This window comes from Myxine glutinosa, chromosome 13 (genome assembly GCF_964187855.1).
Source record: "Myxine glutinosa chromosome 13, kmMyxGlut1.1, whole genome shotgun sequence".
Classification (NCBI taxonomy): Eukaryota; Metazoa; Chordata; class Myxini; order Myxiniformes; family Myxinidae; genus Myxine; species Myxine glutinosa.
Window position 1 is genome coordinate 50,862,720 of NC_136273.1, and position 144,179 is coordinate 51,006,898.

Here is a 144,179-nt window from a genome sequence, read left to right on the forward strand (position 1 = left end):
TATATATATATATATACATATATATATATATATATTGTTGTGGATATGAGGATTGTGTTTTTTTATTGTTTTATTGTGGACCCTCCTGCCTCCAGTCTGTGTATAAAGGTCAAAGGTCGTTCCGTAGTTATTGCATAAGCACCCACGTAGCCAATAATAGATTTCCTCCTTGTTGACAGTTATTTCCTTATTCTGTGTAGTAGGCTAAGGATTTGTCTTCCATTAATTGACACTCCATTGCACCGAATTCAAATAGATAGATCCCCTTTCATTTTCGTTTAATAAAGCCTCAATTGCCAACTGCATTCACCGCGACTCCATTAGCCACGAGGTAGGCTTGGAGAAGAAGGGGGAGGAGCTGCCGAATCCTGGGCGTGCCCGTCCATCGTCATCAAGGGTGGAGCCAGAGGGCCCGTGCCGACCAATCAGGGCCGAGGCGAGCTCACAGATGGGCGTGTTCTAGAGGCCGGCGGCTTGATCGCCCGCGGGCGTTATAAAAAGCGCGCGCGGAAGCCTTTGACAGAAGCGCGGGGGAAGCCTTGAGAGAAGTGCGAAACCAGAAGTGTGCCAGAGACGGCAGAGGAGTCCAAGTCCAGAAGTGCGAAACCAGAAGTGTGCCAGAGACGGCAGAGGAGTCCAAGTCCAGAAGTGCAAAGAAAGAGTTCTGCAGAGAGCCGCTTCAACCAGCCGCGTGAAGCCCTGACGGTGTGCGGTGAAAGCCGAATACAAGGAGCTGCCGGCTCCTCGCTTCCCGCCCGGAGTGGACCTGCTCGCTGTGCCCTGTGATTCCACCTGCTCATCCCTCCAAACGATTCCTGTCCTTCCATCCTTTTGTGTACGTGAGTTTGTTTTGTTTGTTCTGTCCAGGGTATAAGTTAAGCCTGTGTCGATAAGCTAGCATTGCACTGTGTCTCCTTGATTTCTTCTGTAAATTATTTTATTATCTTTCCTTCTTCCTTGGTTTCTTTGGTCCTGTACATAGTAATAAATTATATTCGTATTGCAAACCTTTTTTGTCTTCTTCTTCTTCTTCTTCTTCTTCTTCACATCCGTGTCGTCTTTGTCTTTTCCTCATTGAATATCTGTGGCACGATTTGGCCAACGTTTCAGGATCGGGTCTAGTCATTGTAAAAACGGTTCGGGCCGCGGCGCCATCCGCTCGGCAAATTAACATCTTATCCGCGGTCCGTAACAATTGGTGCCAGGAGCGAGATACGGACCTGAAGCGCTCAGTGCGCTCAAATTACGAGTGGGCCGAAATTTGTTTGATAAAATCTTAAATTGTATTTTAAAATTCCAAATTAAAAAAATCGTGCCATGGATAGTCAAGATGATCGGATGCCGGTGGGGGAAATAGAGGAGGGGTTACGAGTAACCCAGGACCAGAGGGAAGAAATGGAGGAGAATAATGAGGAGGTGGTTGAGGAGGTGTCAGGTGCACAAAATGGCGCCCTCGCGCACGTGGTTACAGCAGCACCAAATGTCGCCGCGCCCGTGATCGTAGCAGCGCCGCCGATGGATTGGGGCCTATTTATGGAACAAATAAAGGCCTTTATGGTTAAGTTGGGTGAAGAAATGGAAGACAGAAGGAGGGCTGACAGTGAGCAATTAAGAAAGGGGTTGAACAAGGAATTTGAGGGGTTAGACAATAATTTCAAGGGGTTGGACAATAAATTTGAGGGGTTAGACAATGGGATAAAAGAGGTAAAGAATGGGTTAACGGGGCTAGAAGATAGGATGGAAGGCAAATTGCGGGCAATAGGGGAGCAATCCGCCTGGGAAATTAAACAAATGGGAGAGCAGAGAGGTGAAAGTCGGGTTAGAAGGTAAATTGGATGCTCAGAGGGATGAATTAGAACAAATGAGGGCGGCATCTACGAAAGAAATGGAGGAGATGAAGGAGGAAATAAGACGAGGTGTAAGCGAAGAGGTCTCGGGGGTACGCGAGGAGGTAAAGCGAGGTGAGAAGCGTATGGAGAAAGAGGTGAGAAATGGGACGGCAAAGTTACAAGGGGGCATAGAGGACCTGACACGGGAGGTGGAACAGCTGACGGTGGGACAGACGGAATTAGTGGAGCAGGTAGAAAAGAACACTGCGGTACTAGGAGGGTTAGAGGCGACACAAAAAGAACTAAAAAATGACTTGATAGCGACGAAGAGGGAATGTCACATGGTACGTGAGGGACTGACAACGAGGTTGGACGAGGTGACAGAAGTAATGGAGACAAAGACCCGGGAGGTGAGGACGCACATAGAAACGGTCAAGGTAGCGTTAGAGGACGAAATTGAGGAGACGCACCGGGAAATAAAAGAGGTGAAGCAGAAGTTGGAGGAAGTGGAAGAGGGGGTGAGTGAAATTAAGAAGAGACGGAGGGAAACTAAGAGGGAGATAAGGGAGGAGGTGATGGAATATGTGCAAGGTCGGTGCTCAAATCGTGATGGTGTGCTCGCTGACCAGATAAAGAGTTTGCAGGTGGCGGAGGAGGTGCGGAGACGAGGTGCCGAGGTGAGTGGCGGTATACTCGGGAATGTATATGGTGTGAGGGAAGCTTCAGTCGGCTTGGGGGTTGCTTTGGACCCGGGTGTTCGTGAGAGGCCGTTGGTGAAGTGTGCGACAGGTACGGTGTGCGAAGGAGGAGGTGTGTGAGAATGTCCGACTATGGGGCGTGTGAGGAAAAAGTGCGCGCCGAGGAGTGAGTGTGCTGTCGAGAGTGAGTTGGTCGTAGCGCGTGTGCAAGGGGGCACATGGAAGCGCGTAGTGGGGAGTGTTACAGAGGATGTAACGAGAGAATGCACACCTGTGGTGAGTGTTACGGAGGGTGTAATGGGAGAGTGTGCGCAAGAAAGGTGTGTAACGGACGGGTGCATGAGGAAAGAGTGCGCTGGCGAGAGTAACGGTGAGAGCGCGACCGAGTGTGGTGGTGAGAGTAGTGAGAGTGACGTGGAGCGTGAGTTGGTTGTGGCAGGTGAGAGAGGATGTACACCTGGAATGGAAGGATGCACACCTGGAATGGTAGAGCGCGTATGGGAATGCACACTGGAGTTGGTAGTGAGGCACGTGATTGGGTGTGCAAATGAGTGCACACCCGTGGTTGTCACAGAGGAGGAGGAGGAGGGAGCGCGAAGAGGTGTGTTGGTGAGGTGTGTGAACGACGAGTGTGTGCAAAGGTGTGCGGTGGTCAGGTGTGTGACAAAGTCTGTAAGCGGAATGAGTGTACCTGGGTGTGTAAGAGAAGGTGCAATGACGAGGAGCATGGGAACGGCTGGATGTATGAGCAAGGAACGGGCTGCGGGGTGGAAGCATGCAAGTGGAGCATCGACGCTAACCGGGTTAGCGGTTAAACCGACATAGCCGAAGCGGGCCCTCGGGGCGTGCCGGGCAGCTTTGCGTGCCGCGGGGATCCGCGGGGATTGTGACCGCGGCGGTTTCGAAAGAACCGCCGTGCGGGATCCACGCCGGGCCGCGCTCTGACCGGCCGCGTCCGTGCTCCGCCATGCGGAGCGGGCGGCCCGGTAGGAAGGGTCGTCATGGCGACCCCTTTTTGTTGAGGCGTTCCGGCAGGGCGAGATCGGGCCATTGGACGGCTCTGTGCCGAGATGGTGCGTGGGATCTCGGCCCGGGTAAACCTCTTTCCCTGCACCGAAGGCCGGACGGATCCAGCCGCCGGCACCAAGCAACCCGCATTCATTGCTCGGCTTTACGAAGCCGAGCTTTGGAGATGAATTGGCGCACCGAGAGGCTCAAGTGAGTAGACGTGTGATGAGGATAGTGTTTTGGACCCGAAATTAGAAAAAGCAAAATTTGATGATTGGCAAGGGATTGGCAGAGTGATGATTGGCAGATGATTGGTAGTGATTGGCAAATTTTTAATTGGCTGGAATTTGGTGTGCAAAATTTATAGTGAGAGATACCCGATGTGGTGGGATGGCAACTCTGCCATCTCTCACAGCGGGGGCAAAGGAGCACTAGGTTATGGGGTTGGCAGTGAAAACTAGCCCAGGAGGGTTAGGATAATGATAGGGATCTAGAGAAGATGACCTTAGGTAACGTTAAGATTAGGTAGTGACAATGATACCTGTAGTGGGGACGCAGGTAGATTAGTTTGGATGATAATGACGTGGTATGTGCTTAGTTTAAAGGGAAGACGGGGAGCACTAAGTTAGCGGGGCAACAGGTAGTTCAGATGATGCCGTGTGTGTGGTTAAAAAGTGTGATTGCACAGGTGTGCAACTGAACAGGTGTATGGAGCAGTGTGTGAATGAGTGATAGTGATGTGAGTTGTGCTGACCAAATGGTCCAGGGAGGAAGGAGGGTGCAGGTGGCACCAGGTGTGATTGCACAGGTGTGCAACGACAGGTGTATGGAGAATGGTTGTGTGGAAGACATGGAGTGTGGAATATATGGAGTATGGAATGGATGGTCGTGGAGTGAGTATGGTGGAAACTGTGGAGTGGAGTGGATGGTGCGAAGGTGTGGATGGGGGAAAGGAGGATGGACCCCATCACGAATACCCAGGGAGGGTAGTGTAAGAGTTAGGTAGAGGGTACAGGTATATTGTGGTTGGATATTGGCATCTGTGGTGCGTGGTGGAAGAATGGTGATTGAATGGGTGCATTAGTGTTGTGGAAATGGCTGGGCGTGTGGCCTGTTAGTATGTGTAGTTGATTGGGCACTCCACCACTGTGGGGATGTCGGCCAGGTGAGGCCGCAGGTGGGCTCTGGGAGCCAGTAGAGTTGTTGTGGATGGGGCCCGAGGATCCGGAGGACGGTCCCGGGTAGCCCAGTGCCAGAGGGCACCGAGGGGTGACAGAGCCAGGAGGGGCCTTCCCCAATTAGATAGGTTAAGTGAGGAGCAGGTAAGCTCGGAGGCAACTACAGTGGTGGAGGTGTGCAGGTGGGTAGACCTGCTGGGAGAGCTACACGACTCAGCCCTGAAATTGTGCAAGGGCACAGGGAGTTGCAACGGGGGAGTGAGACCCCAAATTGAGGAAGCACCACAGTTTGGTCAATGGGAATTTGGTTCTTAAAACCGCATCGAGTAAAACGGCCAATGGTTTGGCAGGGAAAGACCCCGGGTAGTGTAAAGTGTGTTAAAGTCATTTAGGAAGTAGTTAGGTTTGAGATCTCCTTGCACCATCTACATCCACTCACCTGAGGTGACTGTACTCCACACCATGCCATGGTTTGTTGGTTTTTATTATTTTTATTGTGCAGATGTTTGGAATGTGAGACGCATCATGACGTGGGTGTGACATTGTGCTGGTGTTCCATCTCTCCCTCCTCATGAGGATTGATGATGAATTGGTGATGGCAAATTTGGTTAGAGGGATTGTGGGAACGAATTTGGTATAGGGGAAATGTGGGGAAGATGTGATGATAGTGACGAATTTGTAAAGGTGTAAATTGTTGTAAATATGGGGTAGGGGCAAGGGTAGAGTAGGTGACAGGGGGGGTGACGTACGGTAGGGACGAGCTTTTCTCCGCTCCTTCTCCATACGCACCTCGCCTTGCCTTGCATTGCCTTGTTTGATGTGTACCCTTGTGACCTTACCCCTCGCTCATCTGTCTTTTCCCCCCTTGTCTCCCACATGAGGACTGTGCGCCACTGGGCGCCGAGGGGAGCGTGCGTGAGTCCGCCATTGGGTGCCCGAACCTCTCGCAACCACAGCTGTCTGCATCGATGCACCACCTTATGGACCACATGTCTGTGGCTGAGCACCACTTGTGGACCCCGTGGGTTGGGGCATGGCCCCTCTGCTGGAACCGGCCATGAAGGCCCGAGATCTTGCTGGCGGACCTTGGCCACAGGGCACCGATGCCCCACAGGTGAACCATACATAGTCGGCCCCCTGTGGGCCATAAATAAAAGAAATGGACACGTTTTGTGCAAGTTTTATGTCCAAATAGGCCGCCAGCAAAGAAGATGACAACATCAGGAAGAGAGCAATAGCCAGCAGAGGGGGCCGAAGAGCAAGACCAGCACCAGGGTTTGTTGTTTTTATTTTTATTGAACTGTGGTGACTGTGCACCGATTGGTGCTTGAGGGTGTTTTGGTGCGTTGTGGGTGCTTTCATGGTGCATCGATGCAGGGCAGACTGTCCTTCCCCCCCCCCCCCCCAAAAAAAAAGAACAATCACAGGTCCTGGGTTAGTTTTGTAAATAAAATAGCGTCGTTGTAAATAATGCGCCCCCACCGTAAGTGTTTTAGTTTGAAGACCATTCCGCAATTTGGTTAGCTGTGGGTGTGAGTCTGTTAGGTAGGGTGCAATGGAGCAGCGGGACATATTTATTTATGTTTTAAAACTGTCACACTCAGGGTCAGGTTAAATGTAGAGGGAACTACACCTACGTGCCACACTAAAAGTAAAGGTAAGAGGCCCGGGACGTGCCTAAGAGGAGGAGGGTGCAGTGTTGTGGATATGAGGATTGTGTTTTTTTATTGTTTTATTGTGGACCCTCCTGCCTCCAGTCTGTGTATAAAGGTCAAAGGTCGTTCCGTAGTTATTTCATAAGCACCCACGTAGCCAATAATAGATTTCCTCCTTGTTGACAGTTATTTCCTTATTCTGTGTAGTAGGCTAAGGATTTGTCTTCCATTAATTGACACTCCATTGCACCGAATTCAAATAGATAGATCCCCTTTCATTTTCGTTTGATAAAGCCTCAATTGCCAACTGCATTCACCGCGACTCCATTAGCCACGAGGTAGGCTTGGAGAAGAAGGGGGAGGAGCTGCCGAATCCTGGACGTGCCCGCCCATCGTCATCAAGGGTGGAGCCAGAGGGCCCGTGCCGACCAATCAGGGCCGAGGCGAGCTCACCGATGGGCGTGTTCTAGAGGCCGGCGGCTTGATCGCCCACGGGCGTTATAAAAAGCGCGCGCGGAAGCCTTTGACAGAAGCGCGGGGGAAACCTTGAGAGAAGTGCGAAACCAGAAGTGCGCCAGAGACGGCAGAGGAGTCCAAGTCCAGAAGTGCGAAACCAGAAGTGCGCCAGAGACGGCAGAGGAGTCCAAGTCCAGAAGTGCAAAGAAAGAGTTCTGCAGAGAGCCGCTTCAACCAGCCGCGTGAAGCCCTGACGGTGTGCGGTGAAAGCCGAATACAAGGAGCTGCCGGCTCCTCGCTTCCCGCCCGGAGTGGACCTGCTCGCTGTGCCCTGTGATTCCACCTGCTCATCCCTCCAAACTATTCCTGTCCTTCCATCCTTTTGTGTACGTGAGCTTGTTTTGTTTGTTCTGTCCAGGGTATAAGTTAAGCCTGTGTAGGTAAGCTAGCATTGCACTGTGTCTCCTTGATTTCTTCTGTAAATTATTTTATTATCTTTCCTTCTTCCTTGGTTTCTTTGGTCCTGTACATAGTAATAAATTATATTCGTATTGCAAACCTTTTTTGTCTTCTTCTTCTTCACATCCGTGTCGTCTTTGTCTTTTCCTCATTGAATATCTGTGGCACGATTTGGCCAACGTTTCAGGATCGGGTCTAGTCATTGTAAAAACGGTTCGGGCCGCGGCGCCATCCGCTCGGCAAATTAACATCTTATCCGCGGTCCGTAACAATATATATATTTGTATATATATATATTTATATATATATTTGTATATACTGTATATATATATTTATTTGTAAATACATATTTGTATATATATATATTTGTAAATATATGTATTTATTTGTAAATACATATTTGTATATATATATATGTATATATATATATACATTTGTATATTGTTACCGATCGCGGATTAAGATGTTAGTTACCGAGCGGTTTGGTATTTCCGCGACCGTTACAGGATCCCTGACTCACCCGATTCACCCAGAACTTTGGCCGTATCGCACCCTAGCCGCTCAATGAGGGAAAAGACAAAAGCGACGCAATGTAAAGAGGAAAACGAAGGCCAAGAAAGGTTTGAAATACTACTACATTTATTTACTATTTACACACAAGCAAAAAAGAAAGCAGTGACATTTATTTACAAGCACATAAGACGCAGGTGACACAGGGAAGTACTAGCTTATCGTTATACAGACTTAATTAACCCCAGGACAGAACAAACAAAGACGACTCACACGGGGAATTGCAGAGTGGATTGGCTGGAAGGAGGTGCGTGGCTGGAGGGGGAGGACGGCACGGAGCTGGCTGGAGCTTGATCCTGCACGGGACGTCGGGCTGGACCTCGACGGCCGCTGATGCCACCGATCCTGTCGTGTGCGTGGGATCACGGGTCGGATCACGGGTCGGATCACGGTCAGAGCCGACGCGCTGGTGGGGGGTCTGGCGTGACGGGTTCTCTCCTCTCTTCTTTTGTTTGGTCCAACCACTCCGTCTCCAACGCAACCCCTCAACGCAATCACTGAACGCAACCACTGAACGCAACCACTGACGACCAACTCAGCTCTTTGTGACCCTCCTTGTCTCGGCTCAAAAGTGCATCTCCGTTTCTGCTTCCAAGCTCGACTAACTGGGGGGCGCGTCGCGCTGTGGGTTATATAGGCCCCGCCCCTCAACCTTGGCGAACCTCCCCCAAAAGTTCTTCCTCCGCCCTCTCCAGCCAAACCCCTGGCTCATGGTTGGTCGAGTGGGGCTGGCTCACTCCTCCCCTCTCTGACGAGGTGGGGAAACGCCTTCCTTCCCCCAACCCTGCCTCGTGGTCAATGGCGGATGAAGGGAAAAACCGACCAAAATGCGGAAGGCGCTTCGAATTGCAATTGACGGAAAGGGGGGAATGGAAGGGAATCTATCTCTTTCACTGGTGCAATGGAGTATTTCAATTAATGGAAGACACAGCCTTACGCTAATACACATAATATGGATATAACTGTCAAAAGAAAAGATATATCGTGTCCTGCATGTATGTTTTTATGGACTAACTACGGGAACGCCCTTTGACCTTTATACAACCACAACGGAGGGAGGAGGGGTGATATTTTACAACAACCTTTTACAACAACATTTTACCACCACAACAAAATAAAAAAAAACATTCTCATATTCACAACACTGCACCCTCCTCCCCTTAGGCACGTCCCAGGCCTATTACTTTTACCTTAGTGTGGCACGTAGGTGTAGTTCCCTCTACTTTTAACCTGACCCTGAGTGCGACAGTTTTAAAACAAAAATAAATGTGTCCCGCTGCTCCATTGCACCCTACCTAACAGACTTACGCCCACAGTTAACCGAATTGCGGAATGGTCTTCAAACTACACACTGACGGTGGGAAGCATTATTTACACTGACGCTAATTTTATTTACAAAACTAACCCAGGACCTGTAATTGTTCTTTCTGGGGGGAGACAGTCTGCTCTGCATCGACGCACCATTAAAAGCACCCAAAAACGCACCAATACACACCCAAGCACCAATCGGTGCAGTCACCATAGTTCATCAGTGTTCCATAAAAATAAACCAACAACCCCTAACCCTGCAGGTGATCTCTTGCTCTTCGGCTCCCTCTGCTGGTTATTATTATTTATCTTCCAGATGTTGTCATTCTCTTTTGCTTTGCTTTCTGGCGGCCTATTTGCAATAAAGTGTGCCCAATGTGTCCTTATTTATTTTATTTATGGCCCACAGGGCCGACTAGTGTGGTTCACCTGTGGGGCATCGGTGCCCTGTGGCCAAGGTCCGCCAGCAAGATTTCGGGCCCTTATGGCCGGTTCCAACAGAGGGGCCATGCCCCAACCCATGGGGTCCATAAGTGGTGCTCGGCCACAGGCATGTGGTCCATAATGTGGTGCATCGATGCAGACAGCTGGTTCTGGGAATTTCGGGCGCACAATGGCCGACCCACGCACGCTCCCCTCGGCGCCCAACGGCGCACAGGTCATGTGGGAGACAAAAGAAAGACAATTGAGCGAGGGGTAAGGTCACAAGGGTACACGTCAAAAAGGCAATGCAAGGCGAAATGCGTACGGAGGGCGAAGTGAGAAAGCTCGTCCCTACCGTACGTCACCCCCCTGTTACCTAGCCCACCCTTGCCCTTACCCCATATGTACAAAACCTACACATTACCAATTCGTCACTACTGTCACGTCTTCCCAATATTTCCCCTATACCAAATTCGTCTCCACAATCCCTCTACTTCAAAATTTGCCATCACCAAATTCATCATCAATCCTCATAAGGAGGCAGAGATGGAACATCAAAGCACAATGTCACACCCACGTCATGATGCGTCCCACAATCCAAACATTTGCATCATAAAAATAATTAAACCATGGCATGGTGTGGAGTACCTGTCACCTCAGGCGAGTGGATGCAGATGGTGCGAGGAGATCCTTCATCCTAACTATCCTCTAAATGACATTAACACACTTTACACTACCCGGGGTCTTTCCCTGCCAATCCATTGGCCACTTACACTATGGGTTCTAAAAACCAAATTCCCATTGACCAAACTGTGGTGCTTCTCAATTTGGGGTCTCACTCCCCCGATTCATCTCCCGGTGCCCTCGCACAATTTCTGGGCCGCGACGTGTAGCTCTCCCAACAGGTCTACCCACCTGCACACCTCCACCACTGTAGTTGCCACCCGAGCTTACCTAGCTCCTCACCCTAACCTAACTAACTGGGGACAGCCCCTCTCCTGGCTCTGTCACCCCATGGTGCCCTCTGGCACTGGGCTACCCGGGTCCGTCCTCCGGATCCTCGGGCCCCATCCACAACAACTACTACCGGCTCCCAGAGCCCACCTGCGGCCTCACCTGGCCGACATCCTTACAGTGGTGGAGTGCCCAAACCAACTACACACACTAACAGGCTACACGCCCAGCCATTTCCACAACACTAATGCACCCATCCACTTACCATTCTGCCACCCACACCACAGATGCCAATATCCAACCACAATTTACCTGTACCCTCTACCTAACACTTACACTACCCGCCCCGGGTATCCGTGATGGGGGTCCACTCTTCCCCCATTCACACCTTCGCACCATCCACTCCACTCCACAATTTCCACCACACTCACTCCACGACCATCCATTCCAATACTCCATACCATTTATTCCATACACCTGTCCTCCATTCACCTGTCGTTGCACACCTGTGCAATCCTACCTGGTGCCACCTGCACCCTCCTCCTCTTCCGGGACCAGTTGGTCAACACAACACACAATCACCACTACTCCCTCATACACTGCTCCACACACCTGTTCAGTTGCACACCTGTGCAATCACACCTGTTCAATCACACCTGTTCAATCACACCTGTTCAATCCTCACACACACGGCATCAACTCAGCTAACTACTCCCCTCTGAAACTTGCGCTTCCCAGTCGTCCCTTTAAACTATTGCGCTCCCACGTCATTATAATCCACACTAATCTACCTGCGTCCCCACTACAGGTATCAGTCACTAACTAAACTTAACGTTACCTAATGTCATCTTCGCTAGATCCCTACAATTATCCAAGCCCTCCCTGGCTCGGTTGTCATAGCCACCCCATAAACTATTGCTCCTTTGCCCCACCTGTGAGGGATGGTGGATTTGCCATCCCACCACATCGGGGGTCTCTCACTACCAATTTCGCTCGTCCAAATCCAACAATTCAAAAATTTTCCATTTACTGCCAATTCTATTCACTTTTCTAAATTTCGTTTTAAATCACTATCACTATCACCATCACCCGTCTACTTATTACATCCTCTCGGTGCGCCAATTTCCTTCGAAAGCTCGGCTTCGTACAGCCGAGCCATGAACGCGGGTTCTTTTGTGCCAGCGGCTGGATACGTCCCGCATTCGTGGCAGGGATGGGGGCTTACCCGGGCCGAGATCCCACGCACCACCTCGGCGTGGAGCCATCCAATGTCCCGATCTCGACCTGCCGGCACGTCTCAATAGAAAGTGGTCGCCATGACGACCCTTCCTATCGGGCGGCCCGCTCCGTCTAGTGGAGACCGGACGCGGCCGTTCCACGCGAGGCCCAGCGTGGATCGCGCACGGCAGTTCTTTCGAAACCGCCGTGGTTCGGATCCCCGCTGGTTCTCGCGGCACGCGAAGCCCGGCACGCACCGAGGGCCCGAGTCGGCAATAAGTCGTTCTAACCTTTAACCCGGTTATCGTCGACGCCTCACCTGGATGCTTACAAGCATACGCTACCCCTTTCGTGCTCATACATGCAGCCGTTTCCATGCTCTTGGTCGTACCTTCTCTAACACACCTCGGTACACTCATTCCGCTCACCGACTTGGTCACACACCTGACCACCGAACACCTTGGCACACATTCGTCGCTCGCACACCTCACCAACACACCTCTTCGCGCCCCTTTCTCGGTCACCTCCTTTGTGACGATCACAGGTGTGCTCTCACCCGCACACCCAACCACGTGCCTCACGACCAACTCAAATGTGCCTTCCCACACACGCTCTACCATTCCAGGTGTGCATCCTTCCATTCCAGGTGTACATCCTCGCTCACCTGTCATAACCAACTCACGCTCCGTTTCACTCTCACTACTCTCACCTCCATTCTTGACCGCGCACTCACCCTTACTCTCGACAGCACACTCTTTCCTCATGCACCCGTCCGTTACACACCTTTCTCGCGCACACTTTTTCGTTACTTCCTCCGTAACACTCACCCCACCGCGCTTCCCTGTGCTCCCTCGCACACGCGCTTCGACCAACTCACTCTTGACGGCACACTCACTCCTCGGCGTGCACTTTTTCCTCACACACCCCATGGTCGGACATTCTCGCACACCTCTTTTTTCGCACACCTGACCTGTCACATACTTCACCAACGGCCTTTCACGAACACCCGGATCCAAACCAATCCCCAAGCCGACTGAAGCTTTCCTCACATCATATACATTGCCACTCACCTCCGTACTTCGTCTCCGCACCTCCTTTGCCACCTGCAAACTTTTTATTTGGTTAGTGAGCACCTCATCATGATTTGAACACAGACCTTGTACATATTCCATTACCTCCTCCTGGATTTCTCTCTTAGTTTCTGTCCGTCCCTTCTTAATTTCACTCACCTCTTCTTCCACTTCCTCTAGTTTTTGTTTAACCTCTTTTATTTCTCGGTGCGTCTCCTCAAGTTCGTCCTCTAGGGCTACCGTGACCGTCTCTATGTGCATCCTCACCTGCCGGTCCTTTGTCTCCATTATCTCTGTCACCTCGTCCACCCTCATTGTCAGTTCCTCCCGTACCATCTGACATTGCCTCTGTGTCGCTATTAATTCGTTTTTAATTTCTTTTTGTGTCGCCTTTAACCCTCCGAGTACTGCAGTGTTCCTTTGAACCTGCTCCACTAATTTCGTTTGTCCCTCTGTCAGCTGTTCCACCTCCTCCGTCAGATCTTCTATTCCCCCTTGTAACTTTGCCGTATTATTTCTCACCTCTTCCTCTATACGCTTTTCACCTCGCTTTACCTCCTCGCGTAGCCCCGAGACCTCCTCACTCACCCCTCGTCGTATTTCCTCCATCTGGTTCCCCATCTGTTCGATTTCCCGGGCGGATTGTTCCCCTATTTCCCGCAATTTGTCCTCCATCCTATTTTCTAACCCCATTAACCCATTTTTCACCCCCTCTAACTGATTCTCCTGGGCAGCCATTCTGTTTTCCACCCCCTTTAACCCATTCTTTACCTCTTTTATCCCGTTGTCTAACCCCTCACCGGTACCCCTCGCTTCGTCCCTCATTACCCCCAATTGCTCACTCTGAGCATCCATCCGGTTCCCCATTACCCCCATTTGGTCTCCCATTCGTTCCATAAGGGCCCTCATTTGCAACATAAAAAGGTTCGAATCCACCAGGGGCGCTGCCACGGTCGCGGCAAAATTTGGTGCCGCTTCACCCACGTGCGTGAGGACGCCACTTTGCGCGTCTGATACTCCCGCAACCACATTGCCATTTTTCTCCTCCCTTTCCTCCACATACATTTCCCCGAGGTCCTGGGTCGATTCCACCCCGTCTATCTCTCCCACCGGCATCCCGCCGCCTTGAACAGCCATGGCGCGATTTCAAAATTCGGGTTTTGTAAAACAAAACAAATTTCGGTTCTTTATAATTTTGAGCGCGTGAAGCGCGCTTCGGGTCCGAATCTCACTCCTCGACACCAATTGTTACCGATCGCGGATTAAGATGTTAGTTACCGAGCGGTTTGGTATTTCCGCGACCGTTACAGGATCCCTGACTCACCCGATTCACCCAGAACTTTGGCCGTATCGCACCCTAGCCGCTCAATGAGGGAAAAGACAAAAGCGACGCAATGTAAAGAGGAAAACGAAGGCCAAGAAAGGTTTGAAATACTACTACATTTATTTACTATTTACACACAAGCAAAAAAGAAAGCAGTGACGTTTATTTACAAGCACATAAGACGCAGGTGACACAGGGAAGTACTAGCTTATCGTTATACAGACTTAATTAACCCCAGGACAGAACAAACAAAGACGACTCACACGGGGAATTGCAGAGTGGATTGGCTGGAAGGAGGTGCGTGGCTGGAGGGGGAGGACGGCACGGAGCTGGCTGGAGCTTGATCCTGCACGGGACGTCGGGCTGGACCTCGACGGCCGCTGATGCCACCGATCCTGTCGTGTGCGTGGGATCACGGGTCGGATCACGGGTCGGATCACGGTCAGAGCCGACGCGCTGGTGGGGGGTCTGGCGTGACGGGTTCTCTCCTCTCTTCTTTTGTTTGGTCCAACCACTCCGTCTCCAACGCAACCCCTCAACGCAATCACTGAACGCAACCACTGAACGCAACCACTGACGACCAACTCAGCTCTTTGTGACCCTCCTTGTCTCGGCTCAAAAGTGCATCTCCGTTTCTGCTTCCAAGCTCGACTCACTGGGGGGAGCGTCGCGCTGTGGGTTATATAGGCCCCGCCCCTCAACCTTGGCGAACCTCCCCCAAAAGTTCTTCCTCCGCCCTCTCCAGCCAAACCCCTGGCTCATGGTTGGTCGAGTGGGGCTGGCTCACTCCTCCCCTCTCTGACGAGGTGGGGAAACGCCTTCCTTCCCCCAACCCTGCCTCGTGGTCAATGGCGGATGAAGGGAAAAACCGACCAAAATGCGGAAGGCGCTTCGAATTGCAATTGACGGAAAGGGGGGAATGGAGGGGAATCTATCTCTTTCACTGGTGCAATGGAGTATTTCAATTAATGGAAGACACAGCCTTACGCTAATACACATAATATGGATATAACTGTCAAAAGAAAAGATATATCGTGTCCTGCATGTATGTTTTTATGGACTAACTACGGGAACGCCCTTTGACCTTTATACAACCACAACGGAGGGAGGAGGGGTGATATTTTACAACAACCTTTTACAACAACATTTTACCACCACAACAAAATAAAAAAAAACATTCTCATATTCACAACAATATATATATATTTATTTGTAAATACATATTTGTATATATATATATATTTGTACATACTGTATATATATATTTATTTGTAAATACATATTTGTATATATATATATTTGTAAATATATGTATTTATTTGTAAATACATATTTGTATATATATATATATGTATATATATATATATATATATATATATTTGTATATATATATATTTATTTGTAAATACATATTTGTATATATATATATATATTTGTATATATATATATTTATTTGTAAATACATATTTGTATATATATATATATTTGTATATATCTATATATTCATTTGTAAATACATATTTGTATATATATATATATTTGTAAATACATATTTGTATATATATATATATATATATATATATATATTTGTATATATATATATTTATTTGTAAATACATATTTGTATAATGTATATATATATATATATATATATATATATATATATATATATATATATATATATATATATATATATATATATATATGTATATATATATATATATATATATATATATATATATATATATATATATATATATGTATATATATATATATATATATATATATATATATATATATATATATATGTATATATATATATATATATATATATATATATATATATATATATATATATATATATATATATATTGTTGTGGATATGAGGACTGTATATTTTTTGGATTGTGTGCTGTACTATTGTGATTATTGTTTATTCTGTGCCTCCTGCCTCCGGAGCTGTGTAAAGACCAAAAGGGCGTCCCATAGTCCACAAGCATACACGTCAGCCAAGTAATAGAATATACCTGTTGATAGTTATCTCTTATTCTGTGTATTAGTGTAAGGCTGTGTCTTCCATTAATTGAAATACTCCATTGCACCAGTGAAAGAGAATAGATTCCCTTTCCTTCCCATCCCCAAAACCTCCATTTCCATATTACATCCCCTCTCGTCACCGCTGAGCCCTCGATTGCCCATATTACCTCCGATCCAATTGCCGCCATTGACCACGAGGCAGGGTTGGGGGAAGGAAGGCGTTTCCCCACCTCGTCAGAGAGGGGAGGAGTGAACCAGCCCCGCTCGACCAACCATGAGCCAGGGGTTTGGCTACAGAGGGCGGAGGAAGAGCGGTCGGGGAGGTTCGCAAAGGTTGAGGGGCGGGGGCCTATATAACCCAAGGCAGGGCGTGTCCAAGAGAGAGATGCGTTTTTACAGAGTCGAGCTTGGAAGCAGAAACGGAGATGCACTTTTGAGCCGAGACAAGGAGGGTCACAAAGAGCTGAGTTGGTCGTCAGTGGTTGCGTTCAGTGGTTGCGTTCAGTGATTGCGTTGAGGGGTTGCGTTGGAGACGGAGTGGTTGGACCAAACAACAGAAGAGAGGAGAGAACCCGTCACGCCAGACCCCCCACCAGCGCGTCGGCTCTGACCGTGATCCGACCCGTGATCCGACCCGTGACCCGACCCGTGATCCGACCCGTGATCCCACGCACACGACAGGATCGGAGGCATCAGCGGCCGTCGAGGTCCCGCCCGACGTCCCGTGCAGGATCAAGCTCCAGCCAGCTCCGTGCCGTCCTCCCCCTCCAGCCACGCACCGCCTTCCAGCCAATCCACTCTGCAATTCCCCGTGTGAGTCGTCTTTGTTTGTTTTGTCCTGGGTAGTTAATTAAGTCTGTATAAGCTAGTATTTTCCCTGTGTCACCTGCGTCTTATGTGCTTGTAAATAAACTTGATTGCTCCTTTTTGCTTGTGTGTGTAAATAATAAACCCCATTACTCGTCTGTACGTCTTCTCGTTTTAATTCCTTTTCCTCTTACATTGCGTCGCTTTTGTCTTTTCCCTCATTGAGCAGCTAGGGTGCGATACGGCCAAAGTCTGGGTGAATCGGGTGAGTTTTGTTAGGTCGCGGTCTTACACCACCGCTCGGTCTATAACATCTAACCGCGATCTATAACAATTGGTTGTCAGGAGTTGGATTCGAACCTGGGACTAAATTTATTTAGCCCAAATTTTGGACACCAATTGTGTTAGTACTATAACAATTGGTGTCTGGGAGTGAGATTCGGGGCCCGAACCAAATTTTTAAAACATCTAGAAAAAAAATTTTGGTCAAAATTACGAGCTGCCGAAATTTGTTTTTTTTTGAAGCAAAACCCGAATTTTGAAATCGCGCCATGGCTGTTCAAGGCGACGGGATGCCGTTGGGAGAGATAGACGGGGTAGAATCGACCCAGGACTTAGGAAAAAAAATGGTGGAGGAGAGTAAAGAAGGTGTGGTTGAGGGTGTATCAGGTGCACAAAATGGCGTCCTCACGCATGTGGGTGTAGCGGCACCAAATTTTGCCGCGCCCTTTGTACCAACGGTGGAAGACATGCAATTAATTATGGCTGAAATGGAGGCCCTTTTGGACAGGAACAGGGAGCGATTGTTAAACCAAATGGAAGCTGACAGTGAGCGATTGTTAAACCAAATGGAAGCTGACAGTGAGCGATTGTTAAACAAATTGGGAAACCAAAAGGAAGCAATAACGAACAAATTGGGAAACCAAATTGAAGAAATAACGAACGGAATGAGGGCCGATAGGGAGGAAGGGGAGCAGAGGGACAGAGACCGCAAGTTGGGCGAAAGGGTCCCAGGGGTGCACGAGGAGGTAACGCGAGTCGAAAAGCGCTGGTTGAGCGAAGCGGAGGAAAGCACGGGTACAATGACGGGGGTAGAAATCGCGACCCGGGGCTTGGAAAAGCCGGCGACCGATGAGGTAGAGGGAATTTTATTAAAGCCAACGGTCGTCGAGGTGAGTACAGAAAAAGCGGAAGTGGGCATTGAAATTGAAGAGATGACGGAGGTAGCCCGGGAATTGCAGGGAGAAATGGATAATGTACAAAGTCTGTGTTCAAATCATGATGAGATGCTCACTAACCAAATAAAAAGTTTGCAGGTGGCAGAGGAGGTGCGACGAGGTACGGAGGTGAGTGGCAATGTACATGATGTGAGGGGAGATTCAGTCGGCTTGGGGATTGGTTTGGATCCGGGTGTTCGTGAAAGGCCGTTGGTGAGGTGTGTGACAGGACAGGTGTGCGAAAAAAGAGGTGTGCGAGAATGTCCGACCAGGGGGTGTGTGAGGAAAAAGTGCACGCCGAGGAGTGAGTGTGCCGTCAGGAGTGAGCCGGTCGTAGCGCGTGTGCGAGGGAGCACAGGGAAGCGCGGTGTGGTGAGTGTTACGGAGGAAGTAACGAAAAAGTGTGCGCGGGAGGATGCGCGAGAAAGGTGTGTAACGGACGGGTGCATGGGGAAAGCGCATGCTGTCAAGAGTAAGGGTGAGTGCGCGACCGAGAGTGGAGGTGAGAGTAGTGAGAGTGAAACGGAGCGTGAGTTGGTTGTGGCAGGTGAGCGAGGATGTACACCTGGAATAGAAGGATGCACACCTGGAATGGTAGAGCGTGAGTGGGAATGCACGCTGGAATTGGTAGTGAGACACGTGGTTGGGTGTGCGGGTGAGAGCACACCTGTGATTGTCACAAAGGAGGTGACCGAGAAAGGGGCGCGAAGAGGTGTATTGGTGAGGTGTGCGAGCGACGAATGTGTGCCAAGGTGTTCGGTGGTCAGGTGTGTGACCAAGTCGGTGAGCGGAGTGAGTGTACCGAGGTGCGTAAGGAAAGGTACGAGGAGAATGGGAACGGCTGCATGTATGAGCACGAAAGGGGTAGCGTATGCATGTAAGCCTGCAGGTGAAGCGTCGACGATAACCGGGTTAAAGGTTAGAACGACTTATAGCCGACTCGGGCCCTCGGTGCGTGCTGGGCCTCGCTTTGAACGGCCGCGGCCGGGCTCCACTAGGCGGAGCGGGCGGCTGGATAGGAAGGGTCGCTATGGCGACCACGTTTTGTTGAGACGTGCCGGCAGGTCGAGATCGGGACATTGGATGGCTCCGCGCCGAGGTGATGCGTGGGATCTCGGCCCGGGTAAGCCTCCGTCCCTGCCACGAATGCGGGACGTATCCAGCCGCTGGCACAAAACGACCCGCATTCATTGCTCGGCTGTACGAAGCCGGGCTGTAGATGTGAATTGGCGCACCGAGAGGACCTAATAAGTAGACGGGTGATGGTGATAGTGATAGTAGTGATTTGATACAAAATTTAGAAAAGTGAATAGAATTGGCAGTAAATGGAAAATTTTTGGTTGGTTGGAATTTAGGTGTACAAAATTGATAGTGAGAGACCCCCGATGTGGTGGGATGGCAAATCCACCATCCCTCACAGACGGGGGGCAAAGGAGCAATAGTTTATGGGGTGTATGGCAGTGAAAACTAGCCCGGGTGGGTTAGGTTATATTGGTAGGGATCTAGCGAGGATTGACATTAGGTGACGTTAAGTTTAGTTAGTGACTGATACCTGTAGTGGGGACGCAGGTAGTTTAGTGTGGATGATAATGACGTGGGAGCGCAAGAGTTTAAAGGGACGACTGGGAAGCGCAAGTTTCAGAAGGGAGAAGTTAGCTGAGATGATGCCGTGTGTGTGAGGATTGAACAGGTGAGAATGGAACAGGTGTGATTGCACAGGTGTGCAACTGAACAGGTGTGTGGAGCAGTGTATGAGTGAGTGATGGTGATGTGTGTTGCGTTGACCAACTGGTCCAGAAAGAGGAGGAGGGTGCAGGTGGCACCAGGTGAGATTGCACAGGTGTGCAACGACAGGTGAATGAAAGACAGATGTATGGAATAAATGGTATGGAGGATTGGAATGGATGGTCGTGGAGTGAGAATGGTGGAAATTGTGGAGTGGAGTGGATGGTGCGAAGGTGTGAATGGGGGAAGAGTGGACCCCCATCACGGATACCCGGGGCGGGTAGTGTAAGAGTTAGGTAGAGGGTACAGGTAAATTGTGGTTGGATATTGGCATCTGTGGTGCGGTTGGAAGAATGATGTTTGGATGGGTGCATTAGTGTTGTGGAAATGGCTGGGCGTGTAGCCTGTTAGTGTGTGTAGTTGGTTTGGGCACTCCACCACTGTAAGGATGTCGGCCAGGTGAGGCCGCAGGTGGGCTCTGGGAGCCGGTAGTAGTTGTGTGAATGGGGCCCGAGGATCCGGAGGACGGACCCGGGTAGCCCAGTGCCAGAGGGCACCATGGGGTGACAGAGCCAGGAGAGGGGCTGCCCCCAGTTAGATAGGTTAGGGTGAGGAGCAGGTAAGCTCGGAGGCAACTGCAGTGGTGGAGGTGTGCAGGTGGGTAGGCCCACTGGGAGAGGTACACGCCACAGCCCAGAAATTGTGCGAGGGCACCGGGAGATGAATCGGGGGAGTGAGACCCCAAATTGAGGAGCACCACAGTTTGGCCAATGGGAATTGGTTATTAGAACCCATAGTGTAAGTTGGCCAATGGTTTGGCCGGAGAAAGACCCCGGGTAGTGTAAAGTGTGTTAAAGTCATTTAGAGGATAGTTAGGATGAAGGATCTCCTCGCACCATCTGCACCCACTCACCGGAGGTGACAGGTAACTCCACACCATGCCATGTTTTATTATTTTTTATTGTGCAAATGTTTGGAATGTGAGACGCATCATGACGTGGGTGTGACATTGTGCTTTGATGTTCCATCTCTGCCTCCTTATGAGGATTGATGATGAATTGATGATGGCAAATTTTTGAAGTAGAGGGATTGTGGTGACGAATTTGATATAGGGGAAATATGGGGAAGACGTGACAGTAGTGACGAATTGGTAATGTGTAGGTTTTGTACATATGGGGTAAGGGCAAGGGTGGGCTAGGTAACAGGGGGGTGACGTACGGTAGGGACGAGCTTTCTCACTTCGCCCTCCGTACGCATTTTGCCTTGCATTGCCTTATTGACGTGTACCCTTGTGACCTTACCCCTCGCTCAATTGTCTTTCTTTTGTCTCCCACATGACCTGTGCGCCGTTGGGCGCCGAGGGGAGCGTGCGTGGGTCGGCCATTGTGCGCCCGAAATTCCCAGAACCAGCTGTCTGCATCGATGCACCACATTATGGACCACATGTCTGTGGCCGAGCACCACCTATGGACCCCATGGGTTGGGGCATGGCCCCTCTGCTGGAACCGGCCATGAGGGCCCGAAATCTTGCTGGCGGACCTTGGCCACAGGGCACCGATGCCCCACAGGTGAACCACACTAGTCGGCCCTGTGGGCCATAAATAAAATAAATAAGAAGGACACATTGGGCACACTTTATTGAAAATAGGCCGCCAGTAAGCAAAGCAAAATGAAAATGACAACATCTGGAAGACAAATAATAATCACCAGCAGAGGGAGCCGAAGAGCAAGAGACACCTGCAGGGTTAGGGGTTGTTGAATTTATTTTATTGATGAACAGTGGTGACTGCACTGATTGGTGCTTGAGGGTGTGTTGGTGCGTTATAGGTGCTTTCATGGTGCATTGATGCAGAGCAGACTGTCTCCCCCCCAGAAAGAACAATTACAGGTCCTGGGTTAGTTTTGCAAATAAAAATAGCGTCAGTGTAAATAATGCTCCCCACCGTCAGTGTTTAGTTTGAAGACCATTCCGCAATTCGGTTAACTGTGGGCGTAAGTCTGTTAGGTAGGGTGCAATGGAGCAGCGGGACACATTTATTTATGTTTTAAAACTGTCGCACTCAGGGCCAGGTTAAAAGTAGAGGGAACTACACCTACGTGTCACACTAAATAAAAGTTGTAGGCCCGGGACATGCCTAAGAGGAGGAGGGTGCAGTGTTGTGGATATGAGGACTGTATATTTTTTGGATTGTGTGCTGTACTATTGTGATTATTGTTTATTCTGTGCCTCCTGCCTCCGGAGCTGTGTAAAGACCAAAAGGGCGTCCCATAGTCCACAAGCATACACGTCAGCCAAGTAATAGAATATACCTGTTGATAGTTATCTCTTATTCTGTGTATTAGTGTAAGGCTGTGTCTTCCATTAATTGAAATACTCCATTGCACCAGTGAAAGAGAATAGATTCCCTTTCCTTCCCATCCCCAAAACCTCCATTTCCATATTACATCCCCTCTCGTCACCGCTGAGCCCTCGATTGCCCATATTACCTCCGATCCAATTGCCGCCATTGACCACGAGGCAGGGTTGGGGGAAGGAAGGCGTTTCCCCACCTCGTCAGAGAGGGGAGGAGTGAACCAGCCCCGCTCGACCAACCATGAGCCAGGGGTTTGGCTACAGAGGGCGGAGGAAGAGCGGTCGGGGAGGTTCGCAAAGGTTGAGGGGCGGGGGCCTATATAACCCAAGGCAGGGCGTGTCCAAGAGAGAGATGCGTTTTTACAGAGTCGAGCTTGGAAGCAGAAACGGAGATGCACTTTTGAGCCGAGACAAGGAGGGTCACAAAGAGCTGAGTTGGTCGTCAGTGGTTGCGTTCAGTGGTTGCGTTCAGTGATTGCGTTGAGGGGTTGCGTTGGAGACGGAGTGGTTGGACCAAACAACAGAAGAGAGGAGAGAACCCGTCACGCCAGACCCCCCACCAGCGCGTCGGCTCTGACCGTGATCCGACCCGTGATCCGACCCGTGACCCGACCCGTGATCCGACCCGTGATCCCACGCACACGACAGGATCGGAGGCATCAGCGGCCGTCGAGGTCCCGCCCGACGTCCCGTGCAGGATCAAGCTCCAGCCAGCTCCGTGCCGTCCTCCCCCTCCAGCCACGCACCGCCTTCCAGCCAATCCACTCTGCAATTCCCCGTGTGAGTCGTCTTTGTTTGTTTTGTCCTGGGTAGTTAATTAAGTCTGTATAAGCTAGTATTTTCCCTGTCACCTGCGTCTTATGTGCTTGTAAATAAACTTGATTGCTCCTTTTTGCTTGTGTGTGTAAATAATAAACCCCATTACTCGTCTGTACGTCTTCTCGTTTTAATTCCTTTTCCTCTTACATTGCGTCGCTTTTGTCTTTTCCCTCATTGAGCAGCTAGGGTGCGATACGGCCAAAGTCTGGGTGAATCGGGTGAGTTTTGTTAGGTCGCGGTCTTACACCACCGCTCGGTCTATAACATCTAACCGCGATCTATAACAATATATATATATATTTGTATATACTGTATATATATTTATTTGTAAATACATATTTGTATATAAATATATATTTGTATATATCTATATATTCATTTGTAAATACATATTTGTATATGTATATATTTATTTGTAAATACATATTTGTATATATATATTTGTATATATTGTTACGGACACGACTTAGATGTTATGATGGGCCGAGCGGAATGGCCGCCGTGTTCGCACAGTTTACCCGATTCCACCCGACGTTGACCAAATCGCGCTATGCTAAATCAATGAAGGAAAGGACACAACGGCTGGGATAAATGAAACGACACAAGGGGTACAGTTCTCAAGACCTCCGGAGGAGGATATAATTGGTGGTGGAGAAAAGGGGTAGATTACAAGGTATGAGGTAAAGCACAGAAAAGATGGGCACTTAGACACAATCTTATCTATCCCAGACAGACCACAGACAAACGGAACAAGACTGACTTACACAGGGATTGATGGCAGGGAAGGACAGGCAGTCGATAGCACAAGGTGCACCTTGGCTCAGGGACAGGATACAGCACGGTCCAGTAGATGCAGGGAGGTGTCACAGCGCTCGGTTGGTGGCATCTCCCTTCCTTCAAGTCCAGCGCGCATCTGACGTCACCTCCCTCTTCCTGCGCATGCTCAGCGGGGAGTGACACGCCCTCGGCTCGTTGGCTCCGCCCCAGATGGAATCGGTCTGCCGCTTCTATTGGGTGCGGGGGGTTACCGGGCTCCGCCCTTGACGAGGAGCTGACAGCGAGCCCCTACGTGGTAACCCCGTCGGAGCACATGTTCGATGGCGGCTAACCAAGCCGGAGTGAGGACGCGCACTCCCCGCGCCGCCGCCGTTGTTGTTGCTGTTGTTGTTGTTGCTGAACCATGAGGAAGAGCTGCGGGGAGGTATTGGGAGGTCCTAAACTTCCTAACGGTGCCATACAATCACATTCTGGTGCAACGAAGAGTCAGAATTAATGGAAACGAGTCCTTAACTGACATAGACTAAGAATAACTAGCAAGATGTCCTATAGTTGTCTACGTGAGATGCGGTGGACCTGGATGCGACATTTAATGGGGGAAATAGGGGAAGGTCGGGTCTACAGAGTGTTGTTTACAGAAAATGGGACGAGGGAATGGGGGATTGGGGATAGTTGGGAAGTATTGGGGAAATAGGGGAATATTTACAAGCGGATATGGATGGAGGCCAATCTCATATCCGCAACATTGCACCCTTCTCTACCTCGGGGCGTCCCGACCCGATAAATTTTTACTTACTTTAGTGTGGCACTCAGATGTAGTTCCCTCTACTATTAACTCAACCCTGAGTGCGACAGTTTTACAGATGTTCACAAATGAGTAAATATGTCCCCCTGCGACGTTGCACCCTTCTCACAGAAACACACCAGGATAACCGAATCGCGGAAAGAATCCTCAAACTAAACATACAGCCGGTAGGGAGCATTATTTACACAAGGCTGATATTTACACTACGATCCAGGACCTGTTCTTTGAGGAACACATGCAGATGTTATGCATAGAGAGAGAGCACGCATGCCAGCATCGATACACCAACCCACGAGTGCCCTGTGGCCCTACGGCCTTTAATAATGTGCAGAGCACCCCGTCCTAGCACCAAAAGCACCACCCCATACACACAGTCAGCACCATCCGGTGCACCAATAAAGTGTTCAACAATAATGCACAATTAAGTATCCATGGTCACCGGTGGTGTCGCAGCCGGCCGATGTTCTGCCGCTGGTCTTGCCTTCATGGAGCACTTGGCCTTCGGGCTTCTTTAAAAATAAAGAAAGGCGCCAACCGCGTCCATTTCTAAATTGTGGCCGTCAGGGGGCCAACTATAGTGGTTCACCTCTATGGCATAGGTGCCACGTTGACCCAGAGGTCCATCAACGGGTGGTGCTTGCCCGCAAAAGAACTGCGGTCCATGGTGGGCGGCCACAAAAATTGCGGTCCATATGGTGTATCGATCCAGGCAGCAAGCAGCGAAAGTACAGGCCCACAACTGCAGAGCCAGCACCTCTCTCTCCTCTCTCTCTGCCCCAAAGCCAGATCCTCGGAGGTGGGAGACAAAATAAGACAAGTGAGCAAGGTGGTAAGGGCGCAAAAGTGCACGCAATACAAGGTAATGCACGCTGGGGGCACATGGGAACCAGGTGAGACAGGTACGTTCCTACCGTACGCCCCCCCCCCCCCACCAGGTAACCTACATTGCCCCTCCCTTACCCCTTACTGTATCCACAAAACACAACACTACCCATAAACATCTACTTTACACATCAACAAACGTCCCTACTGTCTTCCCCGTTCCTCCCATAAACCAAATTCGTCTTCTCTCCCTCCTAACCAATCAAATTTGCCATTTCCAACTCTCATCAAAATTTGCCATCTCCAACTCAACATCAAAATTTGCCATCACCAATTCATCATCAGTCCCTCCTAAGGAGGGAGAGATGGAATCACCCCAATGTCTCATCCACGTCGTGATGCGTCTCACAAATCCACACAGCAATTCTCATTTCCTGCAACACAAAACAAAGAAACACAGGTGTGGAGTCATCATCATCACCTCAGGTAAGTGGCTGCGTATGGTGCGACAGGTTCATCAATCCTAACTATTTCCTAAATGACTTTAACAACTTTACATTACCCGGGGTCTTTCCCTGCCAATCCATTAGCCAACTTACACTATGGGTTCTAAAAACCAATTCCCATTGACCAAACTGTGGTGCTTCTCAATTTGGGGTGTCACCCCCCCCCCCCCCCGATTCATCTCCCGGTGCCCTCGCACAATTTCTGGGCTGTGACGTGTAGCTCTCCCAGCAGGTCTACCCACCTGCACACCTCCACCACTGTAGTTGCCACCCGAGCTTACCTGCTCCTCACCCTAACCTAACTAACTGGGGAAGGCCCTCTCGCACTCTCACCCCCTCAGTGCCCTCTCTGGCACGGGCTGCCCGATCCACACCCGGGATCCTCAGGCACCCACTGACACTAACGGCTCCCAGAGCCCACCTGCGGCCTCACCTGGCCGACATCCTCACAGTGGTGGAGTGCCCAAACCAACTACACACACTAACAGGCTACACGCCCAGCCATTTCCACAACACTAATGCACCCATCAACAATACCATTCTTCCACCCGCACCACAGATGCCAATATCCAACCACAATTTACCTATACCCTCTACCTAACACTTACACTACCCGCCCCGGGTATCCGTGATGGGGGTCCACTCTTCCCCCATTCACACCTTCGCACCATGCACACCACTCCGTACCACTTACTCCAACTCTCTCCACACCACTCATTCCAATACTCCATGTATTCCACACACCTATACTTGCACACCTGTGCTCTCATACTTGGTGCCGCCTGCACCCTTCTCTCCCCTAAGCGCATTCGCGCTGATCCACAACACTCACTCCTCATGCACTGCTCCACACACCTGTCCAGTTCTCACACAGCATCATCTCATCGAACTACTCCCCTCTGAAACTTGCGCTTCCCAGTAGTCCCTTTAAACTATTGCGCTCCCTCGTCATTATCATCCACTCTAACCTACCTGCGTCCCCTCTACAGGTATCCTTGTCACTAACTAACCTTAACGTTACCTAATGTCATCTTCGCTAGATCCCTACACACGATATCCTAACCCACCCGGGCTAGTTTTCACTGCCATACACCCCATAAACTATAGCGCATTTGCCCCCATTTGTGAGGGATGACAGAGTTGCCATCCCACCACATCGGGCATCTCCCACTACCAATTTTGCACATCAAATTTCAACAAATCAAAAATTTGCCAATCACTACCCATCATCTGCCAATCATTACTGCCAATCCTTTGCCAATCATCAAATTTTGTTTTTCTAATTTCGGGGCCAAAACACTATCCTCGTCATTACAGTCTACTTACTAATGCCTCTCGGTGCGCCAATTAACTTCTAAAGCTCGGCTTCGTACAGCCAAGCCATGAATGCGGGTTGTTTGGTGCCAGCGGCTGGATACGTCCCGCATTCGGTGCAGGGAAGGAGGTTTACCCGGGCCGAGGTCCCACGCACCACCTTGGCGTGGAGCCATCCAATGTCCCGATCTCGACCTGCCGGCACGTCTCAACAAAAAGTGGTCGCCATGACGACCCTTCCTATCGGGCTGCCCGCTCCGCCTGGTGGAGCACGGACGCGGCCGTTCCAAGCGAGGCCCAGCGTGGATCGCGTACGGCGGTCCTTTTGAACCCGCTGTGGCTCGGATCCCCGCTGGTTCTCGCGGCACGCGAAGCCCGGCACGCACCGAGGGCCCGATTCGGCTATAAGTCGCTCTAACCGCTAACCCGGTTACCGTCGATGCCTCACCTGCATGCTTACACCCCGCAGCCCGTTCCTTGCTTACACATCTAGCCGTCTCCATGCTCCTCGTCGTACCTTCTCTTACACACCTCGGTACACTCATTCCGCTCCCAGCCTTGGTCACACACCTGACCACCGAACACTTTGGCACACATTCGTTGGTCGCACACCTCACCAACACACCTCTTCGCGCCCCTTCCTCGGTCACCTCCTCTGTGACAATCACAGGTGTGCTTTCACTCGCACACCCAACCACGTGCCTCACTACCAATTCCAGCGTGCATTCCCACACCCGCTCTACCATTCCAGGTGTGCTTCCTTTCTCACCTGTCACAACCAACTCACGCTCCGTGTCACTCTTACTACTCTCACCTCCACTCTTGACAGCGCACTCGCCCTTACTCTCGACAGCGCACTCTTTCCTCATGCACCCGTCCGTTACACACCTTTCTCGCGCACACTCTTGCGCACACTCTCCCGTCACACCCTTTGTAACACTCACCACAGGCGTGCATTCTTCCTTACTTTTGACAGCGCACTCTTTCCCCATGCACCTGTCCGTCACACATCTTTCTCGCACACCCTCTCCCGTTACATCCTCTGTAACACTCACCACAGGCGTGCATTCTCCCTTTACACCCTCCGTAACACTCCTCACTACGCGCTTCCATGTGCTCCCTCGCACACGCGCTACGACCGACTCACTCTCGACAGCACCCTCACTCCTTGGCACGCACTTTTTCCTCACACACCCCAGAGTCGGACTTTCTCGCACAACTCCTTTTTCGCACACCAGACCTGTCGCACACTTCACCAACGGCCTCTCACGAACACCCGGGTCCATCTCGACCCCCAAGCTCATTAAATCACCTGGCGCATCATACGCACGACCATATTGGTCACCACTTACACCGGGTCCTCTTTCTCTTCGCTTCTCCTCCATCACCTGCGAATCCCTCATCCGGTTAATGAGCACATCATCACGATCCGAACACAGACTTTAGACCAATTCTTTTACTTCCTCCTTTATCTCTTTCTTATCCTCTCTCCGTCGCTTCTTAATTTCGCTCACCCCTTCTTCCACTTCTTCTAATTTCTGCTTCACCTCTTTTATTTCCCGGTGCGTCTCCTCAAGTTCGTCCTCTAAGGCTACCTTGACCGTTTCCATGTGCGTCCTCACCTGCCGGTCCTTCGTCTCCATTACCTCTGTCACCTCGTCCAACCTCGTTGTCAGTCCCTCACGTACCATCTGACATTGCCTCTGTGTCGCTATCAAGTCATTTTTTAGGTCATTTTGTGTCGCTTTTAACCCTCCTATTACCGCAGTGTTCCTTTGAACCTGCTCCGTTAGTTCTTTTTGTCCCTCCGTCAGCTGTTCTACTCCCAGCGTCAACTCCTCTATACCACCTTGCAATTTTACAGTCCCCTTTCTCACCTCCTTCTCCATGCGCTCCTTACAGTGCCTCACCTCCTCGCGCACTCCTCCGACCTCCTCACTCACACCTCTTCTGATCTCTTCTCCCATCACTTGCATCTCCTGCCCAGATGCCACCCTCATCTGCTCCATTTCCTCCCTGTGAGCATCCAATTTAGTTTCTACCCCCATTCTGACCCCCTCTATCTGCTGCCCCATTTGTTTAACTTCCCTTTCCGCTTGGTCCCTCATGTCCCTCAATTTGCCTTCCATACTGTTTTCTAACCCCTCTAACCCCTTTTTCATCCCTTCCATTTGATTCTCCTGAACGGCCATTCTGTTTTCCACCCCCATTAACCCCTCCTGTATTTCCCCTAATCTATTGTCTAATCCCTCTATTCTACTCCCTAACCCTCCGATCTGGGCCCCCATCCTTTGTTCTAACCGTTGGCTATTGGCCCCCATGTCCTCCCTCAATTTCTCGCTATTGGACCCCATGTCCTCCCTCAATTTCTCGCTATTGGACCCCATTTGGCCCTCCAATCGCTCACCCTGAGCATCCATCCGGTTCCCCATTACCCCCAATTGCTCACTCTGCAGTTTGAGGGACGCCTGCATTTGCACCATAAATTGCTCCATGAGGGCCTGCATTTGGGCCATCCCTCCCACTTGTGCAGCGGGTGCGGCCGCCGTAGCTGTGTGCGAGGCGCCATTTTGCGCGCCCGCAACCTCGTGCGCGAGGACGCCATTTTGCGAACCTGCTGCCCTCACTGCTTCACTCTCCTCATGTCCCTCAATTTGGTCCTGGATCGACCCTGCCTCACTCTCCTCTACCGGAACCCAGCCGTCTTGATCTGCCATAGCGCGACTTTCAAAATTCGGGTTTTTATTTTTGTAAAACAAAATCAAATTTCGCCGTTAATAATTTCGAGCGCGTGAAGCGCGCTTCGGGTCCAATCCCACTTCCTGACACCAATTGTTACGGACACGACTTAGATGTTATGATGGGCCGAGCGGAATGGCCGCCGTGTTCGCACAGTTTACCCGATTCCACCCGACGTTGACCAAATCGCGCTATGCTAAATCAATGAAGGAAAGGACACAACGGCTGGGATAAATGAAACGACACAAGGGGTACAGTTCTCAAGACCTCCGGAGGAGGATATAATTGGTGGTGGAGAAAAGGGGTAGATTACAAGGTATGAGGTAAAGCACAGAAAAGATGGGCACTTAGACACAATCTTATCTAGCCCAGACAGACCACAGACAAACGGAACAAGACTGACTTACACAGGGATTGATGGCAGGGAAGGACAGGCAGTCGATAGCACAAGGTGCACCTTGGCTCAGGGACAGGATACAGCACGGTCCAGTAGATGCAGGGAGGTGTCACAGCGCTCGGTTGGTGGCGTCTCTCTTCCTTCAAGTCCAGCGCGCATCTGACGTCACCTCCCTCTTCCTGCGCATGCTCAGCGGGGAGTGACACGCCCTCGGCTCGTTGGCTCCGCCCCAGATGGAATCGGTCCACCGCTTCTATTGGGTGCGGGGGGTTACCGGGCTCCGCCCTTGACGAGGAGCTGACAGCGAGCCCCTACGTGGTAACCCCGTCGGAGCACATGTTCGATGGCGGCTAACCAAGCCGGAGTGAGGACGCGCTCTCCCCGCGCCGCCGCCGTTGTTGTTGCTGTTGTTGTTGTTGTTGTTGCTGAACCGTGAGGAAGAGCTGCGGGGAGGTATTGGGAGGTCCTAAACTTCCTAACGGTGCCATACAATCACATTCTGGTGCAACGAAGAGTCAGAATTAATGGAAACGAGTCCTTAACTGACATAGACTAAGAATAACTAGCAAGATGTCCTATAGTTGTCTACGTGAGATGCGGTGGACCTGGATGCGACATTTAATGGGGGAAATAGGGGAAGGTCGGGTCTACAGAGTGTTGTTTACAGAAAATGGGACTAGGGAATGGGGGATTGGGGATAGTTGGGAAGTATTGGGGAAATAGGGGAATATTTACAAGCGGATATGGATGGAGGCCAATCTCATATCCGCAACAATATATATATATTTATTTGTAAATACATATTTGTATATATCTATCTATCTATATATATCTGTGCAGCGTCTGTCCTGTCCTGTGTTGTCATGTCTTGTCTTGTCACTGAACTACTTTCTCAAACTTTTGTGAAATCGTACCAAATTTCTGGAATGCACATATTTATCTATATATCTACACATCTAGGCAGTGTCTGTGTTGTGACTTAACGACTCCCTCAAACTTTGTTTCCGTGGTTGTGAAGTGTTTTTGACAAGGTTGTGGTGGTTTTGAATCACGTGGTGGTGAGGTATTTTGAATTATGTGGTGGTGAGGTGTTTTTAAATGACGTGGTGGTGAGGTGTTTTTAAATCACATGGTGGTGAGGTGTTTTGAATTACGTGGTGGTGAGGTATTTATAATTACGTGGTGGTGAGGTGTTTTTAGCCGCGTCGCAAGACGCTGGTCATAGAGTGCCCTCTGCTGTTGTTGTTGTTGTTCTTCTTCTTCTTGTTCTTCTTGTTCTTGCAGAGAAGACAAAACCTCAAAGCTCCACCCATTCTGGGAACCATAGCTCCACCCATTGTGGGAGAGGCTTCATATAAACAAATATCCACCATTTTATTAACTCGCATAGCTTTGAGGCCTGTTTTGTAGGCCCGTGGTGTCTTCCTCTCTCACACAGTTTTATTTCAAATCAAATTCGATATATCATTTCATTTTTCACAGTCGCTAACATAGTTTTAGACTCGGTTGAAAAAAAACGGGAAGAAAATCCGATGGAAGTTGCCCTTTATAGAACGAAATGAATTCTCAAAGGCCTGTAACTTCAAGTCCATTGAGATATATTTAGTTTAAATCGCGGCATGGTCAGTCATACACCGCCCGAAATAACAGACGGGAAAATGCCGAGATATATACACAAAGAATTAAGGTAAGCACCCCCCCCCCCCCGTTTTTTTACAACCTCGCACATTACAAGTTTGTTGTCGTCAAAACAGTGTAATATACCCATGATATTGCTATATTTTCTGGAGAAGTGATATTATGGTCACATAAAAACAACAATCATGCCGTTTTCAATATTTTATTCTGAATAATTTAAGGTGAAATTTTTTGGGAATTTTAGGCATATTTTCACCTCAATTTAAGTATGGAGCTATAGGTCCATCACGGACAGTGTGGATGACGTTTATGTTTTCTAACGTACAGTCATTGTTCTGAGAAGACCTCTCGCGATCTTTGCGTCAATAACGTGTGTAGGACCCACGTGATCGGATCACTGACTCAACCAATCACTTTTTTTCACTTTGATCACTCAATTTCATCAATGGATAATTGCTAATGTCAGACCAATCATTATTTGATCTCACATACCTTAGAATATATGCCAATGTATACATATACACAAAGAATATATATTAGGGGGTGCTTACCTTAATTCGTTGTGTAGGGGTGCTTAACTTAATTCTTTGTGTATATTAAAAATTCGTCCATTTGATGACAATCGTCACGATGAAATATTTAATTTATACGTCGTCACAATAATGTGGAGAGAGGAGCATAGCTTCGTTCACGTGTCGCCACATACGGGAAATTGCCGAGATATATATATTTTTAAATCGCGGCATGGTCAGTCATACACCGCCTGAAATAACAGACGGGAAAATGCCGAGATATATATTTTTTTCAATCGCGGCATGGTCAGTCATACACCGCCTGAAATAACAGACGGGAAAATGCCGAGATAAATTAAAAATTCGTCGCCACACACAGGAAATTGCCGAGATATATTTTCACTTTGCACAAAAATAACATCAAGTAATCGAATCAATACGAATGTCCTGTGCCTATAACATCGACGTTATAGGCACAGCTGCATCTAGGCATTGTGTAACATCGACGCGGCTTTTGTTTTAATTAAAACTTTTTGTACTTGTTAATTATGTGGTGGTGAGGTGTTTTAAATTACGTGGTGGTGAGGTGTTTATCGTCCCAAACTTCCAGTCTGCACCTACCCCTCCAGCCTTGACGTGCTGTTGTTTTTTTAATCGTTTTTTTTTCTTCAACCTAAATTGCTTATAAAAATGTAATATCACAAATACTACAAATACATTTCTGCAAAATAATCGTGTTATGATTGGTGTAAATCTTGATAACACAACAACTCGGGTACACGGTCCAGTCATTGTCCTCAGCTAAATAAGCCCGTTTCTCATTGACATTAACGCCGCGTGATGAGGTAAAACAGACTCTATCAATATAGAAATACATACATTTCAAATACACCATCTGGGGGCGCTCGAAACCTAAAATGGCTGCACAGTAAGACCAGATGCCCGACACAGAGACCATGGTGCAATCGTACGGAATTGATCGAATCCCACGAAAGACTGCATATCGCCAGCATTCATGAAGAGACTGCAAGGAAATGTTTCCGGGCGGTGTATAGGCGGCGAACTACCGCCGAGCTTGCCTTTTCCGTGTTAAAAAGAAAGATCAGGAACAAATATCTTTAATGTTACATTAAACAATGAATATTCGATGGATTGTGTTGGAAATAATGTTGCCCAAAGCCGAGCCTTGTTTTTTCGCCCCCTATCTGGGTTTTGAATGGAGATGGACGGGTTCGGGCCGCAGCTCAAGCTGCTCAAGATGAATGATCAGGTGCGGGAATTGCAGACCATCCTACGTGACAAGTAGGTACCTTTCCTTCCATTTGAACGTGTCCCCCACCAATCTTGATGGTAGATATTAATTATTTATTTACATTTAGAGTTCACTTCCGGTGTTTTAATTACGTCTGCAAGTCTCGACAATGAAGTGCTTTTCAACGTAGCTCTGTTTATTTCTTTTTCCTTTCACGTACTTTGCAAAGTATATATGTTGCTTATATAAATTGAACAATAAACTCCCTAATCTTACAGGAAACTCGGTGTAAGTTCAGTTACTAAGCAGCTTGCTAGCGCTTGCCAAGCCAGCCGTTCCTTTAACGATTTTGAAGAGTACTTGCTTGAGTGTTTAAGCCGCCTGGCGAGCGCTCTACAAGAAATTTGGTAACTGAACACACCCCCTGTTGCTACTTTCGCAGATCTACTGGAATCTTGTACAGACACGTTCGTATTTCCAAACGGTCCTTCCCGGTAATCGATGGGTATCAAAATATGTACTTATACTATAAGTGGTGAAACGTCCTATGGAAAATACAAAAATGATGTTAACCAGCTTTTGGTTTCCTGACTGAAACATGAAAATTGTTCTGTGAAATGTCCAAGTTGCTGTTTCATCAGTTCCTCCTCCTTCTTCAGCTTCTTATTCCTATTTCTTCTTTTCCTTCTTTTTTTCTTTGCGTCGTCTTCTTCCTGATGCGGTTCTTCCCATTCTTTTTCTCTTTTTTTTCTTTTGCCTTTTCTTTCTTCATATTATTTCTATTTATTCTTATTCTCTTTCGCTTCTTCTTCTTTTTAATATTGTTGTTTTTGCTCTTGTTTTCTTTTTATTCTTTTTCCCTCTTGTTTTGTTATTTTTACTTTTCTCTTGGTTTTTTTTTGTTCTTGTTTTCTTTTTCTTTTCTTTTTTTCCTCTTTACATTTCCTTTTTTTCTTCTTGTTTTTTTTGTTCTTGTTCTTTTTATTTTCCTTGTTTTTTTTTTTTCATGTGCCCCCTTGGCCCTTCGGGGTAATGTAGAGACTGTTTCATTGATTCTCATAGTCAGCCACGTGATTTTTGACGTCATGCATTTTCCCAGGCTCCACTTTCTTACAAAATGAAAAGGGCCACAGCAATATCTACCACATGCTCACGAAGCAAAAAGCGTGGTTAAGCAATCGACACGCATATACCTGGCTGCATTTTGTTAAGAGCGTACATTGAAAACCGTTCATCATAGGAAATGAAACTTTACTACATGTTGCATGACTATTTAATATCGCACATATTGAGCGTACATTGAAAACCGTTCAACGGAGGAAATTGAAACTTTACCACATGTTACATGACCATCTGAAATAGCATATATTGAGCGTACATCAAAAACCATTCAACGTAGGAAAATGAAACTTTACCACATGTTACATGACCATTTGATAGAGCGCATGTTGGGCGTACATGGAAAACCGTTCAACGGCTGGTGGCTGGTGAGAACAAGCAAAGAAGAAGAAGTACAATATCCTGTTTAATGATCTCCCAATTTATACATTTAACATTAGCGATCTATTCTGGCGTCTTTATCAGCCTTGGTAGTTATGAAAATACTCGAACGAGAATAAAAGCTACTTTGTAAAGGCTAGTGAATGTACTCCATAGTAGACTTTTCAAAGTATAATTTGTACACATTTACCTCAGAAGTGTAGATACTCACCTCAGAAGTGTAGATACAAGTGTAGATACATCATCATCACTTACTCACCGCAGGCAGGTTGGTGGTCTTTCTGTTTTCTACCGACTCCTCTCCGGCCTTGCTCCCCCAGCTCTCCCTGGGCTCTGTCCCCCAAATATTCCGACAGGTCGCACAAGATCTGCCTGCAACCCTCTTATGGTTAAACTGCCAAAATCAAGACTCTCTGCTCACCTTCACTCCTTCAATCCTCTTTTCTCCCACCTCTGGAACAAACTCCCTCACTCTCTTCAATCCCACTCCTCCCTCCAGGTCTTTAAAACAGCTGTTCACCACCATCTCTTATCTTCCCCCATCCAAAACCTTGATCTTTTCTACCCCCGCCAATTTCACCCCATATCCACTTTTTTGAAATACAAACTTCTTTCCTGGAAGTCCTTGGTGTCCTTGTGTTTGTACCCCACTCCCCCCTTCCCACGCCGCCTCCCCCAAAGCCCTCGCCCTCCCACACATCTCCCGATGTCCCTGCTCTCAAATGTTGTGTTTATGTGCTTCCCCTTCTCTCCCCATCTCGTCTCCCGCTCCACTTTTTATATACTTTGTTTGTTTGTCTGTTTGATTTGTTTGTGTGATAAATGCTAGCTCTTTCACAAGCCTCGATTATGTATACAAAAAAAAAAGAAAAAAAAGATGCAATTACAAATTTGTTAAACTGCGGGGGTAATATTCTATGAATACCCTCAAGTTATAATATGCAACGAGAACATTTTTTATTACTGCTAGATTTACAAGATGCAGAAACGCCGTTAGCACTATCTGTGACGTGACTAAATGGTCAAAGTCATGCCATAGAGGCATAGATAGTGCTGACATCAATTTGTGACATGAAAAATGCTGAGTACCTTATGAACCGTAGTTTATTATTGAACTTCCACTTTGTCCATTGGAGTTAATAACATGTTCCATTGATCAGAAGAGAGAAGAGAAAATAAGATGGTGGAGTTATCAGCAAGGGTAGAAGATGTTGGATGTGGAATAAAGCATGAGGTTAGCATGTGTAGCACTCTTGAAATGCTGAACAGAAGAGAGGCACATGGTAACGGTACACAGTTGGTTCCACCAACCCGACCTGATAAATCAGTCTGGTTTGTGCAATGGCCGAGATGCCTACTGGTGTGACTCTGGAAAGTCACTCAAATACGATCGCAACTGGGCCCATGCGTGAAAATGTTTACGGCTTTTAGATGCTTTCATGCAACCAAGGAAGAAATGAGTACAAATAACAAGATTTGATTGGTTACAACATCGAAATCGAGTTGTTGCTGCAGCTTCTCTGTTATTTGAAGATTACAAAATTTCATCATCTGATTTTCTGCTCGAAGAATTTCCAAGCTGATTATAGATTTCCCTTTAAATTACTTCTCTTTTGCATGGATCTAACTTTGAGGATTTTTGTGGTCACAATTTTCGCGAAAGTTAGGATGAGGACCAATCCTTTTTGCATCTTCAGATTATTAGGGCTGCTGAAGCAGTTTCTTGGCTATTGGGCACAATCCTGGACGGGTCACCACTCCGACGCAGGATACCCGAATGGCTCATTCATCCCAGTAAGCTGGTACTCATTTTGCTGACCTCGAAAGGATGACGGGCTGAGTCAACCCACCTGGTGTTAATTCAACAGCATGACAGGGGCTCGAACTCAGGACCCTAAGATCTCAAGCCAGCCACCTTAACCGTTAAGCCAACACTAGGCTGGCGAAAGTTAAGTCCAGTGAATACATATTTGTTATTGTTTCCATGAAAACATAGACAGTAATCACAGAATATTATAACAAAACGACAGACTGACTACTTCTTGATAACCTTTTATTTAAAATAATCAATATCATAAAATAATCTGATGGGAGGAGATCCTGCCGCTTGCTATCCACCAGGACTTCAACTAGTTGTAGGTATCCAAAGTTATCCATGCCTTCACGTCTTGCAATACTTTTAGTAAACACGAGATATTTCACTAAATCTGGATATAGAATGGTTGGATAGTTCGATCCTGCTTCTGGGCCTTGCTATATTCAGCAATTCATCTGGGTCTGCGTTGCCTATAACCTGTATTCTTATAATATTGCTCCTTAGACAAAGTGTCCAATGTATCGACATTCGGGACAAGCTTTGACCCCAATTACTTGGCCATGAAGGCACACAAAGCACAATATCTCAACCAATCTAAACGTGGGTGGTTTTACTTTTAAACTGTTGCGGTACTAAGCTTTGCCTCAGATGGTTGGAGGTGCTGTAGCGGCGCTCTGGTGCACTCCGGCACCACTACACCCCTTGTTGTGAGTGACGGTGCGCGGCATTGTGGAATGCTGTGCTTATAAGGTTCCTTCTGATTACTCCAATGCAGTAGGTGGAGGTGAATTGGTGAGCTGTCGGAGTGATCAAAAAGGTGGAATGGTGAGCTGTTGTGGCATGGTCAAATTTTGTGGAGGTGTATGCCCGTCATGTTGCTGTTTCCCACTTACCTTTTTCCTTTCCATCTTGTACCATCCCATCCTTGACCATTTTATTAATGGGTTGTATTGTGTTGGGATGTCAATTATTTTATTTGTTATACCAGGCTATACATCGCTGATGTGTGGCATCCAGTAGATGAAGGAAGTTCTTGAACTCAATTTAGGTTTCAAAATATTTATGTACGTTTGATACGCAAATGTTAAATATCGTGAAACAACTTTAAAGAAAAAACTTCAAAAGATAATTCCCCCGAAAAATAAGTACAGGTATTGGATAAATAAAATGGAAACCCCAATGTAAAGTCACTTAATGGGAGTTGGGCACTATATGCGCAAGTGCGGCCTGTATGCACCGTGGCATGGAGTCCACTAGCGTCTGGGATCCTGCAGGAGGGATGCGGCACCATTCTGCCATGAGAAAGTCAATCAACTCACACCTGTTTGATGGAGGTGGAAAACTTTCTCAGGCGTCGATCCAGAGTATCCCATAAATGATTGATTGGGTTCAGATCTGGTGACTGAGAAGGCCATGACATATGGATAACATCAGTGTCATGTTCATCAAACCATTGGGTGACCACATGTGCTGTGTGGTTGGGGATATTGGGGGGTAGGGGAGGAGTCTCTTCTTCTTCTGTCGTATGCAGTACAGAACTGCAGGTAGCATTACTGGCTGAGGGCATGGTTGTGCTGCTGATGCAATGCACCTATTACCAGTACACTGGTACTCATTTTGCCAACCCCAGAAGGATGACTGGCTGAGTAAACCCTACCTGGTGTTTATTCAATGGCCAACTGGGATTCAAACTCAGGACTATAGGATCCGAATCCAGCTACCTTAACCATTAACCGTTAAACTAATTAGGTCTCCTCCTGCAGCCATGCTAGCTGTAATTATAGGCAACCAGGCTTGTGCAGCATTTTTATACATGACCCTAAGTGTTCTGGGATGTTATTTGCTTCATTAACACATGGGCCACATTTGTTTTTTTCATAATTGTTTCATTGTACGTTTTTGTTTTTTTTATGATCCTTGCAATGATTGCCAACAAATAACAGCTAATTGTTGAAGATTACTTTTGTCTCCATCGACCTAAGACCTGATTTATAAAATACTGACGTGTGACTCCCCTTGGTTAATACCGGGAGAGTCACGGATGGCCAAAGCCAGCTTTAACTCCAAAGGCGTTCAGTTCAATTGCAGACTTTTATCTATGCGGGGGAATAAGGGCGAGAAAGCTGAAGTGCTTACCTGAGCGATCCCTCCAGGCAGTCTTCAATCTGCGGAAAATAACTCTCACGAAAACGGATTTAAAATGGACAGAAAATAACGAAAGGATTTATTAAATAAAATGCCGGTAACAAGAAAAACGCGACGGTAAAACTAAATTCCTACAGGATCCTTCACACCATAACAAAGACACAGGAAGAAAAGAACGTTGGAAAATAAAAACGTGCTGTTTATCGTGCACTTAGCTCTGATCAGCTCATGAGGGTCTCACCAGGGTCTGCGAATGGGTCCGGGCTGGCGTGCGTGCGAAGCGTGCGCGTTGGCGGGAACTAGGCCTCGTTGCGCCTGTTCGCGCTGCAGCGCTCGCACCAGGCCTCATCACGCTGCAGCGGCAAGTCGCGTGTCGTTTCCGCCTGCAAAACTCTGCACGTCTCCCGGCGGCGTCTCTGAACACGGCCGGTCCAAGCACAAACGCGTGAAGGAGAAGAACAAGGGAACCAGAGGAGAGCAAGAACAGGGCAAGATCGGAGGGTCAGAGAACAAGAGTCCAGGGTAAGAGTGAGGGAAAAAGCAAGAGTCCAGGGTAAGAGAGCAAGAGGGCAAAGGGTAAGAGAGCAAGAGGGCAAAGGGTAAGAGAGCAAGAGGGCAAGCAGAGGCAAGAGCAAGGGGGAAAATGTGGGTCCTCCAGTTCTTTTAACGTCAGGTTGTGAAGTCATCAGCGCTTCTCCACCAATCAGCGCACCGCTTCTTGCTCGCCTCTGACGTCCTCGGTGGTCCTTGCCAATCGGCGCTCGGCTTCCTCCTCGGCCTTCCTTCCACCAATCAGCGGGTAGCTTCTTGCTCCGCCCTGGCCAATCACGGCTCCTCGGGGCGTGTCTTCAGCCTGCCTGTCTTCCGTGGTGCTGTAGCTGGTGCGTCCCAAATGGCAGTGTTTAGAACTGGCTTCCGGTTGGTTTTATGGTTATTATTTACCTCCTTTACATTATTGACCTCCGCTTCCGGTCCGGTATGAAGAGGACGCAGGCGTCACATGCTCGCCGCTTCTTCGACCGGGCCACTGTCAGTTGCTTGCTTTTTTGGTGGTCGTGCGGATTTTTTGGCCATTGAGTCTGCCCTCTGCATAGTCCCGGCTCTGCTCCCTGCTTCGCCTGCCCGGCTCCTTCACCTGCTCGCTGTTTCCTCGGGCACGCTCTCGTGGGTTGTGACCATCGCGGCGGTTTGGTGGCGGTTTCCCGCCGTGATCTAGATTTGTAGCGGCGGCGGTCGATTGCCGCTGCATTTGCCCCTTTGCCGTGATCAACCTTGGCCTCGTGATCGTCTCTTTGCTCCTGCCTGCCCTCTGCTTGGTCCCGGCTCTGCTCCTGGCTTCACCTACCTGGCTCCTTCGTTTCCTCGGGCCCGCTCCCGTGGGTTGGGACCATTGTTTCACCTCCTCAACCTTGGCCTCGTCTCGTCTCTCCGCTCCTGCCTGACATGGCTCTGTGGTACTCCGCCGCAAGGCTCCTTCTGCTCAATACCCGCTCCACCCCATCATGCATCTCTGCCATCAAATCAAATGGACTCCTCCGACGACCCAGGTACATTCACCGTGGCTCCGGTCGTAAGTTTGTATATTTGCAATCAGGTCACTCCATCCCCGTCCTCTGGTCGGCTCAGCGCACCTGGTCACAGCAACGCACACAATCGCACCTCCTGCCTATGAACCCTGGCTAAATCACCTGAATTCATCCCTGCTGTTCAAAACAACATCAAGCTCACCCTGTTCAACACCCGGTCCCTCAACAACAAATGCCTCATCCTGAACGAATACATCCTGGATAACAAACTGGACTTTCTCTGTCTCACCGAAACCTGGCAACAACCTCTGGACTACTACACACTCAACATCACCACACCCAATGGATATTCCTACGTCAATAAACCACGCTCGGGGGGCCGAGGTGGTGGAATTGCCGTTATCCACCGTCAAGACATCAGGACCAGCCTCATCCCCATCGCCTCATCCTCATCATTTGAACACCTGGCTTTTAAACTCTCTGGTCACACGCAGTCAGTCATGGCTGTCGTCTACCGCCCTCCCCTGCCACACCCATCATTCCTGTCTGACTTCTCCTACTTTCTGACCCAGCTATGTTCCCTCTCCCCCTCAATCCTCCTCCTTGGTGATTTCAATATCCACATGGACTCCACTGACCCCACAATAACCACTGACTTCACTGATTTACTCACCTGCTTTAACCTCACTCAACATGTCGACTTTCCTACCCATATCCGTGGTCACATTTTGGACCTTGTCTGCTCCACTGGATTAAATTTGCACCATCTCTCTGGCTCCGACCTGACCCTCTCTGACCACTTAGCTATCACTATGACCATCAACATCCCCACCCCAACACCAAGACATTATCGCACTATCACCTTCCGTAAGCTAAACGCTCTTTCACCTACCTCATTCTCATCCACCCTCTCTGAAAAAATGTCCACTTCTGCCTTCGTTGACCTCCACACCCCTTCCGACCTCACTGACTACTACAACCACACTCTCTCCTCCTGCCTTGACCAGCTTGCGCCTGTAAAAACCAAAACAGTTTCTTTCACCCATTCTGCTCCCTGGTTTACCCCTGAACTCCGCCTGATGAAAACTCGTGCTCGCCAACTTGAAAGACTCCGCAATAAAACAGGTCTCACAGTTCACTCCCAAGCCTACAAGGACCACCTACAACACTACAAAGATGCCCTCTCCTGCGCCCGCTCCGCCTACTACTCTCAAATTATCCACTCTGGCTCCGGAAACCCAAAAGCACTCTTCTCGACAATAAACAAACTCCTCCGCCCCCTGAACACCACCACCCAGTCATTCACAGTAGACAACTGCATCTCCTTCCTCTCTTTCTTCCAACGCAAAATTGACAACATCTACAACAGCTTGACCACCGCCGCACCCGCTCCCCCTCCAACCACCTGCCCCCCCTTGTCCTGCCATCCCCTGTCTCGGTTCTCCCCAATCTCCCCTACTGACCTCTCTGAACTCCTCATAGGAATTAAAACTGCCACCTGCACTCTTGACCCCATCCCCTCCGGGTTTGTCAAGGCCTCCCTCCCTGCTCTCTCTCCACTTATCATTGCAACAATAAACTCCTCCCTGTCTACAGGCATCGTCCCACCTTCCCTCAAAATTGCTGCTGTTACCCCCATTCTAAAAAAACCTGGTCTAAACCCTGACACCCTGAACAACTTCAGACCCATCTCCAACCTACCCTTTCTGTCAAAAGTTTTGGAACGCGCTGTAGCCACTCAACTCAAACATCACCTCTCTGCCAATAACCTGTATGAAACATTCCAATCCGGATTCCGCTCCAACCACAGTACTGAAACTGCTCTCCTCAAAATCACCAATGACCTTCTCCTCTCCTCTGACGCTGGCAACCTCAACATTCTCGTCCTCCTCGACCTCAGCGCTGCCTTTGACACCATCGATTACACCATCCTCCTCACCCGACTTGAATCCACCTTTAACGTTACCGGCACTGCCCTCTCTTGGATTAAATCGTACCTCTCTGACAGACGCCAGTTCATCTCCATCAATAACTGCAAATCCCCCACTGCGCCCCTCCCCCAAGGTGTCCCCCAAGTAAAGGTTCAGTTCTTGGCCCCCGCCTCTTCATCCTTTACCTGTCCCCCCTCGGTCACTTAATCCGCCGTCATGGTCTCCAATTCCACTGCTTCATCGAAGACATCCAGCTTTTCATCTCCACCAAGTCCGTCTCCACCGACACCCACTCTATCCTGACAAACTGCATCACAGAAATAAAATCCTGGCTTCAAATCAACTTCCTCAAGCTTAACTGTGATAAATCTGAAATAATCATCATTGGCCCAAAAACGCTCATAAAATCCACCCATAACTTTGCCCTCAACATCGACGGTATCCCAGTGTCCACCTCCCCTCACATCTGGAATCTTGGCGTCATCTTTGACCAAACCCTCTCCTTCGACAAATACACTAAACAGATCACAAAGTCAGCCTTCTTTCACCTGAAAAACATTGCCCGTCTCCGCTCATCCCTCTCCTCCATGGCTGCAGAAACCCTCATCCACGCCTTCATCACCTCCCGTCTGGACTACTGCAATAGCCTCCTCTATGGTTCACCATCAAAAATCACCAATAAACTCCAATACATTCAGAACTCCGCTGCCCGTCTACTCACCCATTCCCGGACCCGTGACCACATCACCCCCGTCCTTTGCAAGCTTCACTGGCTCCCCATCCCCCAGAGAATCCAGTACAAAATACTCCTCTTGACATACAAAGCCCTCCATAACCTGGCCCCATCCTACCTGGCTGACGTCCTCTCCAGACACACTCCCACCCGCAACCTCCGCTCTGCTGGTACCAACCTCCTGACCCCCTCCATCCGGACCAAATTCCGATCCTGGGGGGACAGGGCCTTCTCCATCGCTGCTCCCACCCTCTGGAACTCACTACCTCACACCATCAGAGACTCCTCCTCACTCACCACATTCAAAACATCACTAAAGACCCACCTGTTCAACACTGCATTCAACATTCAACCCACAGCATTTAACCCCTGACTATCTCTTCTCCTTCTCCCTCCTTTTGCTTTAAATATTTCCCTATTGATTCTTGTCTTTTTGCAATTGTTGTTTTCATGTATTGTTATGCATTATGTTTTCCACTCTGTCAAAGCGCCCTTGGGCTTCTTGAAAAGCGCTATCGAAAATAAATGAATTATTATTATTATTATTATTATTTAGTGCAATTAATGGGCATTTCTCACTAGTGTCTATTGCGGTGCCATAAAGGATAAATCACATAGGGTAAGACTTACAAGGGATACTTTATCCTTATACCCTAAGCTAGTTAACATGCCCCGCCCCCTTGTGACAGGGACGAATTGTGACAGGGACGAATTGTGACAGGGACCTTACTCTGACATTCGGCTAAACATAACTTATTACATGTGGATGGTTCTTACCCGACATCCAGAGCACCTACCTATACGAATCTACCTGGCTCTACATATCACTACCCCCACAAACATAACAATACAAATCTTCTCCACAACTTGAGTCGCGGGCGTTTAAGAAAAAGGAAAACTCGCAGTGTGGACAGTTGTCAGAGAAGGGAATGCCAAAGAAATGAAGATTGATCATGCACACGATGATTACAAAAAGTATTGGGACAGAAAGTAAACATTTGAGGGTTATTGATTCGCAACTCTGTGTTGGATTACCAATGGAGTTGTCACTTGGCACAAAAAATTCATATCAGAAGACGAGAGATGTCGGGCGTAATTAATTGCACCACTCCTCTTTCGCCGCAAGTACTGTGGTGCCTTGTGTTTTGGGTTTGGTCCTTAAGTGGTGTTACAAATCATTTCAGCAGGTGCCAAAGGTTTCATTGTGCTATGTTGTGGCTCGAGGCTTGTCACTACAGATATCCAGGTTGTCTTGAAGCAATTTGCAACAGGCACAGCGATGTGGCAAGGAACGTCGTCACACTGTCAAATGTAAGGATTTTGACTATCGTACAATATTGCATCAAAGCCGCCAGTGCCTCGTTTTCTAATACTTCATGGTTGAGACTCCCTTATAAAGCACGTTCCATTGCATTTTGGGGAAAAAATAACCAAACTACTGCAGGTTGGGCAGTTTCTTTTCAATTTCGGGTCTGTTGGCCCAATACTTTTGGTCCTCTAGTATATTTTCCAACATCAGGAAAACCATTTTGCCAAACCTGTGGCAGTTGTGGAATGTGTCGTGTAATTTTGTGTAAACTGCACAATTACTTACAGTTTACTTGTGTCGTGTAATTACTTACAATTACTTACAGCACAATTACTTACAGTTTTGGCCAAATATGCTAACTGATTTGCATATTTGGCCAAACTATCATGGCTCTTGTGTGCCATGTCCACCCTGACATGTATCCAATTATGAGTAGTTGTCATAAATAAGAGGCTGCACGTTAATACTATCTTTTGAGGTCTCGCGTTTTATAAATCTTACAGCGTAAATCCTTTTCATTTTGACAAAAGTTGCAACACTTGCAAAAGTCCAACTTTGATGCAAGTAATGACTGTGATGCTGTGAATTCTTACTTCTTTTTTTGCGGAGTTTCCGATTGTAAAAAAATAGACCGTGTAATTGTAAAAGTGTGGGGTAGCCCGAACTTTATGAATGACTGGGAAGGGGGAGAATATTTACTCCCGCCAGGGAGTAATGCGTGTGTGTGTGTGTGTGTGTGTGTGTGTGTGTGTGTGTGTGTGTGTGTGTGTGTGTGTGTGTGTGTGTGTGTGTGTGTGTGTGTGTGTGTGTGTGTTCGTGTGTTTGTGAACAAGATATCTGGAAAAGTTCTGAACGGATTTGGATGAAAGTTGGTGGCATGATTGCCCTTGGGATAAGGAAGAATTGATTAGTTTTTGGTGAAGCTCAGGATATTATTCCCAATCCAGGCATTTTTTGAAGTATTTTTTTACCATTGGAAGATAGGGCTCATTTTAAAAAACATTATCTTCTATATATTCCATATTTAACATTGTGATATGAAAATAGTTTTCATATTTGTTGTAAATGTAGTTTAAACTCGTGGTTATGCGTTAGAGCGGTGTATTTTTTTAGCAGCGTCGTCTTCAATGTTCATTTTTTTTTCTAATAAAGACATATTCTGTCATTTTAAAACCACCAAAGTGTGTATTAGGTTTCCCCGTTTTATAAAATGTATCGATTGATACGTATAATGCTTTAAAACTGTTTTTTTTTTTTAAACCTCAGAAGAGATATCAACATTTAGCTCAGCGAATGTCATTCGCGGTGTCAGTATTTGATGAACTTATAAAGACTTAGTTCCAGATTTGTCAATGGCTGAGGTATATTAACAAACGAATAAAACAGATTTGGCAAAATTCCAACTTTTAAAAAAAAGATCGCATATTCACCCAGGGTTGTGAGAGGCTGAAGAAGAAGAAACCTCGCATGGGCTTCCCAGACCAAATATATAATTCTGGTTCTGGCTCTGCGATTTTCAGGTTTATTTCTCCCGCCAGGGAGTAATGCATTTGATCGTGTGTGTGTGTGTGTGTGTGTGTTCGTATGTTCGTGTGTTCGTGTGTTTGTGAACAAGATATCTGGAAAAGTTCTGAACGGATTTGGATGAAAGTTGGTGGTATGATTGCCCTTGGGATAAGGAAGAATTGATTAGTTTTTGGTGAAGCTCAGGATATTATTCCGGATCCAGGATTTTTTTTTGGAAATTTTTTTGTGAAAGATTTTTTCTGTTTTACTGCATTAAAGCTTTTATTCTTATTCTTAAATGATGTTTTTCTCCTCTAATTCCGAGATATATCAAAATTAATTCTCTGACAGTTAAGGCCGACTTTCTTTTTCATTTATTGTTTTGGGGAGAGCGGATGTTAAACAAAACGTATTATTCCAACTAAACCCACGGCGGGAGTATGCGCTCTACTGAGTGGCGTTCTAGTTAATTGTAAAATTGGGAGGGGGTGAGAGATTAGGTTGGGGATAAATTTTATTAACCAAATTTGATTTGTGATGTAAATTTGTTTCATTGAAGGTTCATGAGTAATGAGATAAAACTTGAAATCCTGTGTTCTTCCTCATTTGTATGCAGCACATGACCTCTGTTGGTTAGAGCAGGAATTTGTCATTTGTTAAGGGTGCCGGCGATAGCTCGCCCGATCTTCGTGAAGGACACCGTGGGATCTTTAACGTCCACCAGCTAATGCTAACAGATGGGACGCCAAGTTTAAAACCCATCCGAGGGACGGCACGGCACACACATTGATGAATTGCCCTGCCTGTAAAACACCGGGATGACATTTTATAGCTGGTTCGGGATTTCAACCAAGGCTAGACAGCTTCGAGGCGAGTGTGCGTACCTCGCGGCTATCCTCCTAGCCCATCTTTGTTGATTTGATGGTTTGTGTTTGATCCCCTCATTTTCTTTCTGACTTTTCAGGTGCACAAGCTGGGGTGATTTTATATTTTCAGCAGATCGCCTGGTAAGTTAAAAAATTATCCCTTTCCTGTCTTAAAACATATTGCTGTGGTAATGCTTTCATGGGGGGTAACTTTACATAGTAGCCTATAGCGATAGTTATTTCCCATATTGCATGTATTGGCGCAACCATGAGGTAATTTAATTGTGAGGTTGGATATGCGTCCTTTTATGTGTAGAAAACAGGTGTCTTCCTTTTTTTTGTACACAAAGTCGAGGCTCGTGTAAGACCTAACACATAGAACACATAAAAACATAAACAGATACACACATAAAACATATAATAAAGGGAGCATGAGACAAAATGGGGTGAAAGAGGGAAGCACAACAACAGTAGAGAACAGGGACATCAGGAGATCTGTGGAAGGGAGAGGGCTGAGGGGAGGGTGGTGAGTATGCGGTATAAAATAAATGAACACTATAATGACTTTCAGGAAAGAAAAGGGAATTCAAAAAAGTCGATTTGGGGTGTATTAACGGGGATAGAAAAGATCAAGGTTTTGGATGGGGGCAGATAAGAGATGGTGGGGAACAGCTGTTTTAAAGACCTGGAGGGAGGACAGGGATTGAAGAGAGTGTGGGAGTTTGTTTCCCAAGGCAGGAAAAAGAGGAATGAAAAAGTGAAGGTGAGCAGAGAGTCTTGATTTTGGCTGTTTCATCAGAAGAGGGTTGCTGACAGATCTTGTGCATCTTGCAGGAATATTTGGGGGACAGAGCACAGACCGGGCGGGGGGGCGGGGGGGGGGGGCAAGGCCGGAGAACAGCCGGCATAAGACAGAAAGTCCACCAACCTGCCTAAAAGAGAGAGTGAAAGGCCCTCAGAATCAGCTTCATCACTGGAGATACCAATGTTTCGTAAAAGCCTTGGTTTCTACAGCGTGAAGCCGAGCTATGTAGGTATGAGGCAGGAACACCGACCCAGAGGGGGGAACAGTATTCCATCAAGCTGCGGATGAAAGCCTTGTATGTGGTGAGGAGCTCAGAGGTGCCAAGGAAGGACTTCGCACGACGGAGGATGCCCAGTCGGCGACTGGCTTTGGAGGCCAGATTTGAAATGTGGTTTGTCCAAGGAAAATTATGGCTGATCATGAGACCCAAAAGTTTTAGTGACTGAACCTCCTCAAGAGGATTGTTAAAAAAGTAGATAGGGGGGTATACCGGATGGTCCTTTCGGAGATAGATAGTGAGAGTGTGGGATTTGTCAGGAATGAAAGGCATGTTTCAAGTATTTGACCATCTCATGATCTTGTCATGGTCTGAAGAGAGGGAAGAGGCTGCTGCCTGTCTGTCTGAAGGAAGAGGGATGTCATGGCAGAGTGTGGAGCAAAGACGAGTCGCAGAGTGACGAGTCTGGCATTTCACTCAGGCCGACTGGGACGGTCTTCAAGCAGCCATCAATCGTCTGGATTGGTCTCCCATCTCCACTGCCTCTGACATCAATTCTTCCTGGGAATTCTTCCAAAGCAAACTGATCTCTCTCATGCACAGATTTATCCCATCTCGCCTTCAGTTGTCTTACCCTTCCTCCCGTCCATGGTACACTGAATCTTGTGGTGAGGCAGTTGCCCTGAAACAACTTGCCTTTGCCTCTTGGAAGGCTAATCCAACTGAAGGAAATCTCAGTTCCTTCCACCAAGCTCGGAACAAGTGTGTGTCTACCCTCAGGAGTGCCAGGAAGCACTATCTCTCCTCACTCAAGAATGAACTCTCAAACCTGTCTCCTTCCTCCAAATCCTGGTGGCGTCTGGTCAAATCCGTTTCTGGTGTTTGTTCCCCCTCCATCCCCTCCCTTACCTCAAATGGCCACACAGTTGACATCGCACGTGACAAAGCCGAATGCCTCAACTCTGTGTTTGCCTCAAAATCCTTAGTCCCAAACCCATCTCTCTCTGTTCCCACCTTTCCCAGTCGAACCAAACTGCTCCTGGACTCTGTGACCTTCTCTCCTGACAAGGTGGAGGAGTTTTTGTCAAACCTCGACTCTGATTCTGCAACTGGACCAGATGGCATCAGCCCACGGGTCCTAAAATCCTGCTCTGCCGCTCTATCTCACCCTCTCTCTGTTCTTTTCACCCTATCTTTTGCTCAAGGTCATCTGCCAGCATCCTGGAAATCAGCAAACATTACCGCTTCACACAAAAAAGGTGCAAAAACAGATCCTTGCAACTACAGACCAATCAGCCTGCTCCCAATTATCAGCAAAGTCATGGAATCCATCATTGCTTCGGATATGAAATCTTTCCTCTTCTCCAATGGCTTGATCTCTGATCATCAATTTGGTTTCAGACCAGGTCACTCTACTCTGGACATGCTGCTTCTGCTGTCTCAACAATGGATGGAGGTCCTCAATGCCAAACAGGAAATCAGAGTTGACTCCCTTGACATATCACGTGCCTTCGATACGGTCTGGCACCCAGCTCTGCTCACCAAACTCTCCTCCTATGGTATCCATGGAAATCTCCATGCATGGCTTGCGGACTTCCTCTCTGGTCGTAGTCAACGTGTGGCCCTGAATGGATTTCTCTCATCTCCCCTTCCCGTTCAGGCTGGAGTTCCCCAAGGCAGTGTGCTGGGCCCTGTGCTTTTTCTGGTCTTTATCAATGATCTCTCCGACTCTCTGGAAAATCCTCTGTATCTCTTTGCTGATGACTCCACTCTCTGCCGCTCCATTCCTCTTCCCTCAGATCGGCAGTCTGCAGCCTCCTCACTCTCTGAAGACCTGGACAAAATCACAGACTGGTCAAACATGTGGAACATGTCTTTCAATCCTGACAAATCTCACACTCTTACTATGTCTCTCCGAAAAGATCGACTGGACAACCCTCCCATCTACTTTCTCAACAATCCTCTCCAAGAAGTTCTGTCGCTCAAGCTTTTGGGTCACCATCTGCCATGATCTTTCTTGGGAAAACCACATTTCCAAGCTGGCCTCCAAAGCCAGTCGCCGACTGGGCATCCTCCGTCGTGCGAAGTCCTTCCTAGGCACGCCTGAGCTCCTCACCACATACAAGGCTTTCATCCGCAGCTCAATGGAATACTGTTCTCCCCTATGGGCTGGTGCTCCTGCCTCACACCTGGCTCGGCTTCACGCTGTTGAATCCAAAGCTTTCAGAATCATTGGAATCTCCCGCGATGAAGCTATCTCTGAGGGCCTTTCACTCACTCACCGCAGGCAGGTAGGTGGTCTTTCTGTCTTCTACCGACTCCTCTCCGGCCTTGCTCCCCCAGCTCTCTGTGCTCTGTCCCCCAAATATTCCTACAGGCCGCACAAGATCTGCCAGCCACCCTCTGATGGTTAAACTGCCGAAATCTCGGCTCTCTGCTCACCTTCACTCTTTCATTCCTCTTTTCTCCCGCCTCTGGAACAAACTCCCACACTCACTTCAATCACACTCCTCCCTCCAGGTCTTCAAAACAGCTGTTCACCACCATCTCTTATCTTCCCCCATCCAAAACCTTGATCTTTTCTACCCCCACTAATTCACCCCAGATCCACCTTGTTTGAAATTCCAACTTCTTTCCTGGAAGTCTTGGCAGTGTCCATATGTTTTATACCTCTCCCACCCCCCCCCCCCTTCCCATGCCTCCCCCCCAAAGCCCTCTCCCTCCCACAGTTCTCTCGATGTCTCCATGTCTCTAGGTCCCTGCGCTCAAATGTTGTGTTTGTGTCCTTCCCCCTCTCTCCCCATCTTGTCTACCGCTCCCGATGTTATTTGTTTTGTGTGTCTGTTTGTCTTTCTGTGTGATTAATGTTCGCTCTTTCACGAGCCTCGATCTTGTATACAAAAAAAAAAAAAAAAAAAAAAAAAAAATAGATAAAAGGGATTTTCCAGCAAGTCAGATAGATCATTAATGAAGATCAGGAATAGGACTAGGCCCAGAACACACTGTCTTGGGGCATTCCAGCCTTGATGAGGAGAGGAGATGAAAGGAGTTCTTTGAGTACCATACATTGGCTACAAGGGTAAACAAAGTCAGAAAGCCATTTGTGTAGTTGACATTGGATGCTGTAGGTAGAGAGTTTGGAGAGTAAAGCAGAATACCAGACTGTATCGGAAGCATGAGATATGTCCAGAGAGACGGCCCTGATCTCATATCTGACTGAGCACCTCCATCCATTGTTTGGTGAGTAGAAGCAGCATGTCCAAGGTGGAATGACCTGGTCTGAAACCGAATTTGTGATCTGAGATGAGGTTGTTAGAGAAAAGGAAGGATTTCATATCAACTGTGATGATGGATTCCATGACCTTGCTGATTGGAAGTAAGCTAATAGGTCTGTAGTTAAAGGGATAAGTTTTGCACTTTTTTATGTAATCCAGTGATGTTTGCTGACTTCCAAGAAGATGGAAGATGACCTGTAGTAAATGGCAGGGTGAAAAGGACAGAGGGAGGATGTGCAAGAGCAGTAGAGCAGATTTTAGGACAAGTGAGCTGATGCCATCTACCTTCTCAGATGAAAAGGATACAAAGTCCAGGAGCAGTTGAGTATGATTGGGCAGGGTGGGTACAGAAAGTGAGAGGTTCAGGACACAAGTTTTGGAAGCAAACACAGAATTGAGGCATTTGGCTTTCTAATGAGCGGAGTCAGTTGTGGTGCCATTTGAAGCGAGAGAAGGGAAGCATACACTAGAAACAGACTTAACAAGCCACCACCAGGTTTTATAGGACGGAGACAAGTTTGAAAGTTAATTCTTCGGGTTGGACAGATGTTTTTATGGCTCTCCTGAGAGTGGACACACACTTGTTGCGGGCTTTTCGGAATGCATTGAGGTTGCCTTCGGTCGGATTTGCCTTCCCATAAGATAAGGCAAGTTGAGCAGGTTAATGTTATGTGCAGTAGATTTAGGAGACCAATCCTGAAGAGAGATGGCTGCTTGTAGTCCCTGCCAATCTGCCTGCATGAACTGCCAGACTCTCCAGCATTGAAGCAGAATAGCCAGAATACACATTTTATCGATAGAGGCCAGAATACACATCAGAATAGCCAGATAGAGCATGACTCTCGGGGGCGGATCCAGGATTTTTTTGACGGGGGGGGGGGGGGGGGGATCCAGGATTTTTGGGACGGGGGGGGGTGCATGAAACCATAGCGCTGGGGGGGGGGGATAAAAGGGGGGGCCTGGGGGTCTTCCCCCAGGAAATTAAAAAAAAATTGATCGTCAGAAACGGCATTTCGTGCGTTCTTGGAAGTTTCTGCAGTTCCTTGTGTTCTTCCCTGGTCCAACAGTTCAGCAGATTCGCACTGCCTGCACCCTCATCCTGGATCGAAGGGGGGGGGGAGGGTTGCGCACCCCCTGCACCCCCCCCCCTCTGGATCCACCACTGACTCTCACAAGCATATGATCCGAAGAACCGATTGGAGCAGAGGAAGGGCAGGAGACATTTCTAGGGAAGTTCGTCTTCAAGTCCAGGAGGGGGATCTGCTATTGGTAGAAATCCGGGTTGGAAAGTTCACTGATTAAATCTATCCCATGGAGTCGCACAAGTCCTTTGCTGAAGTGCCATGGTTGGTGACAGAGGCACCAACACCCAGCTATGTTGCATGTTGACAACTTAAATCGCCATATACAGTATGAGGAAGAGAGAGTTGGGATGGGTGGTTAAATGTTGGTCCATGTTGTTGGAGAGAGCAATGTAGATCGAGTCGTCACTGTTTGGAGGACAGTACAACACACAGACAAACAGTAGGTGGGAGCGGAGGGGAAGTTGTGGCCAAAGGTACTACTTGAAGTTGGGAGGTGTAAAAGCAGTTCAAGGAGTGTGAGAAATAGAGTTCTTGATGTACAGTGTGACTCCGCTGCCACGTCGGAGTTTAGCTCGATCAATCCGGTGGAGACAATAGCCAGGGTGATTCATGGACATCCTGTGGGAGGAAGGATTCTGTTCAACAACTGGTGTCTGTCAGGAGCAGCCTGGATTGAGAGATTGAGAGATTGATGCCAGGTTGGAGCAGTGGCCTCGGATGTTTAAAGCCCACACTGTTTAGGGACAGGGGAGGGGAGGCATTGGGAGGGTGTGGGATAGGTGCGAGGCTTGCAGGGTGATGGATGGTGGGGAGAGGGAGGTGCTGGATTTAGTTGGTGGAAGATGGGATATGTAGCATGATGGGGGGTGGGAAATGGTAGGAGACAGGATGAGGGGGAAGGTTGGAGAGAATGGGGTGAGCAGCGAAGCAGAGAGGGGGGACATGTTTGCAAAATAAGCCTTGTGAAGATGAAGATGAAGAAGAGGAAGAATATATCTTGACAAGGAAGAAGAATATGTGGCGTGCTGATGCCAGAGGGGTAGGAAAATGAGCGCATATCTCTACCAGGCCGAACAGTATACGTTTTATTATGCCACTGATAGGCCGGATCTGCATCCGGACTATTTGTCCTTTTCACACACTAAAATCTTATCGGCTTGTTCTGAACACCTGCCAAACTCATCCACCAAAATATTTCATAATCGGTCCCCAACTTTTTTAAATATCAAGCTATATATTGTTTTTGACCCATCTCCAGCCTGGTGTTGGCTTAGCGGTTAGGGTGCCAGCTTGGGATCCTAGGATCCTGGGTTCGAATCCCGGTCGATCACTGAATTAACGCCGGGGGGTTGACTCAGCCTGTCATCCTTCCGAGGTCGGCAAATTGAGTACCAGCTTGCTGGGATGAATGATCCCGGTGTGTACCCCGGTTTAGAATAGGTACACCGTGACTAAGGGTTGGCCTGCGCATCGTAAGAGGCGACTAAGGGTTGGCGTCAGGAAGGGCATCCGGCCATAAAAACATTGCCTCAAACAGGGAACCATGATTGTCATGGGGCCCGCAAGGCAAACCTTCACTCTCGTGGGGAAAATGGCCTTAAAACGATCATTCATTCATTTCATATTCTCAATGGTGAGGAATCACTTCAGAAATCCTTGGATCCGGATCTGGATGTTCACCAACATCTAATCAATTTGCCTTTGTCACACACCTAACCTGTCCACCAAGTTCTGTCCGAATTCATCCATAACTTTTTGAAATATCCTGCTCACAGACTAATAAACAAACAGACAAGGGTGAAAACATCATCTCCATCCACCCTCAGTGGCAGTTGTTTGAAAAGTTGCATATCATTTTGAATCACCCTGTATTTATTGTAACCTGGAAAGGGGTTGGGTGAGGGCAGGGGGGGAGCCATAGCTAGAGTGTGTTAAGTATTACATGGAACATGTGGTTTGAGTAGGTTATGTTGCCATGTATCAGGGGCCTGCCAGAGTAAGTCGTTTTGCTACACGTGATGCTGAGGAGGTTAGATTGCCATGTATCAGGTATGTATTTCATGCACTGTATAGTCAGGGTAAGATTGTATGCGTAGACACCTATTGTTAGTGGGTGAGGACAGGTGAACACTTCTGGCCATGGGGAGGTGCAGTGGGAGCATTTCACTTTTCAGGACACCAATACGAACTGTCTGGCCAGTGTGTGCAAGCAATGACGGTGAGATGTGCTGTGGAGCCCCAGAAAAGGGGATAGATCTTTTTTGTATTGGGGCCGGCCCAAAGGCCAGAGAGGGCCCTGGGGGTGGCACCTCCCACAAGACTGCTGTGAAGAAGTGGTGGAAAAGTACAGAGAGTTTGTGGAGGGTGGGCCACAGGACCTGGCGTGCAAAAGCTTTGGGAGGAAGCTGTGTGGAAAAGTACACAGATCCCATGAGGGCTGTGTCTGGACATGTACGTGCAAAGTAGTGTTGGGACCTTGAACAAAGAACATTGCTCTCTGTTTTGCTTGTCTTCATCTGTGGCTCTTTGTCCTGAAGCTCTTAGGGGATGGACAGGGCGACCGCGCATTCTCCCTTCACCCAGTACCTCACTTAGTTGGTATATTTTTGTTCCTTGGGATGTTCTGGGTGAGGAAAAATATGTTAACACAAAATATCTTGGGTTGGAATTTTACTTTAAACACCTTGTTGATAGGTAACCATGATCACGTGAAGCGATTTTCGGTACTCTGAAATTTGGGGAGTGTGTTTCCTTATCAGGCTCCTGTCACAATTTGAATATGCTGTTTGTTGAATGTTGTATATCATTTGAAAGGTTATTCAATTGCCTGTTCAATGGTGTATCAAATGTGCATTTCTGATTTATATTCATCCGAACAAAGTCATGCGCTCTATAAACCCAGTAGATCGTACAATTTTCTCCGGATTTTTTGCATACAAACCTCGAGGGAGAGAAGCAACTTCCGAACAAGCCACCGACAGTCTCCAAGAGCATAACATGAGTGCAACGTTACCTCTGGCGGAAAAGCCGCCATTTTTTTTTTGCCTAACATTTTTCCTTTTGTTCCTTCTGGATGTCCAGATAAAAGGTTCTACTGCATATAGTACTTTTTATTTTTTAAGGTAATTGTTTCAAATGTGAAAATATCCTTAAACTTAAACTTGAAAGCAAATGGACATTATTCCGATAACAAATCAAACACTGGATGGTATTCATGCAATACTTACCCTGCACAGTCAACTTGTTGTGAGCCAACTCTTCTGTTTTTGAACATTTTTTTTCTTTGATCCAATATGGCTGCAAGACCACGTGAGCGATGACATCATAAGTTTATATTCTCTAATATAATTGTTGCATCGATCACGCTCAATACATTTCAAACTGATCAGAGTAAGCGTTGTCCCTGTGGAATTATGACGTCATAATTATGGCACCCATGACGTCATCATTAACAACACCTATTCCCCATATGGAGTTCTTTACAATGAGCCATGTTTCAATTTTTTCCATGCAGCGGTTTTGGAGATATAGAGGTGCAACATTTTTTGTTTTTTTCCAAGATGTCACCTGCACCACGTGACGTATGATGACATAATTATCATTAAACAATTATACAGGTGGAGGCCCTCCTATGGTGAAAATTTAGTGTCAATCGGACCAACGGTTGCCGAGAAAATAAATTTTTAAAATGCAGGCACACGTACGCAGATAAATGCTTAACCCCACTTTTCGCTTCGCGAGCGCAGGGTAATAACCCAGTCATATTCTAACAGCATCTTTCCACCTCATTTCGACTACGTCTTTAATAGGTTGCAGTCTAAGATTCCAAATCCTGATCAGTTTTTAAAATGAGCTGAGTTGGAATTGAGAGATTTCTTCACACCCTCCACCCTGCCCTCCAATCCCCCCCCCCCCCCAAATCTGCCAATTTCCCACCATTAGCCCCCTGCTGCTTCTTTTACCCATCCCTACCCTCACCCCACACTTTTTTCATTTCCTGGATCTGTGCCTAGCTGGTAAGCGATCCCATCCGAATTATTTTCTATCTCTAGCAAGGCATATCAAAGAAATTGTCATTCCTTCCGCATAATTATCGAAACAAAGAATTACATTTTCTTTCCTGCTGCCAGTGGTTAATTTATTTCAAATGAGATTCTCTGATAAAAAAAAAAAGATTTGTTCAGCAGAAATGATGAATGTTTTTGCAAAGCATGTACAAAACGAGAGCCGTTTTCAGCAATGTTCAAATGTGCGAATCTGTTTTCTTGTCGGGGGTTTAAAAGTGATTATTTGGAGGCCTCTTTTGGTGTTACTTTATTGAGAAAAAGTTTGGCAGAGGAAATGCCTGTTTTGTCAGAGATTAATCTCTGGCTCTTTGTAATAATTTCTTTGCTGCACTGTTAATTGTTATTTTGTTTTTCTTCCCCTGGTTATGGCATGTAATGTTAATGCTGTATATAACACTACTCATACAGAAAATGGAGTTTCACATTTTTACATTCTTTGGCTCCTCTCTCGATATTGTTAACTTTTTTTTTTAAATCTTCTATCTCCGTGTAGATCCGTCTGGTTGTGGAAGAAGGCTTAAATCAACTCCCGTACAGTGGATGTAATGTAACAACCCCTACAGGTGTGTATGTGCGTATATCTGTGTTTGCATTTCATGATGATAATTTTTTTATCAATGCAAATATTACATTTTGGACCACATGGGGTAAGTGTTTCGATAGGCAGAATATTTTTTTTCTTGTATACAAAGTCGAGGCTCTTGGAAGAGATGGGGGAAGAATGAGAGCAAGGTGAAGGTGAAGAACACACAAGTGGTGAACAAGCTGGGTATAAGCTCAAACACAGTGACAATACGGCTCAAAGAAGAGGAGGAGAAGACCAGGGATTAAACAGCAATGGAACAAAAAAACCCAAAAGGATGGTGTAGGGAGAGGAGAGAAAGCACAATAACCTGGGAATGAAGGTGTGGGCTTTGGAAAGGTTCATCAGAGTAGCAGGATCTGATCCAGGAATTACAAGACAGAGGGTAGGGGGCAGTGGGGGGGGGGGGGGGGGGCGGGAGAGGGACATAGGACATAGTGCCGTGTGGGGTGAGGAGAGGTAAGGAGAGGGGTCTTTGCCCCCCTCCCCCTGCCCCCAGGAAATTTTGAAATGTTGATCAACAGAAACGCCATTTCCTGCATTCTTGGAAGTATCTGCAGTTCCTTGGATTATTCCCTGGCCCAGCAGATTCGCAATGACTAATGGCCAAAGGGGCTAACTGGTGAGCTAACATGCCCCGCCGTTCCTTCGTTAAACACGAACGGCTGCACTGCCGTCACAACCTGCGACAAAATACGGTAACGGGCCAATTGGGAAACACAGATTTACAGCATTCTTAAAAAGATGAACAGGCAATTGGGAAATACACATTTAATGAGCTGTTACGAGATTAACACACCTCTTATCACAGGTGTATCCTGTAAATGCACAAATAATTGACTCACACATGAAGACAAAGTTGAATGGGGCACACCACTCTGTATCTGCCACTGAACTTTATCCAATATCATAAGTGTATAATTTATCAATGAAAATCCAAAGAATACAAGGGGTGCGCACCTCTTGCATCACCCCCCCTTGGATCCTCATATGGGCAGAAATGATCATGTGTATGAATCGGGGATAACCTGAGGATCATGTGAACAGCCATCTTGAAGACCTAAAGGATGAATGAGATTGAGCAGTTTGAGGAAGTTGGTTCCACAGGTGAGAGACAAGAGAGGAACAAATGAGTGGAGTTGAGCAGTGAGCCCTGAATTTGGGAATTTCACTATAAGTGGATTACTGATAGACTGTGCCATTCAGAAACCTGAGGGGTGGGTAGGGGAGGTACACAACATGGAATGTGCAGAGGGTGCAAGACCAGAAAGAAAACGGAGACCACTAACCTGTCTGTGATGTGGGAGTAACAGGCCCAGAGATGCAGATTCATTGTGGGAGATTATATTAATTTTTGAGGGTGATTTGCCTCTATGACTTCAAGAAGTGTAAGGTGTAAGGCAGGAGCACCAGCCCAAAGGGGAGAGCATTACTCCATTGAACTGTGGATGAAGGCCTTGAAAGTTTTTATAAGTTTGGATTTTCCAAGGAAAGACTTCCCATTATTTATTTACACTTTCTCATACTACTTCAATAACTACCAGCGGTGAGTCAGGCTCAGTATTTGAATGTCCAATTCCTATGGATGTTTCAACGTAGCCATTGTTTTAACCGACCTAATGATTGGTGGGTTTATATGAACGGGTATTGTGGGTGGAATGTGGGGAGTTACAATTTAAGGGGACGTGCTGGTGACAGTTGTAGAGATTTTGAGGGAGAGTGGGGAAGCTGGGAGAGTTGGGATAAACTTGCGTTGTGAGAGAGTTTTGGAAATACAATTAAGGCAGAGAAAGAAAGTTGGTAGAATGCTGATATGAGATATTGGAGATCTGACATGTGGATGATTTGAAACAGAACAGTTGCAGTTGTTGGTGTTTCGTAAGCAGCCTGTGGTTGCTGGTTGGATCACTTTCTGGAAGCAGGGCTGTGCCGCCGATGCAGTGACACTGCTACGAGGAAGCTGGTACTCATTTTGCCGACCTCGAAAGGATGACAGGCTGAGTCAACCTACATGGTGTTATTTCAACAGCACAACAGGGACTCAAACTCAAGACCCTAAGATCTTAAGCCAGTCACCTTAACCGTAAAGCCAACATCAGCCTTAGCAGTTGCAGTAAGAGGGTTGCCTCCAGATTTTGGGGTTGGTTTATATAACAATGGCGAAGTGCAGTAATGCATTCACTCCTTCACCTGGTTTGGAGAGTGGTGGTGTGTTTATTCGGCAACATTTCCCTCTCTTCAGAGTCTGCTATTTGACTGCGTCATTGGCCCTCTGCTTACGTTGTGAATGCCCAAAACCCACTGCCAACACAACCAAGGAATTTACCTGTGGAAAGAAAGTGGAAGGTTTTAGACTGGCCAAGTCAATCTCCTGATTTAAATTCAATGGAGGATGCATTTCACTTGCTGAAGAGGAGACTAAAGTCAGAAACCTCCCAAAACAAACAACAACTGAAAATGGCGGCAGTAAAGACTTGGCAAAGCATCTTAAAGGAAGATACCAAGAGTTTGGTGATGTCGATGGGTCACAGGGTCAATGGAGTTATTGCATGCAAGGGATGTACACCCAAATACGAACTATTGTACTACTTTAACTTACTTTAAGTTGATCTGTTCCAATACTTATGCTTACCTAAAATGGGGGAACGCAACATAAAAAGTGTTATTGTTCTACAATGGTAACACATACATAGAAATATCAAGAAATATAAACTGACTTTCTGTACTCTTGCCTCATATTCATCTTTGTATCTCAAATCCAATTTTCTTGAGTGTATAGCAATAATAACAAATTTGACCACTGTTCCAATACTTATGGAGTGCACTGTATGCCAATAATATATATATTTAAATGAAGGTGGTATTAATTGTGTGCTTCTGTGATGTAATTGACTCCCAAACATTGGGATCCCAAACAGCCAACATTAATAAGATTATTGCACAGATCTATGCTCACATTATTAAGATTGTTGCAACTGCTACCTGAACATAGTCATGTGAAAAAGTAAGTACACCCCATGTAAAGTTTTGACTTTTTCAACATATTTCAACATACAGATATTTGATCTTCATTTCAACAATATTGATAGATAAAGGTGATATAATATAACAAATATCATGAAACATTTACAAGACTAAAGTTTGCCAATGAACACCTCAGCAAAGACCAGCACTTCTGGAACAATGTGCTCTGGACAGATGAGTCAAAGGTAGAGCTATTTGGCCACAGTACCAGAAGACATGTTTGGCGAAAACCAAAGACAGCATTTGACCACAAGAACCTGATACCAACTGTAAAGCATGGTGGTGGAAATATTACGGTTTGGGGCAGCTTTGCTGCATCAGGGCCTGGGCAGCTCACCATCATAGAATCCACTATGAATTCTTCATTGTACCAGAGGGTGCTTGAGGATAATGTGAGGCCATCTGTCAGAGAGTTGAAGCTCAACCGAAGGTGGACCTTGCAACATGACAATGACTCTAAACATACCAGTAAATCCACCAAGGAATGGCTGAAAAGAAAGAAATGGAGGGTTCTGGAATGGCCAAGTCAAAGCCCGGATCTAAATCCCATCGAGATGTTGTGGGGGGATTTGAAACGAGCTGTGCATGCAAGAAACCCCTCAAACATCGCACAGCTGAAAGAATTCTGCATGGAGGAGTGGGCAAAAATTTCTCCCAGTCGATGTCAGAGACTGGTAGACAGTTATAAGAAACGCCTACTTGAGGTTGTTTCTACCAAAGGGGACAATACCATCGATTAGAGCCAAGGGTGTACTTACTTTTTTCACATGCGAAATTTGCATTTATGTTTGTTTAAATTATACAATGGACTACAAAATGTAAATGTTTCATGATATTTGTTATATTATATCACCTTTATCTATCAATATTGTTGAAATGAAGATCAAATAGCTGTATGTTGAAATATGTTGAAAAAGTCAAAACTTTACATGGTATACTGTACTTACTTTTTCACGTGACTGTATGTAACATACATTTTGGGTGGAGTCTCAGCAAGATGAGATAAAGAGCAAACGATGTGATTTTGCAGGTTATACCAGCCAGCGTGATGCGAGGGCTGTACATGTGGCATATTTGCTGAAATGGTGAAGGCATTAGTTTGGTTTCTTTCCTCCGGATGTGTCTAACATGCTTTCTCATGTCTTACCGGCTTTCCTTTAGGACACAAGTATGAAGGTATTAAGTTTGAGAAAGGAAACTGTGGTGTGAGCATCATGAGGAGTGGTAAGTTGGAGTTTTCTTGTCCTCACTGTTAATCACTATTAATAATCTGTTAAGTTGTATCCAAGGTGAGATATGGTGAGTGAGTGGTGGTGTAGAGTAAGAGGGATGCAAGGGATGGCGGGGTGCACAGTAGGAAAGACGGACCTGCACTGTTGTTTTTGTTTTCAGGCGGTTAAATCCCCTTTTACTGTTCAACATGATTGGGTTTCAAAGGCACATGTGCTGCATTAGATGTTGAAAAGCATTTGTAGCTTTATTAGCCTGCACAAGTGAAGCAAAAGGTGGTGTTACGCAATTAGTTCATGTGCATCCATCCATCTGTCTGTCAGTAAACGTCAGTTTATGACCGAGGAACAACTTATTTGAATTGAATGTTATATATTTGAACATGAATTGGAAAACAAACCTGCCATTTACAGTGCTTTGGCCCTGAATTTTCCCGATCGCACATGCTATGAGAAGAGTGAGATAACTTCTTTTATTTTGTCTGCCTGACTGGCAGTCACATAAAGCTTAAAATCCTTCCAAACAGGAAACGTACTGTTTTTAAGGTCGTCATGAAGGACGCAAACAACAGGCACGAAGAACTAATGTGACGTGTTAGATACGGTGTAATAGACGCTGCGTAAACCAGCGGTAAAACCCGGAAGTAATTTATTTACACGACTTTTACAATCTTTATTTTATTTAAATTGAATTATATACTTGAACTCTGGAGAACACAAATCGCCTTCTTACCACTTCTAATAACCTCAAGTTTAGCAGTGTTAAATAAGGTGGTGTATAATTAAGGGCGACTGATGTACAATACTGCTTGAGTAGCGCTAAATTTCCAGATTTTTTTTTTTGATGATTGTTAATATTTTAGAAGTTGCGGAAGGCGAGACGACGAGGCCATTTGGTAGGGTTCAAAGCTTGTTTATTCAAACAGGAATCTCCAGCACACTCTAAACTCGAACGGAAGTGGTAAAGCTTTTATAAAACCAAAACCCTCTTCGGAGGGCGTGGCTCCCACAACCGCGCGTGCGTCACGTCCAACAAACCAAAAGCCCGTGCATGTGGATTAGACCAAACATAAGGTAACCCGTCACATGCGGATAAGTTAACCGCGACATGCGAATAAGGTAACCGCTACATGCGCCCCCCCCCAGAATTCACTCCACGGGCGTGTACGTAGTTCGCAGGCACGCTCGGCAGTGCCGAGAAGGCTCGAGCAGTGCTCGGCCTCGGTACGCGCGAAAAAACGCAGCCGTGGGGTTGAGCCGACGGAGAGGCTGGTCAAGTCCTCGGGGGAGGCTGCCGAGGTTCCTCGCGGGCCTCCCGAGGTTGCAGTTCGCGGGTGCAGTGCCGAGAAGGCTCGAGAGTGCTCGGCCTCGGTGCACGCCAACAGCGGCTGAGCCAACCGAGGGGCTGGTCAAGGCCTCGGGGGAGGCTGCCGAGGTTCCTCGCGGGCCTCCCGAGGATGCAGAGTCGGAGAAGTAGTGGCGCGAGTTGCAGCTTTCTACACGCGAGCTGTAGTTGTAGAGTGTAGTTGCGCAAAGGTGACGAGCAGCCGTGCGCGCGAAGGTAACGAAGCAGCCGTGCCACCAACGTCAGTGCGCACGCAAGAGATGAGCAGCAGCGCACGTGAAGGTAACGAAGCAGCCGTGCCGCCAACGTCAGTGCACGCGCAAGAGATGAGCAGCAGTGCCACCCACACCTCGTAACTGCGTCCCTTCGGAGGGTCCTGGAGCAGGCTCGCCCCTCCGGTCGTAGAGGAGGAGCCGAGCGCGGTGTGCGAACCACATGGCCGCTCGTCGTTGCCAACTCCGACAGTTCGATCGAAACTGCCGTGTTCGTTTGCAGCCCCCGAATCCGTTCGGGGGCAGCCGGGGTCACCAGTTTAGATGTCGCCATGCTTGTTGGAAGCCCCCGAAAACGTTCGCAAAACTCCGGCAGTTCGATAGAAACTGCGTTTGCCATGTTCGTTTGCAGCCCCCGAATCCGTTCGGGAGCAGCCGGGGTCACCAGTGTAGGAGTTGCGGATGACGAGACGACGAGGCCATTTGGTAGGGTTCAAAGCTTGTTTATTCAAACAGGAATCTCCAGCACACTCTAAACTCGAACGGAAGTGGTAAAGCTTTTATAAAACCAAAACCCTCTTCGGAGGGCGTGGCTCCCACAACCGCGCGTGCGTCACGTCCAACAAACCAAAAGCCCGTGCACGTGGATTAGACCAAACATAAGGTAACCCGTCACATGCGGATAAGTTAACCGCGACATGCGAATAAGGTAACCGCTACAATATCATAATTTTATTAAAATTGAAGTACCGTATATACAGTACATAAACACACTGTGGGGTATCGTGTTTATGAATTCCCTAGCTTTTGTAGAAGTTATTCTTGTATGGATTAGTAAAATTCGGATTTCTGACTCGAGATTCATTTCATCTTAAACCGCTCTGCCCCCATGATGGAACATATAATTGTACCCTTTGTATTTAATATGAGGCGACCTTGCAGGTTAAGACAGAACAGGAAGATTTTAATGGTGTAATATTACCCATTATTCTCACTTCTGGGAAGCCATTACTGATCGCAAGTGTTGAACAAAGAAACATTGCTGATCTATTTCTCAAAGGACAAGTGTCCGTGTGTCACTTTTAATGATAAATGTTCCTGCTGTCGAAAAATAATAAAAATGGTACCGTTGGAGAGCTAATGATCGATTTACTTGCAACAAATTGTCTGTTTAATCTCAAAGTTTCTTCCTTTAAAATCCTGTCTTTCTGCGATGAAGATTGATCGAAGCAGGAAGAAGCAGGATGTCGAGCTTCAATATAGCGGTTCCTGCTGTCATAGAGCAATCAAAATGGTACCGTTGGAAAGCTAATAATCAATTTACTTGTTTGGAAAGCTAATAATCGATTTACTTGGAACAAACATTATTGCTCGTTTCATCATGAAGATGCTTCTCTCAAAAGCCCTCTTTCTGTTATTGAAGAAGATGAAGCATGAATGGAAGCCTAATGCAGCTGTTCATATGGTAATGTTTATTACTCTACGACAACAGGAACCCTTTAGAAGGACATGGAAGGGGCACAGCAACAACAACCACAGCCACCATGATGGCAACAACAATGGCATGTTATAAATATCCATTTACGTGTATCATTTCATTTTGCATCCTCATTGACACACAGATAGACATGCAATGTTTGTGAAGTACAACATGCTGTGTTTTTATTAAAACCATCAGCGAAGTGACAGGTTTTCACACCTAGTATGGAGTAAAAGCAAAACAAAGAATTGCTTATGAAGATGACAAACTGTCTGATGAACTTTCCAAATATACAGGTAAAATGTGCAGACACACTAATTGATCCTTATTAACCGCAGAAGTGAGAGTGGTCATCGGATATCACCACATGAGCAGAGGAGGCTGGCATTGCACAACCATTAATTGTATGGACTAGCAACGGTACCCGCCCTATGGGCGGGGCTTCAATTGGGAGGCCCAAATGAAAAGGCAAAATATCAGAAATTGAAGGTTTAAAATTTTTTTAAACGATTCATGTAAACATCTGTTAAATCATATCACACGCAAATCATCAAAATCTAAACAATATCTTTAAAATTTCAGTAAAAGCCACATCACTGTTCATATCGGTAAATATTATTCCATCATGTTTCAAATCGTGATCAATACACTATGATCGTGATGATCGTGATCTGAACGATAATCGTGTTCACAATCACTATGTCGTATGTACTCCCGATACGTGTACCAAATTCCCGATACGTGTAACTACCAAATCAACAGTTAAAAGGATTTTGAGCCGATAGCTGTTACGGCCTTGGCAAGATCGATGGAGACAGCGATCTGTTAGCGATCGATGGAGACATGTTGCTTTCCCGGGTGCCGCACAAACGGCTGCACCGATCGCGCGGCACCCGGGAAAGCAACATCGTCACAATGAGAACAATGAATGTTATGCGTGAGTCTAAACCTGAGAATGCTGGAGACTAAAGCTGAAATTGGGGAAACTAAATAGCCTATTTTACTCCTGGAGATCCCAGGATTATCCACCCAAAATATCTTTGCGATCGGTTCAGCAGTTTTTACGGTACCTTCGAACAGACAGACAGACAGAAGGATGGACAATTGGTGAATTACAGTAAGATATCGATCATTTGGGAAAATGCATGGGAAGACATGGATGGCATTGAAAGGTGTGGCTGAGGACAGGATATTGGTTGTAGCCACATGATTGGCCTGTGTCAAATGTAAGCAAGGGGCAAGTCAACTGGTTTTTATTTTTTAAATGAAGTTTCACGTTTATATTTCGTGACATGGCGAATCAAACTAATATTTTCGGTAGTGTAAGTAAAAAAAAAAAAAACTTCAATAATAACAACGTTCAATGCTAAAGAAAAACTTCTTGCAGACACAACTGTTGTGAATATGGATGTGAATATTTTACCTAAAATATAAGGAAGGTAGTGGATTTCGAAATGTCATGGACGGATTGAGACGAAATTTGGTGGAGAGGTTGGGTATGTGACGAGGACGAAATGATTCGAATTTTGGTGAAGATCTGAATATGGATTCGGATACGAGAATTTTTTAAAGCGATTCATTACCATCGAGTGATCGGTCGAAAACTGATATACTGTATAGCATGATATCTCAAAAAGTTATGGACGGATTCCGACGAAATTTCGTGGTGAAGTTGGGTGTGTGACAAGGACGAATTGTTTAGATTTTGGTGAAGATTCGAATCCAGGTATGAGAATTTTTTAATTATCTCGAGTGATTCTTCACCATTGAGTGATAGGGCAGAAAACGATATAAAGCATGATATTCAAAAAGTTGTGGACGAATTAAGGCAAAACTAGGTGGATGAGTTGGTTCAGTGACACGAACAAGCGTTTTGATTTTGGTTCAGGTCTGGATCCAGATCTCGCCTATCGTTAGATACAAAACATACACTGTTCCCCCTGTCGGAGGTATGCGCTTCACGGAGTGCTGTTCTGGTATAGGATGTTTAGCCAGATTCTAATTTAAAATGCCGCCGAGCCCATCGTTTTCTCCAACGACTCTTCTGTTTTTGTAGACGATGGAAAAGCTCGTGGAAAAGCTAGAACACAAAACGGTTCAGGATATAACAGAACAGTACAAAGAGAGTTGGGAGGGGGGAATGCACAAACACCAGGGTTGAAGGACAAAATCGAGGGAGACTTGTCCTTCATCACCGGTTTGTGACTACCGGCTGGAATTGATGTTTAATCTGATTTTTAACAGTGTAACACTGCACCACAATTGACTGTTGTTATTTTATAAAGCCGGTTAAGCCCTATTCGACAGATACTTGTTTCCTTTTGTTTCGTATTCATGTAGCTAAATCCCGCAGACCTGCGACTCTCATAACTGTTCATACTTTATTTTTATTTTTATGGATATCGCCTCAGACAAGGCATACAGCCACTCTAGGTAAGGTGCTAAGAGAAACTTGGAAAAATAAAAGGATAAAGCAAAACAAAATAAAAATAAATAAAAAATAACAAGAAAACATCCAAGCAACCCTCTTCTGATGAAACTGCCAAATTCAAAGCTCTCTGCTCACCTTCACTCCTTAATTCCTCTTTTCTCCCGCCTCTGGAACAAACTCCCACACTCCCTTCAATCCCACTCCTCCCTCCAGGTCTTTAAAACAGCTGTTCACCACCATCTCTTATCTTCCCCCATCCAAAACCTTGATCTTTCCTACGCCCGTTAATTTCACTGCAGATCCACTTTTTTTAAATTCCGACTTCTTTCCTGGAAGTCCTAGCATTGTCCATGTGTTTTATACCTTTCCCACCCCCCCCCCCACCCCCCGCCTTCCCATGCCTCCCCCCCCAAGCCTTCTCTCTCCCACAGATCTCCCGATGTCCCTGTTCTCCACTGTTGTACTTGTGTGCTTCCCTCTCTCCCCATCATTATATGTTTTTACATGTGTTCTTTTTTTTTGTGATTAATGTTAGATCTTACACGAGCCTCCATCTTGTATACCAAAAAAAAAAAAAAAGACACCGGAAGTAGCAGAGGTCAGGTAAAATGCGATTAAACCTCAAAGATTTGGAAGTATGAATTGACATTCTTCTTAAGGCAGAGTAAATCGTAGGATAATGGGAAGCATGTTACAGGTAGTAAATTCCAGAGCGAGACAGCACGAGGGATAAAACTATCTGCATAGCCTTTCGTTCTGCACTTTGGATCAGCTATAGTGTATGGGTGTGCGGAGATGGCAAACCCGGTCTTACCTCCAAACACTCATATGGGAGGAACCAAGTTAGAAAGTCCAACAGAACATTTACCATGAAAATATCTGTAGAACAAACTAAGAGTGGCAATCGACCCATGCTGAGAGAGTGGTTGACGAGTTGAACACATCTCCACACCAACCAGGTTGACAATGCGTTTCTGGAGCCTATCAAGTAAAGATAAGTGGCAAGCTGGTGCTCCAGCCCAAATGTGGCAACAGTACTCCATGAGAGGACATGTAGTTGCCTTATACAGGTACAAAATGGCCTCAGGAGATAAATACCTCTGCGCTCGATAAAGACAACCAACTCGCTTGGAAGAACTCTTAGCAATACCAGAAATGTACTTATCCCAACGGAGGTTCGAAGACATGTCCAGACCAAGAAGCCGAAGCTCCGATGATTCTGTTAGGGTTGAAGATCCCATGTGCACAGAAGAGAAAGACCTGTTTCTACAACGAGATATGGACAACAGTTTAGTTTCCTTGCATTGAAGGTTACCAGTCTGTCATGCCCTTACTTCAACACATTCTCCAAACAATTGTCCAGAGAAACTCCGACCTCATTACGAGTGGCGTTGAGTGAATCAGCAGACGTACAGTAGAGTGAGGAATCATCAGCATACCTGGCTGGCTGGGACAGAACATTATCAGGAAGATCATTGATATAAACAAGGAACAATGTGGGACCAAGGACAGAACCCTGTGGAACACCAGAATTGATGGAGCAAGTAGGAAAGGTTTGACCCTCAAGTACCACCTTCATCTTGCGATTTGTAAGGAAAGCTGAAATGATTGAATGCATCACTCCAGATACACCATATGACTGAAGCTTGTGGAGCAGACCCCTGTGCCAAACTTTACCAAAGGCTTTTGAAATATCCAAAGCAACTAATCGATCTTCACCCTTGAGCTCCAATGTCCTGTTGATATAGTCCGTAATTAAGGATAGCAGATCACCAGTAGAGCGAGAATAGCGAAAGCCATACTGGCAGTCAGTAAGAAGTTCATTGTCTTACAGTTGGCTGAGAAGTTGTTCATTGATGAAGCATTCAAATACCTTACTTATTACAGGAAGCAGGTTAATAGGGCGATAGTTACTTGGTTCAGAATGCTCAGCGGCACCCTTGAAAACAGGACAACAGAAGCCACTTTCCATGATGAAGGAAACACAGAAGCAGACAAACACATACGACATATATAGTGGCGCTTGCATATGGCATATACATGTGATATCACTGTGAATCATTCTGTATGAAGAAAATGATTGGGACTGAGAGATGGCGATGACGCATGGATAATGTGGGTGGAAGAAGGGAGTGTGCATGAAGTCGTTGTGTCACTAACGTTAGGTTGGCACTGCTACAAATGCGTGGCTGGTAATCTGTCATTCTCCCACCAGTGTCTGGCATGCCATCTGTTTGATGGGAAAACATGCACACTTCTCTGAGGAATGTGTAGTGTTTTGCCACACTCGCAGCCAACACCTGCCTGTTGCATAACTTTCAGGAAAATTGGTCGACTTGTAAGTGTTAAGAACCACACACAGTTTGGAGTGCAAATTTCAAGTTGAGGTGTGTGTGTGCGTGTGTGTATTTTTACAAGCATAAAGTACAAAAATTCCCAGGATGCATTTGGCTCTCATTTGATCGTGAAAATTACAGGTTGGTCTTTGAAAGAATATCACAGAAGTGACATGGTTTGATTAACCATTGAATTCTATGTTTGCCCCTCCCTCACACACCCGCAACACCCCTCCCCCCAAACACACACTGACATCATTCGCCTGGTATTGAACCAGCAGGCTATGAATGTGCCTTTGTGGACCCCTCGGGTGCATTTTAAAATGGCACAAACCTAAACTCGCCAAAAACCTCAATGAGTCTCATCAGCCCAGTGTAGCAATTTTAGCTGCAATATATATATATATATATATATATATATATATATATATTGTTGCGGATATGAGGACTGTATATTTTTTTGATTGTGTGAATTATTATTATTGTTTATTCTGCGCCTCCTGCCTCCGGAGCTGTGTAAAGGTCAAAGGGCATCCCATAATTAGTCCATAAAGCATCCACACCACAGCCAATCATAGAATACCCCTGTTCAATAGTTATATCTTATTATGTGTTTTAGGGTAAGGCTGTGTCTCCCATTAATTGAAATACTCCATTGCACCAGTGAAAGAGATAGATTCCCTTCATTCCCACTCCCAACACTTCCATTCCCCCCTTTTCGTCAATTGCAATTCGCATTGCCAACTGCATGTTGGGCGGTTTTCCCTTCATCCGCCATTGACCACGAGGCAGGGTTGGGGAAGAAAGGCGGGTCCCCACCTCGTCATAGAGGGGAGGAGTGAGTCAGCCCCACTCAACCAACCACGAACAAGGGGTTGGACTTGGAGAGGGTGTGGAGAGAAACATCGAGGAGGTTCGCGAAGGTTGAGGGGCGGGGCCTATATAACCCGCAGGCAGGGCGTGTCCAAGGCAGATGAGCTTTGACGGGATGAGCTACGACAAGAGCGGAGTGTGTGGGTTTTTTTGGTCAGAGCTGGGTTGGTCGTCAGTGGTGGTCAGTGTTTGCGGAGAGTGGAGGGGTTGCGTTGAGTTGTCGGTGGTGAGGAAGAGTTGGACTAAGCAAGAGAGAAAGAGTCCTGGAGTTAGTAAGAGAGAGAACCCGTCACGCGAGAGAACCCGTCATGCCAGACCCCCCACCAGCAGCGTTGGCTTGGCTCCACCAAGCAGCTCCGACCCGCTACCCCGCGCACACGACAGGATCGGTGGCATCGGCGGCCGTCGAGGTCCAGCCCGACGTCCCGTGCGGGATCAAACTCCAGCCAGCTCCGGGCCTTCCTCCAGCCACCCACCTCCTGTCATTCCTGCCTGCAATTTCCATCCATTTGCGTACGTGAGTTTGTTTTGTTTGTGCTGTCCTGGGTAGTAACAATAAGTCTGTATAAGCTAAAGATTGCACTGTGTCACCTGCGTCTCATGTCCCTGTAAATAAACGTGACTGCTTGCTTCCTACTTATATGTGTAAATAATAAATCCAATTACTCTTCTGTCCGTCTTCTCGTCTTATTCCTTTTCCTCTTTGCATTCGGTCGTTTTAGAGTTTTCCAGATTGGGCAGCTGCGGTGCGATACGGCCAAAGTTTGGGTGGAATCGGGTTCTAGTCGGGGAATAACTGTTCGGTCGCGGTCATACCAACCGCTCGGTCAAAATAACATCTTGTCCGCGACCCGCAACAATATATATATATATATATATATATATATATATATATATATATTAGCTGATATATATATATATATATATATATATATATATATATATATATATATATTAGCTGATATATATATATATATATATATATATATATATATACACAAAGAATTAAGTTAAGCACCCCCCCCCCCGTTTTTTTACAACCTCGCACATTACAAGTTTGTTGTCGTCAAAACAGTGTAATATACCCATGATATTGCTATATTTTCTGGAGAAGTGATATTATGGTCACATAAAAACATAACAATCATGCCGTTTTCAATATTTTATTCTGAATAATTTAAGGTGAAATTTTTTGGGAATTTTAGGCATATTTTCACCTCAATTTAAGTATGGAGCTATAGGTCCATCACGGACAGTGTGGATGACGTTTATGTTTTCTAACGTACAGTCATTGTTCTGAGAAGACCTCTAGCGATCTTTGCGTCAATAACGTGTGTAGGACCCACGTGATCGGATCACTGACTCAACCAATCACTTTTTTTCACTTTGATCACTCAATTTCATCAATGGATAATTGCTAATGTCATACCAATCATTATTTGATCTCACATACCTTAGAATATATGCCAATGTATACATATACACAAAGAATATATATTAGGGGGTGCTTACCTTAATTCGTTGTGTAGGGGTGCTTAACTTAATTCTTTGTGTATATATATATATATATATATATATATATATATATATATATATATATATATATATATATATATATTTTAGCTGATATATATATATATATATATATATATATATATATATATATATATATATATATATATATATTAGCTGATATATATATATATATATATATATATATATATATATATATATACTTTGCACTTTGGATCCGGCCAAAGATGGCCGCCTGGCCAAACTGAGCAATCGGGGGAGAAGGGCCTTGGTAAGAGAGGTGACCAAGAACCCGATGGTCACTCTGGCTGAGCTCCAGAGATCCTGTGTGGAGATGGGAGAAACTTCCAGAAGGACAACCATCACTGCAACACTCCACCGATCTGGGCTTTATGGCACAGTGGCCAGACGGAAGCCTCTCCTCAGTGAAAGACACATGAAAGCCCGCTTGGAGTTTGCAAAAAAGCATCTAAAGGACTCTCGGACTGTGAGAAACAAGATTCTGTGGGCTTTCATGTGTCTTTCGGGCGGCCAACTCTAGGAAGAGTCCTGGATGTTCCAAACTTCTTCCATTTAAGAATTATGGAGGCCACTGTGGTCTTGGGAACCTTCAATGCAGCAGACATTTTTTTGTAGGCTTCCCCAGATCTGTGCCTCGACACAATCCTGTCTCTGAGCTCTGCAGGCAGTTCCTTCGACCTCATGGCTTGGGTTTTGCTCTGATATGCATTGTCAGTTGTGAGACCTTATATAGACAGGTGTGTGCCTTTCCAAATCATGTCCAATCAATTGAATTTACCACAGGTGGACACCAATCAAGGTGTAGAAACATCTCAAAGATGATCAAGAGAAATGGGAGGCACCTGAGTTAAATTTCAAGTGTCAGAGCAAAGGGTCTGAATACTTATGATATGTGATAAACGTTTCTCTCAAAAAGGCGATTTGAAATTACATATGAGGATTCATACAGGAGAGCGACCTCACAATATGCTCGATATGTGATAAAGGTTTCTCTCAAAAAAGTGATTTGAAAAGGCATATGTGGATCCATACAGGAGAGCGCCCTCACAAATGCTCAATATGTGATAAAGGTTTCTCTCAAAAAAAAACATTTGAAAACGCATTTGATGATCCATACAGGAGAGCGACCTCACAGATGCTCGTTATGTGATCAAGGTTTCTCTCAAAAAAAAACATTTGAAAACGCATTTGATGATCCATACAGGAGAGCGCCCTCACAAATGCTCAATATGTGATAAAGGTTTCTCTCAAAAAAAACCATTTGAAAACGCATTTGATGATCCATACAGGAGAGCGACCTCACAGATGCTCGTTATGTGATCAAGGTTTCTCTCGAAAAGGCGAATTAAAAATGCATATGATGATCCATACAGGAAAGTGACCCCACAAATGCTCGATATGTGATAAACGTTTCTCTAAAAACAGCCATTTGAAAATACATCTGATGATCCATACAGGAGAGCGACCTCACAGATGCTCGTTATGTGATCAAGGTTTCTCTCGAAAAGGCGAATTAAAAACGCATATGAGGATCCACACAGGAGACGATCTCACAAATGCTCGTTAGGTGATAAAAGTTTCTGTCGAAAAGGCGATTTGAAAACGCATTTGAATATCCACACCTGAGAGCTGAAAGCTGAAATACCAGGTTATGAAAAATTAGGTTAAGAAGATTTCGAAACTGAAGAAACCTGAAATTGTACCAATGATCGTCGAAGCAACAGGGAATCCGGATGATCAAGAAACACTAACTGAGTACTTAAGAAGCATTCCGGGGAATATCACGACAAACAAACTACAGGTGGAGGCTGTCAGAGCTTCAGTGAGGATTCTGAAAGGAGTCCTTGGAACAAAGCTATGAGAATGAAGTTTCACAAACTGGTTCACGAATAATAATCCTTTTCCGAAAAAGGAGGTGGAGATGTTGAGTTCTGGGAGAACTGACTCCCACCTCCTAAAACCTGCATATGGAGATAACAACCAACGATAGTGTCCTTATAAATGTTATATTCGTGACAAGTGTAGAAGTAGGACTTCTACATTAATCCAAATTAATTAATACTATCTTGTTGGATAAGTTTCCCTGTAGGAAATTACAATCTTTTTGTACAAAATGGCTGAACCATTTCATCTCTCAGGCACATATGGAAAATGAATTTGTGCTAGGCCAGTAAAAATGTACTCTTGAACTGTGCCAATGAAAAGTGTAGCCGAAGCAAATTCTTTCGAATGCATGTATAAGCTGTCTTCCCCTGTGCTGTCTTTCCGTCGTGGTCCCCCTGTGCTGTCTTTCCGTCGTGGTCCCCCTGTGCTGTCTTTCCCTCGCGGTCCCCCTGTGCTGTCTTTCCCTCGTGGTCCCCCTGTACTGTCTTTCCCTCGCGGTCCCCCTGTGCTGTCTTTCCCTCGTGGTCCCCCTGTGCTGTCTTTCCCTCGTGGTCCCCCTGTGCTGTCTTTCCGTCGTGGTCCCCCTGTGCTGTCTTGCCGTCGTGGTCCCCCTGTGCTGTCTTTCCCTCGTGGTCCCCCTGTGCTGTCTTTCCGTCGTGGTCCCCCTGTACTGTCTTTCCCTCGCGGTCCCCCTGTGCTGTCTTTCCCTCGTGGTCCCCCTGTGCTGTCTTTCCCTCGCGGTTGTCAGCTCTTTCACGAGCCTCGATTCAGTATACAAAAAAAAACAAAAAAAATAATAATAAAATGTGATATTTCAGTTTTTTCTTTTTAATAAATTTGCAAAACTTTCTAAAATCCTGTTTTCTCTTTGTCATTATGGGGTATTGAGTGTGGATTGAAGAGGGAAAAAATGAATTTAAACGATTTCAGCATAAGGCTGCAACATATCAAAATGTGAAAAAGGTGAAGGGGTCTGAATACTTTCTGAATGCACTGTATATATATAAATAATAATAATAATAATAAATAAAAAAATATATAATATAATATATATAAATATATTATATATATATATGTTTAGATATATATATATATATATATAATATATATATATGTATAATATAATATAATATATACATATATATACATATATATATATACTTATACATATGTAAATGTATGTGTGTATATACACTACATGACCAAATGTATGTGGACACCAGAACATTGAACATCTCATGCCAAAATAATGGGCATTAATATAGAGTTGGTCTCCCCCTTTGCTGCTATAACAGCCTCCACTCTTCCGAGAAGGTTTTCCACTGGACGTTGGAACATTGCTGTGGGGATTTGCTTCCATTCAGCCACAAGTGTATTAGTGAGGTCAGGCACTGATGTTGGGCGATTAGGCCTGGCTCGCAGTCGGCATTCCAATTCATCCCAAAGGTGTTCGATAGGGTTGAGGTCAGGGCTCTGTGCAGGCCATTCAAGTTCTTCCACACCGATCTCAACAAACCATTTCTGTATGGAGCTCGCTTTGTGCATGGGGGCATTGCCATGCTGAAACAGGAAAGGGCCTTCCCCAAACTGTTGCCACAAAGTTGGAAGCACACAATCGTCTAGAATGTCATTGCATGCTGTAGCGTTAAGATTTCCCTTCAGTGGAACTAAGGGGCCTCACCGAACCATGAAAAACAGCCATTATTCCTCCTCCACCAAACTTTACAGTTGGCACTATGCATTTGGGCAGGTAGTGTTCTCCTGACATCCACCAAACCCAGATTCGTCCGATGGACTGCCAGATGGCGAAGCGTGATTCATTACTCCAGAGAACGTGTTTCCACTGCTCCAGAGTCCAATGTCGGCAAGCTTTACACCACTCTATCCGATGTTTGGCATTGCGCATGGTGATGTTAGGCTTGTGTGCGGCTGCTCGGCCATGGAAACCCATTTCATGAAGCTCCCGACGAACAGTTGTGCTGACGTTGCTTCCAGAGACAGTTTGGAACTCGGTAGTGAGTGTTGAAACCGAGGACAGACTATTTTTACGTGCTACGCGCTTCAGCACTTGGCGGTCCTGTTCTGTGAGTTTGTGTGGCCTACCACTTCGCGGCTGAGCTGTTGTTGCTCCTAGATGATTCCACTTCACAATAACAGCACTTACAGTTGACCGGGGCAGCTCTAGCAGGTCAGAAATTTGACGAACTGACTTGTTGGAAAGGTGGCATCCTATGACGGTGCCACGTTGAAAGTCACTGAGCTCTTCAGTACGGCCCATTCGACTGCCAATGTTTGTTTATGGAGATTGCATGGCTGTGTGCTTGATTATATGTGTGCTAAACACCTGTCAGCAATAGGTGTGGCTGTAATAGCCGAATCCACTTTTTAGAAGGGGTGTCCGCATACTTTTGATCATGTAGTGTGAATATATATATACAGTCACGTGAAAAAGTAAGTACACCCCACATAAAGTTTTGACTTTTTCAACATATTTCAACATACAGCTATTTGATCTTCATTTCAACAATATTGATAGATAAAGGTGATATAATATAACAAATATCATGAAACATTTACATTTTGTAGTCCATTGTATAATTTAAATAAACATAAATTCAAATTTCGCATGCGGAAAAAGCAAGTACACCCTTGGCTCTAATAGGTGTATTGCCCCCTTTGGCAGAAACAACCTCAAGTAGGCGTTTCTTATAACTGTCAACCAGTCTCTGACATCGACTGGGAGAAATTTTTGCCCACTCCTCCATGCAGAATTCTTTCAGCTGTGCGATGTTTGAGGGGTTTCTTGCATGCACAGCTCGTTTCAAATCCCCCCACAACATCTCAATGGGATTTAGATCCGTGCTTTGACTTGGCCATTCCAGAACCCTCCATTTCTTTCTTTTCAGGCATTCCTTGGTGGATTTACTGGTATGTTTGGGGTCATTGTTATGTTGCAAGGTCCACCTTCGGTTGAGCTTCAACTTTCCGACAGATGGCCTCACATTATCCTCAAGCACCCTCTGGTGCAATGAAGAATTCATAATGGGTTAGATGATGGTGAGCTGCCCAGGCCCTGATGCAGCAAAGCTGCCCCAAACCATAATATTTCCACCACCATGCTTTACAGTTGGTATCAGGTTCTTGTGGTCAAATGCTGTCTTTGGTTTTCGCCAAACATGTCTGCTGGTACTGTGGCCAAATAGCTCTACCTTTGACTCATCTGTCCAGAGCACATTGTTCCAGAAATGCTGGTCTTTGCCTAGGTGTTCATTGGCAAACTTTAGTCTTGCCCTGAAGTTCTTTCTGGACAGCAAAGGTTTCCTCCTGGCACACCTCCCATGTAGATCAAATTTGTGCAGCCTCTTTCTAATGGTAGACTCATGCACTTTGACATCAACAGTGGCAAGAGCTACCTGTAGGCCCCGTGATGACATTCTGGGGTTTTTAGAGACTTCTTTCAGCATCTTGCGGTCTGCTCTCGGGCTGAACTTGCTGGGGCGGCCATGGCCTGAACAATTTGGCAGTTGTTTGGCATCCTATCCACTTGTAGATGATCTTCCGGACAGTCGAATGATTGATTTCAAATTGTTTGGAGATCTTTCAAATCCCTTCCCAGACTCGTAGGCATCTATAAACTTCTTTCTGAAGGCCTCAGAAAGCTCTTTTGATCTAGGCATGGTGACGCCGCACACTTCAACAACAAAGAGCAAACCAAACTAAATGTCTGAGGTTTAAATAAGACAGCTTCCTCCATGATCCTCTCTAACGATGTTCTAATCATTTTCACCTGAGCTGGTGCACCTGATTCAAATTTTAGGTATTTGAAGTAGTGATGAATGTCGGGGTGTACTTACTTTTTCCACATGTGAAATTTGCATTGATGTTTATTTAAATTATACAATAGACTACAAAATGTAAATGTTTCATGATATTTGTTATATTATATCACCTTTATCTATCAATATTGTTGAAATGAAGATCAAATAGCTGCAAGTTGAGATATGTTGAAAAAGTCAAAATTTTACATGGGGTGTATTTACTTTTTCACGTGACTGTGTGTGTGTATATATATATATATATATATATATATATATATATATATATATATATATATATATATATATATATATATATATATATATACATACATATATGTGTGTGTGTATGTAAGACATGCACGCCGATGTTTTATTAAAATTTCGTGCCCATTTCAAATGATGAGCTGCCCAGGCAAGCTGCCCCACACTGAGAAGACAGAATGACTTTGGCACTTTAATCTTGATTAGCGAGCTTTTTGGAAACTAGTCCATTGCACTGCAGAGATAACATTAATGAATGTGCGTGTGATCATTACATGCGCTTGCTAATGTTTCTTTTGTGTGCATGTGGTGTTAATTAAGTCTTGCTTTCGACAGATTCTGCCTTTGCAACCTAATGGGCCATCGTCAATAAGTGACCGTGTGAAATGTGTTCATTAGTTTGACATGCTCACTTTTAAATATTTATCAAGTTTTATGCTTGAACTTCGCCGGGCCGTTTAATGAGGAATGGGTGAATAAGCTTTTCGAATTTGACGAGGGGAATCTGCTATCAAGATTGACATTATTTTCTGATTGTTTGCATTTCTTATTTGCATCGGGGCATTTACAATTAGCCCGACTTTCTTTATCTCTGAGTTGAAGTTCAAGTTCGGCCTTTCGTTTGGATGCAGCACTAATTCTTAAAACTCAACTTCGTTCCCAACATAGCTGAAGGTAGTTTTGGAGTATACAGTGACGAGGTTCCTTGTATATGAGCTAGAATACAGAATGGATCAGGATGGAACAGCACAAAAATCACAGTAGAAAGAGTGGAGGAGTGTGGTGGAAGATACCACAGCAGCATTGAGGGACAAAGTAGAGGGAGACTTGGAGAAATCGGGGATGTGGGAAAGAATGAGGGCAAGGGGAGGACCCAGAGTGTGAGCAAGATGTATATGGCCGCAAACTCTCAATCACTGAAGTGGAAGAAAAGACTTCGAACTCGGAAAGAGGTGGACTTGGATGGGGTTAATGGGCATGGAAAAGATAATGGTTGTGGATGGGGGATGACTGAGATGATGGTGAATAGTTGTCTTTAAGTCAGTGGTTCCCAAACTTTTTTGGTGGCGAACCTGAATACAATCTTATCCTGGCCTGGCGACCCTAAACGCTGCACATGTAGTGCTAATGACCTATCATTTTGATACATTGTGTTTATTCATATCGTTTTATTGAATTAATTAGCAACACATAATGATTTTCAGAGTTTTTAATTGGACAGAATGAAAAACAAAAAAAACAAATTTTCATGAAAATGAGACTTTATTACACAAATATTTTCTCAGTGGCTACCGTGATACTGCTTCATTTTGTGGGTAAGCTCCTCTAAGTTTGGTTTTTTGTTGATAGACAAAGCACAACGCAAGTCATACTGAGGATCCACGCAGTTCCTTGCTTTAGTCTTGATTGCAACAAGACCTGAAAATCCTTGTTCACAGAGATATATTGTTGGAAAAGTGAGAAGAGCTCTTTCAGCCTCCCGAGTCAGATTGGGCTTATCCTCAAGTTGGGTCCAAAATTTGGAAAACGGGAGCTTTTCAAAGCGTTGCTTCTGCACTTGATTTTCCTGGAGTTCTATAAGTTCTTCTTGAAATCCTGGAATATCTTCTCCGACTTCACTGATGCCCACATTGAACACATTTCTGATCCAACTATGCTTCTTGAGGTTGACGTTTTCTGGAAAATACCTGTCCATTTCTTCCTGAAGGTTCTTCAGATGATCTTAGAAAATACTTTTGACGTCAACAAGGGATATTTCCGACGCATCTTCCAGCACAGCACTCAGTTCTGGAAAGGCAGCCGTTTTTCCTTTCGCCAATTTTTCTCTCCAAAGAGCAAGCTTTTTCTTGAACGAGGCAATTTTTTCACCTATGTCCACCATGGTATAATTACGGCCCTGCATGTCGGACTTCAGTTCATTCAGGTGCATGAAGATGTCACCCAAATAGGCAAGCTTTGCCAGCCAAGCAGCGTCTTTAAAGCTTTCTGCGAATGCATGTCTCTTCTCACGTTAAAATATTTAAATTTCCGTTTTTAGTTCAATAACTCTTCCGAGAATCTTCCCTCGGGAGAGCCAACAAACATCAGAGTGGAACAGCAAGACCTGGTGATGTGATCCCATCTCTTCACACATTTTATGGAAAATGCATGAGTTTAAAGCCCTGGCCTTGACAATTTTCACAATTTGGATAGCATCATTGAAAACTACATTGAGCTCCGGTTGCAAACGTTGAGTGGCAAGGTTTTCTCGATGTAAGAAACAGTGAATTATTATGATATTAGGGTTTTCTGCTTTAACATGAGTAACAAAACCCAAACGACTTGCCATCATAGATGGAGCTCCGTCAGTGCACACAGTCAAACAATTCAACCAGTCAAGATCATGTTTCTTGAAAAAATTGTTCATCATATTAAAGATGTCTTCTCCAGTGATGGTAGTTGACAGGACATTACAGAAAAGAATTTTTTTTCCAGAATGTTGTCTTCTCCTCTGTACCTCACAAAAACAATAAGTTGAGCGTCACCTGCAATGTCTACTGATTAATCCGTCTGCAACAAAAAATTTCCTGCTTTTTTCAATGCCACAATCAGTTGAGCCAAAATATCATCTGAAATGAGATCAATTTGACGTTTGATACTATTGTGAGAAAGTGGTACCGATTCAATCTTCCTGGCAACATCTGCTCTGCAAACGGTTTTCACCATTGCCGCTGCTGCTGGCTTCACCAGCTCCTCTCCAATGTTATGGGGCTTTTCGCATCTTGCAATATACCACATCACCTCAAAGGATGCCAAGGAAGCTTTCACCAGAGAAAAGGCTAAACTCAAGGGAGCATCAATCCAACTTAGTTTTACCTGTTCTTCTTTGTCCTCCCAGTAACTCAGTGGCTTGTTGACAAAGTTTGGATGAACTGAATGCAAATGACGCTTCAATTTGTTTTCCTTCATAGATTTTCATAGATTTCAGGTATGTGAGGTGTCTTCTGATACCTCAGGGAGATGGATGTCCATGCCTTCCATAACCCCAGGTCACCTGTGGGCAAGGTGTAGTACCTGTCAGCCTCCTTTATCAGGGTAACGGTCCACAGCCATGTGGTTTAAATGGCAGATGGCTCTGCACATCTGGTGTATGAGAGTCCAGTCGACTCCAACAGCATGGGTGGAAGAGGGTGAATTTCCCAACGGCCAGCAGAGGGATGGAGAGGAGTGGCGACCCCCTTCCCCTCCCCCCATCTATACCACACACTTACCTGTGTGTACCAGCCATAGACAGGCAATATGATGGCACGAGATGACATGACAAATCCAATACGGCTGCCAGCTCCGGGAGTGAGTAGAAGCATAGCTGCGGGTCCGGTTGCACACCCTGCACTGGTCAACTGGTTTGGACAATGGCAGGACACTGGTTTGGGCAACATGACGCTACTCCCTTAAACCCATTTGGGAGGGGAGAGGCTGACCAGTATAGCAAACCCAAGGCGACCCTTCGAGGACTACCACGTGCCTGTCAAAAGATCAGGACTCGAAGGCTACGAATGGCAGGACACTGCGTTCGGCATGAGTACCTAGCAGTTAGTAAGCTGGTGCTCTGGGAACCAGAGCATGGACAGGCCTCGAGAGGGGTGTGTCATTTGACATACGTCAACCAGCTGAGGCGGAATACAGAACTTGCGACCACTGCAGAAATGAGGTAATGTATGCAGGACCGTGGAGTCTGGCACGCCATCATTGCCCGAGGAGGAAATTCGACATGATCATAGATTCATTGGCGAGGACTTGCAGGTGCCGAACACACTGAGGTCGGACATTCCCAGATTTTTCTCTCATCTCGGTGAAGCCATATTTCAAAAACTCAGGCTTATACAGCAGTTGTGTTTTGCGTTGGGCCATTTTTCCAGTTAAAGACCAGACCAGGAATGAAAAGAGTTATACATGATAACATTTTTAGAAAACATTCGAAATTGTTCAAAAAGTTTAAAATAACCAATTGTAAAGTTAATTATTATAATTAATGATTATATTATTTGACTCCACACACAGTAACATTCATCAAAAAACACACGTAAATAAAGACAAGTAAGATGTAGGCAATACTTACTTTGTTTGTAGTAACTAGATCTCAGCCTCCAGTAAACAAGTGAAAGCACGACTGTCAGATTGTGAACTGTCGACACATGCGAAAATCATATTTCTTATCTGGGAAAAATTGGTTTTCTGGCGTATTCTTGAATGATTCAGAATAAAAATGAAATTTTGGCAACAGACAAATTGACAAATAAAAATAAAAATGTTTAACAAATAAAAACAGTGGCATTCAATAATTATTAAGCTCAAACGCTAAAATTACAGGTCCATCTATAATATCGCATTCAGATAAGAGTGATACTTAACAACAGGCTCCTCGCTAGTCTGTTTGACGCACGAGTATTGGACGTGAACGGACTCGAACATTATTATATTAAGCGTATATCGATGCTGTTGTATCCAGCAATTACCCGAAACGAACTTGATGGTAACTTCAACGGTTTAATCCGCAATCTCAATACAGCACAGCATGCCCATTAAGCCTCCAAAAACCCCATCTTTCCTTAGCTGCTCCCACTCTCCAAATCCAAGCGTCACTTCCGTTTCCCATACATATGAACTATAACATGTGAATTCCAAACATAACAGATGCTATATTATCCACAACTATTCGACTTTAATTACTATTTCAATAATCCCTCATATTGTGCCAGTGAAGTAATCCCCTTATAACACTGTAATATTTCTTTTTTGAGACCGTCCCGCGACCCTCAGGAACATCCTCGCGACCCAAATGAGGGTCGCGAGGGTGTTCCTGAGGGTCGCGGGATGGTGGGTTTGGGAACCACTGCTTTAAGTACTGGATGGGTGAATGAGTTTGAAGAGACAGAATAAATTGGTTCCACAGGTGAGAAAAAAGAGGAACGAATGAATGGAGGCGAGTCTGGATTTTGGGAGTCCCGGCAGAAGGGGGATGCTGGCAGACAGTGTGCGGCCTGTAGAGACCCTGGGGGTGGGGGAGGGGGTGGGGGGTAGAGCATAGAAAGGTCAGAGGTTGCAAGACCAGGAAGGAGACAGTGGAAAACAGAGACCAGCGACCTGTATGCAATGGAAAAGTGATAGACCCAGAGTCTCGGCTTCATTGCGGGAGATTTTAATGATTTTGAAGGCCTTTGTTTCCATTGTGTCAAACTGAGTAAGGTGTGACTGTGAGGCAGGGGTGACAACCCAGAGGAGGGAGAGCAATATCCATCAAGCTGCGGATGAAGACCTTGTAGGTAGATAAAGGTGAAGAACTGGTCTAAAGAAGACCTTGTATGAAGAACTGGTCTTGCTGATGAAGGCTAGTGTCGATCTGCGTTGGCAGGCAGGTAGAACAATGGATGGAATGAACAGGATGTTTATCGAAGTATGCTAACCGCCATGGGAAGCAAGGAGAAGCACACGTTTCGTGTGTTAAAGCCTCTTTTGCTCCGACAAGGGTTAATGGCCAAAACGTAATTTCCTTCTGGCTTCCCACAGCGATTAGCATATCTTAATTAACAAAAAAGGTTACTTGCTTTATTTACCAAATACATATTTATTTATTTATTCTACAAAATAGCATTTCAACCTTCAATTAGGAAAGGTCGTCCATGGAAAATGATTAAACAAAATACCCTTGTGATATGTGTGTGATGAGGTTACTTTATCTGAAGACCAGCATCACAAGCAGCCTCTGTCATGTAGAATTCAAAATGGCAGAAGGTTCTTGGGAACCACTTGATAAGGCTTGAAAGGTCTCCCTCTCAGCCTCCCCCTACCCCGCACCCTCTCTCAGATTCTGCCCCCCTACCCCCAATCCCACACTCTCCCAGCTTCCTCCCATACAGCACCCTTGCAGCTCCATTCCCCCCATTACTCCCAGTGGGAAATCCTCCCTTCTGGACTATTGATGAAAAACTTCCCTGCAAATGTCTCCTGCTCTTCCTCTGATCTTATTGGTTCATCTGATCAGTATGCTTTTCCTCCATTGCTGCTATTAGCTGCCAGATTGGGCTGGTATTTGGATTGGTCACTCGTTTTATTGAAGACTTTTCTGAAACACAAAATAAAAATACAAAAGGCAGTGGATTTGAAATGTTTGGCAAACTTCGGTACCGTTAAAGGATTATTTATTACTTTGCTGGGCTCGAAGGGTTTGCTGAGCACATGCCTAAGACCTGTTCATCCTGGGGTAAAATGGTGACCCAGCCAGAAACTGCCATCCTGATGTTTCGCAGACAGGGCGATTCATCAATGTGTGTGCCGCTATCCGGATGGACATTAAAGTAGGTGTCCCGTCTACCGGCATTATGTGGTGGACGTTAAAGCGCCCACAGAGAGTAGGCGCGGTGTCATCGGCAACCGGAGCAAGTCACTAATTCCTGCTCTAATCTACAGTGGGCACCACATCAGTGGCGCAGCTGCGATCCCAGCAAATTATTCTACCTTCAACCGTGCTGCATTAAGAAATAAGATCCATTTGATTTGGGGTCCAAAGGTGAACAATTTCTGTCGAAATTTGGATTTGCTTTACTGATGGTGAAAGTAATTCATTTCTTAGGGAGCTTGTCTATAACTTGTAATAATGAGGGAGAACTGGACATTATTTCTGCCATCATGGTTACTTCCGCAACAAAGATGGATGGAGGTTATGTTTTCACGTCTGTCTGTCTGTCTGTTTGCTTGTCTGTGGATAGATTTGGGTGAAGTTTGGTGGAGAGCTTTGGTATGTGACAAGAAGAAGAAGAAGAAGCAGAAGAAGAACCACCTTTAGAGGCCATTTTTCCCTGCAGAGCGGGGGTTGGCCTTTTTTTGAGCACCGTAGTCCCCTTTTTGAAGCAATGTTTTACAGCTGGATGCCCTTCCTTCCGCCAACCCTATTAGTCAGTCACCTCATGCGACACAGGTAATTACAATGAACTGGTACTAAATTTGCCGACCTCGGAAGGATGACAGGCTGAGTCAATCCCCCTGGCATTAATTCAGCGATCAATCGGGATTCGAACCCAGGATCCTAGGATCCCAAGCCAGCACCCTAAGCGCTAAGCCAACACCAGGCCAATACCAGACAAGGTTGAAATTATTACATTTTGGTATAGATCAGTATCCAGATACTAGAATTTTTAAGCGATTCTTCACCATTGAGAGAGAAAAAATGATATACAGTCACGTGAAAAAGTAAGTACACCCCATGTAAAGTTTTGACTTTTTCAACATATTTCAACATACAGCTATTTGATCTTCATTTCAACAATATTGATAGATTAAGGTGATATAATATAACAAATATCATGAAACATTTACATTTTGTAGTCCATTGTATACTTTAAATCTTACTATAATTCACCAAATGTCCGTCTGTCCGTTCGAAGGTACCGTAAAAACTGCTGAACCGATCGCAAAGATATTTTGGGTGGGTAATCCTGGGACCCCCGGGAGTAAAATAGGCTATTTAGTTTTCCCAATTTCAGCTTTGGTCTCCAGCATTCTCAGGTTTGGACTCCCGCATAACATTCGCGTTCGCATAACGTTCATTGTGACGATGTTCTCATTGTGACGATCTTACTATAATTCGCCAAATGTCCGTCTGTCTGTCTGCTCGAAGGTACCGTAAAAATTGCTGAACCGATCGCAAAGATATTTTGGGTGGGTAATCCTGGGATGTCCTGGAGTAAAATAGGCTATTTAGTTTTCCCAATTTCAGCTTTGGTCTCCAGCATTCTCAGGTTTGGACTCCTGCATAACATTCGCGTTCGCATAACGTTCATTGTGACGATGTTCTCACGATGTGTGTGTTCACGGTAGTGTTTGACGTGACGGTCTGAACGTAATTTCGTAATGTTTTTCGTTTCGTAATCCTTCAATGAACGTTTAATGTTAAATGAACGTTTAATGTTTAATGAACGTTTAATGCCCTTCGATGTCTGGGGCCGCACGCGCGCTACACTGGACGGGCCAGCGTGTACCTTGCCCTTCGCCATCGGGCTCAGGTAAACCGCTGAGCCCCATCCGTGATGGGGACTGGGGCTTGAGACAGTGTCCCACGAACGAGGCATTCCCAGTAAGCGCGAGTCATCAGCTCGCGTTGATTAAGTCCCTGCCCTTTGTACACACCGCCAGTCGCTACTACCGATCGGACGGTTTGATGAGATCCTCAGATCAGCCCCTGCACGGGCCGTTCTCGGCTCGTGCCGGTGCACCGAAAAGATGAGCGAACTTGACTGTCTAGAGGAAGTAAAAGTCGTAACAAGGTTTCCATCGGTGAACCTGCGGAAGGGTCATTATCGGGACAACATGAGAGCGAGCGAGACGCGAGACGTACGTGGTACGTGATCGTCCATGTACTGTTTAGCCATGTACTGTTTAGATTTTGATGATTTGCGTGTGATATCAGGCCTGCGGATTTCACCGAAACGATCGTTACCGGTAGCGTGTCGGTAACGTGATAGCAAAAACACAGACCCGAAAGTACGTTTCCCATCGCAGAAAGGCAGTGTAAGGCAAAAAGATGTAGTATTTACCTTCACGCGTGATTTTCAGCTAACTATTTTGGAAGTTGAGTTTTATTGCCAACAAAATTAGGCCGGCAAAGCAGATAGCATGTAGTTTCCCACATTCAGGTTCGCGATATGACTTCCGCTTTGACGGACATACGCATCGGTCTAAATCACAGACTTCCTTTTCAAAATGGCATCCGTTGCGAAGCGAAAAGAACCCGAAAATGTCGCCTTAAAAACATTACGAAAATGGTTATTAAGCGACGATTTTGAAGAGGAATGCGATGGGGAAGGCTTGGTCACATTGCTTCGCTGCAAAGTATGTGCTACTCATTACACAGACATACGGAAGGAGGCATCGCGCCGGGGCACAAGTTTATAGGACACGATTTTAAATACGAACTTTTTCACGTTGTTCCGATGTATTATATGGACATGGGACTTGCGGAACATCGCACAGTTTGCATTGCAATCCATTTATTGTCCGATGACCTTTAGGTTGTTACACCGAAACTTATGTAAGTTGTACGATGTTATTAAACTGTTCAGTTTGACTTGAAATAAGTATTTTGTTTTGATTTGTTTCTCTCTAATTCTGTGATGGAGAAATTCTGAAAAGCTGTTTCATAAACCTAATAATAAGGGAGAATCAACTAGTTTGTACAGTAGTAGTAAGTACAGTGCTGTGCTAGACGTGGAGGGGTTCTCAAATTGTGCAGACCGAACAGAGAGGGGGGGGGGGGGGGGGGTCAATTCGTTGTTGGTTTACATAATAGTTGAAGCATTAACGGTGTCCGTTGTCGTCTTGCGTTACAACTCATGAGACAGAAAATATTGTGAAAGTCAGTTCTAAAAAAATGGAGAATCATCATATAACTTAAAATAAAATAAAAAACTTTATTTCATAAGGGTATACACAATCAAATTGACAGAATTTGCTCTTCTCTGATAATAAACATCAACCTCAATAATGAACATGCATTAATTACATTGCATACATGTAAATGACAGGATTTATTATTGGAGACTACATTTTTAATTTTGTATTACAAATGTTTTGCTTTACAAATTATAAAGGAAAAAAAATCGTTTCCCATTAGGTTTGGGCACGGAACCAGAATTTTGTTTCCCATCGGTTCCCATAAACTTAAATCACGGAACCGAAAAACGGTTACCGATGAGATCTGAAATCCCCAGGCCTGGATATGATTCAATGGATGTTTATATGAATCGTTTAAAATAAAAAAGCCTTCAATTTCTGATATTTTACCTTTTCATTTGGGCTTCCCAATTGAAGCCCCGCCCATAGGGCGGGTACTGTTGCTAGTAAACATAAATGCAAATTTCGCATGTGGAAAAAGTAAGTACACCCTTGGCTCTAATAGGTGGTATTGCCCCCTTTGGCAGAAACAACCTCAAGTAGGCGTTTCTTATAACTGTCTACCAGTCTCTGACATCGACTGGGAGAAATTTTTGCCCACTCCTCCATGCAGAATTCTTTCAGCTGTGCGATGTTTGAGGGGTTTCTTGCATGCACAGCTCGTTTCAAATCCCCCCACAACATCTCGATGGGATTTAGATCCGGGCTTTGACTTGGCCATTCCACAACCCTCCATTTCTTTCTTTTCAGCCATTCCTTGGTGGATTTACTGGTATGTTTAGGGTCATTGTCATGTTGCAAGGTTCACCTTCGGTTGAGCTTCAACTTTCCGACAGATGGCCTCACATTATCCTCAAGCACCCTCTGGTACAATGAATAATTCATAGTGGATTCTATGATGGTGAGCTGCCCAGGCCCTGATGCAGCAAAGCTGCCCCAAACCATAATATGTCCACCACCATGCTTTACAGTTGGTATCAGGTTCTTGTGGTCAAATGCTGTCTTTGGTTTTCGCCAAACATGTCTTCTGGTACTGTGGCCAAATAGCTCTACCTTTGACTCATCTGTCCAGAGCACATTGTTCCAGAAGTGCTGGTCTTTGCCTCGGTGTTTATTGGCAAACTTTAGTCTTGTCTTGATGTTCTTTCTGGACAGCAAAGGTTTCCTCCTGGCACACCTCCCATGTAGATCAAATTTGTGCAGCCTCTTTCTAATGGTAGACTCATGCACTTTGACATCAACAGTGGCAACAGCTACCTGTAGGTCCCGTGATGACATTCTGGGGTTCTTAGAGACTTCCTTCATCATCTTGCGGTCTGCTCTCGGGCTGAACTTGCTGGGGCGGCCTGGCCTGAACAAGTTGGCAGTTGTTTGGAATCTTCTCCACTTGTAGATGATCTTCCGGACAGTCGAATGATTGATTTCAAATTGTTTGGAGATCTTTTTAAATCCCTTCCCAGACTCGTAGGCATCTATAACCTTTTTTCTGAAGGCCTCAGAGAGCTCTTTTGATCTAGGCATGGTGACGCCGCACACTTCAACAACAAAGAGCAAACCAAACTAAATGTCTGAGGTTTAAATAAGACAGGTTCCTCCAAGATCCTCTCTAACGATGTTCTAATCATTTGCACCTGAGCTGGTGCACCTGATTCTAATTTTAGGTATTTGAAGTAGTGATAAATGTTGGGGTGTACTTACTTTTTCGACATGCGAAATTTGCATTTATGTTTATTTAAATTATACAATGGACTACAAAATGTAAATGTTTCATGATATTTGTTGTATTATATCACCTTTATCTATCAATATTGTTGAAATGAAGATCAAATAGCTGTATGTTGAAATATGTTGAAAAGGTCAAAACTTTACATGGGGTGTACTTACTTTTTCACGTGACTGCATAGCAGAATATCTCAAAAAGTTATGGACGGATTTGGACATAACCTGGTGAACAGTTTAGGTGTGTGATGTGGAAGACTTGATTAAATTTTGGTGAAGATCCAGATGCAATAATTTTATAAGTGATTATTCACCATTAAGAGATGGGGACAAAAACGATATGTAGTTTGATATTCCAAACAGTTATGGACGAGTTATGACTAAACTTGGTGGACTAGTTGGTTTGGTGATGATAACAAGCCGATTAGATCTCGTTTCTGGTCCGAATCCAGATCTGGCCTATCAGTGGATACAAAACATAGACTGTTCAGCCTGCTGGCGGAGGTATGCTCCGTACCAAGTGCCGTTCTCGTTCCTTTTGTATCGACTACCTTTTGTATTCACTATAAACTGCTGAAAATAATTATGCTCACTCCTTTCCCCATCCCTCTACGCTTTAACATATTTGACCGCTATGCATGAAATGTCTATTGAAAGCTCAGTTTGTGATGCATCCACTGTGTGTTCCCTTGCGACAGGTGAGGCGATGGAGCAGGGCCTGCGTGACTGTTGTCGCTCGATCCGCATCGGGAAAATCCTCATCCAGAGTGATGAGGAGACACGCAAGGCCAAAGTTTACTATGCCAAGTTCCCTCCTGACATTGCACGTCGCAAAGTTCTGCTTATGTACCCAATACTGAGTAAGCTCACTATTTTTTGTTTGTTTTGTTTTCTACATTGCAATATTATTGTAACCCGCATCCGTTATTTTCATTATGGAATGATTATGATGCGTGCATCGCAAACCGTTAAGCACAATGACGTGTCTCACTTAAGTGACTGGCACAACTATTTTGTTTATACTGATGACAACATTTTATGATGGTGAGGTCAGATTATTTGTTAGGTGGGAAGTGGGGTCGGTGAGGGGCGGGTAGGATGAGAGGGATGGGTTGGGAAGACAACTGGAGCAATTCCAGAACATTTGTTTGTTATTATCCCATCACAAGTTGCCCTACGATGAGCCAAGCATGCTGTTATGGTGACCCCTTTGTGGAGTAAATGCCACTTTGCTTCCTCTACCTCAAGGCGTGTTTGTACCCAGAAACAAATGAATGAACTGGAGCAACGATTTCTGGCAAAGTGTGCCACACTTAAAAATGACCCACAATAACTTTTTCACTTTTGAAGTTGCCCTCCCCTCCCCTCCCCCCACAAATTTTCCTTTCAAGGCCTCTTCCATTCTCAGACCGAGGGGTACCTTTGGAGCTCCTTTAACTGATATTGCACAGCTTGAGAGGCCAAAGCACAGTTGTATCTCAATTGTTTTCTCTGACGGAGGATGATGATGCATGTTCGAGGCAAGCATATTCTTGTGGCACTGACGAGCTTGTCCTGCTATTGACTCATCACCTAGTTTGACAAATTGCAGGTGGAACATCACCATTGATGAACGGAGCCGTTTGTTAATTTTTATTGGGAGGGGTGGGAGAGGTTGGTGGGGGAAGGGTCAATGATATGGATTTCGTATTCCATCGATGGCATGTTCGGGGTAGATAATAACTGATGTAGAGGTAATGTGTACATGATTGATGTGCAGGAAATTGTCATTGAAGGTGTTTATAACAATTGGACAACATAGGTGTGTGGTTGGAATGAGAGAATGTCATATTGATTGTGGTAATTGTAAAAAAAACAAAAAAACAACACATAAGACATTAAAGCACGCTGCATTTATTTTGTTGTGTGACGATCCAGGTACCGGCAATACGGTCATAGAAGCGATCAAGGTACTCGTAGAACATGGAGTGTCGACCAATCACATCATCCTCCTTAGCCTTTTCTCCACCCCTCATGGTAAGTTTGCGCCGACGCGTACAGGCACATCCGTGTGCTCAACCTGTGATTTTCCTTCTAACTGTATTTTCAATTCATATTCATTATGCTATGAAGAGCGATTAAATTAAGGTAGTCTTCCAGGTTTGCTTTCTATATTGCTGTTAAACTAAAGTATATATAAAGCATGGTAACCCATTATATATGTACATGTATAATATATATATATATACAGTATATATATATATATATATATATATATAAATATATATATATATATATATATATATAAATATATATATATATATATATATATATATAAATATATATATATATATATATATATATATATATACCTATACATATATACCTATACATATATTATACATATACATATATAATGGGTTACCATGCTTTATTTCAACAATATTGATAGATAAAGGTAATATAATGTAACAAATATCATGAAACATTTACATTTTGTAGTCCATTGCATAATTTAAATAAACATAAATGCAAATTTCGCATGTGGAAAAAGTAAGTACTGTGATGTGGTGATTTCAACTGTCATCATGCCAGCTGGCTGGGTGTAGTTACCTCTCTCTCCAGCCATGGCACCGCAGCAAAGGACTTCTGCGACTCATTGGGACTGACACAATCTGTCAATTTCCCGAACCGGATCTCAGTCATTGGAGTATCTTCTCTTCTGGACTTGGTTATGACAAACTTCCCTGCAAATGTCTGCTGCTCTTCTTCTGCTCCAATCGGTTCTTCTGATCATGTGCTTGATAAAGTGGACATCTCTCTGACCATTCTCAGCGTCGACGAGTCTGGCATTTCACTCAGGCCAACTGGCATGGTCTTCAAGCAGCCATCAATCGTCTGGACTGGTCTCCCATCTCTCCTGCCTCTGACATCAACTCTTCCTGGGAATTCTTCCAAAGTAAATTGCTCTCTCTCATGCACAGACTTATCCCATCTCATCTTCAGTTGTCATACCCGACCTCCCGTCCATGGTACACTGAATCTTGTGGTGAGGCAGTTGCCCTGAAACAACTTGTTTTTCCTCTTGGAAGGCTAATCCAACTGAAGGCAATCTCAGTTCCTTCCACCAAGCTCGGAACAAGTGTGTGTCTACCCTCAGGAATGCCAGGAAGCACTATCTCTCCACACTCAAGAATGAACTCTCAAACCTGTCTCCTTCCTTCAAATCCTGGTGGCGTCTGGTCAAATCTGTTTCTGTTGTTTGTTGCCCCTCCATCCCCTCCCTTACCACAAATGGCGACACAGTTGACACCGCACGTGACAAAGCCGAATGCCTCAACTCTGTGTTTGCTTCAAAATCTTGTGTCCCAGCCCATCTCTCTCTGTTCGCATCTTACCCAGTCGGACCCAGCTGCTCCTGGACCCTGTGGCCTTCTCTCTTGACAAGGTGGATAAATTTTTGTCAAACCTCGGCTCTGATTCTGCAATTGGACCAGACGGCATCAGCCCACGGGTCCTAAAATCCTGCTCTGCTGCTCTTTCACACCCTTTCTCGATTCTCTTCACCCTCTCTTTTGCTCAAAGTTATCTGCCATCAGCTTGGAAATCGGCCAACATTACCGCTTTACACAAAAAGGTTCAAAAACAGATCCTTGCAACTGCAGACCAATCAGCCTGCTCCCAATTATCAGCAAAGTCATGAAATCCATCATTGCTTCGGATATCAAATCCTTCCTCTTCTCCAATGGCTTGATCTCTGAAAATCAATTTGGTTTCAGACCAGGTCACTCTACTATGGACATGCTGCTTCTGCTGTCTCAACAATGGATGGAGGTCCTCAATGCCAAACAGGAAATCAGAGCTGTCTCCCTTGACATATCACGTGCCTTCGATACGGTCTGGCACCCCGCTCTGCTCTCTAAAATCTCCTCCTATGGTATCCATGGAAATCTCCACGCATGGCTGGCGGACATCCTCTCTAGTCGTAGTCAACATGTGGCCCTGAATGGGTTTCTCTCATCTCCTCTTCCTGTTCAGGCTGGAGTTCCCCAAGGCAGTGTTCTGGGCCTTGTGCTTTTTCTGGTTTTCATCAATGATCTCTCCGACTCTCTGGAAAATCCTCTGTATCTCTTTGCTGATGACTCCAATCTCTGCCGCTCCATTCCTCATCCCTCAGATCGGCAGTCTGCAGCCTCCTCACTCTCTGCAGACCTGGACAAAATCACAGACTGGTCAAACAAGTGGAACATGTCTCTCAATCCTGAAAAATCTCACGCTCTTCCTATGTCTCTCAGAAAAGACCGACTGGACAACCCTCCCAGCTACTTTCTCAACAATCCTCTCCAATAAGTTCTGTCACTCAAGCTTTTGGGTCTCACCATCTCCTATGATCTTTCCTGGGAAAACCACATTTCCAAGCTGGCCTCCAAAGCCAGTCGCCGACTGGGCATCCTCAATCATGCGAAGTCCTTCCTTGGCACACCTGAGCTCCTCACCACATACAAGGCTTTCATCCACAGCTCAATGGAATTCTGCTCTCCCCTCTGGGCTGGTGCTCCTGCCTCACACCTAGCCCGGCTTCACGCTGTTGAAACCAAAGCTTTCAGAATCATTGGAATCTCCCGCGATGAAGCTATCTCCGAGGGCCTTTCACTCACTCACCACAGACAGGTAGGCGGGTCTTTCTCTCTTCTACTGACTCGCTCCCTTTATTATACGTTTTATATGTCCATTTGTTTTTTTTGTGATTAATGTTAGCTTCTACATGAGCCTCGATCTTGTATCCCAAAAAAATTAAAAAGCACCTTTTTTTAAATTAAAAAAGCATTTCACTCCCCTTCCCAACCACCCCCCCCCCCTCCACTCCCCTTCCAAATCCTGTAATGCTCTTGGCGCATCTGTCGCGTTCTCATTCACATTCAGTGACAGAGGAGGATATAATCATTTAGATGTCACTCAGATTGAGAGATAAGATTGAAGCCTCTGCTGCGGAGCAGCAAATATAATACCAAGTTTCATTGCTTATAAATTTGAGAAAATGATTGACTGCAAGTTTCATTTTTATTTATTGGTGGAGTCGAAAGCTCTGGGCTTCATTATTACTCAACGGGCCACTGGCGGTAGGTAACATCACCTCGGATGGAATCCTATGATGAAAGCACGGGCCGATGTGGTGACATCGTTGCAAATGAGCAAGTTCTCCAGCAATAAAATAAACTATTCGGACAATCTTCTTGTGTAATGTGTGCGGCCTATATTTCAAGATGCAAGATTCTGCATCAATTTTGTTCATTTTTTTTTTTAACTTGCAGGTGATGTTGCCTCTCTCAATGACAAATTAACTACAAAAGTATTTCCTTTATGTTGCTTAAAATCGGAGCATTGCAAGTAGATAGATAAAGTTGACAAAGAGTCAAATTTGAGCTTGCAGTCATGACCAAAAATGTTGGCACCCTTGCACGTTTTTCAAATAATGCACCATTTCTTCCAGAAAATTGTTGAAATTAAAAAATATTTTGGTATCCACATTTGTATTTCTTTGGTTTGCAGTGGAACAAAACAAAAAAGCTGAAAAAATTACAAAATCTTGGCTTATTCCACACAGAAATCCTAAAATGGCCTGGACAATATTATTGGCACCTTTTAGAAGTTAGAAATAATTCGATTTCAAGCAGGTGATTCTCCTTTACTTTGGAATTTAACTCAACTGTAGTGAGCTGCAGGTGCCTCCAATATAAAAATCACTCATTCAACCAGTTTGAATAGAGAAAATGAGTCATTCTGCTGTTTTGTGTCACTGTGTGTACCACAATGAGCATGGAGAAAAGAAAGAAAACCAGAGAATTGTCTGAGGAGGTCAGACACAAGATTGTAGCCAAGCCTGGACAGTGCCAGGCTATAAGTCCATCTCCAGAGACCTTGATGTTCCTGTGTCCGCCGTACGCAATGTTATCAGGAAGTTTAAGGCCCATGGCACTGTCGCCAACTTTCCTGGACGTGGCCGCAAGAGAAAACTTGATCGAAGATTGCAGCGAAGGATTGTTCGAATGGTGGAGAAAGCACCTCAATCAACTGCCAAACAGATTCAAGCTGACCTTCAGACACAAGGTATGACGGTTTCAACTCGCACCAGCCATCGCCAACTCGATGAAAGGGGGTTCTATGGTAGGTGATCCACGACTGAGAGAGAGGCATAAGAAAGCCCGACTGGAGTTTGCCAAAACACACCTGAACAAGCCAAAATCCCTCTGGGAGAATGCAATGTGGACAGATGAGACCAAATTGGAGCTTTTTGGTAAAGCACATCATCTCTACATTTACAGAGAACAAAATGAAGCCTTCAAAGAAAAGAACACCTTCCCTACAGTCAAACATAGAGGAGGTTCAGTAATGTTTTGGGGTTGCTGTGCTGCCTCTGGCACTAGGTGCCTTGAATGTGTGCATTGCTTCATGAAATCAGGAGATTACCAAGGCATTTTGGAACACAATGTTCAACCCAGTGTCAGAAAGGTGGGTCTTCATCAAAGGTCATGGGCCTGCAGCAGGACAATGACCCCAAACACACTTCAAAATGCACCCAGGAATGATTCAAGACAAAATGCTGGACTGTTCAGAAGTGGCCAGCAATGAGTCCAGATGTAAATCCCATTGAACACCTGTGGGGAGATCTGAAAACAGCAGTTGGGAGAAGGCACCCTTCAAATCTGGGAGAATTGGAGCAGTTTGCACAAGAAGACTGGGCCAAACTGCCAGTAGAGAGGTGCCAGAAGCTCATTCATGTCTATCGGAAGCACTTGACTGCAGTTATTTTGTCCAAAGGCCGTGCTACCAAATATTAAGTCGAGGGTGTCAATAATTTTATTAATGCCATTTATTTTTATTTTCTGATTAAAAAGGATATATTAAGTTCTGAATCAAAAACAAAGGTTCTGTAATATTAACAGTGAACTGAAGAATTGTGGAGACCAAATACTTTTGTCAATTTGAACTTATATTTAGAGAACATTGTGAGTTATTTGAAAAAAGTGCAAGGGTGCCAATATTTTTGGCCACGACTATATGTATACACATTGATATCCAACGATTATCCCCTGCCACATTGCCAATATATCGACTGTTCATCGTATGTTATCCAGTTCTGGCATGAAGCTTGTCTTGTTCTCTGCTGTTGTTGTGTTTGTGTGCTTCCCTCTCCCTCCCCCTCTTGTATTCCACTGCCTTCATTGGATGTTTTATGTGTCTGTGTATGGTTTCATGTTCAATGTGTTAGCTGTTACACGAGCCTCAGTTCTGTATACAAAAAAAAAGAAAAAAAAGAAGCTTGGTATCTATACAGAAAACATGATGGTGAAGTTGCATGCGACAATCCCAATTATCGATACAGGATAGTGATGTAACATCAAGTATCTAATTTACTGACCACTTCTCCCCCCCCCCCCCTCCCTTCTTCCTTCTGTCCCTCACATATTCAACCATAAATTTCTTGCTGGGCAGGCTGCAGAACCACCTCAGCCATGAAGTATCCTCAGCTAATCTCTTTCATATACAACACAGTTCCGTTGAGGTCACAGAGATGCATTTTGAAGGGCAGTTGCAAAACTTGTATTTCCAGGGGATTGATTTGCTGAGAGATAAATGACACGATCTTATTGATGTTGGTGGAACTTGTATTGTTAGGGGGAGGGGGGAAAGTTTCAGCAGTCTGTTCTATTTGTCAGAATTTTTGGTTGTTGCCATGCACATGATTTTGAAATTTTTTGAGGGAAAGTAATGGAACCGAGACCGATTAAGAGATGTAACGGGAAATTGCAGCTCTTTATGGCATTGTAGGGTGTACAGGGTGGCCTGAAGGTCACTTTATCCTTGCATAGTTTCTCACACTTTACCCTTGCATAGTTATAGATAGAAACATAGTTTCTCATTTCCTTCCCCTCCGCCTTCCCCTGCTGTGGTATGCGGCAACACTGACGCAATGACAGAGGGCGGGGAGGGGGGCGGGGTAGGGGAGGGGGGAGGGTGGCATAGGAAGCGTGGTGGGCACAAGTCGCTTGTATCGAAGAGTGAGTGTAAAACAATTGCTCAAGTGCGGACAGCTAACGTGAAACGCTTTAGAAAACTTCCACCAAAGCAGATTTTGTTAAATTGGGAAATACGAGCTTTTGAAACAAGTGTGAAGGACAAGAAGTGCAGTGGAAGCCTGGTATTGATGAAGAAACATGTGCGCTGCTGTATTGGCATCAGTTGACCGGTCACCGAGAAAGTCAACAAGAGCGAAATTGATGGCCCGCCATCGCAAATCCCCACGCTTCCCACCTAAAACAAAATTGAAAGACTGGCAAAAAGTTCTACCAGGAATGACCCAATATCAAATTTGAACTTTCAAAAAATCTTCTGTTTTTAACCCCTGTGACACTCCCTCAGGCATGAACTGGTTGGGGGGTAAAATCTAACAAATCGTTGCATATTCCATGCGTTTCCCAATGTTCATTGCATATGTAAAGTTTCATTTAAAATTGGCCATAATTGCATTTTTTTTGTATTTGACCTTTTGACCACACACCAGGGTGTGGGGAGGGGGCAGTAGAAATGATACTGTTCTCACACCTTGCCATGTGTGATCATAACTACCAGGTTTGGTAACTTTCTGCACAACCATTTAGGAGGGGATGGCGTGATTGACGGACAGACCAGGCCCAATTACAAACCTCCCATTTTTTACGGCTTAGCCCACTAGAACAGTGTTTGTCCGTCCGTATGTCCCTTCAAACGTATACCAATCAGAGCTGAGGATCTGGTCACATGACGGGGTGATGTGATTACGTCTGATGTCATTACGGCAGTCCGGAGGCTGACTCCACACACCGCCATTTTAATTCCAATTTCGTTCAGGCCAAACATATTGTTGAACCTGTCATATATCACAATCGCCATGCTCTACCTTTACGTTTTTCATTCAGTGTGAAACACAAACAAACCGATTGTTAAAATGAACATCAAATATCAAAAGCATTGGCGTTGCGGGTCTTCGAACAATACGGTACGTATAGGCCTTAGGTTTCATGCCTCACCTTTGGACCGCTTCGGACAAATTAAGCCCAGGTTTCTTAATACAGTAGTGAGTAGTGTATCCTTTCAGTAGTATCGTTTTCGTAAGAATTAGAATAATATAGTAAATATAACCATAACACTTCAATCTCAATGTCGTGAATGTAAAGTTAATGAATTGAAGCGGTGTATGGTTCATGAGTCAATGATAAGCGGTGTAACCGCGGAAGTAAGGAATTAGGCTCGGGTTTTCATTTTCGTAATAATGATTCAATTTCGGGTTTTTTTCATAGTAATATCATTTTCGTAATAATGATAACGTAACGTTAAAATTATAATAAATGTAATAGCAGGTAACTATTTGCATTAATAGCATTTGCAGGTAACCTCCCTGCAAATGTCTGCTGCTCTTCTTCTGCTCCAATCGGTTCTTCTGATCATGTGCTTGTTAAAGTGGACATCTCTGGCCATTCTCAGAGAGACTCCTCAGCGCCGATGAGTCTGACATTTCACTCATGTTGACTGGCATGGGCTGCAAGCAGCCATCAATCACCTGTACTGGACTCACATCTCTACTGCCTCTGACATCAATTCTTCCTGGGAATTCTTCCAAAGCAAACTGCTCTCTCTCATGCACAGATTTATCCCATCTCGTCTTCAGTTGTCTTACCCTTCATCCCGTCCATGGTACACTGAATCTTGTGGTGAGGCAGTTGCCCTGAAACAACTTGCCTTTGCCTCTTGGAAGGCAAATCCAACTGAAGGCAATCTCAGTTCCTTCCACCAAGCTCGGAACAAGTGTGTGTCTACCCTCAGGAGTGCCAGGAAGCACTATCTCTCCACACTCAAGCATGAACTCTCAAACCTGTCTCCTTCCTCCAAATCCTGGTGGCGTCTGGTGAAATCCGTTTCTGTTGTTTGTTCCCCCTCCATCCCCCCCCTTACCTCAAATGGTTACACAGTTGACGCACTCACGTGACAAAGCCGAATGCCTCAACTCTGTGTTTGCCTCAAAATCTTGTGTCCCAAACCCATATCTCTCTGTTCCCACCTTACCCATTCGAACCCAACTGTTCCTGGACTCTGTGTCCTTCTCTCCTGACAAGGTGGAGAAGTTTTTGTCAAACCTCGACTCTGATTCTGCAACTGGACCAGATGGCATCAGCCCACGGGTCCCAACATCCTGCTCTGCCACTCTATCTCACCCTCTTTCTGTTCTTTTCACGCTCTCCTTTGCTCAAGGTAATCTGCCAGCACCTTGGAAATCAGCCAACATCACCGCTTTACACAAAAAATGTGCAAAAACAGATCCTTGCAACTACAGACCAATCAGCCTGCTCCCAATTATCAGCAAAGTCATGGAATTCCATCATTGCTTCAGATATCAAATCCTTCCTCTTCTCCAATGGCTTGATCTCCAATCATCAATTTGGATTCAGACCAGGTCATTCTACTCTGGACATGTTGCTTCTGCTGTCCCAACAATGGATGGAGGTCCTCAATGCCAAACAGGAAATCAGAGCTGTCTCCCTTGACATATCACATGCCTTCGATACGGTCTGGCACCCAGCTCTGCTCACCAAACTCTCCTCCTATGGTATCCATGGAAATCTCCACGCTTGGCTTGCGGACTTCCTCTCTGGTCGTAGTCAACGTGTGGCCCTGAATGGATTTCTCTCATCGCCCCTTCCTGTTCTGGCTGGCGTTCCCCAAGGTAGTGTTCTGGGCCCTGTGCTTTTTCTGGTCTTCAACAATGATCTCTCCGATTCTCTGGAAAATCCTCTCTATCTCTTTGCTGATGACTCCACTCTCTGCTGCTCCATTCCTCATCCCTCAGATCCGTAGTTTGCAGCCTCCTCAATCTCTGCAGACCTGGACAAAATCACAGACTGGTCAAACAAGTGGAACATGTCTTTCAATCCTGACAAATCTCACACTTTTACTATGTCTCTCTGAAAAGACCGACTGGAAAACCCTCCCATCTACTTTCTCAACAATCCTCTCCAAGAAGTTCTGTCGCTCAAGCTTTTGGGTCTCACTATCTGCCATGATCTTTCTTGGGAAAACCACATTTCTAAGCTGGCCTCCAAAGCCAGTCGCTGACTGGGCATCCTCCGTCGTGCTATGTCCTTCCTTAGCACACCTGAGCTCCTCACCACATACAAGGCTTTCATCTGCAGCTCAATGGAATACTGTTCTCCCCTCTGGGCTGGTGCTCCTGCCTCACACCTAGCTCGGCTTCACGGTGTTGAAACCAAAGCTTTCAGAATCATTGGAATCTCCCGCGATGAAGCTATCTCCGAGGGCCTTACACTCACTCACCGCAGGCATGTTGGTGGTCTTTCTGTCTTCTACCGACTCCTCTCCGGCCTTGCTCCTCTAGCTCTCTCTGTGCTCTGTCCCCCAAATATTCCTGCAGGTCGCACAAGTTCTGCCAGCAACCCTCTTATGGTTAAACTGCCAAAATCTAGGCTCTCTGCTCACCTTCACTCTTTCATTCCCCTTTTCTCCCGCCTCTGGAACAAACTTCCCCACTCCCTTCAATCCCATTCCTCCCTCCAGGTCTTTAAAATAGCTGTTCACCACCATCTCTTATCTTCCCCCATCCAAAACCTTGATCTTTTCTACCCCCGCTAATTCACCCCAGATACACTTTTTCGAAATTCCAACTTCTTTCCTGGAAGTCCTTGCAGTGTCCATGTGTTTTATACTTCTCCCACCTCCCCCCAGGCCCTCTCCCTCCCACAGTTCTCTCGATGTCCCTGCTCTCAAATGTTGTGTTTGTGTCCTTCCCCCTCTTTCCCCATCCTGTCTACTGCTCCCCTTATTTTGTGTTTTGTGTGTCGGTTTGTGTCGGTTTGACTTTTGGTGTGATTAATGTTAGCTCTTTCACGAGCCTCGATCTTGTATACCAAAAAAAAAAAAAAATTCTAACACTAATCCCTTCGTAATGGCTGCAAAGTTACTAGAGGTTTTAATATATCTTCTATATATTAAAGTAACGGCAGTTTTGTGTCATGCTATGCCATTATGTCTTTCTTCAACTAAAGTATCAAACAAGCTACGCCGCTGTTAGACTTTCAGGCTTGTTTTTTTTTCAAAAAGTGTGGGGATAACAAGATAGTGAGCCAGTAAACTTGGCATATCACAGACCACTTTGCAAACTCATGAAAAAGATCTTTAGTTGAAACCCTGGCGTCCATCATTTGTGAATGAACCGAGTGATGCCGAAACGGAGTTCCAGAAACGGCGCTGTGCATCATGCGATGTCTTGCTTGACACTTTCCCAACTACCCTGTCTTGAGGAAAGGTGTTGTTTTCAGATGAATGTGCCATCTCTCAAAGCTCATGGGCACGAAATATGGTGTTCTGATCAAAGGAAAATCCACTTTCCAAATTGGAGCATCAACCACCACACGTGATGATATTGGTAGGAATGACCTCAGGATATTTATTTATTAGTCCCTATTTTTTTAAGGACCGGTTAATGGCGTCGCTTAGAATCATATGTTAAGAAACTGGCTGGTACCATCACTTGTTACTGCAGTGCTTCTCACTCTACCTTTCTATTTCCCGGCATGCCCTTTTATGCCAGCCACACTGGACTCCTCTCTTCTTCCATTTGTTGGACTTGTCTTCTTGAATTTTCTTTCACTCTTGCTCTTCCTTCCTTTTTTTTTCTTTATCAATGTGACAACCTACCACCATCTTGTGTTGTATCCCATGTTGATCCATGGTTTCTTTCTCTTCTTTCTGGCCTTTCCCCTAATATGTGACCTTCTCTTCTCTCTGCTGTCCTCATCTGCTTCTCATTGTGCTTGCTGTATGTCTATCCATGTTCCTTTTTGTTGTCCTGAACGTATGTTTATGATTTGTATGGCACCCTGTCTGCAAGATCCTCTTTGCTCCGCTGTCGGTTGCGTGACCTCTTGATGTGCTTTCCCTTCCTCTTCCATGAGACTTGATCTCTTTAAAAAGAAAATAAAAGTAAATAAAACACAAACAAACATATTGCTACGGTTTTGAGATTTGCACATATTGATCATTAAAGGTTAAAGGGTTGCCCCCCATAGTTAGTCCACGAGCAACACGTAGGCCCACTTGTAATATTAGTTATGTCATAGTATGTGTAAGTATAGGCCATTTCCCCTATTAATATCTGCGTTGTGTAAAGACATGAGATTAGGTCCCGTTCATTTTGCGTCCACCCTCCAATTCCACCTCGATGGGCGGAATCCATCCCGCGCCCCATTTGGCTGCCCACTCAGTTTGTTAAGCATTGGCTGCTCGACCCAGTTTGTTACGCATCGGCTGCTCACTAGTCGAGTGACACGAGGTAGGCCTGAGAAGGCGGAGCGCGGGGTTGGGGTGGGGGCGGCGTTGAGATCGGAGCGTCAGAGGCGATGACGGTAAGAGCCACCAGCCAATCAGGGCTCTAACGGCATAGCATGAGAGGGTGTGGAGAGGCGCGTCTGGTGAGTTCGAGAAGGTTCGTGGGGCGTGCCTATATAAGTCACTGCACAAAGCCCTTGAACAGGACTGATCGAGAGGCCTCGCAGAGGAGAGAAAGGGACTTGTTACAGAGAGGACTTGTCGGCAGGAGAACTTGACTTGCATCACTCGTTTTGAGGCTTTGAACTGTACCTCGCAGTATAACGTACGCGCCAGAGGGGAGGAAGAAGAAGCGTTGGCGATACGAGTACACGGCTGCAGCCAGACGTGCCGGTGGCGAATAGCGCCTACTTCAGCCACGCGAGTAGACGCGGATAAACCTGCCAGTGATTAATCACCAGAGCCCACACACTACCGTTCGCCCCGTAATAACCCTGTGCATACAAGACGACATGCGGAGAGCTCCTGCCTTCTCCTCCTTCCATCTGCACGGGACTAGCCGGAGACCGGAGGGAGCTGCACGAGAGCCATCCCTGGACGCGCGTACCATCATCCTGCAGCTGCAAGCCCCGTGTGAGTGTGTGTGTGTGTGAAACGGGCCCGTCTGTCCTGGGTATTAAGTAAGACTGTCTAAGGCTGCACTGTGTCCCCTTTTTCTTGAACCAGTGTATCGTGTAAATAAACCTGTGATTCCTTTTTCCAATTCGATCGCCTCTGTGATTTCGCCATTGACTAAGCGTGGCACGAATAAGATCGCTAGAACCGGGTTCACCATCTAAATGGCACGGATCGCGTGTACGCACCGCTCGGCGTCTCAACACGCGTGGTTCGTGCGGGGCTTATTTCCTCGTTTCAGGGCAGCGCGAGTAATTAGGTAATAGCGAATTCTAGTCCTAATACCCGATTTCGCGCTGTCCGGAAGGGACGTCATAGGTCCCGGGTCCCGCCAGGCCAGTCAAAGACAAGGGGACTAATTCCCCCTTGGTAAGGGGAGAAGGCCGGCGGCAGATCCGCAACATTTGGTGTCAGGAGTGGGATTGGGACCCGAAGTGTGCTTAACGCACTCGAAAATTACGAGCGACCGAAATTTAGTTATTAACATCTAAATTGAATTCGTGCCATGGCTAGCCAAAGCGGTCGAATGCCGGTTTGGGTAAATGATGAGGTAGAGGGAGAAGAATGAATAACCCAGGACCCCTGGGAAGAATTGGGAGAAATGGAGGATGACATTAATGAGGGTACGGCAGTAGAGGTAGCAGGGGAATAAAATGGCGTCGCCTCACACGTGGCGGCGAGGGCCGAGCGCGCGCTGCCAGCGGGTTCGGACCTGTATGCACTCATGATTCAACTCATGGCATCCACAAAAAGGGAGGGGGACAAATCAAGGGCAGAAATGAAAGAAATGAGCGAATTGAGAGAATTCATTGGTGCCCAAAAGGACGAAATTCGGGGAATAAATAGTGGCGTAAATAAAATAAATGGGAGAATGGACATCCAAGAGGAAAAGATGGATGCGCAAAGTAACCAATTGAAAGTAGAGGGGGACAAATCAAGGGCAGAAATGAAAGAAATGAAAGATGGGTTATTGGGGTTGGAAAACAAAATGGACACCCAAAGTGACAAATCCACCCGGGAAATAAAAGGGTTGGAAAACAAAATGGGGGGCCAATTGAAGGAAATGGGGGACAAATCCGCCCGGGAAATAAGACAGATAGGGGATCAATTAGAAGAGGTAAAAAATGGGCTGGAAAGCAAAATGGACGCCCAAAAGAACGAATTGGAAAAAATGAGGGTGGCATCTAAGAGGGAAATAGAAGAGATGGGGGAGGACATAAGGCGCGGGTTGAGCGAAAAGGTCGCATTGGTACGCGGCGAGGTAAAGCAGTGCGAGGAGCGCGTGGAGAAGGAGTTGAGGAAGAGTACGGCTAGGTTACATGGGCGTATAGAGGAATTGACGTGGGAAGTAGAGAAGCTGACGGTGGGACAGCAGGAGTTAAGGGAGCAAGTGGGTAGGAACACGGACGTGATAGGGGGGCTGAAAGCAGCACAAAAGGAAATAAGAAGGGAGGTAATAGCGACGAAGAAGGAGTGTTAGGTGGTACACGAAGGGCTGACAAAGAGGTTAGATGACGTGGTAGAGACGTTGGGGACAAGGGAACGAGAGGTTAGGACCCATATAGAGACGACCAGGGTGGCTCTAGAAGAAGAAATTGTGGGGGCGCACCGGGAAATAGAAGAGGTGAAACAAAAGCTAGAAGAAGGGGTGAGTGAAATTAAAAAGAGACGGAAGGAGACTAAAAATGAAATAAAGGAGGAGGTGATGGAGTATGTGCAAGGTCTGTGTTCACATCGTGATGACGTGCCTGCTAACCAAATAAAGAGTTTGCAGGTGGCGGAGGAGAAGCGAAGAGGAAGAAGCCCCGAGTTGAGTGGCGATAATGTCGGAAATGTGTATGGTGTGAGGGGAGGTTCGACAAGCTTGGGAGTTGGCATAGACCCGGGCGTTCGTGAGAGGCCGATGGTAAGGTGTGCGACTGTTCTGGAGTGCGTGGAAAGAGAGTGTGCGCAGGGATGTCCAACCATGGGGAATGCGAGAGGTGTTGGTGAGCCGGGGTGTGCGAGTATGGAATGGGTAGCGGGTTGCGACGAGGCGACCCAAGCATCGACACCGACCGGGGTAGTCTTTAGAGGGACGGGGGATGCACGCGAGCCTCCAGGGAGTAGTGTACTGTGGGGGCCCGAACGGTTCGGCCCCGCGTTAATTCCGCAGGGAGCGGCGCACGGGGTCCGGCCTTCCGGCGGCCATAAGGTTCCACTCGCGCCGTATGACGGCAAGAGTGATTTGAGGGCGTACCTGGTGCAATTTGACCATGTGTGTAGGGGTAATGGTTGGAATCCAGACGAAGGTGGGGTACACCCTGTGGGAGCACTGCGCGGTGCGGCGGCGCAGGTTCTGACGGCTTTACCCCCGGGTGCTATCACCCTGCCAGATCTCTGTGCAGCCCTAATTAATCGTTTTGGTGTTGAACAGCAGAGCGAGCTTGTTAAAGCTCAGCTCGCGGTGCGAAAAAGAAAACCCCAGGAGACCATCGGGGAGCTAGCCTACGACATTCGCCGCGCAGTGGGGATAGCACATGCAGACATGGCCGCGACCTCCCAGGAAAGCTTGGCGCTGGACCATTTCATCCAGGCCTTCCCGGACCCTGAGCTTCGGCAACAGCTCGCCATGTGGCATCCGCGGACCTTGAGCCAGGCGGCCGACGCAGCGGCCCGTTGGGAAGCAGCGAGGCCCCTGGCCCGGGGGAGCGAGCGCCACACAGTGGCGGTGAGACAGGTGGGGCTCCGTGGATGGTGGCGGACCCCTGAGAGGGTCCGCCCCTGAAAGGGGCCCTGACCTGGAGGACATGGTCCGAAGGCTGGTGGACCAGCGCCTGGCGGGATCTGGACCATGGCAGGTGGCTCCGGAGGTGGCGCACGGTAGGCCACGGACAAATGCCCCAATTAGGACCTACAGCGGGGGGCAATTTGGAATTCCGGAGGCAAGCACCTTACCAGGTGAGGTGCTTTAATTGTAGCCGGGTGGGTCACCGTGCGTGGGAGTGCCGAGCCCCGCGCTGGGACGGACCCCGGCAGCCGGGACCATCAACTCCGCCTCGTACGGGTCGGGCTATCCGACCCCAGACACCCCCCCGCCAGGGCCCGGGAAACTAATATGTGCCGAGCATGCAGGGCCGCGTTCGGTAGCAGGGGATGGTGAAGAGCCCTCATTGACGCGACAGGTCATCTATTGTGGCCAAATTGGTACAGGTAGCTTGACAATTCGGTGCAAAATTGCCGGCGTGGGGGTAGACACCGTAGTGGACACAGGAGCTAGCGCCACGATCATCAGCCCTGTGATCCTTAATTCGAGTGCAGACGGCTGGGATAAAATCCAGCATCTGGAAAATCATAGTTTGCAGCTGGCTACCGGGGTAACGTCCCCCATCATAGGGCGTGGTTTTGTAACCCTCAAGTTGGGGTCGGTAAAGAGGGAGATAGAAGTTTGGGTGGCGGAAGTGTGCGACCCATGCCTACTCGGGTTGGATCTGTTGACTGCCAGCGGTTGTAAAATCGAATTGTGCTGGGGGACCCTGCAAGTGGGAATAGATGAGCTGCCATTGGACGGGGTGAGCATGGCCGAGAGTACGGAGCTAGAAGCTTCTGAGGCCCTGTCCATTACCCCAAGGGCCGAGGCCATAGTGCCGGGCCGATGGCTAGCTCGCCCAACATGGCAGGAGTCCTGCGGCCTAGTCGAACCGGTGGCAGCGCAGTCCATCCCAGGTTTAGTCGTGGGCCGCACCCTAGTGAAAACGGACGGGCCGGTGGTGGCCGTCTGAGTAATTAATATTAGTACAGAACCACGCACTATAGGACGGGGCACGAAGATGGCCGGCTGCACCCCAGTTAATGAAGTGGCGGCAGTGAGGGACGAGAACGTCCAGCCAAGCCGGCCCCAGAGGGAGTCCCTAGGAAATGGTAGGAATTGGCCCGATCCCATTTGTGAGATTGTAAATCGGAGTAGCGTAGAGTTGGAGGAAACCCAGATGGAGGCCTTACACAAATTAATTGAGACCCATTTGGATATCTTCTCCTTGTCCTCCGAGGATATTGGACGTACGGGTCTGGTGAAACATCAGATCCACACCGGTGAGGCCCGGCCTATTCGTCAGCCCGCCCGACGGCTCCCTTGGAGCAAGAGGGAGGAGGCTGATGAGCAGGTAGAAAAGATGCTCGATGCAGGTATCATTGAGCCCTCGGGAAGTCCTTGGATGTCACCTGTTGTGTTGGTCAAAAAGAAAGATGGGACCACGCGTTTCTGCGTGGACTATCGCCAACTGAACAACGTGACACTCAAAGACTCATATCCCCTGCCAAGAATTGACGATACCCTTGATGCCGTTGCGGGCTCAAATTGGTTCTCAACCTTGGACCTCAAGAGTGGGTATTGGCAGGTGGAAATGGATAGGGCAGGGAAGGAGAAAACGGCATTTTCCACAGGTAAGGGGCTGTGTCAGTTCACTGTGATGCCGTTTGGTTTGTGTAACGCCCCCGCCACCTTTGAACGATTGATGGAGTATGTACTGGGCGGCATGCCATGGCAGTCATGCCTGGTGTACCTGGATGACGTCCTGGAGCATGCTAAAACATTCCCCCAAGCAATAGCTAATTTGGACCAGGTGTTTGGGTGCCTCAGACAGGCAGGGTTGAAGCTGAGCCCGAGTAAGTGCACTTTGTTTGCTACAGAGGTGGCCTATCTAGGTCACGTCATTGGTCGCGAGGGGGTAAAAACAGACCCAGGCAAAATTACAGCGGTAGAGGGGTGGCCCGCACCACGTACCATCAAGGAGGTGCGGGGATTTTTGGGACTCTGCTCCTACTACCGGCGTTTTGTGGCAAAATTTGCAGAGTTGGCCCGGCCCCTTCACCGGCTTACAGAGAAGGGGGCGAGATTTATTTGGACAAGGGAGTGCCAGGAGGCCTTCCAAGCATTGAAGGGGTGTTTGACATCCGCACCCATTCTAGCTTACCCCACTAGTGACGGGACATTTACCCTGGACACGGATGCAAGCCAGGAAGGATTGGGCGCGGTTTTGTCCCAGGCACAGGGGGGCGTGGAGAGAGTGATCACGTATTATAGTCGGGCCATGAGTAGGCCCGAGCAAAATTATTGCATCACTCGTAAAGAGTTATTGGCGATGCTGGCTGCCATGAGCCATTTCCACTCGTACTTGTACGGGCGGAAATTTCTGGTTCGAACTGACCATTCCTCCCTGCAATGGCTCGTCCGGTTCAAGGAACCTGAGGGCCAAATTGCAAGGTGGTTGGAAAAGTTGCAGCAGTACGATTTCAGTGTGACCCATAGGGCCGGGAAGGCCCATGGGAATGCCGACGCACTCTCTCGATGTCCTTGTTTGGGGGAAAACTGTAAATTTTGTGCGAGACACGAGGAGAGGGAGCAATTGGCAGACTCCACCCCTACCCTCATAGTCCGTGCAACCCGGGTAAGAGGGCCAATCTTGCCACTAACCGCCGATGAAGAATTTGGAACTTTGGCTTGGAGCAAAGCCCAGGGGGAGGATCCTGTACTGGGACCGCTGTACGAATGGGTTCGATTAGGGAAAATACCTAATGGGGAAGAGGTCACCCCCCTCGGGGTGCCAACAAAGGTATATTGGGCTCAGTGGCAAACCCTGGAATTGAAAGGTAACATCTTGTATCGCAAATGGGTAGAGATTCCCTCTGAGAGAACTTCCTGGCTGGTGATAGTCCCAGACAAAATCAAAAACACCATATTACAGCAGGTGCATGGTACCTGCTCCGGCGGCCATTTGGGCAGGACAAAGACAACATCTCGGGTCTGCCAGAGGTTCTATTGGGTAAATATTGGGCGCGATATACAGGACTGGTGTCGGAGATGCGACGCCTGCACTGCTAAAAAGGGACCAGCACGGAGGATGAAGGCCCCCCTTCAATTACACCAGGTGGGGGCCCCCCTTGAGCGGGTGGCTATGGATATTCTAGGACGACTACCCCGCACCTGCCAAGGTAATAGGTACATCCTCGTTGTAATGGACTATTTCACCAAGTGGCCGGAGGCCTATGCCCTCCCCAACCAAGAAGCCGGGGTGGTAGCACAGGCCTTCATGGAAGGAATTGTATGTCGGCATGGGATTCCGGAGGAGCTGCACAACGACCAGGGTCGAAATTTTGAAAGTCAATTGTTAAAAGATGTGTGCAGGCTCCTGTCAATTATAAAGACAAGAACAACGCCCTTAAGACCTCAATCTGACGGGATGGTGGAAAGATTCAACCGAACCCTGGTTCAACAATTGGCATTGTTCACCACCCCCCGTCAGGACGACTGGGACGAACATCTCCCGTATTTGTTAATGGCCTACTGAACTAGCCAGCATGGGGCCACCGCATGCAGTCCAGCGTGGCTCATGTACGGGCGGGAGTTGCGGGCTCCCGCCGATCTGCTATGCGGTCCCGTGACAGAGACCTCTAATAGACCGCCAGGGGAGGGCTATGCACGTCACTTAGAGGAAGGCATGGAGAGGGTCCATGCCTTCGCACGCCGCCAGCTTCAGCTGGCGGGTGCCAAAATGAAGCGCAGGTACGACCACCGGAGCCAGGGGAGTCAGTATTCTCCGGGGATGAAGATTTGGTTCTTCAATCTCTGGAGGCGGAAGGGCAGGTGTCCCAAACTCACCTCACCCTGGCAAGGCCCTAAGATTGGCCCTGCTGGCAAATAAAAACGGACACGGTTTGTACCTTGTATTCTGGTGTGTCAGGAAAGAAGACCCTTTAGTTTTTATTATGGCACACCGAAGACGAAGCAGGAAGCAAGAAGATGCAGCCAAGCAGCAGCCAAGCAGCAAATGTGACATTTTAATATGACATTTGAAGTGTGAACTGTTTTTGTGTATTGGTGCATTGCTGTGTTTTCTCCCCTCCAAACTTCTTTCCAAAAGAACAGGTCCTGGGTTATAGAACTGTAAATAATTAGTTTAGTGTTGTGAATAACATGCTCCCCACCGGCTTTATGTGTAGTTTGAGAATCAATTTCCGCAATTCGGTTAGCTGTGGGTGTGAATCTGTTAGTTAGTTACACAACGCAGTAGGTGGGACATATCTAGTGTTGTAAAACTGTCGCATACAGGGTGTTAGATTAAATGTAGAGGGAAACCACATCTAAGTGTCACACGTAATTTTAAAACTAGTCCCAAACCTTTCTCAAAACCGGTCGTTCTCACCTGTGTGGGTTCAACTCGGGGATGAGTCTGGCAAGGGAGGGGGGCAGTGCTACGGTTTTGAGATTTGCACATATTGATCATTAAAGGTTAAAGGGTTGCTGCCCATAGTTAGTCCACGAGCAACATGTAGGCCCACTTGTAGTATTAGTTATGTCATAGTATGTGTAAGTATGGGCCACATCCCCTATTAATATCTGTGTTGTGTAAAGACATGAGATTAAGTCCCGTTCATTTTGCGTCCACCCTCCAATTCCACCTCGATGGGCGGAATCCATCCCGCGCCCCATTTGGCTGCCCGCTCAGTTTGTTAAGCATTGGCTGCTCAACCCAGTTTGTTACGCATCGGCTGCTCACTAGTCGAGTGACACGAGGTAGGCCTGAGAAGGAGGAGCTCGGGGTCGGGGTGGGGGCGGCGTTGAGATCGGAGCGTCAGAGGCGATGACGGTAAGAGCCACCAGCCAATCAGGGCTCTAACGGCATATCATGATAGGGCATGGAGAGGCGCGTCTGGTGAGTTTGAGAAGGTTCGCGGGGCGTGCCTATATAAGTCACTGCACAAAGAATGAGAACAGGACTGATCGAGAGGACTCGCAGAGGAGAGAACGGGACTTGTTACAGAGAGGACTTGTCGGCAGGAGAACTTGACTCGCATCACTCGCTTTGAGGCTTTGAACTGTACCTCGCAGTATAACGTATGCGCCAGAGGGGAGGAAGAAGAGGCGTTGGCGATACGAGTACACGGCTGCAGCCAGATGCGCCGGTGGCGAATAGCGCCTACTTCAGCCACGCGAGTAGACGCGGATAAACCTGCCAGTGATTAACCGCCAGAGCCCACACCCTACAGTTTGCCCCGTAATAACCCTGTGCGTACAAGACGACACGCGGAGAGCTCCTGCCTTCTCCTCCTTCCATCTTCACGGGACGAGCCGGAGACCGGAGGAGCTGCATGAGAGCCATCCCTGGACGCGCGAACCATCATCCTGCAGCTGCAATCCCCGTGGGAGTGTGTGTGTGTGTGTGTGTGTGTGTGTGTGTGTGTGTGTGTGTGTGTGTGTGTGTGTGTGTGTGTGTGTGTGTGTGTGTGTGTGTGTGTGTGTGTGTGTGTGTGTGTGTGTGAAACGGGCCCGTTTGTCCTGGGTATTAAGTAAGACTGTCTGAGGCTGCACTGTGTCCCCTTTTTCTTGAACCAGTGTATAGTGTAAATAAACCTGTTATTCCTTTTTCCAATTCGATCGCCTCTGTGATTTCGCCATTGACTAGGCATGGCACAAATAAGATCGCTAGAACCGGGTTCACCATCTAAACGGCACGGATCGCGTGTACGCACCGCTCGGCATCTCAACGCGCGTGGTTCGTGCGGGGCTTATTTCCTCGTTTAGGGCAGCGCGAGTAATTAGGTAATAGCGAATTCTAGTCCTAATACCCTATTTCGCGCTGTCCGGAAGGGACGTCATAGGTCCCGGGTCCCGCCAGGCCAGTCAAAGACATGGGGACTAATCCCCCCTTGGTAAGGGGAGAAGGCCGGGGGCAGATCCGCAACAATATAATCAAAACATGTGTGCTCGTGACAGAAGGCACACGTTTTCAGTCTTCAGCCAAATAGCCTTTTCTCATTTTTTTTTTATCCTGCCCAACATCCTCCTCTCATATTAAAATTCGGTGCTTCTCTGTACCTTTGTACTCCTCGGCACAATTTGAATTTGAATGTAGAAACTCTTTTATGTCAGCCAGACGGGATTACCACGATGCGGATGCGTTGTAATCGTAATTTATCAAAGCCTGATTGGTTCTTGGCCTATTTAGAATTGCCATCAGAATCCATAATGGAAGATACCTGGGGGGCCCTATGTTCAAATATCACATACAGTACTATGTTGACTTATCCATTGTCTAATAATGTCCTTGGTTTACATGTGTGATACATGTACAAGCTCCACCGTAAACTTTCGATTGCTGTTTCAAAAATAAATGAAAAGCCTCGAAGCTTGATCCTTGCAAACATCTTTTTTTTTGGCTTTTCTCCAAACCGCGGCTACGAGTTTTCCTCACTCGGGACCCGTATGCCATTGTGTGGCACAAATGGTATTTTGGGAAGCTATTTCCAGAAACGGTTGTGATTTGTTTCATAGCTACAGCATTAATCAAAAGTTTTTAGCTCGCTGCGCGATGCAATCGGGCCCTGATTTGATCAGATTGACGGGGTTGAAGTAGTCTTGCTGTAACTTGGATTTCGTTTTCGTTGAATTGCTAAAGCACTGCTCTTCATGCACTCCGTTCCTGAAAAGGTCAACAGAGTTGCATACCTGGAGCGTGCCCCCTGCAAATATTTTTTCACCAAGCGTCCAATCATTGCAGGTCTTGGAATCGGGGAAGGGCGAGCAGAGCGGGGACAACTTCACCGTTGCTCTATTTGATCACGAGCTGTTTGCCATTTCCTAATGTGATTCGTGAGTTGCCAGAAGCGCAATTTCTGCATTTGCTTTCCTCTGGATGGCATTACAGCTAAGCATTTATAACGGCATGAGAGTGGGTGATTAAAAACAAACATCATACAAGCACGAAGATGGTATTTACTCAATCAGCTTCCAAGATCTTGCGTTATTCCGCAACATCATCAGAATTATGGGAGGTGAACAAACGATTGAACAGCTGAATATAGAAAGGAAAAGGTACATATTAACGTGTCATAAGACGGGAAGGCAGAGAAAGCTAAAATCACCAGTGGCGTGGATAATTGTTTTTAATAGTACCCACTGTGGTGAAGGAGACTCAAAAGGTTAGACAAGGACAAGGCTTTACGTGGTGAGGTGGGTTCAGTCCATGATGGTGTACCTGTCCTACGTTGTTTACAAAAATACCTGTACCTCTAGCCGCACGTACAGAAAGGCTGTTTTGTGAAAATTTGTTCAACAACAGTTAGTGTTTACAACAAAACAACCTTTTTCCAGCTGGGCATTGCATATATGAACTGAGGCGCGTGCGATTTGCACTTCTGGAAGCAGAAGAGCTCTCTTCCGATCTCTTCCGGTCGTTCGATTTGGACTCTTCTCTTCTCGGAAGCTCTTCTGCCTCTTCCCGTTATCCAGCAGAAGAGGCGGTTAGAAGAGGAAGAGGAAGAAGAGGCGGAAGAGAAGAGGTTATACTTACGCAGCAAAACTTGCAAGTGAAAACACAATCTGGATATTTGCATCAACTTGTGATGTAGTGTCATCTTTGTCTAATTCTTCCATCATGAGCGCGACTAATACAGGTTTGGCCGCCATCTTGCTTCTCTTCTGCCTGTTCGGCGCAAAGCAATCTTCCGGAAGAGGCTTCTGTCTTCGGAAGAGACCAAATCGCACGCGCCTCTGGAGAGTTCATAGAACACCTTACCCCGTGAAGTCTTGAGCAAAAGGAAATTGGTAGGGTCTTACTCTTGCTTTGTGTTTTCGAGCACAATGTACATTTTTGACGAGCCGTCATTTTGTCTGAATCTTGATCTTCCCCAACGTTGAGAGCGTGAGCGGCAAATATGATTGGTGAAGATGGCGTAATGTTTTGTCGAAGTACTGCTAAACTGGAGGTTTTGGGAAGTGATAAGAAGGCGATTTGTGCTTTGTGTTCAAGTATATAATTCAGTTTAAATAATATACAGGTTTTAAAGGACGGAGAAAAGAAAAAGTGTTTTCGGCAGTTTACCACCATTGATACTGCATCTTTTACACCACCTTATTTAACGTGTTACATGAGTTCGGGTTTGCGTCCTTCATGACGTCATTAAAAACGGTAAGTTTCCTCTTTGGAACGATTCCAATTTTGTTTGACTGCCGGACAGGCGGACAGACAAAATAATTACCTTCCACCTCTGTGCGCATGCGCGATCGGGACAGGATTCCGTGCAATTTGTTAAATTCAGAGCCAAATAAACTGCAGGTTTGTGTTCCGATTCACGTTCCGATTCGTGTTCTGCAGTGTTCAAAATATATAATATAAAATTGAAAGTAAGCAGTTCCTCAATCAATAGACTGTCGTCTGCAGACAGGACGACAGTCACATTCAAAGTGAACTGATTGCTTTACCCCGCTTTGCGCTTCGCGTGTGGGGTAATAATGCATGACTTGCCTATCCCACATAATCCAATCCACAAAGTCCAATCAGTAATTGTGACCTGTTAAAAGCATAATTTGCTGTAATTTCATTGCCCTTTTCAGTATTTGGGGTTGTTTTTTTTGGATCATTGTGCGATTAATCTTTTATTTTTGCGAATGTTTGCTCGTCACGGCTTCAATTTTCTGGAATTGGTCTCAACGCTGCCACAGTTTGGCTTTCCATGCACCAGTACTTTATTTAACAGCTGGCTGACTCGTACAAGTATTTAAAAAAAACTTTCATATAACACTGAGAATTCTGTATTTTTCTTGTGCTGAAATGAAACTTTCTTTCAGAATACATTTGTACATAAACTCCCTAAATTGGCATGTACCCGAGTGCAATTTGACTTGTTATGGCATCACTTGTATAGTTTGGGGGTTGTGGGGAATTTTATCCTTCAAAATTAGTTTTTTTTTATCTCAATTTTAGTAAGGGCTGGTAGGATAGGATATCTTAAATGTACGCACACTCACCTTTCAATTGTCTAGCCTGGGTTTCAACCCCAACACAGCTATAAACTGTCATTCTGGTGTTTCACAGCCAGGGTGATTCATCAATGTGTGTGCTGTCCCTTGGATGGACGTTAAAACGGCCGTCCTGTCTGCCGCCATTCGTTGGTGGACGTTAAAGATGACATGGGGTCCTTCGTGAAGAGTATACAAGCTATTGCTGGCAACATGGCCAAACTTCAAATTCCTGCTTATTTTATCGACTATCTTGCTTCAGGGTGACGTCCCATCCATGGTTGATAACCCTAGCCCAGAAACTGCTTTGGCAGATCTGAATATGTAACGATATCTGACCCTTCGGTCTCGCCTTTTGAGAAACAACAGGCCACCGCCAAGGGGGGGGCATGCACATGTGATTGCCAGGTAACTAGTTGGTTGTCTCCTTCCTCAGGAATGAAGTCCATTATTGAAGAATTTCCTGACTTCACTGTGCTGACTACAGAAGTGCATCCGGTTGCCCCGACACACTTCGGAAAGAAATATTTTGGAACAGACTGAAGATTGAAGATTTTATTACCTTCGCCAGAGAAGAGGGTATTGCATTTGAGTCCGTCTGTTACTTGCCGGAAAAGATTCCGGCAAGTATGTTGATCTGTTCGTTTGTCTGTCTGTCTTTGTCTGTCTGTCTGTTTGTCTTTTTGCAGCACTGCGTCTACACCGTTGCACGTAGAATCGCCAAACTTTGCACACATAATGGTCTTGCCCTCTAATATACTGTGCCCCAATGATGACGTCATCGGTCACGTGGTTTGGCCGCCATCTTGGAAAAACCAAAAAAACGTTGCATCTCTATGTCTCCGAAAGTGCTGAATAGAAAAAATGGAGACATTGCTCATTGTAACGAACCCTCCATGGGGAATAAAATATGTGAATGATGATGTCATCGGTCACGTTGTTCGGCCGCCATCTTGGAAAAACCGAAAAACGTTGCCCCTCTATATCTCCGAAAGTGCTGAATAGAAAAAATTGAGACATGGCTTATTGTAAAGAACTCTCCATGGGGAATAAATATTTTAATGATTATGTCATAGGTGCCTCCATTATGACGTCATAATTCGACAAGTACAAAACTTAATCGGTCAAGATGAAATTTCTTGAGCATCATCAAGGAATAAATTAGTTTTTGAAAACAAATAATGATGACGTCATCGGTCACGTGGTTCGGCCGCCATATTTGTCCAAAATGGCCGATAAAAAAGTCCATTCCGGCAAGTCCTCGGTCTCTGACCGATTTTTCATCCGTTTGTCTGTCCGTTTGTCTGTCTGTTTGCAGCACTACGTCTGCAGTCTACACTGTTGCACGTAGAATCGCCAAACTTTGCACACGTATTTGTCTTGCCCTGGAATAGACTGTGCCCAATTGATGACGTCATCGGTCACGTGTTTCGGCCGCCATCTTGGAAAAACTTTGCACCTCTATATCTCCGGACGTGCTGAATAGAAAAAATTGAAACATGGCTCATTGTAAAGAACTCTCCATGGGGAATAAAATATGTTAATGATTATGTCATCGGTCACGTGGTTCGACCGCCATCGTGGAAAAACCAAAAAACTTTGCACCTCCATATCTCCGAAAGTGCTGAATAGAAAAAATTGAGACGTGGCTCATTGTAAACAACTCCATGGGGAATAAAATATGTTAAAGATGACGTCATCGGTCACGTGGTTCGGCCGCCATATTTATCCTAAATGGCCGATAAAAAAGTAAATTCCGGCAAGTCCTCGGTCTCTGACCAATTTTTCATCTGTTTGTCTGTCTGTACGCAGCACGACGTCTACACCGTTGCACGTAGAATCGCCAAACTTTACACACGTATTTGCCATGCCCTGGAATAGACTGTGCCCAATTTTTAACTCTCTCGGCCCGAGGCCTCCATTATGACGTCATAATTTGATAATTTGACAAGTACAAAACTTCGTCCAATCGAGATGCAATATTTCTTGAGCGACATGACGGCATAAACTGGTGGAGGAAAAAAAATAATGATGACGTCATCGGTCACGTGGTTCGGCCGCCATCTTGGAAAAACGGAAAAACTTTGCACCTCTGTGTCTCAAAGTGCTGAATAGAAAAATTGAGACATGGCCCATTGTAAAGAACTCTCCATGGGGAATAAAATATGGAAATGATGATGTCATAGGTCACGTGGTTCGGCCGCCATCTTGAAAAAACCGAAAAACTCGATCCAAAATGGCCGATAAAAAAGTCCATTCCGGCAAGTCCTCGGTCTCTGACCGATTTTTCATCTGTTTGTCTGTCTGTTTGTTTGTCCGCACAGAATAAATATGATTTTCTCTGCAACTGTTGGTCCGATTGACAGGAAATTTTCACCATAGGTGCAACTCCACCTGTATGATTTTTTAATGATAATTATGATGTCATAGGTCACGTGGTTCGGCCGCCATCTTGGCAAAATCGAAAAACTTTGCACCTCTATATCTTGGAAAGTGCTGAATAGAAACAATTGAGACATGGATCATTGTGGAGAACTCCCCATGGGGAATAAAATATGTTAATGATGATGTCATAGGTGCCTCCATTATGACGTCATAATTCGACAAGTACAAAACTTCATCCAATCAAGATGAAATTTCTTGAGGGCCATGTTGGCATAAACTGGTGGAGAAAAAAAAATAATGATGACGTCATCGGTCACGTGGTTCGGCCGCCATATTTGTTTTAACACAGAAGCCTTGAAAACCACTGAAAATACATCCTGGCGAGGGTTTGGAATCTCTGATTGCTCTTTTTCTTGTTCTTGCTAATGCGCTGTGCAATGTGCTACAAACGGACACCTGCATTTCCAGAAGGAAGGAGTGAAAGAGCCAATTTGACTTGAGCCAAAAGGTTAGTCTGATCACATTTTACTGTCCACATGACCTGTAAGTTGTGTCATTTTGTGTAGTGTTGATCATAAAATGAATATTTATTTTCCTTTTTAGTGTTTTATACATACAATGTTTTTTTTTAGTTTTTTTTTTATATATTATCCAACCACAAACATAAATGCATCACAAGAACAGTTCCGCGTTTTGTAGAATTGAGTGGTGGGACCGTGGGTGTTCACATAATCAATCCCACGTCAACCCCACTATGGCCCTGCACTTATCACTAACTCTGTGCTTGCTGAGCCAACTGTGTACGAAATGTCATTTATAATGTGCAGGCCCTTTGCGCTGAATGCCACATCGGGCACGCCATGGAGATAAAGTGTATTTAAAAAAGATAAGTTCTTCCTAACACCCAGCTTGGCGGTTGCCCAATAGTTATCTCTCTCTGCAAATCCCCCAATGAATGATATTACTGATATCCTGTGTTTCAGCTCGAATAAATTTGCTTCGCTAAGGACTCGGCTTTACTTCCTAATGTGTGTGCGTGGAATTTGAGGCGTTGATTGTCTTAAAAAATAAAAGAAAAAAAACTTTACAATAGTAATGCAGTTCAGGGTAAGAAGTGAAAGTGTTACGAATATAATATAATAACAAGAGGGAGGCAGAGTTGCTTTGCAATGCATGTCCCCTTTGGGTGTGATATTTTTCTAAGTCCGAAAAGGGCATGCCTCTGTGAAAAAAATGACGCAACTCCCTGAAACTCAAACTTGTCCTTGAACTTATCATAATAAAGCCATGCACCAAGTTTCAGTTTAATATGTTAAAGGGTAAGGGCGAAAAGGTTAAAAAACACAGGTGGGATGGACAGACAGAGAGCAAACCCATAGCCCCCTCAGGTGAAACCGCTAGTGGCCGAACAGTGATGAAATATTCTTTCTCATGGTAAGTGAAATGTGCTCCAACATCTCCTAATTATTTTTCACCATTAGAAAGTAGGTTTGTCGGCTTTACAGTACCTTACATTTTATACAACTAGTGGGGTCACCCGTGGGAATCCCACGGGCATGGAGATTGGAGGTGTATCGTTGTGATCGGTGCAGCCGTTTTTGCGGTACCCGGGACAATAACGTCAGGCGGGAGTCCAAACCTGAAAATGCTGAAGACCAAAGCTGAAATTGGAAAAACAATATAGCTTGTTTTACTCCAGGGGGTCCCAGGATTACCCACCCAAAATTTCGTTGCGATCGGTTCAGCCGTTTTTGCAGTACCTTGGAACGGACGGACGGACGGACGGACGGACATTTGGTGAATTATCGTAAGATAGTTGAGGGGAGGTTGATAAAAAATATCCCTCAAACCATGTTTCAATCATTTTCTTCCACAAGTCGAAATTAGAGTGTCAGCCCCAATCATTTCTAGCATGCAGTGCACAACCATCTCTTGCCATCCCCAATTCTGACTCGTGATCTTTATTACCCCCTTTAACCATTCCTAACTCAACCATCTTACTCGCTAGTTTCAGTTGTTACCTACTCTCGTTCCTCTTCTCTTTACCTGGAAGTTCTACAAAATATCTCAAAAAGTTGTGGACGGATTCGAACGAAATTTGGCAGAGATGTAGCGTCCGTAACAAGGACGAAATGATTAGATTTTGGTGAAGATCCGGATATGAATTCGGCTACTAGAATTTATAAAGTGATTCTTCACCTTCAGTGAATGATTCAGTGATTCTATTGGGAGATAGGGCCAAAAACGATACATAGCAGGATATCTCAAAAAGTTGAGGATGGATTTGGACGAAACTTGTTGGACAGGTTGGGTGTGTGACAATAAAGAAGCGATTCCATTTTGGTGAAGATCCGGATCCGGCTAGTAAAATTTTTATAAAGTAATTCTTCACCATTGAGTGATATGGCCAACCAGGTGGAGGTATGCTCTCTACTGAGTGCCGTTCTAGTTTCTTCTTTGTTTGTCGGTGTCCTTGTAATTAATGGTAAACTAGAACGACACTCAGTATAGCGTATACCTCTGCCAGGCTGAACAGTTTATGTTTTGTATCCCACTGATAGATCGGATCTGGATTCGGACCTGAACCTAAATCTAATCGGCTTGTTCTTGTGTTATACATATACCCAACTCATCCACCAAGTTTCCTCCAAATCCGTCCACAACTTTTTCCTATACCCTGCTCGCAGACGGGGGTGAAAATAACTCCACCTTTGGTGACAGAGGTAATTATTGTGATGTCTTATGTTCATTTTCAACAGATGACGCATGTTATTTACAAACTCCTCCATGAGCATTGGCACCAAATCACGAAACAAATAGCTCCTCATTCTGAGGCAGGATTAATTATGCCAGGGCATCATGTTGAAAGAGTGCTAACAGGATAGGCCCAGATGTATGCGTACTCACCTGTGAGCTCTTTAACTTGAATTTGAATCCTCACCCAGCTGTAAACTGTCATCCTGGTGTTTTGCAGGCAGGGCGATTTATCATTGTGTGTGCCGTCCCTCAGATGGACGTTAAACTGTACGACCGTAAATATCCTATTATTATTATTATTTTATTTTTTTTGTATACTGAATCGAGGCTCGTGAAAGAGCTGACATTTACTTCACAAACAAATCAACCAGACAAACAAAATATTTTAAAAGAGGGAGCGGAAGACAAGAGAAGGGGAAGCACACAAACACTTGAGAGCACACAACATTTAAGAGCAGGGAGATGTGTGGGAGGGAGAGGGCTTGGGGGGAGGAGGCGTGGGAAGGGGGTGGGGGGGGGGGGGGTGGGAGAAGTATAAAACACAAGGACACCAAGGACTTCCAGGACAGAAGTTGGTATTTCAAAAAAGTGGAATTGGGGTGAAATTAGCATGGATAGAAAAGATCAAGGTTTTGGATGGGGGAAGATAAGAGATGGTGGTGAACAGCTGTTTTAAAAACCTGGAAGGTGAAGTGTGATTGAAGAGAGTGAGGGAGTTTGTTCCAGAGGTGGGAGAAAAGAGGAATGAAGGAGCGAAGGTGAGCAGAGAGTCTTGATTTTGGCAGTTTAACCATAAGAGGGTTGCAGGCAGATCTTGTGCGACCTGTAGGAATATTTGCGGGACAGAGCCCAGAGAGAGCTGGGGGGGCAAGGCCAGAGAGGAGTCGGTAGAAGACGGAAAGACCACCAACCTGCCTGCGGTGAGTGAGTGAGAGGCCCTTGGAGTTAGCTTCATCGTGGGAGATTCCAATGATTCTGAATGCTTTGGTTTCAACAGCGTGAAGACGAGCTAGGTGTGAGGCAGGAGCACCAGCCCAGAGGGGAGAGCAGTATTCCATTGAGCTGCGGATGAAAGCTTTGTATGTGGTGAGGAGCTCAGGTGTGCCAAGGAAGGACTTCGCACGACGGAGGATGCCCAGTCGGCGACTGGCTTTGGAGGCCAGATTTGAAATGTGGTTTTCCCAGGAAAGATCATGGCAGATAGTGAGACCCAAAAGCTTGAGTGACAGAACTTCTTGGAGAGGATTATTCAGAAAGTGGATGGGAGGGTTGTCCAGTCGGTCTTTTCGGAGAGACATCGTAAGAGTGTGAGATTTGTCAGGATTGAAAGACATGTTCCACTTGTTTGCCCAGTCTGTGATTTTGTCCAGGTCTGCAGAGAGTGAGGAGGCTGTAGACTGCCGATCTGAGGGATGAAGAATGGAGCGACAGAGAGTAGAGTCATCAACAAAGAGATACAGAGGATTTTAAAGAGAGTCAGAGAGATCATTGATGAAGACCAGAAAAAGCACAGGGCCCAGAACACTGCCTTGGGGAACTCCAGCCTGAACAGGAAGAGGAGATGAGAGAAACCCATTCAGGGCCACACGTTGACTACGACTAGAGAGGAAGTCCGCCAGCCATGCGTGGAGATCTCCATGGATACCAAAAGAGGAGAGTTTGGTGAGCAGAGCGGAGTGCCAGACCGTATCGAAGGCATGTGATATGTCAAGGGAGACAGCTCTAATTTCCTATTTGGCATTGAGGACCTCCATCCATTGTTGAGAAAGCAGAAGCAGCATGTCCAGAGTAGAGTGACCAGGTCTGAAACCAAATTGATGATCAGAGATCAAGCCATTGGAGAAGAGGAAAGATTTCATATCTGAAGCAATGATGGATTCCATGACTTTTGTTACGTGGTCCCCTCGGTGAATACTTGGTCTCGGTGACCCCCGGACCGTGAGAGGAACTCCGCCAGCAAGCTGTACTATATATGCGCTTTCGCCACGCAATCCATATGAATTTCACCCAGGAGACAACTGATGTTCAAGGATATATTTCCAATGGTAATGATACCATACAATTTCAATGACACAACCACGGAGATTTTCCCCGAGCAATCAACAATACACAATCATCACCAATTCCCAATTCACAATCAATTCCCTAGGATTAAGATGGCCATCTTATACATGTGTGTCCCGGTGAGTACTCACGACACCCTTTTGGTCTCGGTCCCGCACAATGTCTCTGGGCCCCTCCTGACCAAGATGATGGTCGCCGTCGCCGCACTCGGGCGGTTGAACGAACCCCGGGTGGACGTGTTTCCACCGGGCAGGTATCGTACCAGGCACCGTGGCTGCAGCCCCTCGTGGCCACGCGAAGCGAATACGGTAGAGCAAGCCAAACCCCACGCCGCTTGCAAGGCGCGTTAGACCCCAACGTGCGACCCGCACGCGTCTGTTTAGACGGTGCCGCGAACGATACCAGACGCGGGGTCGATGCACGGCCCCACGTCAACTTGACGTCTCCACCGGGCCGGTACACGTCCCGGTGATTCCTCTCGCCAGACAGGCTTCGGAACGCCGCTTTTCCACGCAGCGCAAGGTCGATCCCACCTTTTGGTCGGAGCGGGGCGAGCAAGAATAATACTCGTCTTTTTTTCCTCGTGTCTTTTCCTCTTCCGTTTCCGGTCACTTCCGTTTCCGGCCACTCCCTCAGAAGGGCTCCTGACCCTCCAACCACAACAACTACACAACAACTTAATATACTACACACGGATAAGCAAAGACCTGAATGGTAATTCACATACATTCACATAAATATGTAACACTTTGCTGATAATTGGGAGAAGGCTGATTGGTCTGTAGTTGCTGGGATCTGTTTTTGCACCTTTTTGTGCAAAGCGGTGATGTTGGCAGATTTCCAAGCAGATGGCAGATGACCTTGAGCAAAAGAGAGGGTAAAGAGAACAGAGAGAGGGAGTGAAAGAGCGGAAGAACAGGATTTTAGTACCCATCGGCTGATGCCGTCAGGTCCGGTTGCAGAATCAGAGTCGAGGGTTGACAGAAACTTTTCCACCTTGTCAGGAGGAAAGGACACAGAGTCCAGGAGCAGCTGGGTACGACTGGGTACGGTGGGTACAGAGAGGGATGGGTTTGGGACACAAGATTTAGAGGCAAACACAGAGTTGAGGCATTCAGCTTTTTCACGTGCGGAGTCAGCTGTGTGGCCGTTTGAGGTGAGGGAGGGGATGGAGGGGGAACAAACACCAGAAACAGATTTGACCAGACGCCACCAGGATTTGGAAGAGGGAGACAGATAAGAGAGTTCTGTCCTGAGAACGGAGAGATATTGTTTCCTGGCTCTCCTGAGGGTGGACACACACTTGTTTCGGGCTTTGTGAAAGGAAATGAGATTTCCTTCCGTTGGATTTGCTTTCCAGGAGACGAAAGCAAGTTGTTTCTGGGCAATAGCCTTACCACAAGATTCCGTGTACCATGGACGGGAGGAAGGGTATGACAACTGAAGATGAGATGGGATAAATGAATGTGTCCTTTGCGAAGAGTAGGTGAGCTATTGTCCGCACCCCAAACAAATTCCGACTTTCTGCACACTCGGTCGCGTATCCTGTGGCGGAGTGGTGACCCCTCCAGAATTATAACCCCATTGACCATGAAACTGCCTCAGCAGCCTTATCTTCCTAACAGCACGAGGGAGATAAACAAACAAACAAACAAATATCATGCCTCTTCTTCTTCTTGCATATGCCCAATATGGGATGCGCTAAAATATCATGCTGAATGATTCTTCATCAAAACGTATAAAGTACCAACTAAAATAATGGGAACACGTGTGCAAGGTGAGGTTGACTGTTCAAGATGCAACGATAAATTTTGATTTGCCCTACAATTGTTTGATTTTGATACCACAAGCAAAGAGTCAGTCCTTACGGATGGGAGGAAGAAGAAGCAGGACTTGGGAGTACGTGTGCACTATCACACTGCTGTAAAACGCACAAACAAACACCGTGTGGGGTAATTGATTCGGGGTTAAATGGGGCAGGAGAAAGATGAGGTAAGATGGGGGATAGATTGGGATAGCCGGATAGGTAAAAGGAACAGATTGATGGAGAACACTGGGGATGATGGAACAGTTTGAGCCGCCATTTTGAGGAACTCGTTTTGTACAGTCCGCAGTCATGTGCAATCCAAGATGTGGTTTGATCCCAGACCAAGCCAAGTTAGAAATTTCGTTCTGCTTGGGTATGAAAAAATATCGGACGAGGAGATCAGAGGCCCGTAGGCCTACGACATTCGCATCAGGATGACCCAGCCAGAAGCACCAAAGCATTTTAAAGCACCCAGATGAGTCTGTTATCTCAGCATTTCGTCACATGATTCGCCTTTCTTCACCGTTTTGACTCTCACTGTAAATAAATTATTGTGCATTCCCTTGCAAGGAACTTCAACACAGGAGGAGGCCATTCGGCCCATCAAGCCTGTGCAAACATATGTCTGTTTCTCAATCATACTCTGGCCTTTGTAATTGCTGAGCACCAACCAAGGAAGCAGCAAGTACCATTTTAAAAGTCTTCGGCATGGGGTCGGGTACAAACACCAACCTACAAGGTTAGAGCGCATTTATGAAAATATATATTCCATTTTGTGTGAAGTTTTTATTTATTTATTTATTTATTTATTTTTTGAGGTAGCAACAGACCTCATAAAAAGAGATGGCATTGTCTTAAAAAAAATTATCATCATCAATGTACATTTCAAGGCAAGACAGACAATTCCACTATTCATAGCCTCACGACCACACAGCGCCACTTGGCAATGTTTGAATAAATACAGAAACGTGATGACATTTATTTTAGCCACCCTGGCCAAGAGGTCAATCCTTTGGTTGAGTTGGGTGGGAAACGAATGTCCAAGTTGTTAATGGAGAGACACTCCATTATGGGAGGTCTATTTTACCTCTTTAGACACTTGCATAAGGCTCTTGTACTATAAACAGGCCTTAAGAGACATCAGCCTGCTCTTGCACGAATTACAAGGGCATAGAAGACGATGGACAAATGAATGTACATGGCACATGGGATTTGATCCTGTGATTTCAGCATCATGAGCTCAGTGTTCAGATGGGAACGGAACACCACACAGGTTATGCGTTTGGTAACGTTAGTAAGATAATTGGAACTCCATTATGCATCTATTTGATTGATTGATTTGATTTATAGATCATGTAAAAACACTAAATTCATCTTCCCAGTCGTTTTGTTCAATAAATGCTGCAATGTGCAATAAACAATAAATCCACTTCATGTGGCACTTGAATACCTTTGATTAGAACACACATCCACTTCCATAAACCATTTGAGGGATCCTAAAACAGCCGTCACATAACATAATACACATACATCATAAAAACAGCATTACAGACATATATATATATATATTCTTTGGAAATACCAAATTAATAATTCAGACACCACAGATCTCTAACAGCACACCTTCATTAGACTCATCTAGAAAAGGAGTTATTGTATTGCCTCATACAGAGCACAAAGCAAAACATTACTAGATATACTGGTTTTAGCCCCATGGAAGTCGAATCCTACCAGACCGATGAAACACTCAGCAAGGATGGAGATGGTGACTCACATCGTCAATAATAATCTGAGATTTCCTATCTTTTTATTTATTTATGCTGAAGGCTCCAGTCACGGACTATATAGTCCTCATCCAGGCCAGGCCTTAAATAAAAGAACTGTTTGGTTGATTTACCAAGTTGATTGGGAGAGTTGATTTACCTTGTGCATCTGAGATCGGAAAGTGAAGAAAGAGAGAATAGTCTGAGTTTTTGAGGAAGTAAAAAAAATCTGCTTTTTGAAAACGGGAAGGTCATAAGTGTTTGGGATGAAATGACAAGGTAAAGAGTTCCAGAGTTTGGCAGTGGAGGGGAAGAAACAAACATCATAACGGCCCACCCTTGAGTTGCCAATGGCCACACAATAATCATGTGACGTTAGTGGCTTGTCGAGTATTCCGTGGTCTCGCTAATGGCGGAGGTATACACAAGCAGCACGTTCTTGGGAGCAGAAACCGAAGTAATATCTGTAGAAAATAGAAAGAGCCAACTTTGCGGCGCAATTTGAGCGGGTCGAGTTTTGAGGTCAGATTGGGAGAGTTGATAAGTCGGATTACTTTGGATTCAATTCTGTCCACTAAGTATGTGGAGCGAGAACTGTCCCAGATGTGAGAGCAGTACTCTGTACAAGGACAAATCAATCCTTTATATAGTTGAAGCAACTGTTGAGAGGAGAAGAATCTTCGACATCTGAACAGGACTCCCAGTTTCTTCAAGGCAGACTTAGTTATTTGTGCAAGTATGGATTCCAGGATAAATTTGATGTTTGGGTAATACCTAGTAGGTTTATTGTATAACATGGTGTAATTATGGAGCTTTCAAAGGAGATTGGCGAGTTCAGATACGTTTTAGAGAGAGAGATGGGAAGAAATTGAGTTTTAGAAGCGTTAAGCTTAACCTGATTACATTTTCCCCACTGAGAAATCTTGCCGAAATCCGAATTTAAAGAGGTGACTGTACTGTAATGAAAGGAGATGTAGATCGAGTGAGGGAAGATGGAGCAGATGGGAAAAACATGCAAGGAATGTAATGTTGTTATTGTTTTGTATGCAGCCTGTCGCTGATGGTTGCATCATTTCTCTCGAAGCGCGTTTGTGCTGCCGATGCAGTGCCCCAATTACCAGTGAGCTGGTACTCAATTTGCCGACCTCGGAAGGATGAGAGGCTGAGTCAACCCCCCTGGCGTTAATTCAACGATCGACCGGGATTCGAACTCGGGATCCTAGGATCCCAAGCCAGCACCCGAACCGCTAAGCCAGCAGGAGGCGCAGGAATGTAATGTTGAGTCATCAGCATATGAGTGCATTTGGTTATTTGTAGAAGAAAGAAGGTCATTGATAAAAAGCAGAGTTGTAGACAGGACAGAACCCTGAGGGACACTGCTGTTGATAGGGAACGAGGGAGATGTTGAACCATCAACTATTACGGAGATAGCTCAATATGAGAGAGAGCAGAGTGAAGGAAGAAAGCCGAAAGAGGGAAGCTTGGATATCAGTCCCCGATGCCAAACTCTGTCAAAGGCTTTTGAGATATCAAGGCCAACAACAAAGGATTCCTCAAAGTCTCTCAGAGAAGAGGCCCAGACATTCGTAATGTAAAAAAGGATATCACCGGTAGATCTTGCCTTGCGAAAGCCATATTGATGGTCAGGTTGTGAGATCCAAGTTGCTTGTGGAAATGGGAATTCAGAAGACATTCAAAGACTTCGGAAATGGTAGAAGTCCGAGCAATAGGATGGTAGTTGGAAGGGTTTGAATGATCACGCGTTTTTAAAATAGGATGTACAAAGACATGTTTCCAGGAAAGAGAAAAAGTTTGGGTTTATCTCTAGCTCCTTACATTAAACTTCTATATATTTAACATCCTTGCCAATCACTTTACTAGCTGTCCTCACTATTCTATGTTATTACCTTTGCTACCGAAGGTGGATGGAGGTTATATTTCCATCCTGGCTGTTTTTCTGTTTGTTATTTGGCAAAAAAAATATATATATATATATTTTTTTCAAGTATGTTGATCACTCCGGTTTGTGTGTGTGTTTGTTTGTCTGTCCGCTCACTTATACTTGCCTACAGGTCACAATTTTAAACCGATCCTCATGAAACTTCACCAAATGGTAGAGTTCGTGGTCCGACAGAATCCTCCATATTTTTGAGTTCAAAAGGTCAAAAGGTCAACATAGGCAAAAGGACAACAACAATTTAAAATTCCTAAAATCCTCAATTTTCATCCGATTCACTTGAAATTTGAATAGGATTTACAAATCAGCTAACTGAATTCAACCACCAAATATTTTTGATATCAGCATTGGACCAAAAGGTCAACATAGGCCAAAGAAAAGCAACAATTTCTAAAATCCTCAATTTTAATCCGATTGACTTGAAATTTGAATAGGATTTTCAAATCAGTTAACTGAATTCAACCACCAACTATTTTTGAGATCAGTATAGGCCAAAAGGTCAACATAGGCCAAAGGTCACCAACAATTTCAAATTTCTAAAATCCTCAATTTTCATCTGATTGACTTGAAATTTGAATAGGATTTTGATATCAGCGTACTGAAACCAACCACCAACTATTTTTGAGATCAGCATAGGTCACAAGGTCAACATAGGCCAAAGGTCAACCATTATTTTTCGAATTTCTAAAATTCTCAATTTTCATCCAATTGACTTGAAATTTGAATAGAATTTTCATATCAGCCATCTGAATTCAACCACCAACTATTTTTGAGATCAGCATAGGTCACAAGGTCAACATAGGCCAAAGGTCAACCATTATTTTTTGAATTTCTAAAATCCTCTTTTCATCCGATTGACTTGAAATTTGAAAAGGATTTTCATATCAGCTTTCTGAAACCAACCATCACCTATATTTAGGTCAACATAGGCCAAAAGGTCAACATAGGCCGAATTTCTAAAATTATCAATTTTCATCCAATTAACTTAAACTTTGAAGATGATTTGCATATCAGGTCACTGAATTCAATCACTAGTTATTTTTGAGGTATAAAGGATGCTCTACCGAGTGCCATTCTACTTTGTTCTGTTTTGCCAAGTGTCACTCTACGAGTGATTTTTCATTTGTTTGTTTGTTTGTGAACAGGATATCTCAAAACGTTGTGGACAGATTCGGACGAAATTTGGTGGAGAGGTTGAGTATGAGACGAGTACGAAATGATTAGACGGTGAAGATCTGGATCTGAGAATTTTTGGTGAATCTTCACCATTGAGAGATAGGGGGAAAACGATGTATATCACGATATCTCAAAATGTTGTGGATGGATTCGGACGAAACTTGGTGGACAGGTTGGGTGGGTGACTGGGAAGAATTGAATCAATTTTGGTGAACATTCGAATCTGGATCCCGCTCAGAGATTTTTAAAAGTGATTCTTCATCATTGAGTGATAGGGCTAAAACCAATATATAGCACAATATCTCAAAAAGTTATGGACGGATTCGGACGAAACCTGGTGGACAGGTTAGATGTGTGACATTGATGAATCGATTCGACTTTGGTGAAGATCCGAATATGGATCCGGTTACGAGAATTTTTTAATTTTTAAGTGATTCTTCACCATTGAGAAATAGGGCCAAAAACAACATATAGCACGATATTTCAAAAAGTTGGGGATGGATTATGGAAAAACTTGGTGAATGAATTGGTTATATGACAAGAACAAGCTGATTAGATTTTGGTTCATGTCAGGATCCAGATCTGGCCTATCAGTGGGATACAAAACATAATCTGTTTAGCCAAGCGGAGATATGAGCTCGACCGAGTACAGTTCTTTCCTGCTGTAATCTTGAGATTATCTTGAATGCATTGTTCCATAAAATACTACAAAATGTTCCGACATATTAAATTGCAGCTTGATAAAACAAAAAACAGAATACAGTATCCATATATGAACATTAGGACTTTTTTTTTCTTTTTTCTTTTTTGTATACAAGATCGAGGCTCGTGTAAGAGCTAACATTAATCACAAAAAAAAACAATACGCCTTTCATACGCCTTAAAAAGTCCATACATTGATTACATTTCGAAATTACTTTCCCTGTATTACTCTTTCTGTTGAATTTATTATCAATAAAGTTCCGAAATATTTATATTCCGAAACAATCTCAACATTTTCATTCAAAAGACACAACGCTTGATAATTCTTCTTAGTCTTCTTAAAATATATACAAACTTCCTTTGTTTTACCGACATTAATGACAAGATGATTTCCCTTGCACCAGCTTACAAAGGAATGAACATTGTCTCAATATCTTTTGTCATCATTAAAAAAAATCAGTCCAGCAAAACAAATATCATCCGCATATCTTACCATAAAACATGATGATAAGCCAGTACTTTACTCATACATTCGAAATCACATGTATATAGGGTAAACAAAGTTGGTGATAACCCATCCTTGCGGAGTACCAGTAGTAGGGTCAATATACGAAAAAAACTCACCTAACCCCCAGAAAATTGATACAAAGGTTTTTCAATGGATTCTGGTACCATTGGGCATGCTAAATAACATACTAAAAATCTTGTAACATCTGACTTCCGGAAAGGGGTCATTTTCAAGATGGCGTCAAAGATGACCACCGGGAGCTTAAAATGGCCAGATCTCAATTATTATTCAACCTAGAAAGGTGGTTTTGGTGTCTAACCCTAGGTTTTAGGGCCCAAGGAATCCAATTGAATCAATAAAATTACCATCAGTTAATTATTTATTGACAAGTCCAAGATGGCATCCCAAGGTGACATCCTGATCCACTAAAATCGCTCTGTCGAATAGTAGTCAACCTAGAGAGATTTTTCAGTGTGTATACCTAGGTTTAAGGCACCCAGGAAATCATCAAAATTACTTAAATAAGCACAAAGTAATTAGGTAATCCAGTAAGCCAGGTTTACCAGCCCATTAGGCATTTGTTGTCTTATACAGTTAGTCGCTATTCATCGTCATCCTCCGACTCCTCTGGAAGAAAGTTGTTATGTGGATTGTCACATTCTTCAAGTTGGCACGGTCCACAGGCAGTAGTACATGGTAGTCCATATCGTCTACAAGAGCAGTGGAGTGTCTTGCAGGCAGTGGAGCAGTTACAATGAATGACCGTCAAGAGACTGTCTGGAGCATTACAAGTGTACATTTCTTTTGGAAATGTCTAAAAAATATGGATTTTGTTTATGCATACATGTACCAAATAATATACTTATTCCTTTTGAGATGAAAATAAATAGTTTGTCAGATTTTTCAGTCCCCCCCCCCCCCCCTCCCCAATATAAAATAGTCTGTCCCTTGCCATAACCTCTCAATCTTTGTACAAACCTTTGTCTGTAATGATCACTGAATACTGTGGACTGGAGTCACAGGTGACAGTGGTGTAGACACATTACACTCTTATCTCCAATCTGAAACACACACTTGGTTCATTAGCTGGTGAGTCGAAGGATGACGATGAATAGCCACTAACTGTATAAGACAACAAATGCCTAATGGGCTGGTAAACCTGGCTTACTGGATTACCTGATTACTTTGTGCTTATTTAAGTAATTTTGATGATTTCCTGGGTGCCTTAAACCTAGGTATACACACTGAAAATATCTCTCTAGGTTGACTACTATTCGACAGAGCCATTTTAGTGGATCAGGATGTCACCTTGGGATGCCATCTTGGAGTTGTCAATAAATAATTAACTGATGGAAATTTTATTGATTCAATTGGATTCCTTGGGCCCTAAAACCTAGGGTTAGACACCAAAACCACCTTTCTAGGTTGAATAATAATTGAGATATGGCCATTTAAAGCTCCCGGCGGTCATCTTGGACGCCATCTTGAAAATGACCCCTTTCCGGAAGTCAGATGTTACTCGATTTTTAGTATGTTATTTAGCATGCCCAATGGTACCAGAATCCATTGAAAAACCTTTTGTATCAATTTTTTTGTGTTTCAACCATAGTAGTGTAATAATGTTGGTTCTGGGACACCCCAAATCCCCATTCACTTACATGTTAATTTTTCCATTCCCTCATTGCCCCTAAACACCTCTATTTCTCTCACCCTGTTCTTTACGAACCTTCTAACCTTTTGACATCTTATCCTTATTCATTAGACCACTTAAACAATGGTCCTTCTGTGTGAACCTGTGATCCTTCTGCCCTTATGGACCTTTTAACCTTTTACTCTTAATATCATCTGGTGAATCATCTTTGACCCACTCAAACAACGACCATACAAATATTTGTTTATGTGTGGGAAATAATTTAATTCTCCTACAACTCTCCTCACCGTCTAATACATTAACAAAAAATATGTTTGAGTTTGGTTCTTTCTCAAGATATTTTAACTGAGCTAAAATAAAATGATAAACCTCCCTCAATGTTATTGTCTGAGCGCCTCCAGTGCCACCCACTTTTTGGTAAGATCCGCCCACTTTTTGGTAAGCTCCGCCCACATTTTTTACTAGGCCCCGCCCACTTTTTACTAGGTTCCACCCACTTTTGCTAAGCCCCGCCCACTTCTGCTAAGCCCCACCCACTTTAAGTCCCACCCACTTTATAAACTCTTCAGCATTGTATCATTTCCAGGTAATACATTACATCATTTTCAGGGAATTTCCATCACATCATTTCCAGTTAAGACACGCCCAGGTTTGCCCAGGGAATTTCCACAGGAAATGACACACACCCAGCCCTTCTTATAAAAGGCACCGACCACACAGGCTTTTTCAAACACGCTTTCTGCTTCACTTGAGAATGGACTACTATGCCGAAATGGAATGGGATAACTTTGCTATTCCTTGGAGTCCTACTACCTGTGTAGAACTCAACCTTCAGATTGATGAACTGGACTCGAACCTCTTATCAATGGAGGTAAGTTTGTTAATTTATTTATTTATTTAATTAATTAATTATTTATTTTAATTTTTTTTAATTTTTTTTTTTTTTTAGATGAGACTCGTGTAAGAGTTAACAAAGTTTATTTTAATATTCATAGAGCTTGATTTATACAAATAAAAATATTGTATTAAATTAATACATTGTTATTTTCTTTCACAGGAAATTGTATCTGAGATACGAAATGAAAATTCTGCTTTTAACACAACTTGGGATGAAGTTATTTTTTTGTTTGAAGACTTTTTGAACAACCAAGACCCCCAGAACGAGTTCTACCTTGATGATCCAGCCAAAGAGTTATACCTTGTAGATCCACAAAATCCTGAAAAAGAGTTTTACCATGATGATACTTGTTGTGAGTTATCAAAACAAAACCCACTGAACAAGTTCTACCTTGATGAGTCAGAATACAAGTCATACATTGGAGACCCACAAATTTCTGAAAATTGGGAAACGGGAATTCTCCCTGATGGTCCGCAATTATACTATGTGAGACACATCATAGAAACCCTAAAAAATTGGGCAAGGAGAGTTCTCCCTGATGGTCCGCAGTTATACTATGTGAGACACATCATAGAAACCCTAAAAAATTGGGAAACGGGAATTCTCCCTGATGGTCCGCAGTTATACTATGTGAGACACATCATAGAAACCCTAAAAAATTGGGCAAGGAGAGTTCTCCCTGATGGTCCGCAGTTATACTATGTGAGACACATCATAGAAACCCTAAAAAATTGGGAAAGGGAAGTTTTCCCTGATGGTCCGCAGTTATACTATGTGAGACTTATCACGGAAACCCCCAATATTTCTGAAAATTGTGGTTCTACCTTGGAGACTTGGAAAGATGGTTATATTTTTGGAGACTCGGAATGGGGGTTTTGTTTTGATGACTCGGAATGTGATACCTATCTTGGAGGCTCAACAGGAATGTGGTTATACCTTGGGAACTTGGAAAGTTGGTTTTATTTTGGAGACTCTACCTGTGGGGTCCATCTTGGAGACTCTTTGCATTCTAAAGCAATGAACAATGTTCTTTGTTTAATGACGCTTGATTTAAGCAATATCAAGAAAGTTCGAGGAAGAAAATGCTGGAAAATTCTTTCTTCCCATTTCTACTTCGTCAAACTTGAAAGCCTTGAAAGACAGAATTGGAGGGAAGAGGAGGGAAAAAAAATGAAATACGTATTTAAAAAAGAAGAAAAAAAAGAAGATTATGTTAGGGTTAGGGTGGGATTTTGAATGTGAGGGTTAGGGATGGGGTTGGGTTAGGGATGGGGTTGGGTTAGGGTGGGATTTTGAATGTGAGGGTTAGGGTTGGGCTTGGGTTAGGGATGGGGTTGGGTTAGGGATGGGATTTTGAATGTGAGGGTTAGGGATGGGTTGGGTTGGGGATGGGGTTGGGTTAGGGATGGGGTTGGGTTGGGGATGGGATTTTGAATGTGAGGGTTAGGGATGGGTTGGGTTAGGGATGGGGTTGGGGATGGGGTTGGGTTAGGGATGGGGTTGGGTTGGGGATGGGGTTGGGTTAGGGATGGGGTTGGGTTAGGGATGGGGTTGGGTTAGGGATGGGGTTGGGTTAGGGATGGGGCTGGGTTAGGGATGGGGTTGGGTTAGGGATGGGTTTGGGTTAGAGATGGGTTTGGGTTAGGGATGGGGTTGGGTTAGGGATGGGGTTGGGTTAGGGTTTGTATATTATTATGACTCACTCACACATACACACACACACAAAAGTTAAGCCCCAACTAAAAAGTTGTGGGATTCTGTGTTTGGGGTTCACAGATTTAAAAACGTATCCCCATTATACACACACAAAAGTTAAGCCCCAACTAAAAAGTTGTGGGATTCTGTGTTTGGGGTTCACAGATTTAAAAACGTATCCCCATTACATTTTATTTATTTATTTATTATTTTCAAGGGTATTATCTGCTTACTTGTGTTTTTTGTAATTCTTGCGAGTAAAATGAACCCAAGATTTCTTCTCCATTTAAATCATATAATTTGTAGGTCCAAGGGACTGTATCCATTACATCAATGATTTTAAATAATTCACGAGTCCATTTTTGTGTATAACCTTTCTCAAAATGGCTTTTCCATTTGTATATTCTTACAATATCACCAACTTTAAACTTGGGCTTTCTCAAATTAATCTCCTTTTCATATTCTAATTTTGTAAATGTTTCCGGTGGTTTTGATTTTGTTGATGAATGAACTGTATTATTGTAATTATCTACAATATCCTGAATTAAATACACCCATTTTTGAGAACCGAGTTGTGTGAATTTTTTATATAGTCTCTCTTTCAAAGTGCGATTAAAACGCTCAATAACAACTGCTTTTCCTTCATTAAAGGTGCTGTATAATTTAATACCCTCCCCTTTAAGAAATTTCATAAATATTTTGTTATAGAACTCTGTTCCCTCATCGGTCCATAACTTTTTTGGTTTCCTTTTATCCCTATCAAATATTAGCTTAAAGGCTAACATTAAAGTATTACCTCTCTTGTTTTTCAACGGAACAACCCAGGCAAATCTACTCCTCAAATCAATAACGGTTAAAGCATACCTGTATCCCCTGTCATTATTCAATTCAATTAAATCAGCGGACCATATGTGGTCGGTGTATTTAGAATAAACTTTCCTTCTTTTAAACTTTGTGATTATAGGTTTGTGTAATTCATTAGCCAAAAGCTCCTCAGTCTTGATAACATCATTGGAGTCTAATAGTTTTTTGAGGGTGAATAACCAAGACCAAGTTTCAATTTGACACTTATCATTTTTTTTAACAATAAACCTATCAACTTTCTCTCTCAATGTAGGATTTTGTATCAAAGACAAATTATATAACATTTCTCTGTCTGCTTCATGTTTTTCATCCAATGTAGCGGTTTTCCCATAAGCAATATCATGCTTCATACACACTTCATCAACCCTATTTATAGGTTTAGACCAAGATTTAGGATTGTCAGCCTCATCTAATCTTTTATCTAGGTTTGTTCCAGGACCACAGAACGAATATCCAGGTAGATGTAATTCCCCTGGAATTCCAGTTGTTGTAAATTTACTTCCTGAGAGAAACCTTTGTATGTCTCCTCCTCTTTTAGGAGAGATGAATTGGCACTTTTTAGAGCCACACACTTGACATATTCCTTTTTGATAAACTCTATTATTTTTAGCTTTAACATAAGAGATATTTTTAGATTTAGTTTTCTTTTTACATTTGAGACAATAACTCATATTTATTTATCAGAAAAATTCTGACAGAGGATCAAAACCTTTTTGGTTTTCAACATATACATTTCTATCTTAATTTTTAAAACATAAAGAATCCTAAGGAATGCCTTCACTCTCTCCTCCATTTATTTACAAATAAAACTAACTAAAGTCAATAACACCAACATCATCAACCACATAATCTTTTCCTTCTTCTTCTTCTTCACCACTTTCTCGTTTAAATCTCCTCCCTGAAAGTGAAGACATTGACGCCGTTATTCTTGAAAATAATATTTCCATTAGACTTTTCATTTCTTTATTTTCCTCCTCAGTGCGTTGAGTTTGATTTATATGCTGTAATACCTTCAATCTTTTATTAATCTCACTGATTTCCATCTTTTTATATTTTTCCTCCCTCTCTCTTTGCTCCCTCTCCTCCTTCTCTCTTTTCTCCCTTTCCTCCCTCTCCTCCTTCTCTCTTTTCTCCCTTTCCTCCCTCTCCTTTTTTTCCCTTTCCTCCTTCTCCTTTTTCTCCCTCTCTTCCTTCTCTCTTTTCTCCCTTTCCTCCCTCTCCTTTTTCTCCCTCTCCTCCTTCTCCTTTTTCTCCCTCTCCTTTTTCTCCCTTTCCTCCTCCTTTTTCTCCCTTTCCTCCTTCTTCTTTTTCTTCCTTTCCTCCTTCTCCTCCTTCTCTCTTTCCTCCTTCTCTTCTTTAACTCCTTCCTCATCCCTTGCTACCCTTGAGCTTGAGCCCCAAAGAATATTATACATATACTCATCTGGATTTTGAGATATTCTTGTTTCTATAATTATTTTTCTCATAATAGGATACCAATAAGATTTGTTGACGATTTCTAAAAGAGTTGTATATTTCATAACTTTGAGAAGTTCATTTTTATTTAATATTTTAAACAAGTCTCTATTTGTGGGTTTAACAATATCAGTATAAGGCCAGTTTTTAATGACAAAATTCCCATGTATATGCTCCAAATCATAAGGTATGTAATACCGAGCACCCTTTTATTGTAGGTATCCTTGAATACAAAAATTATAATTCTCTTGTAGTCTTCTTCCTGCCATTTATGTATCAGAAATATATGTGAGATTAATATTATGACAGGTAATACCACCCCATCTTCCCACTACCAAATTGGTTTGTATTCCTTGGCTTTCTATCCTTATCTCATGACCTTCCTTCTTTGTCATCCTAACCATCGCTATACTATCATATATTTTTCTTTTCTTAAAACCATGTATTTGTTGTTTATTAATTGTACTTCCACATAAATCCTTATCCTCACCAAGTGGATAATATTCTTCTTTATGAGACTGATTAAAATCATGTAGGTCTTCTATGTTTATTGAAAAAGACCAATTATACCCTAAATCAGGCATATCATACCCCCATTTATTAATTCGCATATTAACTATATGTCCTTCTTTATAAAATTCAATTGTAAGCAGGTAGTTAAATTCAATGAGGAAAGGTGTATGGTCAGTATAACCAGGTGTTGTGGTTGTAAATTTTACTTGTTTAACAAAACGTGCTGTTTTCTTTAAAAATATATATTGTGATAAATCACTTAATCTAATTAAGTCATTCGCATCTGTAGGGTTTGGATAATTGATTAATTTATAAGTATTCTTCATATTAATATTTTTACTTACACTATATTTTTGTCGTTCAGCCTGTGCCTTTGTATAATAATTTGATAAATCAATATCCTGAGAGGATTTTCCAAAGATAGAACCATCTTTTCCAACATAAGTCATTTATATTAGATTAAAAATGATATCATAAAAATTTTCATTATTGTTGAGTTGAAATAATACATATAAACATAATTGACCACAACATTTTGAATTAATTTCTTGAACTTGAAATGTTTGATAAACACCATTCTGTAAGAATTGTATTACTTCAACAGGTGGTGGCATACCATAACTATCAAAATAATATTTATCCTGACTATTATGAATACAAACCCAATGAGAACCATTCTGTGTGTCTAAATTCATAATAATATTCTTTGTATTCTTATTTATATGTATTAATTCATCTCTCATACAAATAACCACATTATCAATTTTTAGTGTTTTACAATACTTAGCTAGTTCTATATTTGACGTTGTATTCTTTCCAAATTGTTTAAACCATTTATCCATTTATTTATGAGAAAGATACAATCCATTACCCCATTTAGTTAGTTTAACACCCGCTTGAGTGATAGAGGAAAGCATATCTCCAACCAACAATCTAGCTTTATCAGGTAGACTTTCAAGTTTTTGAGCAAAATCTACAATTACACCACTTCCACTAATTTGTTTCTCCAACTCCTTGTTATGTCTTTCCAATTCTTTTTGAGCTTTTAGTTGTGCCTTCCTTTCGTTAGCAGTTTTTACCGCTGCTGAAATACCACCAGTCAATGCTCCCGCCGCACTTAAACCAGCAAATAAAGGAATTAGAAACGGGAGAAATCCTCCTCTTGACTCGTCTATTGAATATTTCTTTAACTTAGGTTTCGTCATTTTAATTTTAAGAGATCCAACATCATTTAGTGTTTTTACTTGTGTGTGTGTGAGTAAAACATCAATTCTTACAGCTCCTTTTCTTTGAATTGTATTAACATTAATAATACAAGGCTTTTGATTTTGAATACAAGATGTTAATTTATTAAGATTGATTTGATTAACATATACCCCAACCATTTATTTATGAGAAAAAACCTATGTGATATTAATCATAACACCATTATCTGTATTAATCTGTAATTCTGTTTCCTCCAAAAGCAAACAATATGCATTAACCTCTTCACTCTCCCCTCTTTCAATGTATAGAGAAGTATCCACTCGATTAGACTTTATAGTTTCCTTTTGAGAACTCAGGTCAATTGCGTAGATTGTATAAAGTTTTTGAAACGCAACCATATCCAAAATAGGATCATTATTACCATTACTTTCACACACCTTTTGGTAGGACTTGTAGGCTTCCGCATAATCATTTTTTTCCCAATCAATTTCCAATCTATCTCGCGGATAAAATGTGCCATCAAGAGAAACCCGAAGTTGTTTCACCTTAGCATTATCACTCAGCGCATTATTCTTATCAGTGCCTTCATCTCCATCTGGTTTCTTAAAAATGAGCCATAGGTATCGTGGCTTTCCTTGAAGAACACCTAAATTCCAAGTGTAGGTAGTGTGTTCCAGTTTAACGTGTTGACATCTTCTTTTAAGGTATGATACATTTAGTGGTTTCTTTGAGTTAAGTCTTCTATTTAACATCTCTTCCGTTTTAAGATTAGGAGTATATTCACTAATATACCAACACAAATCATTAATAACAAATTTATTATTATCACCAAAAGCATTTTGAGCCCCAAAAAGCAATCTATTTACATTATCATTCCTTTGTAGTTGAAATCTAATTTTAAGCCCATACAAAACTTTATCATAATCACAAAATCCAAATATACCTTTAAGAGGTACTGCTACAGTAAAACTAATCTCTGCTTTTGTTTCATCATTATACATTGACTTCCTTTGACTATAACCGGGGTCAGCATTTGTTCCCATTGACATATCAGGAATAAAACCTTCAACAGCTCCCTTACCCATTCTATCACTAAACGAATATAGTGTAAATTTCATCATTTCAGATGTAGCAGAGACATAATCAACCGCTTCAACCTCTTGTGTTCCAATATACAGGCGGACACTGTCAAACATTTTCCAGAAGAAATTATTTACGAGTGTAGCATTAGTATTATTCGCAGCCTTCGTGAATTTAAATTTACACAGCAAGAAACTATCAGCTATATTCAAGTAAGTTTGTTGATTATTTATTTCAAAACTTTTTGTTCCGTTTGAATTCCAGTCTGTTCCTGTTATAGCATTTACCTTAAAATAGTCTTCCTTTTTAGTGGACTTTGAAATGATAATCGTATCATCCAAATCATAGATACTATAAATCGTTTCCATACTTGTATTTATATAGCATTAAAATTGTTGAAACCCTGACCCAAGTATTTTAATGATTTTTTGTCGTTCTTGTGAAGATAGTTGAGTTTTACCTTTTTTTATTTCTTTGATTGCTTGTAATTTATGAGACTCCTTTTGAGCATCTTTTATACTCTTTATAGCACCCGCAACTGAACCCACGGCAGAAGCAGTTGAACCAATTAGGTCTTTATGTTTAAGGATGGTTGAACCAATACCCATTAGAGTATCAATTATCCCATCTCCTTTATTTCGAAATTGATGACCTACACCTCGTTGTCTTTTAGGTTTATAGTATCCTCTCCCAAGAAACATACCTTCACCCTTATAGTTTGGTGAAAGGTACATGCCCTCCCCTGTAATTATTTTATATTTTCGCAACTCGTGTTTTCTCACAATAACCATTATTTATTTATTGAAAAACTTCACGTAGGTGAATTCTGATGGATATAATTTCATCATTAAAGGATATCATACGATTATCTTGGTCGGTTATCCTAAAATTTACTCTGTATATGGTTTTTCCTGACACAGGTAAATAGACAAGATTTTTTGGTTCCATATTAAATTTATAACCAATCGGGGTTGAGTATGCACTGAATGAAAATATTGTATTTGTTCTTATTCCATCGTTATAAGCACCATCAATCAAATCACAATGAATTAATACTGAATTTATACCGGAGGATATTTGGATAACATTATCACTGTAAAACGTCCCATTAGTTTCAATCTTTTTTGAAGAGAAACCCAATAGCTCTCTGAACGAATTTTCAATCATGAAATCAACTTTATAATTATTTTTAAGCTTAATCGTTGATTTTGAAGTGTGTTTTTGAATATATATTACCATATTTTTTGGTTCATCACCTTTTTCTTTCATAAGGCGAGAAACTTCTGAAGATATTTGAGAAATCTCGTAAGCTCCGGGTGAAACGGTTATAGTTTTATATCCACTTCCTGGATTATAACTAAACTTGTTGTTTTTCTCTGTGATATTAAAAAGGGCATTGTAAGTTTCCATTGACAACAAAGAAGCCTCATATTCTTTTGTGGGGTCAAGTTGTAGTGGGTAAGGGAATGAAGCTGTGTAATCGCTCGTTGTGAAATTAAAACTAAGAATTGTGCTTCTCATCTTATTTAATATCTAATAAAATATCTTTGTATTCACATTTATTAATTATTTTCATATTCATCAACTGATCTAAAATGGCTGAGGATTCATTAAAACAATTGTTGTTTCCAGCCTTCTTACTACCTAACAACAATAATAGCCTATTAACTAATTGTGATGGGTCATTTGGAAGAAAACTAACACCTGAACCAAGCTTACTTAAAGCATCAATAATATGTTTCTCCTTCTCATTCTTCTTACTTTTACCAGCAACAGAAACTCCATAAACTCCTATCTTCCTCTCTTTCCATATCAAGTGGTTCCTCAAAATATTTTGAACCGCTGAATCTGGGGTTAGTTAGAAGAAACATTAATCTTGGAGTTAATTTAACATTTGGTTGAGTAGAACTCAAGAACATCAATTCATCATTAAATACCAATACCTTTTCTTTCACAAGATGAAACACTGCTGGTTCTTCTGTTGGAATGAGACCTGCTCTGGTTTTTGAATCTGCCAAATATTCATTGTTTTGAAGAGCTTCCACTACATAATTAGGGGGTTGATTTACCTCCTCAACTTTCTGAAATAATTCTTCATCATTATATTCTAATTTTCCAAGTTCTTGTTTTGTTATCTGACTAAAATCTTTGAGCGTTTGAAGTTTTTTCGGAGTAAATTCTACCGTGGGAACTGTAGGGTGTTGAGTTTTTAAAAGCGGTTTAAAAAATTTCTCTTGTTTTCTTTCAAAGGCTTCTTCACCAGTTAGTTTCTGTCTCCGTTTCTTCTTTATCTCTTCCTGTTGTTTTACAACTTTTGAAACCAACTCTTGATGTTCTTTAAACTTTCTTGCTCTTTCTTCAGTATTCATTTTCTGTATTTATTTATTGAAAAATATCATTTAATGAATTGTAAAGGTCAATGGGAAAATTTTCCTTTTCTTCATCATTATAGTAAATGTGTTGAAATAAATCCTTTTCTTTAAATATTTCATCAAATTCTTTATTGGTATTAATACGAGTTGTTATTTCTTCTTCACTAATACTTGTATCTCTGCTTTTCATACGTTTGCGTTGAGTCTCCTCATCGATATCAAAACCGAATGATAAAATCTTAACTCCATCACCACACAAATGTTTAATAATTTGTCTCATTCCTTCAGGATTAGTTTCTAAAATCCCAAGACCATTAGATTTTACTTTATTTAACTCACTCTTACAATGTGAATATTTTGTAGAACCAAGAGAGACCTCCTCAAATATTTGACCTTCGTTCCTCAATCGCATATGTTCCTCCATTGAAATGTAGTAATAATCTTTCCCTTCTACTTCTCCTGGTCGCTTTGCTCTGGTTGTAGTACTCACAAAACGAATCTTAGGGTGTTTTTAAAAAAAACTTACAATCTTTTCATTTTTACTATTCAAGAGTTTAGATTTATGAAAGTTCTTTCCTGAAGCAGATTTACCCACAAGATTAATAATAATAGTTATCATTTATATATGTAATTATGTTTAAAATAAAAATACATCCTTTAATATCTCATCTTGTTTCACAACAATATATTTATATTTTTCAATCGTGTGTTTCATATAATTTTCAAATTCTTTTTTACTACATAACGTAGAGCAATTATCTCTCCAAAAAGTATTTACATCTATTGAATTTAACTTAAATAAAATAAAAGTATTGGCATTGTTTCTTATTGAGCGTCGAGGGAGTTGAAAATATGATTGACTAAGATATATACAATTACAAGAAGAATGTCTCCCTCTTGTATAGTAGCTATCCATTACTGTTTGGTTTCTCTCATTAACACAATCATCAAAGATGACGAGGTTCTTTTTTGATTTATCTAAATCTTGAGGTGAAGGTATATCATCCGTATTATCACTGAGAATACAAGTTATGGGTTTTGGTTTCGATTTTGATTTCTGTGTATCACAAAATAATTGTATTATATCTTCAATATTATAATCATTTAGTTTGTTTTGAAGTTTAAATAAACCGATAATGTCTTCCTTTTTAAGACCTGCATTAAAACCCTGTGAGAGTAGTTGATACTCGGGTTGAAAACTAGACTTTGTAAAAATTATTAAATTATCATAATCTAAAAAATTAGGACCAAGGAGCATCTTTAAAAGTAAACAGGTTTTTCCACATCCGCTTGAACCAACTATTAGACATCTCAATGAATTTGGAATGTTTTTATGGTTATTAAATTTTATCTTATTTTCCCAAACGGGTAAAAAATCATTCATTTATATATTTGGAAAACAAGTCATCTCACTTTTTTTGAGCTATTTTAGAAACTCTATATTTTATCCTGAGTTCGGGTTTAATTTCAAAATAATTCATTATTTTATTTATATAGTATCTTGTATTAACATTTCCATTGAAATTATTTTGAATAATAAATATCATTAAACCCTTATACATTTCCTCAATACAAATAGTCTCTTCCCTTGAAAGAAATGGTGTATTATCATCACAATACTTAACATTCATCTCTCTTATTAATCTTGTAAAGTAATTCATTTTTGGTTCTAATTTAAAAGAGTTATATATTTTTTTATATTTTTTATTATCATTAATTAAAATTAAATCACAGAAAATACATTGTTTATATGAACCCTCATTATTAAGCCCTATTCTATCACAAGCCGGACAATTCTCTAATTTATCATATGGAGAGTCTGGAAATTCTAAATATCCTTCAGAACTTATCATATTTATATGGTAAATTTTTACTTAAACTAAACGCAAGTTTATTCATTAATAAATACAATGTTTCAAAGCACAAAAGACAAATTTCAATCAATCTCTACTTCGGTGAAAGATATAGAAAAATATGTCAAAGATGTTAAATTGAACAAAGATAAATATGGAAATTTTTGGGTAAAACCAGTTATGGAAAATAACATGAGCCCCTCTATTTCATTTAAAGGAAGAGCTCTAACTATACCTGGAAAGACATCCATTAAAGTAAATCTAACAAAAGTTTCTCCTCTACTCCTGGCAATTTATTCAAAGCTTGAAAAAGTGATTGACCACGATACTTTGAAAAAGAATGATAAGACCATCAACAATACTCGTGGAGAAATTTGTATTTACTTTAATAATCCAAAGGGTGTAGATCTAAGTAAAATGAATGATGTTAATATTTCTGGTGAAATGTCATTTCGTTCTATGATAGTTAGAGATTATTTAAAGATAACTTTTGATATTAAAAATGTAGAGATTGAATCCGTTAATGAAAGAAAGTATATTGGTATAGATGGAAAGGTTTTTTCTGCTAATTAAATATGAGTCATTACAGCAGTGAAGATTTCACTATTTCATTGAACTCGGACGATAGTGATGATAGTATTTCATTGAACTCGGACGATGGTGATGATAGTATTTCATTGAACACAGATGATAGTTATGATACTAATAGTTTGTGCTCAAATGATAGTTATGAGAGTAGCTTTATTGATGACTCTGAGTATGATTCTGAGTATTCATGTGATAGTTATGACTTAGATGATTCTGAGTGAAAAAGTGTTTTAGTTTAAGCACAGCGATATA

The 144,179-nt window shown here is 44.6% G+C and overlaps 1 protein-coding gene across 1 annotated transcript; it reads left to right on the top strand.

Annotated features, from left to right (window-relative positions):
- The first annotated feature begins 33,772 nt into the window (after positions 1-33,772).
- On the top strand, positions 33,773-118,027 carry UPRT (uracil phosphoribosyltransferase homolog). Its single transcript, XM_078767457.1, has 7 exons — positions 33,773-33,920; positions 47,301-47,343; positions 57,145-57,214; positions 61,420-61,482; positions 89,525-89,686; positions 90,744-90,842; positions 115,070-118,027. The coding sequence occupies exons 1-7, from the start codon at positions 33,835-33,837 to the stop codon at positions 115,174-115,176; spliced, it is 630 nt and encodes a 209-aa protein (XP_078623583.1). The 5' UTR covers positions 33,773-33,834; the 3' UTR covers positions 115,177-118,027.
- The last annotated feature ends 26,152 nt before the right edge of the window (positions 118,028-144,179 follow it).

What these genes read in the sequence shown, in the direction of transcription:
- UPRT (XM_078767457.1), top strand. Translation starts at nt 33,835, where the DNA reads ATGGAGATGGACGGGTTCGGGCCGCAGCTCAAGCTGCTCAAGATGAAT. An exon ending in CAGACCATCCTACGTGACAA is followed by an intron (nt 33,921 to 47,300) that starts GTAGGTACCTTT and finishes CTGACTTTTCAG; the next exon opens with GTGCACAAGCTGGGGTGATT. An exon ending in TGTGAGCATCATGAGGAGTG is followed by an intron (nt 61,483 to 89,524) that starts GTAAGTTGGAGT and finishes CCCTTGCGACAG; the next exon opens with GTGAGGCGATGGAGCAGGGC.